Raw genomic sequence first — 121,120 nt, 5'->3', positions numbered from 1 at the left:
AATGAATCTGGGTCTCAGCAGTGTTTGTTGAGATCCTTGATTTGCTGACGCTGGCAGTGGATCCAGAAAGGTGATAGGGAAAGGACGCGAACAGGGCGAGCATCTTAAAAACATTTTGCTGGGCTGTAGCATGGAGATGCTCATAATTTTTAAGGCCCCTGGTTTCACCTTCAGCATCAGGGGAAGCCACGCAGCCCCTGCCAGATACTTGCTGCTTTTGCTTAGGGATTGTTTGATTGGATTCAATCAAACTGTTGGATTTCACTAAGCTGCCCTAAGGCATTGTCTTTCTTTTAATCCTAGTTATTAGTGCTGGCTCCAGGCATGCCAAGGGCACAAGACTGCTGAAGCGACAGTCCCAAGCAAAGCTGCTTGGGCGGCTGCAGGGCTTACCTGGCCACAAGCAGGGACATGCTCCCAAGTCCCAGCCCGGCGACAGCAGCTTTCCAGCCCTCCAGCAGCAGCAAGCTGATCCCCTTTCTCCTCTTCTGGCCGGCCCTACTGCCACCAGCTTCTTCAGCTGATCATCGGCCCCTCAGCCCCGGGCAGTGACTCTTGGGTTTGCCTACACTGCTCAGAGCCTCAGGCAGACCCTGTTGCTTGTCCTGTGACTCTTGAAAACGAGAATAGTAGCTCTCAGCCTCAGCTTCTGTTTAGCCAGATCACACATGCATAGGTGTGATAGCTAAAAGCTCAGCAATTAGATTCCTGAAAGAAAAACCTGATCCTTAGAAGTTACAGGAAATGATCTGTTGGGTTGTCAGAGCTGTTCCCATCCCCCAGGGTGCTGGATCAGTCGTGCTGCTGCCCCAGGGAGGTGGCTTCACTCTGCCACCTGGCTTTTCCTCTCCCAGCTCTAGGTTTCACCCACACAATCACAGAATTAATTAGGTTGGAAAAGATCTTTGAGATCACTGAGTCCAACCTATGACCTAAAACCACCTTGTCAACTAGACCATGGCACTGAGTACCGCATCCAGTCTTTTCTTAAACACCTCCAGGGATGGTGACTCCACCACCTCCCTGGGCAGCCCATTCCAATGCCCTATCACTCTTTCTGTGAGGAATTTTTTCCTAATGTTCAGCCTAAGCTTCCCCTGATGCAGCTTAAAGCTGTGTCCTCTCGTCCTCTTGCTGACTGCCTGGGAGAGGAGACCAACCTCCACCTGGCTGCACCCTCCTGCCCGGGAGGTGTAGAGAGTGATAAGGTCACCCCTGAGTCTCCTCTGCTCCAGGATAAACAACACCAGCTTCCTCAACCACTCCTCACAGGACTTGTGTTCCAGACCCTTCACCAGCCTTGTTGCCCTTCTCTGGACATGCTCCAGCATCTCAACATCTTTCCTAAACTGAGGGGCCCAGAACTGGACACAGCACTCGAGGCAAGGGGTGGAACGAGATGGGCTTTAAGGTTACTGCCAACCCAAACCATTCTGTGATTCTGTGATAGATGTGGGAATAAAGTACTGCTTCTCTCAGCAGAGAGGAGTAATGCTGGGAACTCCTCAGTGTGGAAGAAACCAGCCTGGTCCTGTTCCGAGGAACACTGCACACAAGGACCTGGAGAATCCTTTCTGCCAAGGACATCATGTATGCCCACACCCAGTTCCATTTTGGCTCCTCCAGCGACTCCCCTGGGCTATCAGTGGCACAGAGCTCTGTGGTGCTCATGTAAAGATGGCTTATGGCTGATAACAAGTGACCTGCTTGCCTGCTGCAAACTCCAGTGTGTTTTTCCTTTTTTCTAGTAGATGTTAGGGAGGTGGTGGATTCAGCTTGGGGCCACCGCTCAGGAACTACTTTCATGTATTACTATTAAGTGCAGTGCAATGCACACAGTATAGAAAAACACAGCAGCACACAGCTACATATATCCCATCAGCGCCTGAAAATGCTAAGCTAATTTGAAGAGGGAACATTTTTGTTCCTTCTGTTATAGAAATGAGTAAATACAGTGTGACAGGCCAAGTGGCATCAGTACACATTCTGTTTGTCAGTAGCTTGGAAAAACAAACATTCTGAGAACAACCATTTGTGTCTTCAATCCAAGATAAAATATTGCTGTGAGCACTCATGCAAGCTATCTCCTCCAGCATTGTTTGGGGCTAATCAGCATGGTTCCAGTTAAGCAGACGTGGCCTTGCAAATTGATTTATTAATTTCCTTCTCCTAATGTCTATTTTTTACAAATGTCAGGATATTCATTCTATATCTGGTTATTCTCTACCAGAGATGAGCTCTGTATTTTATAAGGCTAAATTAAACATAGAAACAGAATGGTTAAGGGACCTTAAAGTCCATCCACTTCCACCCCCTACCATGGGCGGGGACACCTTCCACCATCCCAGGCTGCTCCAAGCGCTGTCCAGCCTGGCCTCGGACACTGCCAGGGATCCAGGGGCAGCCACAGCTGCTCTGGGCAATCTGTGCCAGGGCCTCCCCACCCTTCTAGTAAAGAATTTTTTCCTAATATCCGGTCTAACACTGCTCTCCTTCAGCTTACAGGTGTTTCCCCTTGTCCTATCACTCGATGCCCTTGTGAATATCAGCATCAAGTAAATTTCCCTCATTTCAGAGAAACACCACTCACTTGGTGGAATCTGCTCCGAACCTGTCCCAAACCACAGCGCTGGGGTAAGGTTTCTGTGGTGCAGTTGGCACATATGCCAAGCCCTCAGGTCAAATAAATCCTGGGGATTTGATCTGTGTAACTCGGAAGAGGATTGAGCCCATGTGACACCAGTGACTGCTTTAGGCCCTTGCATGAGATGCATATTGGATTTGTTTTTATCTCTTCAAAACAGGAAGCGATCTCTAAGGAACATAGTAAAGCATTAGCGTGCTGTTCCTGAGTGATGACTTCATTACAGACTTACAGAAATGCATTATTATCCTAAGCCTAGTGCATACTTCAGAAATCAGGGAAGAATTGCTACTATGCCAAAAATTTGACACAAAATTGATCTCTCAGGCAAAAAAAATAGCAGCTATTGGAATAATGCTGTAGTGTCAGGTTTTCTCTGTGCTAGGAGAAATGGGGGAAAATTCACTGTTGAGGGAGAACATTAACTATTTGCAAGCCAAGAGCAATGAAAACCTGCTGAGCCCTTGTCTCCAAATGACTCTACGTGGAGTGGAATCCTCCTCAAGTCTGCTGTGCATCTAGGGACAGCAAAAGCTGTGCTGTAAAACACTTATTACCTAAGGCTTAGCAGGAAGCAGAAGTGCTTAAAGATCAAACAAAGCTGTATGGTCAGATCCTCACCTAACTTAACAGACAGTTGTAACTAAATCCATCTATTTGTATCAGCCAAGGAGCTTCCCAGTGTCCATTCTAGCAAATAAAGATTTATTTTATTTTATGGTGGATGCTCAGTGCTTTTCACAGTTCTGCATTTCCCCTGCGCAGTTTTAAATGGATTGTTGCAATTTTATTAAGCCATTTTTATTTTAACCTTTTGCCCTTTTCAATTCACGTAATGGGTTTGTCACAGTCTCTAAGTGGTGCATTCAAGTATAATTGCACAGATGCTCTGCAACATTGTCAGTCTGCTCATTTAGCAAAGGGCAGTGACTGAAGGATATGCATATACATGTCTAGCATCAACTTCAAAACAGCCTGTGCTGATAATGGTTAATATTTCTTCTTCCACCTGGTTTAAGGGACTGAATAAGGGAAATACTGCCCACCAGCGAAGTCCTGACACATCACTGTTGTTCAAGACATCAAAGACAGTCAAAGTGGCACAAGATGCTGAAGAGGAAAAATAGCCAAATATTTTTGCCCCAGACATAAACAGTCTGGGACAGAAATGTGAAAACAGAAGTTGCCTGCCCCAGCATCTGTCCTTGACCCACCTCATGTCCTGTGTGGTCAAAGAAAGGAGATTCAAGGAGGGGAAGAAAATGTGGTCGGAGCTACCCAGCAAGGAACAAAAAACCAGTCCAGACACTGTAGCCACAGAAAGAGACACCTGGGAAGACCCAGGAGAGTTCTGTGCACCCTCAGGGTCCTGAGGAAGGTTAAAGGGGAGCTGTTCAGTGGTGCTCCCAGGCCAGACCTAGAAGGTGCCAGCACTGCAGCTTCAAAAAAAGGGAAAAATCTTTCTAGCCAAGGTGGGGTTTAGCTACAGAATTCTTTGACACAGGATATTGTGGATAGTAAAAAAAAAAATTTTACAGTGAAAAAAATCATCAGCTAAGTTCTAGGACAAAAATCCTCTGAGGGGTTGTTAAAGGCCAGGTACCATCTCCAGCTCGGGATATCTTTGAGTGTCAGGCAGCTGGGAGTCACACATCTATACATGTTCCTTCACATCTGCTTTGGCCACAGCTGGAGACAGGTTCCTCACCCGGCTATGCTGTGTGCTCTGAGCAGGTACAGGTGCTCACCTCCCAAAGCCACCAGCCTCATCTCCACATCACTGTTGGAGAAGGGAGACTGGCATACACACAGTCCCAATGTGCCCAAGCACAATAATTACTTTGTTCCACCTGTAAGGATGTTTATAATGGACATAAAAACATATTCCTCATTTTCACTGCTCTACTGTATTTTATCTCTTTAAGCAGCTCCAGCATCAAACAAGAAACTCACAGCTTTGTAATCTTTCTCTCTGAAGCAGCTGTGAGCATCTGTCAGTGACAAGGAATTCCGTGAGCACAGAAGAAAGATCTGGGATGTACATTCCCTCCCCTGCATCACCTTTAGAAGCAGTTTTACATACAGGTAGTGGTTGTGATTGTGCTTACCTCGTGGGGAGTCATGGGGTTCAGATTTAATTCTTTCCTGTAAGGGTGGTGAGGCCTTGGCACAGGTTCCCAGAGAAGCTGTGGCTGCCCCATCAGTGGAAGTGTCCAAGGCCAGGTTGGACAGGGCTTAGAACACCCTGGTCTAGTGGAAGGTGTCCCTGCCAATGGCAGGAGGTGGAACAAGATGATCTTAAGGTCCCTTCCAATCCAAATGATACTGTGATTCTATGATTTAGCAAAAGCCCTCCTTTGATCACAACAAGACATTGATATGGTGGCACTAGTTCTCCTAAAACCTCATACTCATTCTCATTTTGAAAAGCAGTCAATGAACCCTGTGTAACCCATCATAGACAACACAGAGGCTGGAGAATGAATAAACCAGATGAGCACACTGAAATCTAGCCTTTTTATAGAAGATTAAGGTAGATAATAAATAATCCATCTGAATGAATCAGTCCCATTTGCCTCTGTGAAAACCTGGCCCAGAGTCCCTGGTGCTGATGGTCCACAGCAGGCACAGCAGGTAAGGTCCATCCATTTCACACATTTCACAGTTCTCCTATTTCTCAGAAGATTTGTCCATGCCTACTTTTGTCCCTGATGGACCCTGCACACAATATACCGGGTTCTTTAGATACCCATGAGCAATTTGGGAACAGAGATACTAAAAAGTCACACATCATTTAGCAAAAACACAACTTCTGCCCTGATAATTTTACATTCCTTCTTCATCATTTTAAGTGGAGACATTAATTTCAAACGAAACCTCTTCATTGACTGGTTTGCTTTCCTGTAGTCTTGGTGTTGACAGTGAGTCTTGTCCAAGCTCCAAGGGTCACAGTGGTAGAGCTCAGGTATTGCTTGTACAGCACCAAAGGCTCAAATATAGGTGGAGAAGATGTAGGTGGATCAACTGGATTCAGCTAATTTCTGGAATGCTGTGTCTCTCCAAGTCATAATTCTGTGTTGTTCCTCATCCTGGTTACTGCACTGCTCACCACCTGCAAAATTAGCCACCCACCAACATGCATTCCACCTCAAGGAAGGAAATAAATAATTGGAGACTGGCCCCCTCTGTCTGCTCTGTCACTGCCTTTTTCCCTTGTCCTTGCCAGCTCTTTGTATTTTGCCTTTGCCAGCTCTTCTTTCTACTGGCATACACCACATTTTAGCAGAATAGGAAAATTAATAAAAAAGCACTCAGAATGAAAAATGTGTGCGAATGAGATTAAATACAGCTAATTGATTTGTTAATGAAATCTTCCTGAAATAGATCCAGGGTTGTTCAAATCCTTAATCTGTGATTGTCAATTTAAAGAAAAAAAAGAAAAAAATTACAGACGCCAGTTTAATTCAGGCAAGAGATTATGGGCACCTTGGAGAGAGACAGCAGCTCCTGGAGAAACAAAGGAAAGGCTTCTCCAGCTGGCCAAAGGAAAGGTTAATCCAACTGTTAACAGGAAGGACTGAGCAAGCTCTCACAGATTTGTGAGGTTTAGCCCCCAAACACAGCAGAATTCTGGGATCCTGCAGTACCTGAGGGCCCAGAGCACCACAGCTTGAATTCTGCCCCAGCCATGCCCAGGGCAGGAATGTTGTGGCTATGAGGTAGGTAGGGTCTGCTGCCTTGACCTGACAGGCAGAGTCACAAAGACCTGGTGTGTTTTATTTCATAGTTGCAAGCAGCAAAGGTGAGAGAGAGGGTTTGTTGGTGCACCTCCACAGGCCACATCCCTCATGCACAGAGAGCGTTCTCGGCTTATTGCGTGATTTTTGGCATCTTTTCTGAAATGTGCTGATGTCAGGACACCGCAGCTATGGGTATTGTACTTTTAATCCCCACTTAATAAAAATTCAGTCCCCTGGTTAAACTTAACTGCTGCTGCCACAACTAAATTTTTTTCTCTGGTCTTATCATGGCCAACATATATAATTCCGCTCTATGCAGAGCTAGAAAGGGGCTATTACTGGCTTAAATCTTATTTGTGCACTAATACGAAGGCCTAGGTAGGACCCATGGGATGCTGAAGCCCTGTGCTAACCCCTGCAGAGAAGCGGGCTGAGCTCAGAACAACAGATTTTATGACAAAGGAAAGTCTAAAGCTTACAGCTTTAATGACAAATCGTGTCAGTGATGCCTATTTCTTCAGCTTTGGGAGTTCCCACTTCCTTCCAAATGAGAGAAGATGAGGAAGGAGAATTAAACAAAGGTCCTAACCCTCCAGCCTTTAATCTGGACAAGATTAGATCCTGCTGTAAGTTTAGGACAAGCCTTCAGAGACGTGTAGTGATTTCTCAGACGATTTGATTCTGATTTCACAGCAGCACTGTGTTCTGGGACCCTGTTGCTGGTCAATCAATGCAGACCAAGAGAGACTCTCCTACAACAGCATTCTGTAGCATTCAACAGCCTGGGTCCGTTCTCTGAGGGTGCTTTGCTGTTGCATTACTGCATGTTCTGTTAATGTGTTCACTAAGCACATTTCCCTTGATTTGCTTAGAATCATAGAATGATAGAATGTTAACACAAACAAACAAACAAAAACCCCACCTCCAAACCAGAAATGTTACTAAATGAGTAAATTTTCAAGGCAAGCACTCTACGTCATTATATTTTCAAGGAAGCTTGGGAGAAGAAATAACACACACTGGAAAGAATTCCTTTTCATGGTAAAAGCTACTCTTCAAGAAATCTTTTCTGTGTTGGCTGTTGGGAGATGGTGAGTAGGGAGGAGAGGAAAGATGCAAGTCTCATGAAAATTTCCCAGTAGATAATCAAATACATGGCCTCTAATTTTTTATCATCATGGACTTCAGATATATGGTTTATTACACCAATGTAAAAAGTAAACCAAACCCCAAGCAAGGACAAGTCCTTTTCTGTAGGTCCAAAAAATACCCACTGATGCAGATCACTAATTTTCAACAATCAAAAAAATTCAACAATTCAAAAAAAACTCTGGTTGTATGGAACATTTCTTCCTCTCTACCAATAGAAATTGTAGAAGGCTGAAGAGGAAACAAAAGTTAAACCAAACCATTTAAAAATACAGTACTGTGACAGATTTTATTTCATTTTGATTGATACTACATGCTTACTACCACTAGGAACAGACATGCCTTTTTTTTGGTTTGTTTTGGACTTTTTATATTTTTTTTTAACCTATATTAAATGTTGACCTAAACTTTGCTGTGCCTTGGAAATCTGGCTCAGGAGTTAACTGCAGGAATTTTTATTTAAATAGATAAGCATTTACGTTTGAAAATAAGACAAAAACAAGTGAACAGGAAAATTAAATTACAAATTCAGTTCATACAAATATCTCTTATACTATGCACTAAATCCTGTTAATTAGCTGAGGTCTTTAAAAAATTCTTAAAATACTTACGAAACATTATTTACAAATTATATAAATAAAATCTAGGCCACTTAAATTAACCAATACAACAAAAAAGTCACCTTTTTGTATGGTGTGTACTAAAAATGTTCTTGTTTATTGATCATAACCCAGTTTGCAGTATAAAATGTTTGTTCACTTACATCAAAATGGGTTCCAATAGAAGGAAGGAAGGTACTGGTTCCAAAAGAAAGCAATCAATATAATAAATGCTTAAAATCAATGAGGCTTCTTAATATTCTGTTCTGCACCATTTGCAGTCATTTTTAGAAGTCCCTTCTACAGTATTTGTCATGTGAACAGGTCATCTCAAAATAGCAGAGACATAGTTTTAGCAACGGGAAAATACTCAGTACATTGCTCACACATCACAAAGACCTTACCAGGAAGGCGAGGCAGAGAATGGAATGTCAGCGGACAGCACAAGCCTTTACAACATTTAACTTAAAAGGCAGCATTTATAGAACTAATCACAGACTATACACATCCTGCACTCAACAGCAATAAAAAGGACTGGAAAATATACATTTAGGAAAACAAAAGACTGATGGTTTTCCATTACCTTTGTTGAAATTAATGCTTTTCTCCTTGTCTTTTGTTTTAAAACCAGCATTGACACCACCAACAACTATAACTACTTTTTCCTTTAACATAATATATGGCAGGTAACTACTGTATGTGAAAAATTTACAATAAAAGGTGAGAAACCACTGAATTTCCTATGCAGACACATGAAAATATAAAGCCATACAGATTCCAAAGTGCCATGAATACCAAATTCAAGTGATGGTTTATAGCAAGTAGGAAAGAAACTAAATGAAACTTGCTCTATGGGTTGCCAAGCCCTTCAGCTGTATCCTCAGTCTCCCCTTTGGCAGCTTTGGTGAGAATTTCCATCCATTTCATCTGCAGCTCTTCATCTTCAGCACTGAAATAGAGAGTTTGATGGGACTGGCAAAGCTTAAAAACGTGCTTCACTTCAAACTTCTCACCAGAACCTGGCAAACTGACTTCGTAGCCAGGCAGAGGGATAGGACGTGGGCTTCGTCCATCCTAAAGGAGAGAGAACAAATGTAAAAATTAGGGAACAAATGCTGTCTGAAATGGGAGGCCCGGGGGTACACTGCATGGAGCCGGCAGGCACACACTGCAGGAAGCGCATGGATGCAGTCCCAGTACAGGCGCATTCGGCTCCTTGTTTAGCACTGCAGCATAGAAAGCAGGGAAGGGGCAGTATCGACTGCTCAGCTTAAACCAGCAAAAAGCAATGACTTACTGCTGCTTTATTCTTATTTCACTGATTTCCTGTCACAGTAAATGTGGCCAGGGATTTTCATATAATTTCATGTAACTTATGCAGGTGTCTTTTACAAAATTTCTTCTGCATTAGGTACAGGCAGTGGGATCCAGCTGAGAAGGTTTGGTGTTGTCTCTTTTGAACTTCATGGGATATTTTGTAGGATTGGTTAAAAGGAAGCAATCAAGCAAAGCTGGACACTGAGAGACACCAAGACAACTAAAGGGCAAGGGAAAACTCTTTGAAAGAAGAGAACTTTTGATTTTCTGTCATTTATGATGCCTTTGAGAGTTGTCAAGGAAGCCAATGATCAAATTCTTGACCATCCTTTAAAGGCCAGATTGGCTCACAGATCTAAGGAGTGATACAGCTCTCTAACAGTCATATCTTGAGCATCAAAACAACTCCTCTCCTAAGCTCTCAGGAAAGACATATTTTAGCAAGGCAGGGTGTGCCATGGCCAAGCAACCTCTTCAACTGCTCCCAGCAAAATGTTTCTAAAGATGAGTCCCCAAACTGAAGTCTGAATCACACAGGCATCAAGCATCTGTACAAAGCTGTCACCTTCTGTAGCAGCTGCTTGTGTTGCAGCCCCATATCAAAGCTAACGAAGCATCCCACAGAGAAGTGGCAAAGTCATTCTTTTGTCAGCCCACACCAAATGCAGATGACTTGGTAAATCTGGAAGAGGACCAAAACTCTGAGAACAATGGCAAAAAAAAGCGCCTACTTTTCTAATACTTTGTCTAAAGTAATTCAATCAATTGCTCACATCAATGCAAACACATACGCTAACTAAATGGGCAAGAAATATACAGTCAAAAACGTATCACAGTTTATTAAGTCAATACAGGCTTCTTGATTTGTTCCTCTCTTGCTTGTTATTGTCATGCAAAAATGCCAGAGTCCAACTGCTTGAAGACCAAGCACTCTTCAATGAGATCCAAGGCAGCTTTAGGCCAAACACTAAAGTTACACTCAGTTCCCATTTGAGTGTAACTAGTTGTCCTAAATGCAGCACAGTTTCTATTCTCTGACACCACAGCCACATCCCTATAAACAGGAAGGTCTTGCCCATGCAGAAGAACTGGCACGTAGAGAGCAGCTCCTGCACACGTGGCACTGCTCAAGCAAGCGAACATGGGACTGATGAACACAGACACACAAGAGCACATGCAAGCTCGACCATGCCTGTTTCACTGGTCTTGGTTTGGAAGAGTAGACATTCAGACTTGTCACATGGAAAATTGTAGGTTGCCCATGACAATGACAAATGATGTTGTTTGTAGCCACGAAGAGCACCGTAAGAGCAAATTGATGTTTGAGTTGTATGTGTTGCACCTACCCAACATGTGCAGACACAGGCAAATTAAGCAGTCTGCCTTTGGTCTTGCATCCTCCCTTTTCTTAATATGCTGCCTTTGGCACTTTGTCTGTACCTGCCTGATCCAAAAGGAAGGGATTTACATTATCTCTGAAAAGCTGTACTACTGCCAGGTAAAGGTGAAGCACTTGGCCTTGAGGAATACCCCACCCCCAATCCAGACTTCTCTTTGGGACCAGCAACATCTGTGGATGTCCTTTGCCACTGAGCCCTTCCTTCCTACCTGAAGCCCAGCAAATCCAGGGACAAGCATGCACCCATGAGGAATTCCAGCCCTATACTGAACATGTAAATAGGATTTACAGACCTTACAAGAGAGATGAAATTCATGTTTTAGTTTTAAGAACCTACCAGATTTTGGCTGGTTGGACTGCATTTTTTAAAAATATTTCTGCATGCAACATAGTAAGACTGCATGATATTGGTATTTCATTAAACCAAAATGCCCAGTACTGAAAGAGCTTCACCTTAGGAGTGATTACAATAATTTTCCTCAGATAGTGAGTGAGTGATATATAAAAGTTGAGTGGGTGTGTAATACTGTCAGCAATCATAAGCACTGTGCACTCATCCTGACTCTCAGCAGCGCAACACAAACGGGTTATTTATCTAGGTCATTACAGCAGCATGTATTTATTGCTGTTACAGCCATTGCAACACCCAGGGTTTAAGATTTTGGAACAGACAACTCAGTTCCACCATATAGGCTGTTCTATTTCAGGCACCCCTGCATACAGACGTGTGTCTTGCACTGCCCAGCCCTTTGCAGCTCTTTTAGACAACAGTGACCCACCAGTGGCACCATTGTCATTTTCCCCCTATATTTTCCCCCTCCTACCTCTGAGTGGGCTTAGAAAATCCCTGGTTGTTTCTACCCAAACTCCACTCTTTACCCACCCATGATCTAACCCCAACCTTACACAAGTCATTGAGAGGCTCCTGTGATGGAAAGATTTTCAGGTCCAAAAAAAAGGGCAGGCAGAGTTTTGTGCAGGGCCAGGTAAAGCTTCTACTAAACAGGATCATCAGGCAAGCAAAAATAAAAAAATACTTCTCAAAAACCCTGAGCTCAATTTCAAACTCAGCTACTCCCTTATTTTCTAAAAGTAAATTACATTTACATGATGAATGGCGGATTTTTCTTCTTTATAAAGCAAAATTTTCTCTTGGAGCAAGCTTGATCTGATATATATATATGCATATATATATATATATATAGTAGCTCTAACTATACTTATCCTTCATATTTCTCCAAAAACCATTATTTTCCCAGCTAGCCTGGAAGCCTTGACTTTGTACAGTTCATGTCAGAGCTTTGCAAGTAGCTGTGCATTTTACAAGGCCAAGGGGGGCAGAAGCTCTAGCTGGAGCCCTTGAAAAGGCAAGACAAATTTATCTTAAAACTGCTGCTCCTTATACTTGAAGTGGTCTTTGCTTGTAAGTAAATTCTTACAATTTCACTGAGATAAACACAACAAACAGCTGTACAAATTCTGACTCCATTTGAAGACAAATCAAACTGGTATGATTCCCAAATCTAAACAAGCTGGGAATCCTCATGCATAAAGCCTTATGCAAGATTTGAACTGCGAACACTCAGGGGATTGATTCATTCTCCTGGAACAAGGGTCTAAAGCAAAAGGGCAGTTTTCTTTCTATTTTAGATTTGTGAGTCATCTTTCTACCTGCACTAGCATCCCTTCTTGGGAGTGAGGGCCAGGGGTGCAGAGGAAGAAGCTTTCACTGTATCCAAAGCTCCAGATTCATCTTGGTTTGCTCCTTCTTCCCAAGAGGCAGCTATTCTTTCTGTTCTTCTTAACAATAATCCCCCAACTTTCAAACTTCTACAGTCACGCTTTACTCTATGTTTCAAGACCTTTAATACTATTGGTGGCAATATTATTCCCAAAAGACACATCTCAGGCACTGAAATGCTTCTTTGCAGGCCTAAAGAGGTCTGTGAGATTCACAGAGGTGGTTGTGCAAAACAGAACTATGCCTGGGAAAAGAATATTTCAGCACATGAGTGGCTCCCAACTGATTCCAGGCATTCAGACTCCAGTAATGAAGCTCTGGAAGAGATTTTCCTCAGAAGTCTAGTGTATCCTATGTAAACCAGAACTAACAAGAATATTGGATTAACATCAAGGAATAGGACTTGCTTCTGAATTTTTTCCTGCAGTTGGATGCAAATTGAAGTATACAAATGTGAATGGCAGGCCCTTGAAGAAGGGACTCACTTTTGTCGTTTATAGTCTCATTCCTGATAGCAAATCCTGGTTTTGGAATGTAAAATAAACAACCTTGTCCTGCTGCTTTCTTAACACTTTATTGGGAGATTTATCTCATACCTGAAGTAGTTGAGGACACTAACCGCTGAATTTAACTATCATAAAATTGACAATCAGTGTCAAAGGCACCCTTTTCCCCTAAAAAAATAGGATCTCACTAATAATATCGGCAGAGGCTCAAGATCAAATTTGGCAGGACATGGACAAAGTACACAGCAACTGAAGCAGAGAAGCTCCTCCAGCTTCCATCTGTGGCTTTGCATGACTCTCAGGTGGGGCTTGCAGAATCAAGCATCATTGAGTTTGCACTGGATGCAGGTGATTTATGTCCATGGATTATTATTTGTGCTGTAGCGCAACAAGCGGTTGGGCAGTAGGAGAAATTCTAAATCATACTGTGTAAGGGATGTTGCTTCCTCTCAACTTCTCACCCCTGTCACCTCCTACATGACACACATTGTTTCTGTATGAGGGAGGCCAAAGAATTTAAACCTCTCTCCCTCTATTCCCACTCTCTTTGCCCAAGTGTGAGACAATCTGGTTTGGTTTGTGTGGATACAGGGCTTGCACTGGCCCTTGGCTGAGGCACAGCTTGCACATTAGTTGAAAATTTCCACGGGTGAAGCTGTCCTCTCTGCTTGGTTTTTTAAAGCATTGTTCCTTTCCCCAGACCCTGGCTCCAGAGACAGCCAAATACTGGATTTGTTGCCTTCATTTTAGTGCCTTGTTTGAGGCTGTTTGCTTTTTCAATGTGTAATTTCAGCTGTGCATCTCCCGCTGACTAGGAGGGAAACCAGGCAGCTCGCTGCGTGCAGGATGGATTGGAAGCTTACCCAGTGTGGGGCTGGAACCACAGATGGAGCCAAGGGGGCTGAAGCTCTAAATTCAAGCTTTCAGCCTCTTTGAGCACTATGTTTAAAACATTACACAAGCTTGTTTAAAGCCAGAGGTGCTCCTGCTGACAAGCTGGGAAATGAACACAGGTCTAACGATAGCGTGTAGTATTTGTTGATCAGATACAGGGTGAGCTTTACTCTGAAATGCTTTATAAAATCAAGGGGAAAATTTATTTCCTTGACTGTTCCTAGTCACAAAGAGATGCTAATAAAAAGAAACCCTTCTTATCACTACAACTACAGCATTGTAATTGCTGGCTGAATTCAGATCCATTTCTTCTTCCATCCCACACGGGAGATAAAACAAAGCTGTGTATAAATGTGTCAAATGCCAAATGCAGACTGGATATGGGGAATCTCACTTCAGCATTGTCATTCTTCAATGCTAAGGAAGCACAACTGATATTTCTATTTTGGATATAGATGTTTTTATCCCTTGACTTTCATCACACACAAATGCTAGTTAGCGTCAACGGCACATTTAGAGACAAAACCTCTTATCAATGTAAGTATTTCAAGTAAAGATAAAACCCCATGATGCTATGACAAGGAGCTTTACCATTTTTCAGGCTGAAGAACACCTACATTTTCACAAATTCCTCTATCCCATCAACCCGGAACTAGGTTTAAAAAACAAAAAGCTTGAACCAGCAATTGCAATATCCAGCCTCCTTTGCAGTTCTATATATTTAACAGGAAAGTGCTTTCCCTAATGACAGAGTAATAAAACCTTTGAATACATCTGTCTGAAACCTCCAAAAAAGCCAAAGCATAACCTAATTTTACTTGTCTTCTCTTCTTTTTTTTGCTAAAAATTTGAATGGAGAAGCAATGAGCTTCAATATTTGCTCACAACTGTATCAGCAGTAAGTACAGGTAACAAGGTAACCTGAAATCCCTGAGGCTTTGTGCCTTATCCAGAATAGGAAATTAAGTTCTGTTGTTGAAACCAAGCCAAATCCTTTGACCCATTTCTCAGCTCGACATATTTAAACTTACGCTTTTCTTTTTCTGTGTGTTAACCCTCGTGAATGCCGTCTTACCTGGCTGCTTCCTTGCAGATACAGAACAAGAGGTTCACTCTTGGGGATGGTCACCCACATTTTGTACCAAGTCTTCCCTTTTTCAAGGAACTGGAGGTAGCTGCTGAAGAGGCTGTTTTCAGCTGCAAGGATGCTTTGCTTCTGGATGAAGGGGGGGAAAAAACAAAACAGAGCTGTTTCCATTGATGTTTAAGTGTGCAAAATACTTAGAATTAAATATAAAATACTCAAGTTGTGCAGAGTCAAATAACACTTGAGGGCAAATGTTGGATAGGCCATAATCAAGTAAAAAATTAGTAATTATTATATACAATTAAGAAATAGCATAATTCCATGTAACTGAGGCAGAGGCTGAACCACCATTCCCAGCAGACATGAAGCTAAATTCAACTTCCACCCAGTAAATTGAGAATGGTAACTAAGATGATGCAGCTCATTTCTTGCTTAGCAAAGTAGGCTGGGAGATTACTTCAAATTAATGTAAAGGGTTTATTAACAGATCCTCTTGTGCATGGATGGAACCAAATCAGGGTGCAAAAAAAGATTGGAAGAAATTGTTGTGTTCTGATAGAAAGCAAAGAAAATCAAAATTCCTGTTTGCATTAGGATTTTCACAGAAGTCTCCTGAAGATTTCTGGCAGCTGGTAATAACATTTGTTAAGTGGCAATCTCCTCAGCTGCTACTAAGCCTGTTAAGAAAGTTTAATGTAAACAGAAGGGAAAGAAAAAGCCTGAGTCTGATCTTTTCTTTCCATACATTATTTTCTTTCTTGCATTTTACCTCATCCTTTGAAGATTTAACAAAAAACCTAGAAGACTGAGCAGAGGAGGGAAAAATTACACTTTTCTTTGGGTTTTTAAAGCTTTTTGCTGTAATCTGCTTTCTGAATTAAAGCCATGGGTCACATTTCATTGGTTTGCCTCTCAGCTTTTCAGATTAACAGTGCTCTCTCTTCCCTGTGTAGGTGCAGGTTTTCACCTGAAACTTTTCCTACTGAAACAGTGCTGTAAAATTTGTCATGAGACACCACAGACTGTATAGACACCCATGAAGAGCTCATCATCTGTAGGCATAGCAGGAGCATATATCACAGAATGGTTTGGGTCAGAAGGGACTGTAAAGATCATCTCGTTCAACCCCCTGTCACAGAGGGGAATATCTGATATCATATCTGAAGGTTTTGATGGGGTCAGGTTCCGGTTCCAGAACTTTCTCTGGGCTCTACAGACCCAGGGCAGGGCAATGTGGACCTGCAACTTTACCCCACTCTATTGCTGAGATCTTGGATGCATTTGGGTATAAAGCTGACAAAGCCCCCAAGCAACAGTGTTCACTCTGGGACACCATGCTGGTGTAAGTTTGCCTGCTCAGGTACATTTAGTAGCCTGGAACAAAATACAGCATGCTGGGAAGCAGAGCAGGGCAGGGTCTAAGAATCACAGAACCATAGAAATCTGAGTTGGAAGGGACCCACAAGCACAGGCTTGGTGCTGTGACCACTTCCTTGGGCAGTCTGTCCCAGTGTCCAACCAATCAACTAAGAAAAAAATTAATTTCAATAGTATTTTGACAGGATGTGAAACAGAGAGTGCAAAAGTATCTACTACATGGAACTAAAAGTGAAAAATCAGATCTTATTTTTCGAATAGTCACTGTGCAACTCAAGATTGCACCATAATAAAAAGAAGTCAGAGTTTTTTCCTTCTTTTTTGTAACTTTGAAAGCTGAAGCTTAGCTGCCAAACCTGTGTGTGTCCCTGTGTGATCAGCATCCTATGGTGAATGCTCACCATCTGCAAACAGCATCCAGTCTGCAGGCATATTCAATGCCAGTTATAGGTCAGAGGATTAAATATCATGGTGGGGTAGAAAACCAATTTGATTTGGTTTTAATAAATACACTAAAAAAAAGAGAGAGCCTCACAAAGTTTCTTAGCCAAAGACTGTACCTCTGCAGCTAGTCTTTTCTTCTGTTCTCCAACTGCTTCCACCCCAGGGCTGCACGGGCTTGCTGGAAGCTGCAGGAAGCACTCTTTACACACTCGATTATGGCGGCTGTTATCTGCAAGTGACTTAAATTCAGAGCATTTTGCACAGATCACCTGTAAAAAAGAGATGGTGTTTAATTAGCCATGCTTAAAACACAACCCTTTATCAGAGAAATCGACTTGCAGAATGGTTGTTATTTAAGTAAAATTCTATGAAAGCTAATGTAAACTTAAGATAGAGAGACCAATAAAATATTCTTTATATTTAACTCCATTAATAATTAACTTGTTTGTGATCCCATGCCATATACCAAATTAAAGAAAACTTATGCCTTTGGGGAAATACTGTATGACTAACATCATGAAGTTTGCTTTTCTTGTCTTTTCTTATAAGCTTTTATAAGTCAAAAAGAGCTTAAGTTGATGAAGCAATTAGTGCTTTTTAATGGTTTAGGAAGGACTGATTTTCAGAGTGAAAGTGGCTGACATTCCTCATCAATGAAGGACATCCTGGAGAACTGAGGAATCCAGAAAGCACCAACTATTTTAAGAACATAGTCCAAAATATAATCCATTAAAAATTATTTGTCTGCCTCAGCTTCCAAGAGCATGCAGTGGCACATTTCCAAGCACCAAGGAATCAGTGCTTGGAAAGAATGCTGGATCTGCAGGTCCAGAACCTGTTTTCATGCTAAAAAATTGTCTCTAACACACCTGCTCCAGGGAGAGAAACTGTCCCCAGGGTGTCAGCCTGATGGACATCCATTCTGAATTTCTGTACAATAATAACCACAAACCCGCAGCATACATCTATGTTGTTACGTGGTTCACTGTAAGACTTTAATTACTCTATGAAGTGGGCTGTCTTAATTCAGGAAGTGTTACCCAAACAAAAGCAAGAGGGCATTTTTAACTTCTTTAATTTGAATGCTATTGCCACACCACAAGGCATTGCACAACAAACAATGATTTAACAATAAATTATTAATGATGTAATTCTTGTTATCTCTCTGTCTCTTCTTTAGTAACACTGACTTTGCAATGGGATATTTTAAACCCCCAGAAATGTACTTAATGATTATTAATAAAAAAAACCCCAGAAAGTTGAAAATCCCAACTCTAGGGTAAAAATGCCTCCTCCACAGCAATTTAATTTCAATTGCTGAGACTGAGGTTTCTTTAAATATCTTAACTATACATTTACATCTTTCTGCAGCTGAAATTTATCCCTATTTCAAATGACTAATGTTATTTAAATAACATTACTCTGTCTTAGTTACATTAGGAACACTGAATGAGGTTTCAAGTCATCTTGCAGAAATCCATCTCATCTTGGCCATGGTTATGATTTACAGGAAAAAAAAGGGAATTCAGCTGTTGATAAATGGCACTAGGGGAGGTGGCTAAGGGCCTTCAGTAACCCAGCCTTGCCTCTGTGGGACAGATTTTCTTTGGTGTTTCAAGCAGGAGGAAACCACTTTTGCACAACTTTTCTTTAGGGCAAGAAATGCAGAATCATGGAGTATGCTGAGTTGGAAGGGACCCACAAGAACCATCAAGTCGAACCCCATGCCCCACACAGAACATCCCCAAGAGTTTGTGTGCTTGAGAGTGTTGTCCAAATGCTCCTGGAGCTCTGGCAGGTTTGGTGTTGTGACCACTTCCCTGGGGAGCCTGTTCCAGTGCCTGACCACAATCTGGGGGAAGAACCTCTTTCTAATATCCAACCTAAACCTCCCCTGACACAATTTCAGGCCATTCCCTCAGGTCCTGGAAAGAGATCATAGAAAGAGATCAGAGTCTGCCCCTCCTCTCCCCCTCACGAGAAAGTTGTTGACCCCAGTGAGTCTCCCCTTAGTCTCCTCTTCTCCAGGCTGAAGAGACCAAGTGCCCTCAGCTGCTCCTCACATGGCTTTGCTTTGCCATCTTCGTTGCCCTCCTTTGGATGGTCTCCAATACCTTAATACCATTTGTAATATTGCATGTTCAGCTGTTCATTTTAGAGGAGCTGCTGTCTGGGTGAAATGAGGCTGTCTTAAGGCCATTGCTTCTGTGAACAAACTACAACCCCCTCCCCAGATACACACCCACCCCCAGGGAAAGCACCACCTTCCTTTCTACCCACTGAGGCACTGAATTTGCCTTTAAACCAGCACAAACTGTGACCCTTGCACCAGTTTTCTCTTTTCCCCCAATTCCCAGAGAATAAAGAAAGTGGAAAAAACTGCTCTGTCAATGACTTGCCATGAGCCAGAATGTCTTTTAGTCACTGCACTGAAAAAAAAAAAATTGTCTTCAATGGTCTCTGCAGGAGAAACTCAAGAGCTGAGTGTGCTGGGATACTTACTGCCCCACACTGCTTACAGTGGTGCCGCCTCTTCGTGATGGAGTTAAAGCTCTCACTGCAGCTCTTACAAGCCTGCTTCTCTTTGTCTCGCTTAGATTTGGAAGATTTCCTAGAGGAATCAGTCTGAAATTAAAAGCACAAGTACGTGATTAAAAAATAGTAATAAAATAATGACAAAATTGTTCATAGAGTTCTACTGACAAAGATCCTTTTTGGGGTTCACACCATTTTAGGAAAGAATTTGCATAATTCTGCTGCTTGCCTCAGCTGCATGGCTGGCTCAACCATCAGGGATCTCTGGGGGTGATATTATATGGTCTCAGCCCCTCTCTGCCCCCTCGTCTCCTTACTGCCACAGAGCAATCTCCTCTCCCTGTGTATCAGTGAGGAGACAGAGGAACAGCCAAAGTGGGTGTCTCAAGAAAAGCTTCCCTTCCAGCACTCACATCTTCCTTTTTTAAGGTACATCTTGACTTCGTGAGTGCATTGTAAACTTCCCTCCCTTGGTGGGGAGGAGGTGTGAAGATTTTGGGGAAAATGGCTTGACTGAAAAAGCGAATGGTGTTAAGAGTGGACTTTACACCACCCAACTTCAAATACTTAATTTAGGAGTTTTCTGAGGCTCCCTCCCAGCCCAAGACAAAGCATAAAGCTCCTCAGGAAGGCAGGGATACCCACACCAGGGACCTGCACTATCTAGGTGGCCAGGAAAGGTTAGCCTCTAAATCCAAGCTGGTACCTAAAGTCACTCAGCAAACCCTATTGTACAATTTTCCGATAAACTGAATAGCATTACTGGATCCAGCATAAACTGGTCTTCCCATGACTGGAGGTGTTCAAGGCCAGGTTGGATACGGCTCTGAGCAACCCAGTCCAGTGGAAAGTGTCTCTGCTCACGGTGGGGTTGGAACAAGATGGGTCCCTTTCATCCCAAACGATTCCATGATTCTATGATTAACATGCCAACGTGCAGATCACAAAAATACAACTTCACATGGAGCTTCAAATAGATTTTCTGTTTTGTTTTCTTTTTCAAAATTAATAAATACTATTCCTCCTCCCTAGCCAAGCTGGCTATTTGCAAGGGAGGAGCAACTTCCTGGGCACCAGACTGGGGCACCCCCAGCCAGGCAGCATCCACATGGAGACCCAAAGGATTGGATGCACCACGTTCCTCTGGCACAGCTCTTTCATGAGAGAGGTTTGATAACTCTCTTCATTTTTGCTTGCTTGACATAATCATCTAGCAAACTACTGGGAGAATAAACTTTTCCTCTAAAACAAAAGGCTAGAGGTATTTTACATGTTTTCTGGAAATCAGCTCTTCAAGATCAGGTCCTTTGTAGGACAGACAGATCATGGCTCCTTGACAACCCTCCATCCCAGGAAAATCCTGCCATTCACCCTAAGGTCTCATCTCAGTAGTCATGACTAAGGTACAGAAGCCAGTAATAGAGATTTTCAGGCCAATTAAAGAAAAGCTGTCAAATTTTATGAGCTGACACCACTCCCATCATTCAGCCTCCTCAAATCTGCCTTGGATTCCCTTCTTACAGAGGAAAGCATATTGTATTTCAGTAGAGCTACTAGAACCACCCTCCCTTATAATGCCGTTACACAACAAACCCACAACTAATTACCTCAATTTCATTGAATCTTTTCACTTTTGTTATCTTTTCTATGGCTGCAATAGCAATGTTTCAAACTTTTATTCAAGCACATAGGATGTTTGGCAATTCAGATTGGTGAAGCACAGTCACAGATTTGTTCATTCAGGAAAATCACTATAAGCCCATAAAAACACATATTAATTGCTCATCAAAACAGAATGTCTGCAAATCCAAGACCTCCCACATTGGAGCAGAGAGCAGTATTTCACTTTTCTTGTAAAGAACCAGTCAAAACCACTATGAAACCGAATGAAACAATGGCTAGGATGAGTCATTGGCAAGTCTTTCCTTCTAAGATCTATCAGACCCCTCCAAGTAAGGCAGATAATAACGCCGGTTCCAAAAGCTTTGACTGATCAGCAGCAACGTCTCCAGAGTAACTTTTTTATTTGTATCACACATCAGCTATTTCTCACTCTGATTTTGATGTTAATGCAATTTAATGTTTATCCTTCCACTAGGGAGGGATGGATTGGCCTTGTCAGATCAGAGCATTCCCTCACTGGTCAGCCTTATTTTTTCTTGTCTTAATAGTGCAAATCTGCATATAGTATAACAAGGCTTTTGATTCTTATATTAACCACAATTACACTGGCGTTACTGGAATGACAAGAGCAAAAATGAGGGCACCATTTAGCCCTGTGAGCTCTGGCTGGAAGATAATCACGACAAATGCTAAACAAAACCAGTTCTTGGCTTTCAGTAGCCACCTACATGTAGGCATCTACATAAGAAAAAAGCTGGAGTTCCTCTACTATGAATCAAGTGGGCTGCTTTGTATGGAAACTAGTTAATTTGGTTGTACTTCATTAGGAATACCCATCACCTCCTACATGCATGCTCCACAACACAGATAAGACTCAAGTTGAATATTTCCTCTAGCAGATCTTCTATTTGACTTCCTCCTCAGAGTGGAACAGTCTGGACAGTGTCCACTTCCAGGAATACATGACCAATATACTGGACAAAGAAGGAAAGCATAAAGCATAACAAATTTACTGGGCAAGATTTCTCAGGACAGTTCTGCATGAGCTTGTATTTTACACCATTAACTTACACTGTAGCATATAACAAGCACTTAATACTAACTTTACTAATCCAAAAAGGCCCTGTATAAAGATGTCTTTAAGAGTTTGATGAATGCCAGCAGTATTTCACAGTATTTCTCAATATTGTGAGAATGCAGTGAGAACACAAGAGTTTGAAACATTGCCATTGTAGCTCCAGAAAAGATAATAAAAATGAAAGAGTCTTTATTACTTGGCAAATTCCAGTGAGCTATTATAGAAGAAAGACTTTTTCAATAATACATTATTTAACTGCTGACACTGAAAAAGAATTTTAAAAAGATTGCTTTCCATTCCTGTGAAAACGAGGAGACCTTCCTGCACTGGCAGTAGCCTCATCCTACCCAGTGATGGCTCAGGTGACCTTGCCACATGCTCTTAACAGATCATCTGAACAGAGAGGCTTTTATAGCAAACAAGGACATGCGTTGTAACTTACACTGTTCATTGTAGATAATTCTAATAGTCACTTTGCAACTGTGTCCTTTATTACACAAGCTACTTTATTTACTGCTGATGCTTGTTAAAAGGGGTGCTAACACAGAGCTGCCCTCACTTCAGCATCTTGATACTAATGAGCTTGAATAATTGTCATATTTCTCATCTTTCTCAGTATACTCAACTCTGGTTTGAAGCTGCTCAGTCTGACAGGAAAAAACACTCACATAAAATCTGTTCAGAGCCAGGATCTACTTCCTTCAGACTAGGCTGTTTTGACTGCTAATTTTCTTTTACTCTACTGCATTTAACTCTCTAAATCTTGACAGTTTCCTCCAATTTTAAAATTTTGGTGGAAAAATAGCATCTAACCCACCAAGAGGTACAACTCATGTGACTGCAAGATGAAGGCCTGTGCCTGGCCTTCTTAGGTAAGCAGACATCTGAACTTCGTGAATTATGCAGCCTCCATGTGCTTCTGAAATGCAATGAAAAATCACTAAAAAGCTGGTAGAAAACTAGTGGGCTTAGGAGACTGCTGTTACCATTATTTATTATTTGCTATATAGCCAGAGAATCACACAGTCCCAGAATGGTTTGGGTTGGAAGTGACCTTAAAGCTCATCTCATCCACCGCCCTGCCACAGGCAGGGGCCCCTTCCACTATCCCAGCTTGCTCCAAGCCTCGTCCAGCCTGGCCTTGGACACTTCCAGGGATGGGGCAGCTTCTCTGTGCCAGATACTTCATTCTGTCTGGGCCAGCAGGTAGAAATTCAGCCCCTATGTTGTTCATGTAACTCACAGACACAGACTGATGAGACTCTTACATGAGCAGACATATGAGCTACAAAGCGGTTTCAATTCTTTTCCGTCTCATTATGCTCTTACAGGTGTATTTTCCATTTATAAATTAACTACTTGAAGCAACCCACAATGGGGTAGAACATCAACAGGTGCTTCTGGAAATGCTTACTATAGGTGAAAAATAATTTTGAGTTATATAGTAAATTTTGTACTTTGTAATATTTTTGTTTGTTTCTCTACATGCCAACATTATACATGCAAGGTTTGCATTTCCTCCTACAGACAGAAGCTCTGCACTAGCAGTGCAGAGCAGCAAGACAATTCAGCAAAGAGGTACCATGATGCTGTAGACAAGCAGATGATCCTTCCTGCAGTAGAATTTCACTATCTCATTATGAAAACGTGGGCACTGAAGAAAATCCCAGAAACCGCTAGAGCAGGCTGGGGAAGCACAGGGAGGAGCTCCCAGTTTGCTGGCCACCACTACCACCAAGTGGTTTGCATGTGAATCTGTTGAGCACACGATGTGCTTGTGCTCTCACTGAGCTGTTACTAAAGGGATGACAGCACTAAAAATTCATCTTTTCTGAAGGTGCAACTAACATTTTTATTCATTATTAACATTGATATTATCCATTTTTAGCAAAATTAGAGCCCAGAATCAACATTACACAATTTCAGGTATTTTTAACTTTGTCTTTTTCATCAACTCAATTTTTATTTCTATGTCAGGAATTAAATTTTTCTTTAAATACATGACTTCAGGAAAATTACTTAACATATCAAGATATGCTATGCAAATCCCTGACATGACTATTTATAATCAACTAAAAAGATACAACTTTTTATTTAATTACAAATAAAATTTACATTTCCCAAATATACTTAAGAGCAACCAAAAATTTTATGTGGGTTTGTTGTTGTTTTTTTTTTTTTTAATACTATAAAACATCTTTTTTTTTAAGTAGCTCACTCAATACAGCATCTGTAACTCAAGGCACAATGCACTAATCACAAAACTGACTATAAATAAAGGAAAAAATTTTAAGCAAAAATATGAACTGAGAACAAAAAATAATCACCAAGGAGCACACTAATCACAAACACTTATAACCCGTTTTTTTATAGGTCAGGTTGCTGGCTCCTTTAACAGCTTTGCATTGGCACTCTGTGCACTCTGCCAGAAGTTTGTGCACCCTTCCAAGCTTGGCCAGAGGTCCGGAAGAGCTGCTAAATGGCTCCTTTGTTACTGAAATCGTCTATGCTAATACATAATATCCTATAGCACATCTCTACAGGTAAGGGTATTTTTGGTGGTTGTTTGTTCTTGTTGAGGCTAGTGTTCAGTAAATTCAACCAACCCTAGGCATTTCCTGAAAATCTTTTGTACTAGAAGAGCGAGATGAAAATTGGACTTTATTAAGGACTCAAACCCTTGGGTTTGACTCAGCAGCAGTCATAGTCCTTGTACTGAGCAAAATACCTTTGAAAGTATATTTTGCTTTCATGGCAGCCAATTTTTTACAGGTCAGAGATGTACAAAAGTACTATCATCTCTTCCTCTGCACGAGCAGAAACATGGAAAGCATTCTGTGGAAGAAATGCTGCTCAAAATTTGGTTCTGGAGATGAAATCCTGAGTTACACAATGTGACAGTATTAATCAGATAGGTTACCTGGCCTCATTTTGCCCTTCTCTCTCCAAGCAATCAGTGTAGCTCCCTATCACAATTTAAACACATGTGCACAAAACAAAACAAAAAAACCCCAAAAAAACAGAAAACACCAAAAAACCCCACAAAAAACAAAAAAAAGCCCACACAAACCTCTTCCTCTCAAACCCAGTGCTACAAATTGAAGGAACCAGCTCTGATGCACGTGCAGCATATATCTATTACTGAATGAGTTATATTGCTTTAAGAAGTCTATGCATGCTTTGAGGAGAAACCCCCACACATCCAGTACTGTTAATAAAGTAATGTCAGCTTTTTAACCCAGCAAATTGGTTGGAGAGTCTATTTCCTGGTTTTTGTGACATATCTGAGCAAGATTCAAATTCCCTGATGCTGCAAATGGTAAGTAGCTATGGGTATAACTTAGCCAGGAAGCTAATGACAGCACAGCTGCAGCCACACACAGCAGGATATAAACCCTATAAAACCGATATTGAAGTATGATTTTTTTTTCCTGCTACAAAGCAAATGTAACCCACCTCCCAACACTGCTCTGACTAAAGTATTAGCTTCAAATTACTCACCCCTCCTAATGCACCACCACCATCTGCTCCTGGCATTGATTCCACCGAGCTGGTGCTGGCTATCTGAGAAGAAACAGAATGACACAGAACAGTTTCAACACGGACATTCTTCCTCAAATATATTAAACACTGAAAACAGAACAAAGGAAAACAAGGGGAGGGGGAAAAAGAGAAAAGAAAGAGAGTTTACTTTCTGCCCCTCAACTCTTTGCGTGTGAGTACACTTTAATTCATATAATCAGATCACAGAATCATAGAATGAGCTGAGTCAAAAGGGACCTTAAAGCTCATCTTGTTCCAGCCCCCTGCCATGAGCAGGCACAACTTCCACCAGACCAGGTGCATATGTCGCACATGTGCTCAGCCACCCTCAAATATGGGGTGAGCTCTGATGTGGATGACCTTACAGATGGCACTGAATTGCCAACCTGCCTTTGGGTACAAACTGTGCCTGTCCCCCACATGCTGCAGAAAGGCAGTGCCGTGGTTTGAAGGACACTGCTGTATCGGAGCCTGCCAGCCAAAACAGCAAAGGCTCTGTGAAGGCGCTTGATTCTGAGAGGAACAAAATTTGCTCCATTCAAGCACTACTCAGTTAAGTTTTTCTTCTTTGCAATACCTCTCAATCCCTAAATAAGTGCAAAGTGGCATCTCTGTTTATTCAATCATAGAGAAGTATATGTACTAAACACACACAGATGCTTGTATATCTATATATATTCATATAGAGTTCATATATCTATATGTATGCCATACTTACATATACATTCAATAGTATTCAATACATATAGAGGGCAAATAACAAGCTTTGTACATTGAGTACCAAAATCATAGGCTACAGAGTTTGCTAGTTTACACAGGGTTCTCAAACTATTAGATTCTTCATGATAAATTCTCCTCTTATTCCCATAGATCATACTTCCTTTATCAAGCAGACAACATCTCTTGAGATTATCCAAATGGCCAGTGCATTTTGGCACTCTGGTGTCATTTCATTTTAAAGCAAAAAGGTTTAATACCTCTTTAAGAGGCCAAATTGAAGAGCTATTAATTCTGATGCCTCATTGAATGTATTTATATTCTCATACAAGCAATCAACTCTTTAGAACAAGGAAAGGAGCAAATGCATCCCCTGGGGCCAGGGCTGTGTCACCCTAGAGCGCTTCCTCGGGGAATTTGATTAAATTAAGGGAAGCATCACTACTCAGCTCTAACCAGCTATTTCTGCCTCTGCAAAAACCCAGCAACCCTAAGGTGGTCACATTATCTGTTCCTCAGTCCTTTGCAAAGGGTGTTCTTTTCACTAGAATTCTAAACAACCCAGGGTTTTACTTTGCGTAGTAAAAGGACATCTGTGTGCTGTGACAAGACTTGGAAAAAGAAAAATGTGGAGAAAAAAACAGGGTTTGAAGAAGAGATTGAGAAAACCCCCAGCAAATTTAGGGAAAAGAATAAATTTCTCCAGCTGCCTATTCAGATCCCCATGTCTGTTTTTTTATTTGCAATAATGGGCTAAAAATCAAATACCCTCTACTCTTGCCTGGAAAATATTTTAAAAGGGCTTCTCCCTGTTACGTTACCATTACCACTCACAGTGCCTAAGATCTGGTAAGAATGGTTACTGACATGTTTGTCAGAAGCACCCCAGATCTATGGGGACAGAAACAGCAGAGTGAAATAATAACTATTCAGCATCTAACAATCATGATTTAACTAATAGAAGCATTCTCAATCTCAAATCTTGGGGATGTCACTTCCACAGAGCTCAGCTCTCTGCAGCACTTTTCCTTGCCAGCCTTCCAAGACTGCACAAACTGGGTCCTTTGCCACACCAGAAGCCTCCAAGTCTTCTGAGATGAAGCAGTGGTGAAAGAGGCCCTTTTCCTTGGGAACATTTTTAGATGGCTTTAAAAACACCCTTCACATAGCCCGGAAATGATGCAGGTGAAAATGGAGGAACTAAACCACAAAGGAACCTGAAAGCTTTCTAAAAAGACTTTTTAAAAAGACTACAGCTACCATTACCCTGCCTGGCACTGATGGGCAATGACACTGAATATTCCCCTCCTGACAGGTGAGAGTCCATTAATTGCTGAAGGCCTGTACAGGCATAATCTTAAGAATCAGGTCAAATTTCAGATTTCTGCACCTCCCAGAAACCACAAGTCTTCTGTAGGCAGATTTCAGGCTGACATCAACCTAAAATGCTGGTATGAGCTTATGTGAGTCAGCAAGGAAACACAAGCATGGTCAGAATTGCGTGCACTGATCAGGAGCTGCAACCAGCCTAAGCACTATAATATAGTAAATGTATGGCCAAGGATGGGAGAAAAACAATTTGACTCTTTTCACAGGCTGATTTCTAGTAGCTGCTACAGATCCAGCCAGGAATCCATGAGTGCATATCTATTTCTTGACTCATGAGAAAAAAAGGATCACTTTTTCCTCTAAAGTTGCTGCCCAGTATTCCACACATGATATGTATGGTGGGTGCTACCCAGTGCAGCATATTGCAGTTAAGAATGTTCTCAGTATTTGTCCAGTTTTCCTTACAGGAGCAACTTCAGCTCATTTTAACGGGCAGCAATTTCTGTCACATTTAGCTGTTACAATGGTTTTCAACGCTGATTATCTAGAGAAGCTAATCTCCTAATATGCAGGTTAGTATTCTGGCCTTAAAGAAATTACAGTACAGACTGCCTTAATATCACAGCCAGGGATAAACCAGACTCCTGCTCTGCTTGACTTTTATGAATACTATAAATATGTGGCTACACCATGAACACAGAAGCAAAATCAAATTGAATTTACAAAGCAAGATAATAATAATGAAGTTGACCAGATGTTGTGTCTTAATTACATAGAAAGAAGTGTGCTGATTACTTTGCTTATTAGCCAAAGATTTTTTTCCATCAAAGCATCCTGGCTCTGAATGCAGCCGTGAGTTAACTGAAAAATATAGGCAAGAATTGAGTATTTTCTATTTTTTTTGAAGTATTTTCAGCTGTTGAGTAGCTCAGGATAAGTAAACTATGCCACATTCTGAAAATGGCTCATTGCTGGCTGCTATCAGTAGCAGTATTCTAGACTACAGAGTGTTGCAAAGATCTTCACTGGCAATCTGATTATGCTGGGATGAAAGGCATCTCCAACATCTCTCCTGAGGCCCCTGGGAAATCAGGCGGATAAAAAATCCAGATTATTGAGCCACCGAATCAGTCCTGAATCTCCAAGGAGAGATGTTAAAAATGGTTAGGTACCAACACAAAAAAAAACCCCAAACAAACAGTTTAGGAGGCAGGGGAGGGGGAAGATAAAAAACTCCCAAAGTTCAACCTCTGCAAATGGACCTTCTCTCCCTCTGCTCCAAGATCTACCATGTCTGAAGTCATAAAGTCACAGGCAGCACTGCATGATATTCCGCAATATTTTGCTCTCCCAGGCCCTATTCCTCTTTAGCTTGTAGCAAATGCCTGTGGCTAAGGTTATCACCATAATTTTCAAGTTGAATGGAGAGATACTATCCTGATGTGAATACTTCTAAAACTGAATTCCTAGCAAACCAACACAGAGTGATACCTTACAGCTGAAGAGAAACAATAAACTTTCAAGACTATTTTGCATATTTAGTTGAAGAGTATTTTTTCTGAAATATATTTACTATTTATAAGACAGCATTTTAAAATCCTTTTAAAATGCATAATTTTCATTCTGATTCTTTAAAATATTTTAAATAATAATAAAATATTTCTTTGATTATATCAAAGAAATAATCCCAAAATGCATCTCTGATAAGATGGGGAAAAGTAATGAACAAAATTTCCCAGCCACAAAAACAACATTCCAAACAGCTAAGCACTCATAACATTGAGGAATTACACCTGTTCTGCTAAAAAAAGCCACCAGCCTGGAAAACATGACTGATGGGTCTCTGGAGTTGAATTGCCCTGGGTAATTTATTCCGTATCTGCACAGCTGAGTAACTGCGACTGATACACATTTGAGAGCCAGAGAAATGGAGATGACTGCCCTGTAATGTCATATAAAAATCCAGAACAAGACTCCACTATTTTAAAGTTAGCTGTGCAAGCCTTAACTGCTGGTAAAACTGCTCTGGCAAAGGAGAACAAAGCACTGGTACTTACTGAGGAATCAGGAAGATGCTCCTCCTCTTGTGAAAAAGAGCTATTGAAAGCTCTGAATGTCTCACTGTTCTGTTTGTGCTTTTCTATTGTGGCTTGAATCACCTGAGACAAAAATGTCAGCTAAGATGAGAAGCATAACCAAAAAAAATTCTCTCATAGGAAGATGGGTAGGATTATCGTTTGGTGAAAAACCCTTACACTTGTATAAATTAAAGGGAAACTTAAAAACCTTAAGTGGTGGTGTTAACCTATTATTGTTTAAGTTAAAAACTAAGACTGCCATCAGACAGTGTCTCTACAAGTCAAAATGGAAGAGTATACAAGGTCTGATGCCTCAGTCTCTTCTCCTACTGGGCTTGAGGAATGCAGGAAAAGGGAGCCCAGTTTGAGCTCCCAGATACTTTCTGGGGCCAGCTGGTCATCATTGGGACCATGACTGGACTCCACATTTCTCCATGAGCAGCTCCGCCAGACTGGCCCACCCAGCTTCCCTGCACAGCCATGTTAATTCAGAACCCCAAAATGATAATTTTAGATGCTGCCTGCATGGTTATTGCCCTCCTTATCATTGGTGGGTTGTACTAACATTAATCCATTCCCTCTTCTCCTCTTCTGTCCTGTTAAAACAAAAGAAAAATAGAGAAAGCATCATCATTCTACTTACAATATTTTCAGTTAATTCAATTCACAGTTTCACAGCTTTATATCCATTAGATTTTTAGCTTTGTTATCCACTATTTTATAAACATTATTAATAATTACTGACAATAATTATTACCAAGTGTCAAAATATTTGACTTGTTGACACAGTGGACCCCACAAGCACTACTTTAAATACTGCAAGCATTCAATAAAGGCAATCAACACACTTTGACTTAGGACCAACATTCTCTTGCATATCTAAGTTACCCACCTCTGCTGCTCACCTTGTGATTTAAAGCTGTCACACTCTCACAGCCCATAGATCAATTTCTCCATACATATTCACAAACCTTCAAAGACAGAACAAGTACCATACCTGGCTTGTAGTTCCAATGACCTCTTTTTTCCTGTTATGGAAAATGTATGAGCCACATTTTGCTTGGCAATTTCTTGGACCTGTAAAAAGCACATCAGCTCTTTACTCATTGACCTTGTCTTTCCAACATTTTTAATGACTTACAAATATAGTCATTCTCTGTCTTTCCAACATTTTTAATGACTTACAAATATAGTCATTCTCTGAAATGCTTAGTCGAAAGGATCATTTGGAATAAAGTATAGAAGTAGAAAAAATAAGGGAGTGTTTCCATAATTACCTGTCTTGCTACAAAATGTGTGGGTCTGTATCACCAACCAGACTCCTACAGCAGTAGGGGGAGAAAGTGGCTCCTGTGCCAGCCAGGGGACAAGGCAGGGCTCTCAATCCAAACACGTCACACACAGTCACCTGTTATTATTCTACTCCCCTTTGAATGGTTCTTATAAAAATTTAAAAACCCCAACTGTCGGAGACTGAAATGTTGTAATTTATAGTTTAAACACTTTCATGAAGGACTTTTGCCTATTATAGCAAAACTGTACAAAAGCTGCAGAGAAAACTACCAAAACCCTGAATGGAGCCCTATGCTGCTCATTGATGAAGATAAGATAAAGTGACTCAGGGGAGAATAATCCATTAACTGAGGGATCAGGCTTAGCACCTTCCGGGTGGAGACCACAGCCCTGGGGCTATTAGCTGCCAGGCTCGAAGAGACCCTCACACTAAAGGGTGGGGGCAGGAGAGGTTTTGGGTGTGAAGTGGAAAAGCCTCTGGTCTGAGCAGTGAATGCCCATCGTCTGGGGTGCAGAGGAGCTCAGCTGTGGGCCTCTTCACCTTGGGGAAAGCCACATCCACAAGAAGGGCAGCAGAGTCATGGCCCATCAAAGGCTCCCCCAAAGGGGTCCCCAGACTCTGCACCAGAGCACTGCAACGTGATGCAACACATCCACAGTGTTGCAAGGGACAGTGTCAAACTAGCTCTCCACAGGGCAGGCCTTCCCACCTGCATTAATCCACTGGATTCTATACTTTTTGGCATGGTGGTGACAGCAGGGGACCCTCACCACCAAGAAGACCAGATGGAGGGGAGCAATGAGACATCGTTGGGACCCCCGGAAGGGTGATCTGTTCCTACCTAACCCCTGTCACTCTCTCTCTGTCCCCCCAACCCATGCACACCTCTTCTCTATTTCTTTCTTTCCTTCTTTTCTTTCTTTCTCTATGCCTCTTTTACTATTAAATAAAATGCATCACTTTTTTTGGCACCAAGATCTAAACTCATTTGGTTTTAATCACATTTTGGGGTATATTTTGAACCTATCTGCGTTCGATCCATTTTATTCACAGAAGCTTATTTTCTTTGGTCTTCTGTGTTAAACCGGTTTGTAACACCAACCAACCAAAAAAACCAAAAAGAGATACAATCATAGAATTGTTAAGGTTGGAAAAGACTTAAGGTCATCAAGTCCAACCGTCAAAACAGCACCATCACATTCACCACAAAACCATGTTCTCAAGTGCCACATCCACATGTTTTTTGAACACTGCCAGAGATGGTGACTTCACCACTTCCCTGGGCAGCCTGTGCCAGGGCTGGACAACCATTTCAGTGAAGAAATATTCCCTAATATCCAACTTAAACTTCCCTTGGTGCAACTTGAGGCTGCTTCCTCTCATCCTGTCACCTGTAAGAAGACGCCAGCCCTCACCTGGCTACACCCACATTTCAGGCAGTTGTAGAAAGCAAGAAGGTCTCGCTCCTTATCTCCAGACAGAATCCACCCCAGCTCTCTCATCAGACTTGTGCTCCAGACCCTTCCCCAGCTCTGTTGTGCTTCTCTGGACACACTCCAGCACCTTAAGGTCTTCCTCGTAGTGGAAAAGCTGCATTGATCCAAAGTGATCCAAAGCTGGATTTTAGAATTTTATTATATTTTTACATTAATGTAATGTTATGTGCTTGGATTCAGCAGGGATCAGGAAGCTATCAAGAAGCTATCAAAAAAAAGAGGGAAAAGAAGAGATGCAAACCTGCAGTCCTGCAATGTCCATCTTCTCTCGGACACTGAACTTCTGGCCGATCAGCCTCAGTTTTGGCACACAGTACAGAACCATGCTGTTAAACTGCAATAAGGCAAGAGTTTAACTCAGGGGGTTACATGCTGGACACAGCTTGCATTGTGAAGGTTTAGGGCTCTGGTGTGTTTTACTCCAAGACATAGTTCTCAAGAAGAGATTTAAGGTGAAAGTGAGGCTGATGGATCATTACCGAAAGAAGTGGGCAGACAGAAACCTGTCAGCCAGTCACTTCTCCCTTCTGCCCCTCCCTCTGAATTTGACTGCCTTGGAAGCATGAGAGCTCTTCTCCCAGTGCCAGCAAGAGCTGGCCGTCTCCTCCAGCAAGGTGGTTTGGCTGGAAAGCACCTCCTGTGGCACTCTGCAAAAACCCAGCCTCTCAGGAGGGAGATGCCCCTTTGGGCATGTCAAAGGCAAAGGCACAGCATGGAAGAAAGAAGGAAATCCTTGAGGAAAAAGCTTCAAGAGAAAACTGCTGCTCAGAAGGAGTAGCTGGGCTCAGCTGATGAATGCTTTTTGTCTTTGAGCTTAGGAAGATGGAAAAGTACCACAGAACCATAGATTCAAAGGGTGGTTTGGGTTGAAAGGGACCTTAAAGCCTATCTCATTCCACCCCTGCCATGAGAAGGGCCCGCTTCCACTAGACCAGTTTGCTCTAAGGCCCATCCAACCAGAGCACAACTCTGAAAATAAAAGAGCAACTAAAATACTCACCAGGAATAAATACCTATCCTGTGCTGTGCCATTCTTTGCTGAAAGTTTCTGAATGTGTCCTTCTTTAATGAGCTCGTTGGCTGGGTTAACAATATCCTCTTCACCACCCAGGCGCTCATAGACTTCCAAAAGCTTGTGCATCTTTTCCTGCAGGTAAAACCCCCAGCAATTTAAATTTAAAAAAATTATTCCATGTGGTCTATTGCCCACTCTATCATTTCTGTGGTAAATTCATGTCAGTTGAATGAAAACAGTCTTTCACTTCTGCTATAGCTTTGCATTAATATTACAATCTGTTTCATACTCTTCAGTACTATTCCCCACTCTGGAGTAGTTGTACTGGATTAGTTATACGTGGATTGTACTATTTAATGACATTTTGAGATCAGTTTATTTTATATTTTTAGACTACTATTATTCAACAATAAATATGTATCACAGAATCATAAAGGTTGAAATAGATCTCTAAGATCATCAAGTCCAAATATTAATCTTTGGAACTTTAGAAGAAATGTCCAATAAAATCAATAGCCAAATTGGAGACGTGTACGTTACCAAATAATTTCCAAGTTTTAATTTATTAAATCAGTTTCCACCCCATGTTTCAGACTGAGATTTCTGCCACAATATGATAATTTTTCAGCTTCTGAGAAGTGTCACCTCTTGTGTTCGTTACTGATACAATTGGAGGTAGGTCGCTATCAGGAAGCACGGTCACATTCCACAGCTCTAAGCTAAGTCTAAAACCTCAGCTGTCTGGGGAATGCTGCAGTCCTATGCAGGGCCTCCATGGCCAAAAGTACCTCTGAAATAGGCCAGCCAAAATGCTTGAAATATACTTTTAATGTCATAAAGGCATCCTTGTATCTTGGTCAAAATTCTTTATGAAGGGATTACTATTTCCTTTTCAGCAAACCACTGTTTCTACTTTACATTAAGACATCTAAATATTAAAGTCCCTCTACACAGTATTCAAATGGATAAAGGTGACTCATTGACCCACTTGCAGCTGCCTTATTAAGCAGCGCACAAGCTTTAGCAAGTCAAAATAAGGAAGGTATGTACATCTTGCTCCTGAATTACAGCCTTTGGAAAGGTCAGGAATTGAGGACCAAGATCAGTCTAATTACACCCAAATATAGATAGGACTGAACACATCTCTGAATCAAATGTCTGCCTACCTATAGATTAAGCTGGAATTCCAGGTCTTTACACTCTTCGTTTACCCCCATAAGACTTGAGAATTCTCACAACAAATACACATCACACCAGTTCCTGTCTTAATCAATTCTTCTGACCAACAATTAAAGAAATGAACAGCAGAAAAAAAAAAAAAACACCAAAAAAGAAACAAAAACTCAAACCATTAAAATGAACATACTGCAAACAAAATGGAAGGTGGGGGCTGTGGACTAAAACAAGTAAGTAAATCATCTAATCCCCAAAAGGCAACAGATTTTTTCCACCAAATGGGATGATGAGCAAGAGATTCCACTAATTTTACAAATAAACAAAAAGCAAACAAACAACAGTGACCTTATCAAACTATATATTTTTTAAAGGAGAAACTAGAACACAAAAATAGATCCAAAACCTGAGGAATATTTGCACTTTTAGGAAAAGTCAGCTTTGGAAGCATGATTTATTTCTTCTACTGCACGACGACAGGAGAAAGCAGCCAACAATTAATTCAACCCTCCACTAACTTTTGGAGGTTTTGCTACAGCACTCGCTTTCCTTTTAGTTTGGCTTGGACCTCACGCAGCAAAATTATTATAGCAGCCTTTTCCAATGGATTCTTGTGTACTGACACAAAAAGCAACTGAAACAAAAACCAATGAGCCAGTTGTTTCATATTCCTGATGTCTGCAGAGATACTGTACATAGCCCTCCAGAGAAGAGTTGTTAGAGGCCCAAAACCAGAAAATTTTCCACTAAAATATATCCTTATCACGAGTACATGCTAGACTCAAATAGAAACAGATGGTTTCCTAACTGTTTTCAGACATACTGACAATACACAGACATCAGCTGGTTACTTCCCCATAGCAGCCACAGGAAACGTGGTCTCACAGTGTCCCCACCAGCTGGGAGAGGAAGTAATGGTCTGATAGGGAAGGGAATATAAACTTTGCACCCCCAAATGGCCAGAGGGTGCTAAGACAGATACAGAGCATTTCAGGTCTGTTAGATACAAAATGTCCTGAGACACCTGGGTGCACATCTGCAGCTATAAAGCCCTTTTACTTTAATGGTAATGCACTGGCTCGTCTATATGTAAAACATGTGCTCATGTCCGAAATCTCCACAGTCTGACTGCCCAGCTTTTGAAGCACAGCTTTCCAAAGCTACCGATGCATGCAAAATGCACATTCTGTGCACTTAAGATGAGCTAAAATCAAATGAAAGCAACCTTCATTCTGTTGAAGACCTGCAGGACTAAAAAACTAGTGTGAAAATCTGCAAGGACACCTTGTGAATGGACCTAATTGGAATACTTTCAACATTTTTCAAGGAAAAGCAAATAATGAGTTTTATGAAGACTTCCTTTCCCAACTCATTGGGTCCTTAAGAATGAGGGAAGTGGAATTTAAGACAAACAATATACAGAAACTGCATTTACAGTAAAAAGAGCTCAGACATCCAACACATGTTTAAAGTCTGACTGACAGTCAGGTATTCCTCCCCAGTCTACCGTACTGAGCCTGTTGCAGTAGGAAGCCCTCAGTTTAGCCACGTGTTTCAGTCAGATCACGATTCCATTCTGGAATTGCTACTCACCATCTTCCGGATGGCTGCATTGGAATGGTTCGCTGCTGTCGATATCAGCTCCAGTGACTCTGCAATAAAGGTGTCAACGGTTATGCATTCTCTAGATTATACCTTGTAGTGGCACCTTGGGGGATGGGTTCACCTCTCTGATTATTGTTTTTCCTTCCTTATGATGTTACATAAGCAATTATAGACACAATCACTTCTGCATATTCAGCTGATCTACGTCTCATCTTTCTCTCCTAAAAATTTAGATGAGCCAAAGCACAGTGACAAAAAACCCTCGCGGTCTAGGAATCACCTACTAAAAGTTAAGTCTCACTTAAGTCTTCCCAAGCATATTTTTAAGACTGTTTTCCTAAAACAGGGCTTGCCTGCTTATGGTAATATGGACCCTCTTTTGGTTGAGATCAAAAACTCCTCGTAATCAAGAGAAGTCCATTTCCCCTGTTTCACCATATAAACAGAGTCTAACAGGCTTTCTTGCCAAGAAATACACAGTTAAATACAATACAAATTTAAAACAATTCTTCCTTTCTTCCTCTGGCTATTGCAAGGATGTCCTCCTGTCTTTGTCCTTGGCCACACAATGGATTAAATAAAAATGTCAGATGTTCAACTACAGCAAACGTCAACATATTGTCACCGTTCATTTGCCAAAGCTGCTTTCATTCCTAGAGCTGGCATTCCAACCCTTTTCTTCTCAACTCCAGAAGCATTCAAAATCCTTTTGCTTGGCTGTAATTTGATTAATTCAAATCTCCATTTCTAACATAGTCCTGGTTGTAAATATCTGAACATGTGAAGAAAAAACTGCCCAAGATTTCATTGAGCTTTTAGACAGAAAGGAGTTTACGTGTACTTTCAGCATCTTTCCTGTCTGGAGATTCTTCCGGAAGTTTCTTTAAATAGTCCTTCAGGAGAAGCTCATAACGAGGAATCCTTTGCACTGGTTCAAGCATGTGATGCTGCAAAGTCAGGTTCCCACACACCTCCTGTTTCTGTAATGGAGAGAAAACAAGAACAGGAGGTTTTGGGTTTGTTCCTGCCTTTGGTGTTTAACAGCAAGGAAAAATGACCATTCACATACAGCTAGAGGAATGTACAGGAACTTCTCAAGGTCTCATGGATCGACAGACTCATTAGGTTGGAAAAGACCCTTAAGATGATCAAGTCCAAACATAAACCTAACACTGCCAAGGCCACCACTAAACCAAGTCCACAACTGCCACATCTGCATATCTTTTAAATCCCTTCAGGGATGGTGATTCCATCACTGCCCTGGGCAGCCTGTGCCAGGGCTGGACAACCCTTTCCATGAAGAAATTTTCCCTAATATCCAGTCAAAACCTTCCCCTGGCACAGCTTGAGACCATTCCCTCTTGTCCTGTCCCTGTTCCCTGGCTGCCCCCTCCTGTCAGGGAGTTGTAGATAGCGAGAAGGTTCCCCCTGAGCCTCCTTTTCTCCAGGCTGAGCCCCTTTCCCAACTCCCTCAGCTCCTTCCCAGCTCCGTTCCCTTCTCTGGACATGCTCCAGCCCCTCAAGGTCATTCTTGTTGTGAGGAGCCCAAAACTGACCCCAGGAGCTGAGGTGGGACTTCACCAGTGTCCAGCACCAGTGCCCCACCATGGCTGGAACAGGCCTGGGTGCCCTGGTCCTTCTTGCCCACCTGAGCTCCTGTTCAGCTGCTGCCACCAGCACCCCCAGGGCCTTTCCTGCTGGGTCCTTCCCAGCCCCTCTGGCTCAGCCTGGAGCTGCAGGGGCTGTTGTGACCCAAGGACAGGACCCGGCACTTGGCCTTGCTGAACCTCAGACCACTGGCCTTGGATCCAGCCTCTCCAGATACAACCATGGAGCCTTGCTGCCCAACAGCAGATATCAGAGCTGACAGGTTTTATGTGACTCTTCATTTCATGTCTGGCTTTTTCTGCCAATATGCAACTCTCTTCTTTCAGAAGGCTCAGAAAAGCTCTTCCCATCCATGGCCCTGTGCAGCATTGTTCTCCCAACTACATGAAATCAGAATGCCCCCAGGGATATATTGCTTGCCAGAGCTCACTGTATGAGCAGCAGACACACTGCTCACACACCAGCTTTGAAAGGCGGAGCAGTCTCAAATTCTACTTTTTTTTCACTTGGCCAAAAAGGGGAGGAGGTTTGAGTCTAATTACACTAAATATCACCCAATAAGGCACTGATGTGCTCTGCATGCAATGGCACCGAGTATTGCAGTGTACCTGTTTTCATAGGATCCTGTGAAGCAAAAGAGTATTTCTATTTAAAAGAGGAGAGATGAGAATCTCAGTAAGAACCAGTAACTTGCTTTAAAGCACACAGGAAGTTTCTGCTGGCGATGTAATCTGACTCCACAGCAGCATGTTAACCACAGACACACACAAGGTCTTCTACACAGCATTATTTTTACATCAGCCCACTAATGTTGTCTGTTCTAGTGTAAGCAGCCTCTACAACCATATTAATTTCACTGTGCGTTTCTCAGAGAAAGGAACTTGTTTCAAGTATCTGAAATTTCCTCATAAATATTCCAGCCCACACCACGCTGCTGACTCGCTCCATTCTCACAGCAAGGCTGGAGATAATAGGATGAATGTCTGAGAGAAAAATATTAGCTGTCCTTCCAGAAATTCAAAGGACTAAACTCGGTTTCAAGAATATCTTGTCACAGTGTAAAAGGGAGAGCAATATTTCTGTTTAGTGGAGCTGAAGTGAATTTATTGCCTCTCAGAGTTTTACGGCACCAGAAAACACAGCTGTGAAGGACAGAATCAGAGAATCCAGGGCAGAGAACTTCACGCTACTAGCACTTGGATTTTATTCCCAAATCCACTTACTATAGCCCTCTTCATGTCCCTTTATTTCTGCAATAGGATGAAACTGAACATGGGACAGCATTAGGGAAGCAGAGGAGGAAGTCGTTTCAAGACCCACTTCAGCTGCATTCACATGCAAATATACCTTTTTGAAAAGGCACCAGTGACAAAGCAAACTTCCAAACAGGAAAAGTTTCATGCCATGTGATGTTTAAAGTTTACTGAGTTTGCAGTAGGATTCTTTACTAGATAAATGTTTATTCTGTATTTAATTCGTGTAAGAATCCAAAACACATAAATACATATAATAGATAAAAATATAAATATATATTAAAAAACCATATAATTATTTATTATATGTAGTATATACATCACAGTATACTTCTGTGATGGCATAAGGAGCAAGTTGACAGACCAAGTCATAATAAACTCACCAGCTACTAAGTTTTGGCCCCAGCAAGTAGATGTGAACAGAACAGAAAGTATTTTTATCTTCAAGGTCAGCTAATGTAAACTTGATAAATCACAGTCATCATCTTATTAATAGCATATGATTTTTGTTTTCTGCTTTCCCTAATTTGACATAATTAGTAACAGTGAATGCCTTAAGCTGTATAGTATACATACACTACTCCATTAGCAGCTTAGGTAGACAGTACATCCCCAAAGGATCTCAGCACACTTCAGCTGGTATGTTGATAACTCTCAGGGGCTTTTGATAGTGCAGAGATATGTCAGATGAGTGGACTAAGCATTCTGGGTCCAATCTCTGCCTCCTGCAGCTATGATCGTTGAGCAACGGAGCAAAAGGTGCTGCGCAGGTGTGACTGAATAACCTACAGTGCAATTCTGTCATCAGCAGGCTTCTGAGCTGCACCTCCTACCTGCACTGCCAGTGCCCACACTGCCTGGCAAGAGTTCTGCTCATGGTCTGGAACAGGTGCAGATCAACAGGTAATACACATCATTTGTGTTGGAAGCTTGGTGGTGGGAAGAGACAGGTGAATTTTAGGGAAGGGAATTGCCTGTGCTATAGGGAAAACAGTCCCAAAAGGATTTACCCTGCAGAAAGTCATGGCTTGCCACAGGCTGGGGACAGCAAAACACAGTGCTGCTGTGCATGCCCTTAGTGGGAGCAGGATGGGCGCAGGCAGAAAAAGGGTAAAAAAAGGCCATGTGGAGCAGCAGCATGGCAGGAAAGGACCTTCCCCAGTCCTTGCTTCTCCAAACTTTTGTCTGAGTCTCTGACACAACCCTAAACCTCCACACAGGGCCTCTCCTCTCCCAGCTTGCTAGGGGATTACTTGATTCCTGACAGCTGGCCCAGCCACAATCCTCCCATTTAGGGCAGGCAGCTGCGCTCCCTGCTCAAGCTTAACCCACTCCTTGCCAGCCCTCCCCTCCCAAAGGATGGTATCTCCTTTCCCAGGAGTGCCGAAGGGATGCTCATGAGCGTGCTGGAGCCTGCATCTCTTCAGCTGGCCCAGGGGCCGAGCAGGATAGAGCAGTTTTATGGATACATCAGCGTAACCGGAGCTCTTCCCCTCTCCCTGAGCAGCTTTCCGTGTAATTATGAGAAAACACATGAAAATCCATGTTAAGCATCCTCCTGTGGAGCTATGATCCCACAAGCTGTGTGTCACTTTGGAAGCCTCAGGAAAACCAGACAAACAGGAGATGCTGTCAGTGACATGTCCAAACTCAAACCCACCCACTTCAAAATGAAAATGTATTAATTTAAAAAAAAAATAAAATTAGAAATGAGGGAGACAAATCCAAAAGAGTCAGAATTACTGGGCCAAGGGTGAAGTTTCATTCTGTGACTTCTGATACTCCTCTTAAACCACAGAATCTTGGAATGGTTTGGGTTGGAAGGGACCTTGAAGACCATCCAGTCCAACCCGTGTCCACTATCCCAGGTTGCTGCAAGCCCCATCCAGCCTGGTCTTGAACACTTCCAGGGATGGGGCAGCCACAGCTTTTCTGGGCAGCGTGTGCCAGGGCCTCACCCCCACCCCCCCCCCCCCCACCCAGGGAAGAGTTACTTTCCAATATCCCATCTAACCCTGCCCTCTGTCATTTAAAGCCATATTAAAAAAAAAAAAAAATTAAAAAATAAAAGCTTGACTGGAAAGAAGCTGTGTGTGAAATCTTTGAACCAGCAAAAGAGAAGAAAGGAATGCCACTAAAATAGTGTATTTTTAGTATTAGTGTCTTATTATCTTGACAATGTGTGTCATGAACTGGGAAACACACACTGAATTAAGTGAGGATCTCTCATTCCTGGTTCTGGCCAGCACAGAGTTAATTTTTTGCAGTCAACAGTAGGGGGTGTGCCCAGGACCCCAGTGTTATTGGATAACACCTCAGGTCATTGCCAGGCTGGAAGAGAGGGTCTCACTTCAGAGGAGAAGCTTTCTTATGGCGGAGCAAATGTGACCCACAGAGCAGTTTGGGTGATGCTGGTCCTGACCGGAGAGAGTGGTTTGGGTGATGTGGCTGTAGTGGGATTGAGCACTGCACTTTTTCTTTAGTGCACTTTTATTATTAATATTTTTGTTCTTACTGTTCGTTTTCTTATCTCATTGGCCTTTCCAGTAAATTGTTCTTACCCCAACCCATGATCTTTGCCTTTTGTGCCTCCAGCTCTCCTCTTCAGCCACTGCAGGGGGAGGGGGAGGGAAAAAGGGCAGAGGGGGGAAGCAAGGGAGAGGCAGTGTGGTTTTGAAGACTCTAAATTGGGGAGCATCACTCCTAAACCACAACAATCTCCGAGTCCTATTATGCCAATTAACAATTAACATACCTGTATATTCTGAACAACATCTTTGAAGGGAGAGGACCGCTGCATACATGTGTTCACTATGTCCATTGCCCTGTCAAAGTTCTTTACATATTCTCCATACATTTTCAGAAAAGGAGCAAGTTTCTGCAGGATATCTCCTAGCCGTGGGTTGACACTCCTATGGCAAAGAGACAGGTAAGTACTGAAACCTCTGGAATCAATAGTATCTTCAGACAGAAAACACAGCTGTAAGATTTCCACAGTTGTCTCCCACAAGCACAAGCACTTAAACATATGTGCAATCAAGACAGGCTAAGTTTAGTTTAAGGTAATCTATACAATACCCTAGATGAAACTTCAAAGATGAATCCTCATGTACAAGGGACGATATTTCTGCCCTCACTGTCTTAAGTGAAGAGCAGACTGACTACACATCATTAAAGGAACATCTATATATCTCTTCTGCCCGGCACAAAACCTTGTGGGAAACTTTTACATATTAAAAATAACCTTTTCCACCACAGCCAAACATCTGAAGTGGTTTTAATGCAAAGAGATAGTTCAGTTCAGCTGAATCCCTAGGGGCCAGCAACCCCAGGCTGGAGCAGCAGTAGCCACACATCTCTCTCCTCCAAAGTCAGGGCCAGGCAGAGAGCCAGCCATTCTTCCCCACTCTGCCCGTGCAAGACCCTCTTTAGCCAGTTAAGAAGCTTGCAGGACACTGTGCAGCCAGTGTGTCCCCTCAAATCAGGTTTCCTAGGTTAATTTACAATTAACCTTTCTACCTATCACTGCATTTCTGACTTATCTACAACCTACAGAATCATAGAATCATTAAGATTGGAAAAGACCTCCAAAATCAGCAAGTCCCACCTTCAACTTATTATAGTGGCCAAATTTTAATTGGTATTTGAAAATATTTATTTCAGCTATGGGGTCAAAACAAACAATTTCATTCCTTCCTAGTACTGCAATTTCGTAGTACTGCAATAATAGGAGAGCTGGAATGCAGTAAGGAAAACAGCCCCGGCAATACTTTGAACTGAAAAAATGCTCACAATGTATTCTGGAAATTTTGAGTGCTCAGGCCTACTCTTTAAGTCAGAAATGTTTGAGAGACTTCATATTAACATATTAAATAACTACTGTAACTACTGCATTAAACAGTAAAAAATTCTGAAGTAGACTAGGCCTTATGGTTGCTTTAGTTTCTTGAAAATGTATTTTTTACATAATTATAATGACAGCTACCTACCATTCTTGTGTAATTCTTGTTTTGAGCTCAGGAAGAAGAAATTGTCCATGGAAACAATAGATGGAAGAAATGTTTGAGAAGATGCCTGTTATCACTTCAGATGAAATCCCTGCTTCGGACAATTTAGTGCAAAAAACCTGCAGAAGGCAACAAGACAGTACCAACATTTCTTTACAAAAATCAGTCCTAGACATGCTGATTTTAGATTGCAGTTTTGCAAAGCTGACTGCTTAGAACAGAGCTACAGGATCTGATCCCTGGTAGCCAGTCCTTGGAGTCTTCAGAAGGTTCACGAAACTTAAGCCCACTGTCACCCAGGGTTAGATATATCACTATAGGCCATAAAAAACCTAGGAAAATCTGAGCTGTAATTAAAAAAAGATTGAAATTACTGAGATCAGACATCTCATATTTGGGAGTGCAAGCTGCAAAGAACATTCAGTCCCTCAAAAGCATTTACTGCTATTTACACAAAGCAAAATAAACCATGTGCTTGGGTTTTTCTCAGTAGGAAAAATTACACTGTACCAAACAAAAGGGAAAGACATTCCCTAGATTTCTGTGGTCTAGAAACAGTCTCTGCTCATCTAATACAAACACTGCAAGTCTTCCATAGAGCTCCAAGAGTTGGAGGGAGAAGGGCTCTCCAAGTTACAGCTTCTAACGATATTGCTAGCCAGGCCACAGATTTCTAATTTTTTTTTCCTTCTACTCATTTTTTAAAAGCACTTGGCTAGCAATGTGTCTCATCCTCATTTTTATTTCCTTCCTGCACATTCATGGGTTTTTTTCTTTGGGATAATTATAGAAATGCCTGAATTGTGTAGCGTCAAGTCAAAGTCTATGGGGAAGAAAGTTCAGACTCATCACACCAGTTTTACTTCTTCCCCATGTGTAAACATGATGGACAACAATTACAAAACACAGTGGTAAAAAAATAGTTCATTGTAAGCATGGGGCTGACACGTGTGGCCTGATTTTAGTACAACCAACTTCTTGCACATCAAAGAGCAATCACAGATTTCATCATTTCTTAGTGCCTTCATTGTCCCTGTTGTTTCCTCCCTCATACACCCAGGGAGGAACCAAATGCTGTCAATGTCTGTTTCTTGGGCTGCTGCTCTCCCATTCCCCTTTCTGTCATCCCAATCCTCTGGTTCCTTCTCGGAGAACCTTCTTGCCCAAAGCTCGCCTCTGGAACCCATGGCACACAGCCTGGCGAGCAAACTCCATCTTCCACCTACGCACAGCATTTGCAGTATATTGAGTTATAGCTTAGGCAATGGACAGGCGACATCATTGCTGCTCACTGAAAAGAATGGAGAGTTAATTCAAAATGGAATTACCTGGTCCAAGAGGTGGAGTCTTTTAACATACGCTTCTTCTGTTTGGAGCAGCTCATTGGCGATGTTGAATAGCTGTTGGGGCTCTGTGCACTGAAAAAACAGTTACAAATTACACAATCCATCTGCACCTACACACTTAAGTTCCACCAACTGTTCTCTTTTTCATTTTGTCAGTGGCCAAAATCCCTACCAGAAGAGGAGCCTGGAGTGAAAGAGGTTAACACATTTCAGAATCCGCTCCACATCCCTCAAAAGATCACTTTGCTCCAGAGACATTTTTAATGCTGTTTTCTGAAAGAGCAATTAGTAATGCAATCAGTGGCCGGTCAGAACATCACTTGAACTCAGTATGGTTTTACAAAAAGAACAGAAACATCCTCTAAACCTGGAAATAAGTCTAGTCTATTTGAAAAACACAGCAATAGACTGTAAACCAACTGTTCTCCTTTTTGGACTCAAGTCCTGTAACTAAAACAAAAACTAGAAACCAGGCTGTTTGGCCAGATTTCTAACTTGACCAACACAGCATTACTCTCTATGGCACATTTCTAAGATTTTTGTGCAGCTTTAAACATGGCCCAATTCCCTGGAAAGAATTTTCATCAAGGTAACCCAAATCACTCAGTGAAGCCATTCATCAAGCTCATTTTAAAAAGTAGAATGAGAAATGACTACTTAAAAACCCTATATACAGTTATAAAGCACCCACTTTAAGCACAGTTTAGCCAAAAGCTACATAGACCCTTTGCTCGCTAAGTGCTTAAAAACACCTGAATTACTAGAATACAGGCTTGAGCTTCCCAACACTCTTTTAAAGTGTTAGACTTTAAACATCATGCCTACATCTAATGAAACCAGTCCAGAACAGAGCTTGTGTTCGGGAATACAAACATGGAAAATGGGCAGCAAGGATGATCAAATGTAGGGAAACTATACTGGGCTGGATCCAGAAAAAAAGACAAAGCCAATGAAGGTAAGAGGTGCATTAATGATTCCTGGAATGGAGAACATCAACTGGGCACAATTAATCACTATTTCTATGGGAAAACTGAAGGGCATCAAATAAAATCACCAAGGTGCTGCTTCAGGAGCTGCTTCCTCAAGCAACGCAACACTGCCGGCAATAACCTTCACACAGGTTCGCAAAAGAACCAGAAATATCCATAGAGTCAAAATTCAGCTGAATTAAACACATGAGGCAATTTCCAGTTCAGGAAGCACCTGGGCCTGTCACCAGCAGCAGTGCTCCATCCCAAATGCCTGTCTCTCGTGCTCACATTTGGGGCAAGGACTTCTAGACATAACCCTGTGGGCCACCGTCAGATTGTTGGAAAGTATCAAATAAAGGCTCTCTTTAAGCTTCTTCAACACCTTATTTTGTTTCCAAATAAAGTTGATGAGAAAAATTTAAACCCCCCATCCCCCACACACACTCAGACAAACTGCAGTACAACTGAAAGCCTCAAAGGCTTTTCAAAGAGAGCCATGAACTCAAATCAGATCCACAGTTATCCTACATGGAATGATCTGTCACTTGGCATGAAGTACCCACAACTCCATGATGTAAGTATTATTGAAGGAAAGTGAATAGCTTTTCTTTATTTGAAGAAACATCAGACTTCCTTTGAAGCAATCCCTCTTTTTCCAGGCACAAATCTGGAGACAGGCAAACATGACATGAGTGAAGGTTTGACATGGGCTTAGTCTGCCCTGCCACTCAAATTATTCCAAGTCATTTCAAATATTCTTTTAAGATCTTTCAACATGCTACACAACATCCTGGTCCTTTCAATATGTATTAATATTTAGGGGAAGACAAAAAAAATCGCAGCACAATAAGTTTTGAAATTGTTCCAAGCAAATACATCTTATTACAGTTTACACTGAAGTGCACTGCTAGCCAATCAAACCCAGTAACTACAAGGATCTCTCACTGATAAAGAATTTATCTGCTGGTTTTGCTGGGCACAAAGGAGCGCTCAGATGAAAGGCACTGATGTAACCAGCTAGCATGCCAACCACCAAGAGCATCCTTTGAGTTGTTTGAATTCAGAATTGGAAAAATACTTATTTCCAACCAAATACATTTGTACTCAGAAGTAAATCTTTATATAGTGCACGCACGTTTTAACCTCCTGACCTTCACCATCTGTAATACAGTTTATATTTCAAAAAAACTTGCTGACATCTGCTTAAATACCACACAAGTGTTGAATAGACTCAGCTTGAGCTCAGTTTTACAGGGTGACTCTATCTTCAGTTGCTCTCTCTGCTAGGCAGAGAGGTAGATAGGCACATTTCTCAGACAAATTTGCAACATATTTGCCTTTTATTGGGCATAATGTTTTAAATTAAATGGTAGATTAATTAAATGTGAGGCAGTCCCATTCTTCTAACTTCATTTTTTGCCATGGCAGGACAGCTTTAGCAAAGCCTGAGCCATCATTCATTTCACTAGGAACGGGATGTTTCATGGTCCATGTTTCTGAAGGAAAAGTAAAATAAATTTGCAAACTGAGATTATGCTCTGCTTTGCGCAGTGCTCTTGCTGGCTGACTGCTCGTCACAGCCACAGTATCTCCTGTGCAGTCATACACTAGAACCTTATATCTACTGCAGAGGCTGGACGGAACAGTTGAGCTGGTGGGGTGACGAGAAAGATGAGAAAACCGAAGAGGGAGGTGTTGACTTCACAACACAGAAAGTTCACTGCAGTGCTCAAAGCAGGACGATGCTCTTTCATTTCTTTGTGGAAGATTCAAAAATCCATTTTCAGCTGCAACTGTCCATAAAACATTTTAAATAAAAGGAAACAACAGCCTGAAAACAAACAGAACCAGCTTCCCATGAAGGTCAGATTCACGCTTGGAATACATTTGCAGCTCAAATACGCCAGTCACAGGCACAGATTGGCACACACTGGTCGGCTTTGTGCAATTAAGTGGCCACAATCCAGCTGGACGCCCAGGGGTGTGGCTGGGCCAAGGATTCATGGAGGCAAAGACTGACCTGTCTATCACAAAAAAAGCAAATTTGAAACTAAAATTTTAAGTACATACAAAGCTTAACACGAGAAAACTTGGGCAATGTCCTGCCGCAACCATTTTTCATACAACGGGTGTGTGCAACTATATTCAGCCAGCATGTCTCTCACACAGAGCTTTCAGCAAATCTTGCAAGAGAACTGCTGGGATAGAGCTTAAATCACACACGGTTTTGCTTCAAAACCCCACCAGTCAGCCCTACAAAGAACACAAAAAGTCCCAAAAGATTATAGACCACTTCCTACTCAACAATGCTGAAAACAATATGGAAAAGTTATGATATGCTTGGTTGTCTTTGTTGCACTGAGATCTCATTTTCCTTAAGATATTTAAACCAAATATCATGATGATGACGATGGCATATCTGAATTTTCTCAACCAGCATTATGACTAAAACATTGACCTATGGACCTTTTTTCCAGAATATACTTGGAGATAATCTCGCCCAAAGGTCTAAGTAGCAGGACTGCAGGCCAAATTTTACAACACACACTGGACAATGAAATTAGAAGTGAAACTCCAGCCACGTACAGGCAGAATGGAAGCATGTGTCAGTGAATGCATGAGACCCATATAATACTCCATTGTTAACATTTACACAGCAGAAAGCAGGACAGATGGAAAAAATCTTTTTTTTGGTGATTACAAATGAGCATATATTACTCTTGGTGAAAAAATACCTAAATAAAAAGCTATGAACCACTGATAGCCCTCCCAGAAGCATTACTCAGTCTCTCAGGCTTCTCAGCAGAAGTCTTGGGACTTTGGAGCATGACAGTCCCTCAGTCTCACTTTCCTGTCACTTCTTTTCTTTGTAACCATCAAGGTTAATGGGCATCACTTCCTGACATTTTCTAAGACTTTACCAAAACTAATAAGCTCCCCTTGTTCATTTTCATTTTGGTAAAAGATAACTGGAAATCCCAGTAAGTCACTCCCGAGATTTTACAACATAATTTGTGCTAATAGTGCGCCCTGTTAGACTGCTGCAGACTCCTAAAGGACGTCACATCACTGCAGAGCTAAACCTAGACTAAATAAAAAATACCAAGCACGTCAGGCAAGGTTACCTTCCCCAGCCATGGGTTGTGTGAAAGCTTGGGTGGAAGATGGAGAGATATCTGAAGTAGAAAAGAATAGTTGTTCATGAGCTTCACTTACCCTGATATCCTAGGAGTTACTGAGCCATCATTAAATCACTCTGCAGCTGTACTAATGCATCCTCCTCCAACTGTAACAACTTGCATATTTAATGAGACCACTGATTACCTTCATGGTGCAGCTGCAAAGCCTGGTACTAGGGGTAGGAGGGGGAATGCAGGAAAAAGACTCTCCCAACTTAAGGCTGTCTGAAGGAGATGAGGTCTCTCCCCAGCTCCCAAGCCAGCAGCTGGTGCCAACTGAACTCTCCTCTCTTCCTTCAAGCAGGAAAATTATCAATTTTGCCAAGGGTGATGTGAAATTCCAGCCTAAGAATAACCATGGAACAAGTCAACTTTGAATCACATTAGCTCTGCTTGCTGGAAGCTATGGCCCTTCACACTAACCCTGAGTCTGTAGTGCCCCAAATCTGCAATGGAATCAAAGGGGGGAGCAGGAAATGACCTCAAGTTGTGCCAGGGGATGTTTAGATTGAATATCAGGAAAAAGTCTCTTGGGCATTGGAAGAGGCTGCCCAGGGAAGTGGTGGAGTCACCACCCCTGTAAGTGTTCAAAAAACAGGAAAATGTGGTGCTTAGGGACACAGTGTAGTGATGGATCTGTCAGTGTTAGGGTAGTGGCTGGACTCAATGATCTTGGAGATCTTTTCCAACCTTAGTGATTCTGTGATTTTATGCTGACACTTGACACAGAAATTGGCTTCACCCAGTATGTCCCAGAAGAGGGCACAATCTTTACACTGAAGAAGAGGCAGCTGCTCTCTCAGCCTTCCTCCTCTATGTGGCTGCAAAAGCAAGGTGACTTAGTGTACCTTGGTCATCCTCAAAACTGCCTTTTGGAAGGGGAAATCAACTCAAATTGCAAGGGGAAAACCTGCAGTGTATCATATAAATGCACCTCAGGAAGAAGGGTAATACAAAAAACCAAAACAAACGAGTTTCTTCTGGAGATACCTCTCTCACAAATTCAACAGGTGAGCTCCAGAGAATTACAACCTCATAACTTTGTGTTTTGTCATCCTTATTTCCTACTATGTGGACACTTAACCTAAGGAACAAGACTTAAAACCAGCCACCAAATCATCAATATCTTACAAAATATTGGTATTTGCCAACAAAGCACTTCTCAATCATGCTCAGCTTGGGGTTGTCACATATTCCTAGTCCAAACTGTAAATTTAATTACCAGATTAAAGATTTTTTAATGTAATGTATTATTTTCCAGGAGTTGGACTTTGATGATCTTTATGGGTTCCTTCCAACTCAGGATATTCTACGATTCTATGGCTTCTTGCTGGTCTGTTACAACTAACAACATATCCTTTAAATAATACTTCAGTTGCACACATGCACACACATACACATTATGAATATGAAACAAAGACTGTTACCGTGTGTGTATGTATGTATAAACACACTCTTGTCGAGCTCTGAGGTGCAGAACTTTGTGCACACCACTTACCTGCATGCCATTTTCATCATTCTTTTACAGTCACCAGCTGATTGACCTAGAAACTAAGAAATGCATTCTAATGTCCACATTTCCCGAGGGACAAGCTCTTGGCAGCCACAAATCATTATATACTTGGTGATTTCAACAGAACCACCCCATTTGTACAAACTGAGGTATGGACGCTGCACTTCACTAGCTATAGTGCTAGTGCACTTCACTAGCTATTAGCTGCAGCTGCTCATCATATTCTTCAAAACACAAAAATCCCATGTATTAACTTTACTGTCATCATAGCTTGGGGGGAAAATAACCTAACAAACCCAAACACCCCCAAATACAAACAAAAAGACCCACCAAAGAAAAATTGCAAAAAGTGGAATATTTTGCAGATATTTTGCAATATTCCATTTTGTTTTTCTGGAAAAATCTAATCCATTTTAACAGCACTATTTCTAAAAATAACTGTCTTGATAAACTGATAACAAAGGAATCTGTCAGTAATCTTGCATAGCTGCTGCAAATACACAATGGCCTGGACTACATTAGTCTAGAATCAAAGAAATAGCTCTTTTCTAGCTACAGATTCCTGAAGAGTAATTTGACATTGAAACAACTTCTTTGCACTCAAGAAGTGGTCACACCAACAAAAGCACAGGTTTTTGTAAAAAACACTCTAAATTTTGTGTGAGACAAGACTCTGATCGTGCCTGTTCTACTCAGATGCAAGGCCCTGACCCTGCAGGATGCGCTATTCAATTAGCTCTCTGAATAACACAAAGCCCCATGGAAAACAACGTGCTCTAACAAGCTGAACCTAGACAAACCCAAACAACAGATACGAGGTGGGAGTCTTGACCTACAAAAGTATATGAATTTTAGCAGCTTACGTCTGGCTGTGATGGATTCTCTTATATGAGACCTTTTAAAGCAAGATGGGAACATTTCTAAAAAAAACTATCTAGGTCAGGAGCAAGTTAGGGCCTTCATAAAGCAGGAAATGATACTGACTATCATGATCCTTTGATGAAAAACCAATCAAACAAATAATCCAAACAACATATGAAAGGGACGCAAGAGACCTCTTGCAAGTGTCAGGAACTGGTTTCCGAGCACTTGATAGCAATGAACCAACTCCCTTACCTTGTTTACATCCAAATACTCTAACTTTGGCACTTCTGCTATCTCTTGCTCCTCACTGCTTCCTTCATCAATGTCACTGTCCTCATCCTGCGTGGAGTCTCTCTTCTGCTCCGCAGAGGAAGGTTTGGTGCCCTTTCTGTCAGGTTCTGCCTCTCCTGGGTTCCCAGCCATGCTGGGCTTCTTCTGCTCTGCCCCTTCTTCACTGGGGAATGTTTCCCCGGCCACGCTACAAGAAGGACTGTCAATGCCACTGTCTCTGTTGGGAATTTTACCATTCCCATTCAGTTCTGCAGTTGAGTCTTTGTTGCCAAGCTCCTCTTCGGGCTCTTTGCTCACAGCCACAGCAGTACAGTCTTCATGGCTTTTGTTATCACCTATGCTCAGCTCTTTAATTTTCATTATGTCTGTGTTAGTTAGATCCATAGTGCATGGTATGTTGGGCTCAGCTTCATCCAGTTCAGTTTTGTCATTTGTGGAAGAGCCACTGGAAGCCGCTGTGTCACAGTCACATGAGCTCGTCTGCTTGGATGAGTCCAGGACAGGCTCCATCTTAAGAGCTAAATTTAGCTGGTTTCTTTGAAGAACATGAACAGGTTGCCTGTGGGTGAAGAGAAAGCACCACAGTCATATTAACACTCAGGTTTCACGAGTGCCCTGAAAGAGACGGTCTGACTGTCATTTGATTCAAGTTGTATTTCTTGCACCCCACTGACAAACCCAGGAGGCAAGAGCGTGCACACATTGCAATAATAATGACCACCCAACAACATCCAATAAAAAAACATCACCCATACATTCTACTGAAATGGTACCACCAGAATCCTGGGCCTTTAGTGCTTCCCATGTCACCTTGAAGAACAGTCTGGTTTGAGGGTTTGGAGAAGAAGGAATAGCCTTTAAAAAGAAGGAGCTGGTTCTGGGCTCATTTAAACAGGAACTCTCATTCTTCAACAGAACCAAGCCTTTGGGACAAGGTATTTTCTGTCAGAGAGGGTGTACTGAAGCATGGGAAGGCACTACTTTTCCTCTTTGAAAGACACCAGGTTCACCCAGGTGACAACACACTCCAAGGCACAGTATGGTGCCTGTCTTCATCTCCCTCTTTGTGGACAAAACAACAAACAACCCATCACTTAGCTCCATCCGGCAGATTTATTCTTCAGGGAAAGTTTTCATGTGTTCATAAAATGAGCTGGTTTTACAGCAAAATACATATATTTTATCCAGTTTAGGGTCTTTCATATACAAAGTTTCAGAACAGCTGCTGTTCTACACAACACTGTTTCACAGTACACTATGCCCCTCCCTGCCTCCAAGAAGCAAGATCTGATGTTTATTATATCTTAGACAGAAAACTCAATTATTTCATATAACAATCAAATTCCTATGATGCAATTCCCACATCAAGCCAGCTTACAGAAAGCAGACTGTGGGCTACTTGCCTCTTCTAGAATCTTACCAAATTTAGCAGGTCTTAAGCTCCTTAAGCACAACTGTATACAACAAACTAAAATTCACAGCTTTTAGAAAAAGATACTTTGTCCTCAGTGAAGCTTTGCACTTCCAGTAGAAAACATCCCAAGAGGATTTTCTATGTGATCATTACAGTTAATGTTTTCTACTATTATAGCCTAAGTTAAAAATGCAGGAAAGGGAGATGAGACCAAATCTCACAAAGCCATATTTACCTAATACTTTCAAATTTCTCAATGAGCGTGTTGACTCCTGCTGATATTGGTATTTCTTCCTCTCCAGGTGCTAAGCTCCTTGATGACTTGGGATCAGCTGGCAAAGGCCGAGACGGTGCAGGAGGAATTCTTTCCTGCCCAGGTTTGAGATGGACAGGCTTAGGAGGTACTAATGAAAGAGAAGGGAAAAAACAGGAGGATAAATCTCCATCTTCTTTATCCTAAACTGGAAACAAAATCCAGACCAAGAGATATGCATTCTTTCCCCATTTTTTATAAACAGCACAGGTGCAGTCCTGAAGAATTGCTTACACCAAAGGAAGCTGCTAAAGAAAAATGACACGTTTCTATTTTGTGTTTCTACAGCTGGCTTAGCTGCGCTAACAAACCGGGCGGCTTGCAGCACTGCACCGCTTCCTTGTTACTAAACAGGATGCACAGCTTACACTTCAGTTTGCAAGTTTGCTTGCCATCTCAATCACACTAATGAGTTTCCCCTTCCATGACTTCTCAAAATGCTGGTGCCCCATTGAATCTCTTATATTGGGGAAAAAAAAAGGCAGAGGGATGAACCACATCCCAAAACAAACCATCAAAACCCAACCCAGCATGCATTTCAGTGCCTTATATTTGCTTGGTCAAAAACGCCACAGGCAGAACATAACAGCTTTTCTTCCTCTCCTTCTCCCTCCCCCCTCTCTTCTGTGGTGTAGCAGTCTTCACGAATTTCCTTCCTCTTTTGGTCCTATGCTGCATTGCATATGATATAAATAAAACAAGTATTGTAAGAACACTCACATTCCGCTTCAGGACTCACAAGGAGGCCAAGGTACAAAGTTTAACACAGTATTTAGAAAAAATGGCATTAAAATGTAATGTCTTTTAAAAAAATGTATTCAGATCTTCCATTGATTGCAGAGTAAATGGTTTATCATACACAGGCAGTAACTCATGCAACTCCCATAGGCAGAAATGACACTGGAAGGCAGGAAAACCGATTGTGGGATTGTTCCCAAAGCACACACTGCTTGGAGTAGCACTGCCAATCTAGACTATCCAATGAGTTGACATGCTAAATGAGGAAATTCTAACTACATGTTGTATTAAAAAACATTTTCAAGAACAGTTTCTTTCAACCATTTCTGACTTTGATAATCCATTTGGCACATGTGATCAGCATTGTAATGGGGCTTGAGTTAGCAACTGTTCTGAATGTAATTCCAGGGTTACTTGCTTTAGGAGGATAAACAGAGGCGTATGCACCCAAAAAGTCAACTCCAATTGTCCCTTCCTTGCAGAAGGCTCTGCATCTCTTCTAAGATCCACATCAGCCCAGATGTCTGCCCTGCTCCAGCAGATGGGCAGCTGCCATAGTAGTCCATAGACAGACATTTCCTGAGGTCAATGATGAAGAGCTGTTAAAGCATTTTGGAGTTCTGAGTATAGGTCAGATTTTAAACTCCCTGCATTACTGAGTTTATTTCAACATGAAAGAATAAAACCAATTTTTCTAAGGATCTGAGCTTTAAGAAGACACTTCCTATGAGAGGACAGATTTACCTAGTCTCCAAAACCATCTGAAATTCCCATCTTAAAATAAAGGTGTTAAAGTCCAATTTTGAAAAGACTTCTAACAAGCCCTATCTTATGCAGGAATAACAGGGAAGCAGGAAAAGAAAATCTTCTTGCATATAAATGGGCTGGTGGAGATCTATGTTTTGTTCACCAGGTTTTCATGGGCACACCATGTGACCAGTGAGTGTCTGGCCATATTTCTCCTTGTAAAAATAAAAAACAACCTAAAAACAAGTATCCACAAAGCCATCTGGCTCATCTAGCCAAAGACAAGCTCTGTGCTCCTTACAGAAGGTGCATAGTGCAGCAGGCAGACATGTCAGAACCTACCCCACATACCCCATCAGACCGTCAAAGTTGGCCCTGGTCCATAACACCCAAAGGTTTTAAAATAATATCAAAGCATTTATACTGGGTGTCACTGCTGTCCATGTAAACATTTGATGTCTTTCCGTTAGTGGATTCATCTGAATCACCTCAGACAACACACTCTGCACTGGACCAAAAGGAAGCAGGAAAATATTTTTATTAATTCTGAATTTTTACTTACTGAAGTAATGTTGAGAAATAGAGACATCAGCATGGAGGCAAACAACATTCAAGGAACAACCACTAATTAAACCTGAGCTACCAAGACCTCTAGGTGAAAGCTCCATAAAGATACAGACCTTGTGAGATGTTTCAAGCATGAAGTAGTATATTAATTTAATGTTTAAGGTTTACTTCCAGAAGCAGAAAATACAATGCTTTCTTTGTTGTTGTTTAAGGTTGAATTGCTTTTGTATAGATATTATAATTGGGAGGGGGTGGTGGTGCAACATCTCAGTGTGTACAACACTAAAATACCTTCTTTTTCAGATGACAATGACCATCTATCACATGGACCCATATCTTCTAAACATTTCAATTTATGATCTTAGTATCTTCTTGATACTAAGCTTCTTGATCTTCTTAGCTTCTTTTGTTCCAAACACCTCTCAAACTCCATGCTTTTTGCATCCCCAAATCCCTTGAGGCAAGCACCCATTACATACATAAGTGTAATCAATTCTACAAAGCACAGGGTGGTGAGAGTAGGGTACTTGGCAAACTGGCATTACAGAGACCACATGTGATTTCACTGATGAAGAAACATGAAAACAATTTATACTCTTTCAAGAAATTTGCTGCAGTCTTTTCTGTAGAATTCAGAAGCCTGGGGAGACCAGAAGAACATCTGGAGACCATCTGGAACATGCTTCTTTCTGACTCCTCTTCCATCATACTTTGGGATTGCCACCTATTTGACTATTAGCTGGCAGTTCTCTGGAAGTACCACAGCCCACACGTGATTGGTTTAGCTTCTATTTCATATTTTCAAAATACATTTGTTCCATTTAGGCATTTCCTGTTGCCATACATAGTTCTTACAATATATGGAAAGCAGATCAGGTTTAAACAATAAGATATTACTACCTAAATTACTTTTTAAAAAAATTATCAACAATGTAAACAATATTGTTAAATCCAACTTACACTTCACAGCTGCATGAGGTATAACGACAGGACAAGCAATATAAAGTGACAAGTTAAGTAATTGGTTATTGCTGAATCAATTTCTTCTTGAAGGCTTCTCTAAGTGGCTATCTAACATTGGAAAATGAAGATAATAAAACCTCACCAGCTATACATTACAATGTAAAAGTAACTATTTTGCTGTGACTCAAATTGAAACAGTAATTTTAAAATATTACACTTTCTGTGCAATAGAAGCTTGTACAATTTCTAGGAGGACAAAGCCACTTGCCTTGGGGTTTCTGCAGAGGATGCATTTTGGCCAGTGCAGTTTTGGTTTTGGGTTTCCTTCCAGCCTGATGGAGACATTGCGCTGAGCTGATGTGCTGCAGCTCCCCACATGCTTCCAACACTGGATTGGAGTCAATGTTACATTTGATTTGGAAAGGAGAGCACGGGCAACCTGAGGGAAGGAGGGAAAGAAGTCAGTATTTATCTTGTTCTATTGATCCTGAAGAAAATTTGTGCTACTTCTGGAGGTATGTCACCCATTCAAGTTCCTGAGGAAGGGAAGGGGGGTATGAGAGGGGTGAGCCATTCACAGTTATTACTCAAAACCAGCCACTCACAAGTGATTACAACCAATATATCCAGCCTTAATAATCCTGTTAAACTGCCTGACTGGTAAGATAGGCAGAATTTCAGCCATTCTGTCTTCAATTAATTATTTATTTCTTTACTACAGACACCCAAAATAAAAGAGCAAATATAAAAGTTAAAAACCACTTCAAAAGGATTTCTCCAAACAGAGCCACAAGTGCTATAGCATATAACATCGTGTTACTTGGTAAAATACAACTAAATTAGGGTGATTTAGAAATGTGTTCCACGTGGTGGGGATGGTACAAGTGCCATTTCTTTGGATTTAACCACTCAAGTTGTATTTTATCCCTATTTATTACTCCTCCTTATATAAAATATTAACATGCCTGCAAAATGCTCCGGTCTAGAAGACACCATTAAGATACCATCTAGTGTCAACACAGAAGTGATTAATAATGATTGTTGGTCTTTAGTTTAACATTGTCGATTCACTTCTCTGGGGACTCAGAAAACAAACTATCACGGATCCTGCAGTATTTGATTTGGAGTTTTTTGGACTTGTGGCAAGCCTACATGAAACCCTCACATCAGCTTTATTAGTGTGTCATGAGAAGGTTAAAAAAAAGAGTTTAAAAAGGAATGTGGTTTAAAATTGCTGTATATGAGCATAAGAATATATAGGCTTCTGGAAGTACTCAGAAATGAAAAACACAACAAATTTAGAAATTTGAACATAAATGCACTAAAAAAGGGCAAAGAGAACATGACAAACATTCTTTCCCTATTACTGTCTTAAAATGGACTAGCTGAATTTACCAGAATCTCACTAGAGTGGAGGGTAGCCTGCATCACATAGAAAGGATTCGCCTAAAGGTGAAAAACCAGTCTTTGCCTTTCTGCAATGTCTTCAAAAACATGGCTTTAGCTTCAAAAGTGAAACCTACTTTCAGCCAGATTCCTATTAAGATCAAAAACCTGAAATGAAAAGCACTCTCATTCACATCAACTAAATTATTCTGGATTTATATTAATGGTATTAAATCAGGATGTGACCTTTTGAATAAAGCCCCTGGAGTCTGAGCCATGCAGACTGCAGATTTTGTTGTCAAAGTAGATTCAGATGGCACAAATCTACTTACTGATCTCTGCCACCCAAATATACAATCCCTGAATTCCCCATATATGGCTGCCAGTTGTTGCTGGTTGAAGCTTCATTAGCATTTCTACCACAAAAATCTTCTTTTCAGCAGATTTGAGACCAGCTATTAAAACATCCTTCCAGCTAAAAACAGGAAATTATAAGTACTAGGTTCTATTCAAATATAATTTCACTTACCAGAAAAATGCTGTGAAAACAGAAAAGATTGTTAGAGCAGATTAATAGATTATTGCAAATACATCATGACTGATAGAATTTGCACTGATGGCTTGGCTTTGGGTGCCAAAACCTCCCTGTGAGGGAGCAGTGCTGCCACAGGCCAGATTTTAAGGGGAAGGACTGGGACTTCTTCCTTATGAACAGTAGCTCAACACAGCCAGAAATTAAAACAGCACACAAGGGAAAAACCTGAATTTGAGAAAATTAAAAGGGCAGCATGCAGAAAACAGAGCTCAATATTTCAGCAGGTATTCACCATCGTGTGACTGGAATGCAATCTAGCAATGTTGTATTTTCTCAAAAATTGTTTCAGTGATCCAATTCCTCAGTGGACAAATCTCTGCACCTACCACAGCTCTAGAAAATACTAGAAGACCCCTCTAACCCATGCTATGTTGTTTGATGACACAAGCATGGCAGCAGTGTCAGCTCTGGCAAAGCACTGAAGTCCTGGTAGATGGCAGACATGTCCACAGTCCCCCACAGCAGCTGAAGGAGGAGAGCCACAGCTTCTCCTGCCCTCAAGCACCACATTCCTGGGGGATCCCCAGTTGATCATCTTAAGACGAGCCCAGCTACCCTATGCTGACTTTGGGTAAGGTACCAGTTACCCTAAGCATTCCCCATTCTTCTTCAACCACTGCCACAAAAAAGGACTAGCCTGTTGGTATAATTTTGTGAAGTTTCAAAAGGAATTAAAACCCAATTCCTTTTTCTTTCCTCCTGGGATTCATCGCTGTGAATGCAGGCCCAACCACCTTACTTTTTTTACTGAAAACAATGAGCTAGTGGCTCCTTCATTAGTTTCAAATGTGTGGCCCCACCAGACACCTCTTTTGTCTAGGTTAAAACCTCTAACAAGCTGCTTACAGTACTGCAAATAGAGTGTTTTGACCTTTATTTTATAAATTCAGACATAAATTTTTTTCTTCTACTGTGTAATCCTGTCAAACAATCATGGCACAGGATCCTCCACTGGTAATTACTCAACCAACACATCCATCTTGCCCAAAACTTGGCTCTGAATGTTTTAGGACTTGTGCTCAGAGGCATTTGCAGAGTAAATACTTCATGAGGTCTTATGCTACTTCCCATTAACCAAGAGGATCCAAAGTATCCAAAGGGCACAAGGCAGAAAAAAAAATTGATAAGCACCAGGAAAGAAGAGGAACTTGGAAAGACACAAGTGCCTTACACATCAAATGTAGTGCTGGCCCTAAATCAAGAATAATACGCAGGGGCAAAGCACAGAAGTGGCTTTCATTCTTTTTATTTAATTTAAACCAAGCTGGTTCTCTCTCTTCATCTTTGATGTGGCCCTTAAGGACTGCTTTTGCGCAGAAGTCAAAAATTCCTTACATATTTTTTTAAGTGCTATAAAATGACTCGTGAAAACAAGATTTACTGGATTATTTCACACGAAACTATCTGAAAGTAAAACCCAGTTTGCCAAGTGCATTACAGGTGCTACTGGGAATGGGAGATGAGAGGGACAACATAAGATTCAGGTAATCACTCCCAAGACATCTGGTTCTGCCACATGTTTCCAGAAGTGGGAGCCTGTGATGGGCCCCTATTGCCTGCTCTCTGGCACCCACCAAACCTGCAGGACTCAACAAAGAACTGCCTCCTCCTTGAGTTTTGGTCCATTGTTGGATAAGGAAAATTCTTCCTAGACCAGTGTCCTGGCTGTGGCCAGGACAGGGCTGATTGTTGCAGTAGCCAGGAGGGGCATGGCCGGGACCTGGAGGTTATTCCATACCGAGGGGAAGAGGCCTCTTTCAGTTCGGGTACCCTGGGGGGTGGTTGGGGTTTTGCCGGTTTCCACAGGGTGAGTGCTCGTGCATGAATCATTCAGCTCTCTTGTACCCTCTGTTATTAATATTGTTGCTGTTACCCTTTGTTTCTTACTTCATTGCTGTTTCTAGTAAGCTGCTCTTATCTCGACTCCTGATCTTTACCTTTTTTCCTCCAATTCTCCTCTCCAGCCACCAAAGGGGAGGGAGAGGGGGACGGTAGAGTGAGCAAGTGACACATGATTTGGAGTGTTTCAGTGGAACACTAAAATGGGGAATACCAGTCCTATACCACAACAGCCTTATTTGCCCAAAGTGAGGCACAAAGAGTTAACAACAGAGCTGCCCAGAGTGGGTTGGAAACGAGTCTGATGTTAGCATTTGTTGTATTACGTATGGACCCACTGGTCACAGTATTGTGGAATGTGCCAGTACCCCCCAGCTGCTCACAGCAGGCACTCCAAAAACCTGAGCATGCACTTCCAAACTCATAAAATCCTGCCCTGAGATTCAGGTTTACTCTGTGCACTCCTTGTGCTTCTAATATATTTAAACTCAAGTATTTCATGTCTGGCTTGTAATTCTACTCACATGAACAATGATGCTTATAATTCCTCTGTTCAATCCAAGCAAAGAAGACCCAGATTATTCTTCTTTTCAGAGGTAATTTTTTGTATTATTTTAATAAAATAATAGGTATTTTAGGCTTTGGCTAAGGCAAAACTTAAACAAAACTTCTGAAATGCCTCAGTTGAGCTACAATTTGTATTTTCACTGAATTGGAAAAGTAACATCAGTTTTTCTGACAGAATTCAAAGCCACCAGGAACATCATGGCACAGAGAACTTTCTTGAGTGTCTCCTCTTATCCTCACTAACTGCACCCAGAAGAAAGTCTGTATTTTTGAAATATTTCCCTTAGACGCAGTCAGAAACTTGAAGGCTACAAATACTTTTTTCTAGTAGACCAAGATAAAATACAAGGATTTTGGGTGCTCCACTAAGTTTAGTAGTAAAGAGAGCAGTTGAGCCCAAGTGGTTAAACTCCAGATCTCAGGGTTTTCTACCACAACACAAGCCAGGTAAGGATCTTGTATTTGACACTCAGTCCCTATGTAGCTATGTTCAAAAATAACCCCAGTTTAAAATAAAAAAATACCTTTTAGGTCTGTGATAGCAGCAAGAACCTGAAATGTTATGACAGTCTCTGGGTTTGGCACATCCTACATTAGCCAACCCACAGGACTTCTCCTCTAGCCCTCTGTTAAGAGGAAGAGATTTTGCAGTATTCCCCTGAAACAAAGCAAGCCTACAGCTCCTTCGGCTGTTTCACACCTTGCCCCACCCTAGATTAGCTCCCAGCCCTCTCCTTCTGCTCAGCAAGGAGCACAAAGCCTTTCCCACTCTGCTACCAGGTATACCCTATTTCTTCCTCTTGTGCTGCTTTATTAACTCCAGTATTTTCCTCAAACCCACTTAAAGCTCACCTCTTCCTCCTGTCCATGGCCCAGCTGAGACCTCGGCAGGGTTGTAAGGCAGTGTGTGGTGGGGCTGTACAGCCCTGCTATAAAACCCAGCTCAGTGACACTGACAACTATTAGCTTACAATTTTCTGGCATTCCAAAACATTAAATTCAGCAAAAAAGAGTGACAGCAAAGTCATCGCCATAAGCTTTCAGAAACAGATGCAATCAAGCAAACATTATGTTTCAAAGCAAGCAAGAATCTGGCATGGACTGCGATTCCCCACCAAAAGAAAGGCATATCACTTACTTGTGCTTGAGCAGAAGTTCACATATTTTTTCTTACTTGCTTAAGATCTAAGACAACCAAAAAGAAGGAAGAGCAGCTCCTGCTGCAGCTTTCACTTCATGGGTTAAACGCCATGTTCACAGGAACTGACCTCCCCCAGCTCACTTCCGACCACCACTGCGGTTGGTGAGTCAAAGCATATAAACGTGGCAAATGCCCGTGGAGGAGCTGTGCTAAGCACAAGTCACAGGAGATTACTGCTGGGTTTGAGTTTCAAACTATCTGAAAGGCAATACAAAGGATGTGGATGGTTTAGAAGCCTGACTCTTTCTGAAATAGAAAAGAGAAAGCTAGATCATGGAATCATAGAGTCTCGGAATGGTTTGGAGTAGAAGAAACCTTAGACAAACACCATCTTCTTCCAACCCCCTTCCACTAGACCAGGTTGCTCAGAGTCCCATTCAACCTGTTCTTGGAAACTTCCAGAGATGGAACAGCCAGAGCTTCTCCAGGCAGCCTGTGCCAGGACTTCACCAACCTCACAGAGAAGAATTTCTTCCTTATATCCAACCTAAGCCTGAGCGCTTTTAGTTCAAAGCCATTCCCCCTTGTTCTATCACTACATACCTTTGTAAAAAGTCCCTCTCCAGCTCTCTTGTAGGCCTCCTTCATATTTTTATAGAGCTTTTTGCTTAGATACAGTTCGATATTAATGCAAGAACAGTCAGTAACAGCAGTAACGTCATGGAAACCAGCAAAAACACAGTTCTCAGCACGCAAACTCTCAGTCTGCTTCACAGTCTGAGAAGGGAAATGAGAAACCATAAAAGTGACAATAAATGCAATTCTACCAGCAAGGGATGGAGTTTGTTAAAAGCTTTATATCAAATGTCTTGAAAATGTTCAAAGCTTCTTCTTCCCCTATCCTGCTCTCCCATCAGAATCTCCATGGGAAACGATAAAGGACAAAGCAAAATCTAAAATTTTCGTATAAACGCTGCATTTCAGGGCAGCCGCCATCTCTGAGGATCCACAGAGGAGCTGCTGCTTTGGGTTCTTACAAAAAACCACAATGTTGGCAAACCATGCCAAATCGCTCGGTCTGAGCAGGGCTGCCAGAAATTTGGTATATTCAGTCCACCTCATACCACCACAGAAATACAGACACGAAAAAAAGAGTTTTTCACAGAAAGAACCACATAGCTGAAATTAAAAAAAAATTGTGCATATAAAGCATAAGAAGGACCAATAGTTTCCCTAGACCTGTAACAGTAGGATTTGGGATTTTGGGATTTGGTGTACTTTTATCCTGTTCTGACTAATTTTAAATGCCTTAGATGAGGATGCTTTCACTAACAGATGTTTCTGTAGCATCTTGAGTGTCACTACTGAACATCATTAACATTGTATCTTCCATAAACCTGCATCAAGATACCCTACCTTTATTCTCATTAGATTCTCCTAAGGTACACACCTGCAAGGTAATCCTAATAAAGGCTGTGCTTTACCAGCACTGGCAAACACCTTACGTCTCTCATCATCTGAATCACAACAGACATATTCTGGAGAAAGGAGTTTTCAGCTCTGACTTCTGTTCTTCTCGAGCAGGTTTTCACATACAATTAGTAAACACCTCTTTTACACACTCATTTCAGTGCAGTTTCTGTATCTGTCATTGCAATCTTTTTTTTATTGCCCTATGCGGAACAGCACCTAATTCAGGTACCTGTGCAATGCTATTCCAACAGTCCTCTGCCTCTGGGACATTTCACATTTGATCCTGCAGCCAGGGATTTCTCCACAACTGCTTTAAAGAAATCATTACAGAATTTTAATTACTCATTTAATCTGGTATACTTCCATTTAAAGAATTAGCTTTTCAACAGACCTACATCAGCCCTTCCCTCACAACAATAAAACACACTCCTTGTCCCACTCAATGCTCCCCAGACAGGGTACTACAGCACAGTCCTCATTTTCTATCCTGCATGTAAATGGAAAAACCTCACACTCCAGACCCACATTTGTCCAGCCAGAAGCACTGCGGGCACAGTTAGTTCTACATGAAGCAGGAATGCATTGTCAGAACAGGCTCTCTGACCCCCTACCGTTGCAGGGGCAGCTTGGGCACTAGGGCCTTTCCCTTAGACACAGGTTAGCTGGCAAACTGCTATTAAAACTGGCTATAAAAGTGATTCTTAAATGTTTGCTCTATATTTATATAATTACAGTGGTCAGGAGAAGATTTCTGAGTGACAAAAATGAGGAGCTTCAACACCTAATTCTGTATTACAGCACTACTTAACACAGATGTGTAAACCAAATCCCTGCCAAGATCTTCATACTTACCCAAAGACAAGATAAAGGAAAGGCAAAAATGCAGGCATGTCTCAGAAATCCTACCAGTCGAAAGTCATTACATACAACCTTACACTGGGGCAAGGAAAAAAAAAAAACCCAGACAAAAAAATCAAGCAGGCATTCACTTCTAGTTTCAGGCTTTTTATGTTGCTCTGAGTACAGCTGGCCACCACATCCCCCACAGACAGCACAAAGCAAGGATCCTTCCAAGGCCAGTCGAATATGCTGCTTCCACCAAAGTGGCAATGATAACATCTGTTGAGATGTAATACAGGATCAACTCAACATGCCACTAACAGAGAAAATTTAAACTCCCTTCCAGGACAAAAAACCAGAATCTGTCATTAACTGTATGAAAGGTCATCTTTCCCTAGCAAAGAAGAAAAGTGGTATTTCTTATTTTATTTTTATTTTGTAGCAGGCTGCCAAGCAAATTCTTGCCAAAAATGAATCAAGGGGAAAAACACATCAGCCGAATGGGAAGAAGGACCAGCTTCCAACCCTGGTGATTCCAAGGAGGCCTGAAGAGTGGAAGAAACAACCAGAAAAGCCATACTGAGAACAGAATAAATTCACTCAAAAGGAAAACGAGAAAAAACAAAGTAAAGCACCACAGAATATATTCTCCCCCAGGACTAACATCAGGCACAATAAAGCCCCAAAATAAAAATTTTTTTTTCCTGTATGAAACAGGATGTGGTACTGCAGTTAGCAAGCACTTACCTTCAGCTCCTGAGGTTGTTGGTACAAAGTTAAAAAAAAAAGCTCTTGTGTTTCTACTGTGTTTTAACTGAGTCCTCTGTTAGCATCCACATGGACACTGAGGACACGCTGTTGGCTGCACAGCCCCTGCTCCCTTCAGCCACAGGAGTCAGCCCCATATGGTAGGGTTGTACTGAAACCTCTTTGTAGGAAGGCACCCAGCTCAACCAGGCTGACAGCCCACGGACAAGTCCAGGCTTACCACCTCCTGCAGAGAAGGAGGGACTGGGGGGGAAGCAGCTCCTTGCTGTGCATCACTGTTATCAAAGCACTGGACAGATGCAAATCCCAAGAGTGGAAAACTCCACATATAATTATTTCCTTGCCAATAACTTCTAAGTGTTTATAATTTGAACTCTGCTGAAGTATAGATGAGGACTGATGGATTTTGGGGGGCTTGGGGGATTTTTTTAAGTAGTCATATACGTTCTCTCATGTGTTTTAACACAAATATTGTAATTTCTAGATCTGTTTCTGTAGTGCTGCTATGATAACGAACTACACAGATAACGAACTACAATGTCCTGAACCAATAACAAGGTTGTGTGCTCCTCCACAGTATCACAGAATCATAGAATGGTTAAGATTGGAAAAGATCTCTAAGATCACCAGGTTGAACCATCAATCCCCTCACCACCTGCATGTTCACCACGAACCAATGTCCCCCAGGTGTCACCTCCACACATTTTTGAACACTCCACCACTGTCCTGGGCAGCCTGTGCCAGGCTTGACCCCCTTTTCAGTGAGGAAATTTTCCCTAATATCCAACCTAAACCTCCCCTGGCACAATTTGAGGCTGTTTCATCTTATCTTGTCACTTGCTACCTGGGAGAAGAGACTGACACCCACCTAAGTGGTAACTCTCAAGTTCTTTCATGCTGTTCTGTGACAAACTTGTACCACAGTTATTCTTTCTTATTTTGTTCATATTTGTATCCCTCTGGAGAGTACCAGTCTGGCCTTAGATTTCATCTCTCAGTTTACTTGGACACAGGTGCCCACCAGTAACTTTTGCATTAGCATTTCTATCATACCTCAGAATTCGGGCATATCTTACAGATCTGGTCCCAAACTTTGGCATTATGACTTCAAGCCTCTGGTGACATTCCCGCAAGGCACACAGGAAACACATTTCCAATTTGAAAAAACATGTTTAATCTCTCCATTTAGTGCTGGAGACTGTTCTTTGGTAAGCAAATTCCTGCATTTAGCTATAGTCTTCTCAATATTTACACTTGGCCTGCTTTTCATATTGACATACAGAGAATAAACATTAGGGGATAGTGAAAATCAAATCCCCATAAACGGAAGGCAGTCACAAACTTTTATGATTTAACAAAGTGTAACAAACAGGCTCTGAAAATCTCGTTCTTCTGGAGGAAGTATTTAGCTGACTCTTCTCCCCAAATGGCACAGTTTAATTAGGCTAAACTAATCAGCACAGTAACTTTCTGTGACACCAAGATCAAAGGTAAAAGAGAAAAACCCCTGAGACTCTTCCACCCAGTAAGAAAAGCAGGTTAGATGACATGAAAAGACTGAGGCATAAAGAGTGACAAAGTAAAGGAGAAGAAGCCTGGGGCAGATGTCAGCCAGCCTGACATTGCAGGTGACAAAAGCCCTGCCAGAACACTGCTCACAGCACACATCAGGAGATTCAACCATCACACGAGGCTGTCAAATGCTGTTCCTAGAGAACTAGAGAAAACAAGGTAAGAAGGGATGAGCAGCCAGACTCATCTCTTTGGTGAATACAAGTCTTGTCCTACTTTTGTGTGCTGAAATGCACAGCAACTAGTTTAACTTCAGCAGTAGATTTCAAGACTTAATTCCTGCATTGGCCAAGGTGCAGATACCAAGGTCCAGACATCAAAGTCCATCTTAAGTTGTTGCAGGTACCTAATTTAGAAGGGGAAAGGAGAATTAGGTTTTCATTCATGTACTTCATTACAATTAACATGAAACCCAGAACCCATGAATTAGTAAGACTGTGTTTTGCTTTGCTTTTCTCTTTTGCAAAAGGATTCATTGAAAATAGAAGATAATGGGCCTTTCTCCCTAATTTTTTCTTGAGTTCAGGATTGAGTACTGGGCAGATAACATGCCCAGAGTAAAAATTAAGGTAAGCACTTGAAACAGACTAGAACACTTTCTAAGGAAGTTTTAATTATAGCCAAGTATTTCTCATCATAATTTTACCCTCATCCTTCTCATTCTAGCTAGGTCAGCAGAAGCAATGGCATTTCTCTGACGCACAGGACAAGTCCCACACACCACCACTGTGGGGTCCTTCAGCACAGCAGCAGCATTTCAACACCTTTTCCTCCTCCTGCCTCTCCCCCATTCAAACTCACTTTGCATCTCATGTTTCTGGTTGTTAACTCAATTTAGCTCTGATCGCCAGATTTAGTCTGGCTGCTTCCTGCATGACACAGGGATGCTTATCCATGGACTACTCCTGGTCTCCCAGAAGGGAATACTCCATACAAAACTAATCCCTATACAGTGTCCTCAGAGAGCAGCCAAAGGCAGCTGAGCATGAGGTGCAGTGTGTAGCTGCAACTATAAATGCATTTTCACCATGGATTTCCCAAGCTGAAGCTGTCATTTTGCCTGACAGCCTCAGAGCGTTCACTGACGTCAGATGTCTATATCACCTCTAAGATGCACACACTGGATCCCAATGAAGGGATGCAGGCAGAATCTTTGTTTAGCATTCCTGAGACTTTCCTCTTAGATGAGCACAGACATGCTTTTTTTTTTTCCCTTGACAAGTAAAAGGTTTTTCATTATGATGAAAGAGTCCTAATTTATAATTACACTGATTGTGCAAGTCAAAGATCTATTTCAGGCTAATAATACACCTGTGACTTCACATCTGTACTACTTTAACACCGGAATTGCAACACCAGAGCAATCCATTACCGTAAAAACCTAAAGAGATTTATTCTACAAACAAATTACTGCAGCCAAAGCCATCTCAATTTGTTTCTTTCAGATTACCTGCAGATGGGTGATTTACTGTTCCAAGATCAAAGAGAAAGATGGCAGATCTCCAATTTCGAGAACTGGTGAGTTGTGGGGAGAGGGGGGAACAGAGAAAAGCATTACACTGCCCACCTTCCAGTGATTTAAAAGGCATTAAGTTGAGAAACAGCCTGATCTAGTCCTATGAGAAAATTCCAGCCTTCAGTCAAAACCATGTAAAAAAATGCTTCATGTGCTTCATTTCTTCTTTTACTAATAGCTTATTAAATTGTTATTCCTAATGACAAAAGTGGCATGCAAGGATCTCTCTCTGCTCAGTTGATGTCCCTGTGCATCTTCTTAATGCCACATATTGCAATGTGTAAGATCTCATCTGACCAGCAAGGTGAGTAAAAATTATCCTCCCCTTAAGATTTAATGACAATATAATTCATCTCCAGCAGTGTCCCAAACAACTGGCTTTCTCTTTATAAACCTGAATTGTTTTATTAGTTTTAGTAAACCGATAATTAGCCTTTTCTGATTTAAAAATCTCTTTAGGTACTAAATATAAGTAGGTAAAACTGAGCTCAGATTCTTTGCTACAGAAGTGAGCATTCCAGGGCAGGACTAGCTTTTCTGTGTGACCACAATGTACTGTCACTCCATACTGCAGAAATTAAGAAAATTCGACTTCATTATTGAAAAGCACAGGGAGTATTTTTATGCTATTTTGACAGCAGAGCTGCATATTTCAAAATCCAGAACAATTTTACAATAATCACTAAAGGAAAACATTTCAGCTCTCAGTGTCGCTCAGTAGCACCCTACTTGAAGCTTAAAACTTTCACAGAAAGTGACCAAGCCACAGAGTCTCTGAGGCTGGAAGGGGCTTGGGGTTACCACCCAGTCCAACCCCTCTGCTCAAAGCAAGGCCACACAAAGCAGGCTGCTCAGGAGCTGGTTTGACTAGTTCCAAGCATGGACATGCATATTACAATATGACATCTATAATAATATTTTTGTCCCTTTTAAAACAAATATAACAAAAGAACAATGTAAATTATCAATAAATATTGTTCTCAAAAAATAAACCTTTTATTGAGAAAAGGACACAGAAAAAATACCATTTCTGACTGATGAGCTGAACATGGGCAGCAGCTGGAGAGAAGAAAAACAGGTCAATGTGGTGCCTCTGCTGTAGACTGGATGATCGAGTACCACGTGGGCTCACAAAAGCACAGTCACAGTTTGGAAGAGCCTTTAAGAGCCTGGACAGCACTGAGAGGCTAAAAGCAAAAGCATCACTAGTCCCATGCCTCTTCCTCATATCTGTACTTCCAACAAAGCAATCCCACACAGTGACTGCAAATCCAGCACAAGGAAAGCCTTGAAGGGGTCTAGCCAATGTGAGTGTCTACTTTATGGAGACTTGTAAGCAGCCCATGATGTTGACCAAAGGTCCACACTACACCTGCACTGGTTTCTCAGCTGACTAGAGAACACAATCTTTACCCTTCTTTGCAGCCTCAGGCTCTGCACCCTACTCCTCCAGAGACCAACATACCCAAGTTATCCCAGAGCAGCTCCTGAAGTGAAACTCCACGTCTCTTCCAACTCTGGGGGGACACACAAACATATTCTGTACTCTGCAGATGGAGGAGCAAAGAGCATTCTTTCCCTTGCACAACCATCTCCTTAGCTTAGATCAATGCTTCCTCACTCTGTGATCCACAGTCTCTAAGATCCAAAGTGAGAGCAAGGAAAAGAACATGGGAAAGGTTAAAGGTGTCCATGGGAACAAATGCACAGATAAATAAAGTTGAAGAGACTGAAAACCACTGAACCAGCTCCAGTATTTTGGAACCCAGTCGCGGGATAGCATAAAGCATCCTTTATTTCAACCTGAGAAGCTCCAAAGAAAGTAACACTAGATCAAAGGCCTGTAATAAAAGAGTACAGAGAAAAACTGGAGTAAAAGGAATTAGTATTAGTTTTCCCAACTAGACTTCAGTTAATTCATTGTATCTATAGCAGCTATTTCATCTCTCCCGTTATCTACAATTGCACTTTCATCCAATCTATAACCACTACAGTGTGAAAACCAAGGACATTTTGTAAGAACCCAGGTTATCATTTGGGACATCAGTTATAAATTACAAACAATAAAATCCTTGTGAATGACTGCTAAACGTTCATTCTAAAGAAAACACAACACACTTCATCTCAAAATTGCATTACAACTCTGCCAGCAATTATTTTAAAGAAATTTTTTAAGAAATTGGAAGCTCAAGCTGAACAGAAACAGGTAGCAATTTCAGAATCAGACCATTAACCAAAAATATGCATTCAAATTAATATTGTGAAAATAGTATACATTCTCTCTTGCTTAGGTGAGAGCTTTCAATTCTGAAGTAAACTTAGACAGAGTGTGGTCTATCATTACATAAAATATAACTGGCAACTAGCATTTTCCAATACATATGTATAGCTAATACAGGTAATTATAAACTATGGTACTTGCACAGGACGTCTGAATATTTTTGTTTAAAATTATATTGCATAAAACAGCACATACTGCATGGAAGTCACTGTTTAACTAATTACTGGTTTCCATATAATTTCTGCATCATTATTCCATATTACTCTTTTATTAATGGAAAAATCTCAATGCATACAATGTATGCTTGATGGCAAAGCTTCATTATTGAGAAAGGATGACTGGAGGGATTTAAAAATAAATGCTATTACAGAAATTTAGATTCTATTAAGAAAAATGCAAAGAATTCTCACTGTAGAAGAAAAAGAATAAAAGAAAAGATCATTACGAGATTATTTCAGATAATAAATGACACTTGTAATGAATTTACAATTTTGAGCTCTTAAAATAATTGACACTGAAAGTGTAATTTAGTAATATCATCACAATCCTATCAGTTGCTTAGAATGGGTTGTAGATAAATAATTTTTGTTCGGTTTGAGTTTTTCAGATCTATTATGGCATATTGGCTTCAGAGAGCTTTAACTGCTGCCGACATCATGTCACAAGGAGAGGAACAAGACTTCTTTCAAAGCAGTATCTTTACATGTAAAGTGAGGACCCAAGTTAGGACCAATCAAATAAAAATCAAAACAGTAATACTAATACATCTCCAAATTGCCTAGGACACTTCCTGCTTCTTTGACAGCACGTTGGTGTCAGCAAACACTGTTGAGTCCTCCATAGCACTTCCAAAAAAGAAAAGAAACAAAAACCCCCAAGCACGTGCATACACAAATTGCAGTAAAGTCTGATTATTCCCTGGCCACCCTGCTCCACTCTGGGAATGGTTGTTACACACCAGCTCATTGACTGTCATTGATCATGGCACCGACTGGCTGCACAGTCCTTAGCCACACTCATTGTGGCACTGAGGTCAGCTTCTGCATATGATGGGCAAAACCCTCAAAACACTGTGCTGATAGTCACCACACAAAGTTACTGCTCGAAAGGCACCTTAAGTCACGTTATCCTGGCTCATAAAAAAATTGAGGCTAATTCGGAGATGCTTAGAGCTCAGGTATCTTCCCCCCGTATCCAAATCTGGCATTCATAAATATATGCAAAGTCTGCACCAGCCACATTTCCCACCTGCCCTGCTTGGGAGGGACAGCTCTTCTCAGAGAAATCAAACAGAATGGCTGCAGCTCTGGCAATTTCTAAGTTAGGCCAAGTGCACAGCCTGTTGTGCACATCCTGTCGTACACAGCCCAGCACACACAGCCCTGTTGTTCCCCCACACTCACTCCAACGGGGCCACCACACCGCTGTGCCGTGGGGCCACCCCTCCTCTTGTTCAGAAGGGAATGAAAGACTGCCCATGTTAGAGAGGGTGTGCAGGGAAGGCTGCAGCACAGTGAGTAAGAGGCTTTGTTGGGGAGTTGTGGAGGAACAGCACTTGATTTCTGGTCTCCACTGCCACAGCTGTGAACACGTGTGTGGAATTAGACATGTGCTTGTGTTGGGGTGATCCAGCTTAGGAATCTTCTAGAAGAGTACTTACTTTGGGGAGGAGACCTCTTACCTGGAGATCTCTCCCTGGTGCTGTCTTCTGCCTCCTCCTGGCAAAGTTTCTAGGGTTGGAGAGACGGTGTTTTTCATATTTGTAGCAGCAAGCTACATAATCGATAGCAAATTTAGTGGAATAATGAGTAGTGCTAGATGTTCTGTGGAGGTGACATTTCAGTGTCAGCAGAGGAAGGTAATGATACACTTCTCTGTTATTACCATACTTCTTGATGAAAAAACCCCACTGTAATTTGGGTAAATGAAAGTAAAAATAATTGCATTTGTCACTTGTTCCTATGTAAACTTGGAGGGAAAGAAAATGTCTGTGACATTTTCTGAGAATGTATGGATTTACTTGCCCTTGTGGCAGAGCTGTGTGTTTCGGTATTGAGGCAATTGAAAAGTAAGTACAGCATGACAGTGACTTTCACTTTGTATTATTACCCTACATCTCAACATGAGAATGTGAAGAACCACGCAGTTTCCTCTTGACACCCATTAATCTAACATTTTATTTGATGCCAAATGAATAATATAATGACTTTTTTTAATTTGGAAAAATGCTGAGTTCTGTCTCATGCTGGAGCTAAATTTTCAAGTGATGCTTAACAGAAATTTTCTACAGATGGGTAGGATTATCTTCTTTGAAGAACTGCATATCTGCGTGATGTAGCCTACTTTCCTTTTTCTTAAAGTTACCCGATGTTGTAATTTTGAATATAGAAAATGTGCCGAAAATCTAGTCCTTCAGAAATTCATCTCAAGTATCCGAGAAAAGGTTTGGTTTTTGTTTTTTGGGTTTTTTGGGTTTTTTGGTTTTTTTTTTTTTAAAGCCAGAGGCTCAAATAATGAGATAAATCCGTTATGAGAAAAACAAGTAAGAGCAAGAGCCTGGTGGAGTTAGTTATACAGATTTTTGTGGTTACATACCTTGCTTTCAAGATTCTTACAGTTAGGATACATATCATAATGCTAGAGGCAAAAACTTGAAAGTCCTGAATTTAGGAGTAGTTAAAAAACAGGACAAACCTAAACCCACCCTTTCTTTCTGTGCCAAAAACCCCCAACCACAAACAACAAAAGAAACCTATTCCTATTTCTAGGATTGGAGTCAAGCTCGGTGCTGTAAGGAAATCCAAACCAAAAGAAATACTTCTAACACAGGAAAATCCAGTGGGGATAGGGCAGATAGACACTGGAGATAACATTACAGCATTCTTGGTACTTTGGGGTCCTGGTAATGGAAATGATGTTTTTTACTCCACCTGCTCTCAGCAGTAGTGCTCTAAAAGCTCAATGACAGTCACCTGAAATCAAGGCATCTGTATTTTTTTTTTCTTATTAATTTTGTTCATTTCTAAGTGGAGAAAGAAAAGTCTTAGTTTTGGTCCTACAAAATAGGATTAAATTAATTTGCAGTATTTTATTAGGAACAACCTGGTTTTGCTGTGTGTCAGAGACTGGCACTAGCTTGCAGTGTAATCCTGCTTCTTGTTCCTTCCCAGCACATGGGGAGTGTGTGTGTATAGACAGCCATGAAGAACTGCATCCAAAGTTTAAAAATTCTTTCCAACTTACAGGATCCCACTTACTACCCCTTCAAAAACATGAAGACTTCATAATAGTGGATAAATTCACAATTCAATGTTAAAATTGAATCCTGTTTTTTATAGAGCTATTGTTTTTGCCTTGTTACCCTACCCTTCCCCCCCAAAAAAAGTTTTTGCATATGCAGGTTCCAAGAGGAAACCAAACCCGGGCCTTTTCACTTAAGCATGGGATCAGTTGAAGTTTAATTTCCCCTATAAATGTGATATGGCAATAAAAAACCCTTGCAACAAAAATTGCAGAGGTCTGGAGAAAACACTTCACTGAAAAAGCTCAAGGTCTTGACTTCTTTGGTTATAAGAGGCAAACTGGTTTGACTTGGGTTATATTTAATGAATGAGTGGTAAAAATTCCATGGTGTGAGAAGGTGGAAAGATCGAACTGGAGTTATTTTCTTTGTAAAAGTGACTTTGCTTTTAAGAGGAATAAACAGTATCAGTTTTTGAATACTTCTTTCTATACTTCTGATTCCCAGTGAAAAAGTATTTTGTTGCAGAACAAGAGGTTTTGACATACTTTTTCCATGCCATTAGGTAATAATAATTGAGATGAGGTGTTTCTGTTTGCTGGTCAATTGAGCTGGAGGAAACCATGTCATTCCCAGGGTTCTGCAGAGTGCAGGACCTGTCACAACAGCAGCCCTGCCTGCAGCACCACTGCAGAAGATGCCTCCAAGATCAATTCCACTTTCTGCTGCTTGTTGTCTTGCTGGCTCCCACCCTGAGCACAGCTTTCACACCACTGCCCTGTGCATGGGATCAGCTGAATCAACTCTGAGTTGCATCAAAACCTTCTAAGCAAGAATAAAGTAGTGTCTGTGGTTGAGGGAGCAGGGCAGGATGACTCTTTCAGTGGGAGGATGTTAAGTGTAGTATAAAGCCACACCATTAGTCCTACCAACTTTTCCTGGCACCTGTCTTAAACACTGTCCTTTAGCTCAGGATTTACCATTTCTTTCTGCTTTTGGGTGCTTGGTCTGGTTTGTTAAAATGTCCTTTTTCAGAAATACTTCTATGAGAAGCAGAGTGAGTGACAATAGATACAAAACACAGAACAGTAGTGGAGCTCCTGTGCTAGTCCTACTAGGTGTTGACTTTCACTTCCAAAGGAGCTGCCCAGTGCTCTTGTGTTTCTTCTGAGCAGCCTGGATGGAAAAATATGATGGGCTTCAGGACTGGGCCCTCAAAGAGTTAAATACACAGAAGTACTTATCAGTGAATATTTAGATCACGGAGGACTGAGATTGGACAAAGACAGAACATTACTGACAGCCAGGGGGTTTATGTTGGTAATGGACTGGAGAATATCTTCTATCTAGTAGTAGCACTAGATTTTGACTTTGTAATTGTATTTTTCTGTTGTGTTTATGTTCTTAGTTGCATTGCTGTTGCTTTGCAAGAGGTGAGGTGTTCAATAAGTCTCTAAATGGGCTTTCTAGAACCATTACTTGTGTCTTTCATCATGGCCTGCAGCACTAGTCGGAGCTGACTTCCTAATAATCACAAATATCTTGAAGATTAAATACAGGTAATTTGTTGTCTTTTCTGAGGAAATGGTTACAAAATTCAACGTCTTACTGACTTATTGCTGGGCTCTGGCCCATAGACCACTTCTCAATGACATGGATAGTTCCAGTTTGAAAAGTGTGTTATACAGGCTTTGTCCTGTCCTCGAAGGCTTTGGTTCGTAAGGGCAGGGCTTTCTAGTCTTTTTTCTGTCTGTAAAATGTCATTGAATGTCATGGTATGATCTACATAAAAATGGTAATGATGAGCTCACAGTGTGTGTATATCCCTGGGGAGAGAAGCAACTCCTGCCTGCTGTCCCTGATGCCCAGATGGTGGTGACTCTTAAAAGACGTGTTTGCATCCTCTTTGAGCACCAAAACGGCATAATTTGTCAGCCTTTGCCACTTTTGGGTATTAAACAATCAAATTTAACAAATTTCACAGTTTGTTTGTTTAAATATTTTTTTTTTTCAAATGCCAAACCCCAGTAATTTTAATTTAACATTATCATGTATATTTCCAACAGGTTGCTAAGTGGATTGGAATTTTATGCTGTTAAATGTTATTACAATTTAAGTTCTATAGTCCAAGAAGTTAATATATTATTATGGCTTTTATATAGTTTTTATATTTTTAATAGAATTAAATAACTAGAACTTTCAATTTGTTTCTAGTTTTATCCTGGTGGTTGTTTCACAAGGCCAGATTGGATGGGGCTCTGAGGAACCTAGTCTAGCAGAAAGTGTCCTTGCCCATGGTAGGTGTTAGAATGAGATGGTCTTCAAGGTCCCCTCCAACCTAAACCATTCTGTCATTCTCTAACTGTGCATCCTGCAGGGAACAAAACATGATTCTTCCTATTAGTGCAAATGAGGTTTTCAATTAAAAAACACCTTGAAGCAATTATTTTTCTTGACAGGTCTGATTTTTCCTTTGCCTCAGTGCATCACAGAACCTGACCAGAGCATTCCCATTCTGAGAACACAGCTTTAGCCAATGGAAACTGGAGCTCAGGGCTGGTCCCTCTGAGTGGGTCTCTATGGAGTGTCTGCATGAAGGCTGAGGGGTGAGGCAGGAGCACAGTGCCAGGGCTTCAGGAAAGCTCAGAATTCTCTGTATGGTCCAACTTCTCACAGTCTGGGTTCAGCACTCCAAAATTTGTGAGTGGTGAAATTTGAATGCCTCAGATCAAGAAAGGAACTGAACACAAACCTTACTCCCCCCAGGCAGCATGGCTTCACTATGTCCCAGCGAGTGCAAAGGAACAGCCAGCAACACATCTTGCAAAACCCTCTTCCTCCCTGAGAGGTACAAGCAGCACCCCTTAGCAAAGAAGGGTGGAAGAACTGTTAGTTTCTTGACCTGTTTGTTTCTTGACGACGATCAGCCTGTTTTCCTGTCTCTGAGCTTGCCCCTAACTCCAGACACTCCTGAACAAAAGATTCTCTTACACCTTAGCTTGGACATAACTTTCAGGAATCTCCAGGCTCTGGGTCCCACATGAGAACACCACAAGAACACAGGAAGCCTAAGGACCATGGAAGAGCTCCGCAGAAGTTTTCAAATCTGCAACATCAGAATTGTGGGAAAGCCGGATCCTTAACTCCCACTGGAGGTGCTCATGTCTTCATTTAGATCCCACCTTAATTGTACAGCAAACTGTATACATTGGACTGAGCTAAATCAAGAAAAAACCTGCATACATCATTTACTTTAAGAGCTGAATATCATTAAAAGTCCCATAGCAACAGGAGCTGTAAGATACTCCCTCAAACACCTCAGGGAATGCCTAAATAACAAATATTTTAAAACAACAAAACAGAAAAAGCATGGAGGGAAAGTCTGATCCAGCTCCCCATGTTGTCATGGTGACTTCTCAGTCATTTATGTACTTCAGACACATTTAGAAAATAGCTACATTTTTCAGCCTTCCCAACCAAATAATGCAAGAAAGGGAAAAAAATCCTGCCAGCTTGTCCCAAGCCAAACATATGGCAACTGGATCCTTTGATCAGGCAGCACCCCTGAAATATTTTAACCAATACTATTCCTGCACTGTGAATCAGGTACTCAGACAACATGGAAACCAACATCAGCAGAAAATTCAAATTAATAATCCATCCAATCTATTCATCATACAAGATTCTGACCACACTTGGACCAGACAGGTTTCTACTTTCAGATTATTTAAAAAATAATTACTTAAAACATTTCATTCATCCCCCATTTGCAGACACTGTTTGCAAGGAATTGGTTTTCTGTTACCAAGTACTATGCATTCCACATGCTGCTGTTATCATACAGAGCAACCAAACAGCCTTAGCCAGCTCAAAAAGAATAAAATCCTCTCAACATCTACACACAAATGCTGCATAAATACGGATTTTAAAAAGCATAAAATCAATACCGCTCCTTATGGAGCTATATGGAAAGAGCAAATGTTTTACCACCAGCACTAAATTGCTCACACTCAGCAAGCACTGCCCAACACTGCCAAACCCCCCCACTTCTACACCAGGAAAAGGCTAATGCATAACACAGTCGAAGAGCAGGCATCTAGTAAGACACCATTTTGACACAGTACCTGAAAAAGCATTACAGACTCCACAAGAAAGCGCTATTTGAACAGATCACAGCATGCACTCTTACCAGCAGCTCGCCAGCCCAGCCTGGCCAGCCATATGCCCCTCGCCCACCCACCTCCCAGCATTCAGGAAATCACCGCATTCGCTTCACAGACAGACCATTCTGATGACCCCCACCCTCCCCGTTAATCAATTAATGAAGCAAGACTGTTTTTTCCTTACTAAGCAACGTACGGACACTAGGTCACTTGAAGGTTGCCTGTTCCTTCCTGCTGCAGGGCCTCCCAAATAAAAATTGCCCAGCCAAATTCAGGCTTTTTTTTTTTATATTCATTCAAAGCTGTAGGAATACACTCAGCCCTTGACAATGCCGGCTTGCATGATGAAAGAGCAAAAGTAGTTTTGAGGCTGCAGAATGCCTTCTCCAGGTTACCATGGAAATAAATGTGGGAAGGGGAGGGGGCTTCTCTGATGGCAATTGCTGCTACTCGGTGGAGATGTTCTAAAGCCTGACTGCGTGGGAGTATAGTCCAGGAGAAGAAAATGTGTTTTACTATTACTACTATAATTTTACCTGCACTTCCTTTCATTTGCACCAAATTTCACATAGTTGAAAAGCATGAAACTTCCCTGAGATGCTGAGGGGACGCTGGCTGAAACAAGTACGATGTAAGATCCCTTCAATGATGAGCTGAAGAAACTTTATTTACATATTGGAATTTACACAGATGGGAATTAATGCTCAATTGCAATTAAAACTTGGTTGACAAAGATGAACCTGTTGCAGAGCTGAGGCTGTAACAAGGAAGACTATTTTCAGGAAGGCTTGATAAGGAACATCACCTTATCATTAAAACGCAGGGTAGCATTTCTCTTCCAAACAATTCTCACACACAGTGTGAAACAGATCACCTCAATGATCTTGTTGTCCCTTGCAGAACCGAGAAAAGGCCATCAATAAAAGCAGGGTGGGCACTGTGACCCACTGCTCCACACCGCTCCTCCATGAGGACCTGACTCATACCACCGCCACCCTCCCCTTCCTTGGGTCTTGTCAGGGTCCCCATGGAAAGTAAGCCAAAATAATCCATGGGAGGTGGAAGCTTGGCACCAAAATCCCAGTGAGAACAGCCAATACAACTTCATCAAACTGATTATATTTTATACAAATTTAATTAGTATTTTTAGGTTGGATATTAAGAAAATTCTTTCATTGAAACAGAATGGTTAAACATTAGAACAGGCTGACCAGAGCAGTGGTGCAGTCACTGTCCCTGGAAGTGTTCAAAAAAAGAGCAGACATGGCATTTGGTGACATGGTTTAGTGACCATCATAGGATTCAGTCAAAGGTTGGACTTGATGATCTTGGAGGTCTTTTCCAACCTCAGAAAGAGGTAAACGCTGCTCACTACAGTGACATTAACACAGTGCTCCAACCAAAGTGCAATACTCACTCTCCAGTATTTGCCACAAAGCAAAGTAACTTTCACAGTCATCAATTTACCACTGACTATTACCAATGTATTTAAATTTTGCACATCAAAAAATTCTCCAAGCGCTGTCTCTGAACACACAGAAAAAGTTTTTTAATAATAGTTAATTAATAGAGAGCTCTACCTTGGCACATTAGCCAGACCTCCTCCCTCCTCAGCCTCTCTGTAGAGGGCACCAAGAAGCCTGCGCCAACACAAAGACCGCTTTGATTTGCAAGCACAGCACCTAAAGGTGATGCACTCCAAAATCCACCATATATTTACTTATCATTTCCAATGGGCTTGTTTAGAAAGTTAAGCCAAAAAGAGAGGAGGTAATCAAGTTGTGGGCAATATAAAAGGACAGAGTACAGCTGGGGTGGAAATGCCGTGAGAAAAATTACAAGTCAGCTGGGCACAAAGCTGGAAAAACCTGTCAGGCTTTGGAGTTTTTGCAGAAATCCCCAGTTCTGGCTGCTCCACAGCTGCTCCAGCCAGCCCCCACAGCAGCTGCCTTCTCCCTTGAGCTCCCTCATCTCTCCAGTCCCACATCAGAGAAAAGGAGACACCACTGAAGTCCCAGTGCCCCGAGAGAAGTGGCTGATATCTTCTACACAAGTGGAGCCAGGGGAGAACTGGTGGAAGAAGTAACCTAGGCCAGGTCTGTTTGTGACTCCTCTCTCACTCGCAGAAATTTCTGCCCTAATCTAAATTGAGAGAAAAAAACAGTATGAAAACATGGTTTTTGCAACAACATGTCACAGCAGTAAGATGAATTAATACATTACATTTACATATATAGAATCCCAAGAACACATACTGCTGGCCCAGGAGTGGAGAAACCCGTCCTGGACCTGAGGGAAGGTCCATCTCCCTGTGAAGCGCAGAGTGAACAGTCCAACCAGTATATTTCCACTTGTTTTCCTCCTCAGCCAAATACAAGTTCAACATTTCTTTACAGGGCCACAAATCAAGAACCCCAATACAAATAAAACACAAATCTCATTTTATGATATCACAATAAAAATCAGTTTTGCTGATCATGCGTGACCACATGTGTACCACACAGTACAATTCTCCATGCTTTCCCAAGCCCCTACAGGTGGCCTCGCCATCAAGTCTTCATAACCACCAAGAGTAAAGTTTTACTCACAGCAAAATCTCAATTCATACGCAACATCAAGGAAGAACAGAATTAAATCTGCCAATGCAAACACAGCAAAGCGCTATAAAACACTAGCTGCTACACACAAGCAATGGGGAAGGGCTGAAAGGGCTTAAAAATCCAAACAGCCAGAAACCAGAGCAGCCCAAAGCCATGGGGCAGCTCTGCAGGGCTCACCTGGCATGGGCTTAGATGTTTCTGGCCGCATCCCCTCACACCATGCTGGCTTTCCACTGTGCCCCTCTCCCAGCTCCAGCAGGCACCAACTAGTGCAGGATGGGGAGAGTCTGGAGCAACTCAGATGTCCACTGTTTGGCCGGCAGCTGCCATCCTGATGCTTCTGCCCACTTGTCTCCTTCTCTCTAGGGACCAGTTTATGTGGCTAATAAATTTGGGAAAAACAGAAAGGAAAAGGAAAAAAAAATTGTATAGCTCTTTACCCCTTTTATTGACCACTCTGGAATGAGCCTGAGGAGCAAGAAGGGACAGAAAGCAAAATGAATAAACCTCACTTACTTAGGAAACCAGATTAAAAGCCACACCATCGACTACCAGGGAAGCTCAACAAGACCAGGGAGCAGCTCAGATTGATTATTCTTTTCTTTAAAAGGCAGCTGCCAGGGAGAGACAAAGGTAAACACTGAGGCTGAGCAGAAGGCCACGAAATTGCAGGGAGTGCATATTTTGATTATTAAAAGTCAAGAATATATTCATTTCTATATGTATACAAAAATTGCAGATATCCAGGTATGTCTGGAAAGGGCAGCCAGGAGATTTCTTTGAAACCTCCCTGAACAAACAAAAAAGCTTCACAGTTTTAGGCTTTCTAACAGCTAAATAGCAACAGACTGACCAGCCATCATTCCTGTGATTAAGTGGCTAAAACCACTGTGCTCCATGAGAGGAACATACACATCATACCTCGTCTCCTAGTAACAAGGCAAGGTATCAGATGTGCAAAGCTGAGGGGGAAAAAAACATACTTTAGTCTTCTACTGTAAAATAATAAATAGAACAAAACTGACAAATGACTGGCTATTTATTATTACATGATCCTCCTGTAACCTTGTTGAAGTTTTTTATCAGACCTGTGCGTGTCCAAAGAAATGAAGAGTTAATCTCACAGTTGGTGGTATCTTTTAGATGACTGATAACCTCTTACTGGAAGAGCAGATATAAAATTTAAAAAAAAAAAAAAAAACCACCAAAAAGAGGCTATTGTTAAGAGCAAACGATCATTTCAAATCATGTACCCAGCAAAACAGGGAACAAGTTGATACCTATTATTTGTTTACCCTATATTTTATTCTCTGACAACTACATTCACCTGCCAATGAAACAAAGGAAAAGTCAGCTTGCCTAACTGCAACACTGATATCTGTTGCAGACACTTGTGTTGCTGTGTATTCATACTATCAGTAGTTGCATGCACCAAAAATAAATTTAAAAAACCTAAGAAGATGCAACAAATCAGTCAAGCCACAGTGGAGCAAGCAAAATAGCATCATTTTTTTAAGGGGAGTAATATCTTTTAAATAACCAACAAAAAGATGTACAATTATTAATCCTTCTGAGAGCAGTACAAGTGCATCATGTTATCTGGTCCCTGGATAATGCCACTAGAAGGTGAAATGGTACACCAGCCCATGGAAATGGAAATTTACAGAGGTACCTGTTAGATCCAGGGACACTCTGTGATTTGCAATATGTATTTTTACAATTTTCTCCTCTGCAGAGCTGATTGGTTAGGAAGACAGAAAACTCAGGGTACTTTCGTGAGCCACACAGGTTTGCCCTAGTTTGACCTAGTCCAAGTCAGCTGAAAGGAAACTGAAGGGACTTTTTTTTAAAAGATGACTTTGCACAATTCTCCTTAAGTTTTCAACATTTTAAACCCCATCTCTGCTAACACCCAGCATTTCCTTCTCATATAACAGCAGAAAAATTCCTCGTATGCACTAACAAGGCATATAGGTGCTACCCTACAGACCATGGCTGCTTTAAAATATGAGTTTAAAAAAGCTATATGAAACAGTGTTCATTAATTATTATTTCCCCCTGCATGTGCAATCACTATAGGAGCACTGCAACTTTAAAGCTTGATCATTCCAATCCACTAGGAGTTACCTGAGAGGCATTAAGACAGCAAGGGGGTTTTATCACTGTTCTGTTGCAAGAGAAACTTTTGAAAACCAAGTAACTTTTGAGAAAATGGAAGGAGCTCTGCTGTTAGTCACCTCTGCTGCCAAAATATATTCCTTTAAGAACTCAGCATCTTTTCTCTTTTAGACTTAAACAAACTAAACAGAAATTTTTGCCCTGGTCATACAAATTTCTGAAACTTATTTTAATTCCCCCTTAAGACCTGCAGTAAAAATAAAGAGAGAGGTTTAAATCACTTGCATGATATAAACGGTGGCAAAAGAAAGTTAAACACCCAAATAACTTCAGCTATTTAAATTGGGTAATTTTTCTCCTAAAACAAACAAAAAAGAAATTCCTCAATAAAGCTAGATGAATGGGTCTTTAGAGACCTTTGATCCAGCCATTTCATACCACATATTCAGTAAGTGTATTAAATTTCATTGTACTAATAATAGGTTATAATTACTATTGTCATACGGACAGGTAGTGCTGACCATTCCTTTAAGCACAAATGTTTCTGAGTTTCAATCTTGGGCTGCGGGTCCCCAGAGTGTTCTGCTCTGGAATCACACCAGAAGAAAATCCAGAACCGAGCCAGCATGAAATGGGGAACAGGGGGAGCTGGAAGTCCAATTCAATGAAATCTATCAGATACAAATATGAAAAGTATGACGTGCCTTTTCCTACTTTCATTTTATTTTCATGGTCAGAAAATGCTTTGAAAGTAAGTAGAACTTATTTTTATGATGTCACTGATGGGAGCTATATACTTCTTCCAAAACATTTAGAAAGGAGGAACAAAACTCAAAAGCTGAAACCATAAACTATGACATGCACATTTATTCACAGCTGACTTTGCAATTTCCAATTTGGTTTTTATTGGGACAAAACCTCATGGTCTCATTTCCTTCAGTTTCCAGTGAACTTCATTATTAAAACACAGGGTTTTAAATAGACCGTGACTTCACCCAAGAAACAAAGGTAGTCTTTGTGCAAGGGGAACCACAGTTGTGTGCTCTGAATGGTGCATAACACCCACAGCTTTAGAAAGAGCATGAGCCAGGCCAATTCTTTTTAATTTTTTATATGTAATTCTTAATTTTTAATATATGTATATATGCATCTGTACATTATACATATATATATACACACACATATATGCTTTGACAACCACTCCCTTTAATAACTTCAAACTTAAAGATATGTACTTTGCTGGTGTTACCATAATTGTTCATGATTAATTTTATGTATCATCTCGTTAAGAAAAATATTAATACAAATCTACTCACAAATAACATCACTGAACAATTTTCTTCCCAAAATCCCTATCACTGCTGCCATAGCAGACAGTGCACAGGAGCAGCACACTCTGCTCAGGTTCATGACATCCTGAAGTCATCAGTGAGGAGAATGAACCTCTGCAATTAGCTGAATGCGTGTGTATGTATAATGTAGGCAACTTGCCTTCCGCATTTCCAGGGATTTCACAGTTTTTTGGAAGCTTGGGGATGTGGAACACCAGGGCTTGCTCTTGGTGAGAGCACTTTGATAACAGCTTGTTGGACCAGTGGCTAGTTTTAATTTTATTATTCCTACAAAGGCACCTAAAAATCCCAAAGGAAAGCAGAGCCCATCGAGATAGACACTGTACGAGTACTTACTAAAAACAGGCTTTGTTCACAGCTCAAACAAAGAAATGAAAGAAAGTAAAAAACAAAAGGAAAGTGCTGCCAAGGTTTCACAGCGGGAACAGAACTGTAGCAGGGGCTCCTGGCCAGAGTCCTAACCGGTTCCTGCAACAGGGCTAACTCCTTTCAGCCCCAGTTAGTGAGCTGGTAGTATTGTTTCAAACAAAAAGAAGTAAATAGGAGCCTTTGTTTTCCCACTCCACAAAGTAAATAACTGAAGTACATGTATTCTTGGTGCACACAACTCCTCCACATGGGAGACGTAGGCGAATTCTTGTGGGAATCCCCTACTAAAACACTGGCAGAACATCACTGGCACTACAGAAAGCGAATCTGTACATTAGTCACAGCCCAATGCAAACAGAATGTGCAATTCTTCAGGGAAAAAAAAAAGTGAAGAATCACACAGAGACTGACATTGTGCAGAGAAGTTAGTATCATGATAGCATTTCATGCAAGAAATAGTAAAAAGAACAGAGTCTTATCCCATATGGATTCAGTTGCACTGAGCAGTAAGTGTATTTGAAAGAAGTCAGATTTAAACCAATCCTGCCAAGCAAAGCATCAAGTTTTTCAAAGAATATACTTCCTCTTCATGCCACGCTGAAACAGGGTCATCCCACTGCTGCCATACAAGGTTTAATAGATCAAAGATTTTGTCCTCCACAAGTAGAAAAGCCTTGGATTGATTTTCACAAGTCCATTAAAAATTGTTTTTAAATATACTTGTTAGCACATGGAAAGAGGCAGGTGGGCTCATATAGGGATTTATATCAAAGTAACACTATCCAGAACAGAAATCATATTTCTGTAAGGATCTAGAATGTAAATATGGGGCGTCCAAAACAAGGACTAATTCCCATCCAAATTCCATAATACAGCAGCCTTAGCCAAAGAAAGTGGAAGGTTTCATTGAATTAACACCTATTTTTCATGACTAAAGGTGACATAACCCTGCAATAGAATCATAGAATCATTAAGGCTGGAAAAGATCCGGAAGATCAGTAAGTCCAGTCACGAATGCAACACCACCATGCTCACCATTAAACCATGTCCTCAAGTGCCACATCAATATTTTCTGAATGCTTCCAGGGATGGTGACTCCACCACTGCCCTGTGCAATCTGTCCAATGCTTCACTTTCAGTGAAGAAACTTTTCCCTAATATCCAATCTAAATCTTCCCTGATGGGGAAGAGGTCATTTCCTGTGGTCCTGTCCCTTGTTCCCTGGGAGCAGATCATGAATCCCCTCTGGCTGCACCCTCCTGTCAGGGAGCTGTGAAGAGATACAAAGTCTCCCCTGAGCCTCCTTTTCTTCAGGCTGAGCTCCCCAGCTCCCCCAGCCGCTCCTCGTCCTCCAGAACCTTCCCCAGCTCTGTTCTCTTTCCTGGACACACTCGAGACCCTCAAGGTCTTTCTTGTCATAAGGGACCCAAAACTGAACCCAGGATTCAAAGCACAACCTCATCAGTGCCCAGCACAGGGGAAAAATAGGAGACTTCCCCTCTGTACTTCTTTTGGGCTCAGTGCAGCATCTCCTGCTGGAGCAGGCAGAATGCTACACTGCTTTCCTCTACTTAAACATTCAATTGGACCACCAGAGGTCTTCTTTCTCTTGCTTAGTTTCCAAATTAATTCAGAAACACCAAAAATGGTGTTAAGACAAATTACTTTGCAGAAATTTGCACAGTAACAAAGAGCCTGTGATTATGTCAGCAATTTTCATATGGGCTATTGTTTTACTTCTGATTTATGAAAAAAGCTTTAACATTCAAAGCTTTATTCTGCAGCTTTTGCAATTAGCTGTACATATGTATGCTTTCATGAAAAACAAAGCAAAAGTTTTTTTGTTTAATTTTCCCTTTCAATTTATCTTTTGCTGTAAAGAAAAAGGTTACAATTCACTCAATTGCTCATTTCTCTTCCAGGCCTAAGAGGTACAAATGCCTTAGTTTCCTTGTCAGGAACCAGCAGCAGCACACTTGCCTGACATGGCAAATCCATGTATCTCACTCCATGCCAAGAGAAAACTTAAAGCTTTATAGATACAATTTAAAAAAAAAAAAAAAAAAATCGACAAAATCCTACTAACTTCAGTATTGCATCAATCAAAAATCAGTGCCTGTACAAAGATCTGCAAAATTCAAATCAACTCAAGCCTGTAGTTTTTAGAGTCCTCATCTTGGATTTTGGAATGTGTTCAACCATAATTAATCAGGCTTAATAATAATCTTATTATACAAAAGGCGTTTTTAAAAACCCCCAAAAAATCCCGAAGCACTTCACGAAGTAACATTTCCATTCACGTGAAACAATATATCAATTACAGACATTCAAACACCTCCCAGATGAGATTTTGGAGGTTTTTGCTGAACAGACCCAGAAAAAACTACAAATCAAGAGACTCAGTTCTTTGAATTTTTCCAGCTGCTATTTTGGGCCCTGAGCATGGCAATTTGGAGAGAACTGCTCTGTGACCAGAGTCTGTCCTGAGCTGCTCTGGACCCAGAACAAGCTCAGTACCTGCAGAAGAAGGATTTACTTTTGTCCTTTGATTTTTCAAACAACCATGAGACTACAACCTGGCTTGAGGAACAAGGTTGTAATGCACTTGTTTTGCACTAACTTGCCAATTTTATGGCACCCAGGACTTCTGGTTTGAATGTTGTTCTTTAAAGCACAGCCTCTCACACGTGTTTAAATGTTTGGCACAGGACAGCCCAAAGAGCTCTTTGTTGTAGCTTGCTGCCAAGAGATTTGGATTTGGGCTGGTTATCGTTTGTTCCCTCTGTACTAATGACATCTTTTAGACAAACATTTGGCAATGCACTCTTGGCTCAAAACCCCCCACATTTTCTCAAGGAAATGTCCTTTCATATTAATAAATGAATATGAAAAATGAGGAGCTCTGTATGAAAAAGGTGGTAAACTACTGTACTGGTTATGAAACAAAGCAAAACTTGGACCTGTTGGACTACAGGAAAAAATGTAGGGCACAAGCGAAGACAGAAAAGGCAGAACACCACTTTCAAGAAATTCCCACGTTTCCCACAGAGAGGGAATGTGTGCAAATGGAGTCAAACAAACCACCCATGCCCTCAGTTAATGCCAACAGCACTAAAACAGAGCCGCACTGAACCACTCCGTGATTGGTGCCCCACTCCACTCTTCCCCGACCTGTAAAACACGATTTTCCACACAAGTAATTTCAAGTTCATATTAAGGTAAATATTTTGTTGCCCTTGGAACATTGCAGTCTTCTGCTTGCCTTCAAGAGCTGTTCAGATCTTTAATCCAAAAGAAAATAATTTTTATGCATCTTTTGCCCCCTTCAGTAGTACACCTTGAGAAGACTCTGGATCTTTTTGCTTGCAGTGAAACAAGTTGATTTTAAGAAGGACAATTTTCTGGACACTTGTAGTAAACCTTGCACAGCGGACAGAGCCCCAGGATTGCTGGGACTGGTACTGCAAACACATAATGATGCAGCTCCTCCACAGTCCCACAGGCACCCAGAAACTGCATCTGAGGCAGCAGTAATCTGCTGTCACTTATTAAGTTGAGCTTCAACAGATGTTTAAACAAAACTGAGGTTTATCATCAATAAATCTGTCATGCTCGCTTAGCTTTGCCTCTAATTAGGGATGCACAAACCCCCCTTGTTCAATTTCAAATCTCTTTTCAACACAGTTTAAAGGCTCAGTTTGTCTCAGTTACTTCTTTATGGTTTTGGTCTAATTCTTTTATGGGGTTCTGAGACAAAACTGAAGTGGAACAAAAGAGTTGACCATGAACATTATAAGAAAAGTTGTGAAGAAAGAGTGGAAGTGAAAAAGAAAAGATTCGGGGAACAGATGGTAAGGGAAGAGGGAGGGCAGCAAAGAATATGACAAATGCATACCATGGCCTGTAAACTATTTCATCCCAGCTTGGCTTTTGGGCCATCACATGCAGAATTTCTCTCTTTTAATATATGAGAGGTGGGGCAAGTAAAAAGGGAAGAGAGGTGAAGATGTGGGGTTTTTATCTCATGCACAAGATACACAACAAAGGGAAACCCAGATTTAAACTCCAAATGGTACAAATTATTGATTTCAATTTTGTCAACCCTCCAAACACAAACTTTGATGTCCCTCCAGGCATTTAACAGCTTTCCATGCTCCATTTGGGACTGTCCACCTCTCATCTAAAGGGAGGTATCCTGACAGTCTTACCTTGTAGCATCTCACCCAGACAGACTGCATAGGTTTACAAGCACCCCTTCTTCACTGTATTTCCAAATTGATCCCAGATTGAGCCTTCGTCTGAATTAGAAAACCTCTGAATATCTGCATGGGCTAAAGACAACATATATCATCTGAAAAATGTGGAAGTGTATACTAGCAAAAGGTAGCAAAAGTAGGCTTAAATTGTGCAACCAAAAATGAAATATTGCTCATTTGCAATGAACGCTACAAATGTGGGCCTCAGCTGAGGGAACTGGCAGGCTGACAGACAATGCTGCTACCCATGGATACCTTCCTTCAGCTCCAGTAGCCCTTAATCCCGCTCTGAGAAGTGGCTCTGCAGAAGGCACAGTGTTCTGGTGCTCTGGGCTGCTTTCGGGGGCTGCCTGCATGTCCATGTGCCCAGGCTTTCCCCCTCTTTTTTTTTCCACCCACAATCAATTCGAAAGGATCGTAGAATCACAGACTGGTTTGAGTTGGAAGGGGCCTTAAAGCCCATCTCATTCCACCCCCTGCCACGGGCAGGGATATCTTCCACTATCCCAGGTTGCTCCACACCCTGCCCAACCTGACCTTGGACACTTCCAGGGATGGAGCAGCCCCAGCTTCTCTGGGCACCCTGTGCCAAGGCCTCATTACCTAGTCAAGAATTTCTTCCTAATATCTAATGTAAACCTACTCACTTCCAGTAAAAGAGTAAAGAAGTTTATCACTAGGCCAGATCAATATTCATGGACAATTCTCCGAGCCTTCTCTGTATTCTTTTCAACTTACAGAAGTGTGGGAAGAGAGGGAAAAAAACCAAAAGGCAGAGAAGTCTTCAGGGTGGGCCATGTCCCAGAAATTTGTAGCTCCCTAAAATCAGCATTTTTGGACAAGCAACCCAATCCTTCCAACTGTGCAGTCTGATCTAAATTCCTGAACAAGGCTCTACTAATGAAAAGGACCCATCCACAATTTTCCCAATGCTAGGATAGATTTAGAACACAGGTGGACTGGCCAACAAATAAACTGCAATGTCACTGACTGATCACGGGTTTTATCAGGGTAACTCTGTTGTTATATCAAGAACGTACATAGATCCATGAGATACACACACCTCTAAGCAGAATAGCTAAGTAGATGATTCCCAGACAAGAAATATTCTTCCACGTCTGTTCTGCAGATTTTTTGGCCATTTCTTGTTGCCCACAGATAGAGTGGTAGGTTATCTTACATTACAATAGATACAGTAAACTAGATTTGTCAGCGGTTTTTGTTTTGTTTTTTAATTATTTTTTACTAAAAAATAAACCAAACAAAAATACTAGCGTTGAATTTGAGATCTCAAAATTTCCCCATAACACTCCGATTTCTTCAGACTCTAATGCTCATCAGAAAAGGTCATTTCAAAGAGCAAAACACAGCCCTGAATGATCAAGATAGTAAGGACATCCCACAGTTTGCAATCTCCCAGCTCCAGCTGCAAAGTCACAGCCAGGGCACACCTTGCGTTCCCCCAGCTGGTGGGTTTGCAGAGACTGCCATGGGTGCTGCCGCTACACCCTTGCTTGCACCTTGGATGGTGATTATGCCTAAGTGCAAAGCCTTTTAGGGAATTACGTCAGATGAAATGATTTGGCATCTCCCAACCATCCAAAAAACCCCAAACGAGTAAGGCACAGCCACAGATTCAGGTTTTCCACTGGGAGAAGAAGCAGAGTTCATGTGCTAGCTATTTCAACTGCATTATTTCAAAGATAGTATCAATAAAATGTTAGATTAATCTTACAGCTTTTTACTAAAAACATTGGTGAGCCGCATTACCTCCAAAATGGTGGTGTAATTAATCTTACTGCTTAGGCAGAGTACTTTAGGAATAGGTTCAGCAGAGGTAAAGAAAGAGACATGAACAGAACAAAAAACTAACAAATGCGACAGATTAAGTTATTTGGCAGGAGGCGGATTATTTCATATAAAATTACGCCTTTTACTCACAAACCAGCCACTGACCCTTGTCACACATCTATAATCCTCCTAAATACCACACAGTTTGAACTGAAACAGCAAAACATGACCCATCTCTAATTTACACTCTCTGGGTAGGAGCTGCTTCTTAAGATGAACAGCAGTGACAAACTGACACAGGTGTACAAAAGTATTGCTGAGGTAGATCAGGTACAGTCATGGAGCTGTGGAGGTCATCAAAACAACCTCACCCAGAGCCTTTTAGAACGTCTTATTTTGTTGACTTAAGAAACACTGCTACAGCAAAAATTTCTGGCTCGTTTTTCTCCTCTGTTTCCTATACTCACCATAACACACACAGAAGACCTGTGCTAACATTGGGTTTTAACCCACTGCCTTATCACACCATGGCCCTACAGGGAGTTCAGCTCCACACTGCGACAAAACAGAGCCACCCTCACTTGGTTTTCTATCATGGACAGGGAGGTGCTCAAGAACATTTTGTTTTCACGAAGCTAAGTCCAAACCATTTATGTATTTGTAATCACTGTCAATATTGTGGTAAAACCTGCGAAGGCACCAGGGCTCCACCACATGAATGGATATCAAAATCACTCACCTTTTGATGAGTTTAAGAGTGTAAGAACACACTCTTCTGAGCATCTTTGCTCCCACCACTAACCGCTCATTAAACAAGAGTACAGAATCATGGAAGGGCCCTCAAGGTTCATCTCATCCCATACTCTGGCATGGGCAGGGACACCTTCCACTATCCCAGGTTGCTCCAAGCCCCATCCAACTGGCCTTGAACACTCCCAGGGACAGGGAGTATCATTTGCAGTAACAGTTCACCAGAAGGTGAGGGTGACTGTGATTTTATTTGTTGCATGATTTTGTTCAAAGCCTTTATAAAAAAGACCCTTCTCATTTACTTTTTTCTTATGAGACATGTGAAAAGCCCAAGCAGAATATATAAATATTCCCAATACACACCCCTCAAATTTTACAAGTACCCTATGAAAACATTTTGGAAATAAGATGTTCTGAATCTTTTTCTAAACCAACATAGGAATACGGAATTTTTCATGCTGGATCACTCAGGTTTTCATCCTTAAGCATCAAGTGTCATCTGGTGGATTGACACAGAACTGCACCAAAGAACCTCTCACAAAAAATTTTACTAGGGAGGAAAAAATAAATGAACTAAAAAGAGAGAATATTTACCTAAGGCCTCAGAGATTAAAAAATAGAAGTCCAAACCTCTGCCAGGTGCAGGTATTTAGAAGAGGATCAGCCATAAGATTCTTACAACACATCCAGGGATTTGATGGACTTACCTCACTGAAATTCGGGAAACGCAATTTTTTTATGACTTACTGTCCAAAAGCTACTAAAAAGCTGTATGCCTCCAACAAAGACATTGAAAAATCTCAGTCAAATATTTATTTAGCTTTTTAATCTAATCTGAGATCTATAAGTGACTATCTGAATCTGGAACTGGAGCTTTAAAGGAAAACAGTCGCCTTGGGTGAAATGTCAAGCTGTTTTCCCTCATGAAGAAAAACCCAAAAAATTTAGAAAATTAATCAAGGCCAACAAGGATGCTGCAAAACTTTAAATAAAAAAGCAAACATTTAACTAGAAATCAAACTTCCTATTTCTTTCAGTGCCTTTGAAACACACATTCTGTGCTCCTCTCTAAAGCAACATTAACCCGCTCTGATATCATGATTTTAAAAAACAGACATCTCCTTTCTTATCACTAAAGAGAAGTAAGAGACTGAGCCAAGAAGAGAAAGAGAGATTGCAAGAAACTCCTTCTAATGAAGCTCCTGGAGACAAATAATAATAAAATCTAAAAAACCAAACCAACCAACCAACCAACAAAAAAAAAAGGAGCCTTTGCCAGGATCACCACAAAAAGATTATTTTCTATCAGTTTTAATGCTTCAATTTGAAAAGTAATCCCCCCTCCAATTAATATGTTAAAGACATTGATTTTGAAATATATTTAGCAATCTTGATAAGCAAACAATGGGGCACATACCTCCAGGAAACACTCCAGTTTATAGGAAGAAGACAAGTGTTGACCATCCTACAAAGCAGAAAAATCAGCAGCATCTTCCTGGCCTTTCAAAAAATTTCATTGCTTTTTGTGGAAGGTCATGGCTGCTGATGGCACTAAAGCAAGTTTTAATTGTGTGAAATTATGGCAAAAGCCAATTGCCAGAGAGGGCAGCCCAGCCTCCACAGCATGGCTCTGTTTATCAAGGTCCTAGAATGATTTGGGCTCGATGAGATTTTAAAGATAGTCTCATTTCAACAAGATGATGCTGCCATGGACAGGGACATCTTCCATTATCCCAGGTTGCTCCAAGCCCTGTCCAACCTGGTGTTGGGCACTTCCAGGGATGGGGCAGCCCCACCTTCTCTGGGCAACCTGTGCCAGGGCCTCACCACTCACACAACCAAGAATTTCTTCCCAAAATCTAATCTAACCCTGCCCTCTGGCAGTGGGAAGCCATTCCCCCTTGTCCAAGGTCACTCCAGGCCCTTGTCCGAAGTCCCACTCTAAATCTCTTAGGGACTCTTTAGGCACTGGAAGGGGCTCTAATGTCTCCTGAGAGCCTTCTCTTCTCCAGGTTGAACACCCCCAGCTCTCACAGCCTGGCTCCAGCCCCAGCTAGTACAATCATAGGACTGCACGCTTTAAACTCCTCTTGTTTATTTCCTTTGCTGTATTCATGTGCATAGAGGAATTTAAGCTGGGCCCCAATGAAGCCAATTTACTGGCTGGAGTGGTTGGAATTCCTTTGCAGTGCTCTGCAGGTGCTCTCCTGCTGACCTGTGATCCCTCTCCAGGTTCTGGGCATCTCTTGCTATCACTGCCATCAAACCAGAAGGAGTGGGATGGATTGAGATTCTCCTACTTTAGTTTTTTGGGTCTAGTGGCTGAGTTACATGTTAGACTGGGTTGTTCTGTGTTATGAAGTCAGACTCCATCAACTTCATCATGATCCAAAATAAATTTGATGAGCAAAGGACACCTTACCTTACAGACACAGAATTAATCTGCTCTCTGACACTTCTTCGCTGTGTGGGATCAAAGAAAAGAATGACCAAGGCTCAGCTGGAGCCTTGAGGCATGACCCCACCAAACTGGCTGTCAAACTCCACTGTGCAGGTTTTCCAGGGGCTGACAAGGGATGTGTCACCATCCCCATTTTAGTGTTAGCCAGAGAGTTCCTTTGAAGCTATCTCCCAACTCACTTCATGCTACTGTGTTTTGGTTTGTAGCTCATCACAGTCTCGGAGCATATGACCTGTTCTCTTTTAAGAGGAGAGGCATCCAGTGAGTGCGTCAAGCACACAACAGCTGCTGACAGGCATGTGGTCCTTCATGGCCTACCATGAGCTGACCTAATGTATAAGCCCTTCAGACTCACACCCAGGGCAGTTGGTGGTCCCCAGCACCACCTTCCTTCCACAGATCCAGTTCTACAGGCTGCAGTAGCTACTGATGTAGACATGGAAAATACAAGCTATTTTTCCTTTCTTTGGTATTTTTAACCTGAAAGTAAACATTTTACATAAGCAAAATCTACCACTAAATATGAAAAACTAAGAATACATCCTAAGCGGAACATTTACCTCATTGCTGTTTTCAGTAAATTAATCTTATCTCAACTCATGATCTTTATCTGTTTTGCCTCCAATTCTCCTATCCAGCTGCCATGGGGGAGAGAGCGAGTGGAGCATGGTTTGGAGAGTCTTGATGGGAACGCCAAACTGGGGAGCACCATTCCCAAACCATGACACCACGAAACTAATCATGACCATACAAAGAGCAGAAAACTTGTCACTGTTTATAATAATCCTGACTACATATATAAAACTATGGTGTGCCCAACATCAACTATAACTGCTTCCCACTCCTGAATCAGAAACAGAAATACTCGAAGGATTATTTATACTCTTCCCTTAAAAGCCAAATCCAGTCTTCCCCCAAACCTGACACAAGAGAGAAGGCAACCACAAAGTCCAGTCTATCCAGGAGAAAGTGAGAGCAGACTTCACAGCGGGAATTTCTAACAGGCAGCACCCACTGAGAAAGGGTTTGTAAGAGACTGCTTATCTCTGCATCCCAAGTCACAGTTGCCACTAATAAATGCCAATGCTACAAATGAGAGCAGATCTATCTGGCTGCAAGGGAGACCATGCAGTGTCTATGCACTCCGGATCAAGCTGAAACCTTAGAGGTTATCCAAAACACCACCAGTTCTTCATGCAAAGAGTGTCTTGCTAGTAACACGCTAGCCTAGATCCAGCCCAAGATTTTGGGCAGCCTTAAAGCTGAACCAAGTCCAGCAGGGTTTTCCAGACAGTTCAAACAACCTAATCCTCTTTTTTACAGACTCCAAATAAAGTCCTCAACTGACCAAGACGAAGTATGGAAAAGACAAAAAGCTTCAGGAGATCAGAGGAAACAAAGCCAATCTTCTTCTTGACTTTCTCAATTGCTGTCAGAGGTCCAACTGAGACGACAAAGACCAAAAAGCATTACCTCAAAGCTCAATTCATAGGTGGCTGATTCAGTCAAAGTGTAAGCACTGTATACTAACATCTAAAAGTTCAGCTGTTTCAATTATACAGTGTAAGTCAGTACTTGAAACAGGTCAAGTTTCTGATTCTCCTGATTAGAAACCATCAAGCAACCAAGTGCAAAACGTGGTCTACCTAACTGCAGATAAAGCCAGAACACTATAGAGTAGCACCTTACCTCTCAGCAACTTCCTAGTTCCATGCCCAGTTGTTTTGGGTGAAATCTAAAAATATTCTAGGTAACTAAAGAGGTTAATACAGTTATACATATATTAAAAAAATCAATACACTGCAATACACCATGCATTTACCACTGGTGCTCCAAGGTAAAGATATGGTCTTGCTATTAGTCCTAGCAGAATAAAAAGCTCCAAACTCCGCATATATAATAAGAGGAGCCCTCCTCCACAAACTGCAGGGCAGCAACAGTGCCAAAATTAAGTTGTGTTACAGCTCGAGGCACCAGAATGTCTTACTGCAGTGCCAAGTAAAGCCACTTCAGTGAGGAGTCCTCATGCCCCATTAGGGATTGCAAACCCTGTGTTTAGGAGCATGGAAAGAAGCTGAGAGATTTACGAGAATTAGCAGGGCTGTATCTTGATTTTCCTACAACATCCACTTTTTCCAGTGAGGCAGATCTGTGGTCTTCTGAGGACTAAATCAAATGCCACTTTATTCAATACAAAAAGATGTAACTCCACCATGACACCAGCTTCCAGCTAAAGAAATCTTTTCCTGACTTACATCTTACAGATTCCTTAAACACACATCATTCTAGTTTTGCCTTTAGTGTTGGTGCCAGGACTTCTGGCTGCCAGCACAGTAGCAACTCAAGTTTGCAACGGGGGAGGGGGGGCAGGGGAGCATTCTTGACAATATTAGCAGTTAGGAGTTTCCTGTAACACCAGCAGAGCACTGGTGAACAGCTCAGAAATGCAGAAAGCGATTTTCTTCTCTCAGACTTGATCAGCCATTATAAGATGCCAAGACAGCCTCTGTTACCACTGGGACTGCCTGTAGGACCCCCAGAACTGCTGCAGAACCAACAGTTTAGACTATTCCCCAATGAATAAGACCATTGCAAAGCTCCTTTCTTTGGCAGAACCCAAATTACCCCACTTTTCAGCATCCCATTTTTCCCCTGCCCTCATGTAACCACCTGAGCTGCTGATCAGAAAACATATTTACCTCAAGAATGACAGATAGCTTTGACTGCTGCAATTTTCCCTAATCTCCAACTGAAAGAAATCTAGTCCTTCCAGATGGACCCATGTACTTCACAAGCTGAAGCACAAAAGGAACTTCTTCAATCAATTTCCACTGTAACAAATGCATCCCCATCTGACAAAGAGGAAAATGAAGGGGGGAAAAAAAAAGTTTTGTTCCTACTTTTATTTTCCCATTGGAACAGAGGAGTGTAACAGGAGGTAAACCTTTTTTTTTTTCTGCCATTTCCTGCTCTTAGAGACAAAAGTCTTTCATGCCACATAAACATTAAAACTCCTATCAAGCCCATAATTAGAGAGTGGAAAAGATAATAGAAAAACTATTTAAAATAGCCTGGGCTTTTTCCCTAATGATATTGACATGTTGAAGACAATCCTTAACTGTAAAGCACTCCAGATCTTAAAGTCAAATTACCTTACAATCTGCATTCTCAAATACATTAAAGATAATCTAAGGAGATTACCCAGAACTTGAATATGGAGAACACTCATGACATGATGTGTAGGGAACTCTACATTTGGTTCAGATCTCTGACCATACTTGGGACCTAAATCTGGGGAAAATAAATACCCATTTTCTTACAAAGCTGGATCTAACTGCAAAGGAATATACTGAACACCTATGAACCCAGGAGAATATTTTTTTCCCCCTAACAAAACACTGGTCAGTATTTTCCTCTGCTGTACTGGGTCTGCTTAGTATTGCCAGCTGACTACAGAACTAAAAACTCGAGTATCAGTGCTTATTTCTGAAGTGTCATCCCAACAGAATCATGTGTCCTGGTTCCAGCCAGGAAGGGGTTAATTTTTGCTGCAGAATCCAGAGGTTATTCCATACCACTTCACATCATTTTCCAGGATGGGGAAAGGGTCCCTTCCAGGTGGCATAGCGTGGTGTGGTCAGGTATTGTCGATCGTCCTGCATGGTGATTAGCACTCACCTGTGAATCATTGGCCTCTTTCCTGTTCATTCAGTATTATTATTGTTGCCTTTATTGTTAATTTTCTTGCCTCATTGCTGTTTTCAGTAAATTGATCTTATCTCAACTCATGATCTTTATCTGTTTTGCCTCCAATTCTCCTATCCAGCTGCCATGGGGGAGAGAGCGAGTGGAGCATGGTTCAGAGAGTCTTGAGGGGAACGCTAAACTGGGGAGCACCATTCCAAAACCATGACACCATGAAACTAATCATGACTGTACAAAGAGCAGAAAACATAATAATAATCCTGACTACATATATAAATAATAATAATAATCATAATCCTGACTACATATATAAAACAATGGTGTGCCCACATTTACAAACACTGCAAGCCCACTTTTAATAGTGGGTTAGCCTACCTGAACTCAGAAGATAATGCTCCTTTTCCATGCAAGGATCCAATAATGTATAATGTGAACTAAAGCTGAGCTCGTATTGCAAAGGATCTGCTGTTTGCCTCCACTGGGATGAAGCTATTCCAGCATGTATATAACACCTGATGTTATTTTTGAAGGTCTTCTTAAAAACCAAACACACCCAAAAAAATCCCAAACAAACAAAATAACCGAACCAAACAAACAAAATAACCGAACCAAACAAACAAAATAACCGAACCAAACCAAACAAACAAACAACAACAACAAAAAAAACAAACAAATCAAACAAAACCAACCACAACATCCCTCCCCTCAAAAAAAACCCCACAGAACCCTCCAACATAAAGAAGAAAACCACCCCCAAAACAGTACTTGTAACAAAGATTTTGGTATCTTCCCAGCCAGAAGACTCTTAGCCATGCTGGCCAGACCTCAGATGAGTTTACATGGACAGCCCCAAAAAAGCAGGTGCTAAATATCTGCAAGTTGCTTTACCGGAAGAGAGCTTAAAGAGTGCTCTTAATTTGGAGACTAGCACAGGGAAACTAATCAAATCTAAATGCAAATAGTTCTTTTTACATGGTCAGTATGACAGAAGTTGAAGGAAGGAAGAAACTGAAGGTGTTTGCATTAACTTTCTGGAATAGTTAGTGTGCTGGGAATGTATTCAGAAGCAAGTCTGCCTGATGGAGTGTGGGTCTGTCAGCTTAGACCTAACATTTAGAAGACAATTGTCAACACTGAAAAACGGACTGGAAGGAAGGAAGTCATACTCCTGATTTCTCTCAAAAATCAATTAGTTTAAAAAAAAAAAAATTCAAACCTACAAGACAAAACCCAAGCCAAAAACCACATTAGATTTAATATCAGTAATCAACAAAACTTGAAAATGCATTTAGTTCCGTTTTAGTCCTTGTATTCAGACTACACCGAGAACAGATGTAATGGGTGGGACTGACAGAGAGCAGCAACGCTGACCTATCTAGGTCAACTCCAAGAAAGAGACCAGAGATGTCAATATCTTTACTGAATATGCTACGTATTTCAGCCTGACAACAGAAGCAAACACTGTCACTATCTAGCCTCTACAAACATTTCTAAGCTATCTGTAAACTGCTGTAGAAATCCACAGCTGAGCTACACTTCAAATCCTGCATAAATCAGCCTTTATCATGACTGCCATTAAATAAACATAAAAATAACAATGTAGAAAAAATGCAGACTTCCAGTTTTTGTGGGTTTTTTGTTTAAATAAAGTAGCTAAAATCCTGCAATTGTGACATTCAGCTCTTAAAAATGCATTTAATGTATTTCAAAAGGAAGAGAAAAAAAATTGGACACTATAATTTAATCAATACCAGCAAGCTGAAATGAAGACTGTACACCACATCTTGAATAGGCCAGCTGGGTGCAGGGAGTGGGGACAAATTCAGCATCAGCTGAAGAGTCAGCTTAAGATAACGCAACACATTTTCATCACTGAAAACCAAACCCACTCCAAGTCAGAGCCAAAACAAGGAAGTGTAACAATCTACATCCAGTTTCTGCATATTCATAGAATTATAGAATCACAGATGGTTTTCATTGGAAGGGACCTTAAAGACCACCACATTCCAACGCCCCCCGCCATGGACAGGGACACTTTCCACTAGACCAGGCTGCTAACATAGAAAAGACAAACCTATTCAATAAATGTGGTCCTTCTGAAGAAAAGTCTTGTTAATTGCATTTCTTTTATTCTGGACATTATTTACACATTCATTCAATAGACACACTTCCATAAGTCTATTACCCAGCTGTAACACCACCTACAAAAACACATAATTAAGAAGCATCATTTTAAGCAGAACTCTGATTAGAAATCCAACAGTAACTTGAATGTTACCACCATATTTCCAGTTCGAGCTCCCTTTTGGATAAGCTTTTTTCCAACAGACTGCCTTTCTCTGGGAATCTCTGGGCATGCAATCTGGCTGATCAGCTCTAGTCCAGTACTGGTTACCCACTGACATTAGAAGACATCCAAGACGCAATACCAAGGCAAAGCACTGCCTGCTCTGTTCAGACAAGGCTTTATCTTGCTCCAGCCTGTGTTAATCCCTGGAAGTGTGACCTCCCTCCAATATATCTATCTGGCAGCAGAATCATCAGGGGGAAAACCGTAAAATTTCTTTGGGCCATGTCTTTTAACACCAAAGTTGCTGAAAAGCATGCTCTGCTTCTAAGCGAAATAAATGACAGTCATCATCACTACACCAGACTGAAAAATAAGGATTTGGATTTGAAGGTCTGCCACAACCCTTCTCAGCAAGGGCACCACACTGCAATCCCCAGCATCATCTTAAAAAATCCTTAAACTACCATCTGATTTTCAAGTCTTAAAAAAATTAACAAACAAAACCAAAAGGGAAGTTACAGAATCACGTTTGGACTACTCCTCCTTTTATAACTGTGCTCTATTTGAAAACTCTTACCATTTTAAAAAGAAAAACCAATTTTATTTCATAAAAAAGTCTTTTAAGGGCTTTACTGCAAATGATGATTCTGCAGTACTTTTAGAAACTAAGGCACATGTCATTTAAACATCTTCAATGCATTTCAAAAAATAGATCAATATATTGATTTACTAGTCAAATGGATATTAAGTGAAGTCTCATCTTATTTTCCCCACTACCTGGTGAAATAAAAAATCAGCTTTTAGTGCCAAGAGCCTCCTCAGTAGGTGCCTGAAGGACTCCCTGTGGGATGCATGGCTCTAAGGAATGACAACGATGATGGATTTTGTTATCATATTGCCACACCCAGAATTCTTCAAGCTACACCAAGAGATTACATGCTCAAAAGCCTCATTTAATACATAAGATTGCTTCTTCCATCACAAGACAGAGGACTATAAATTCAGTGGGGGATGGGGATTAAATTAAGTAAAATAAAAAATCAGGGAAACAGTAGCACAATTACAGAGTTATCCTAACTCCACAAACACAATCTATCTAAACCTCAATGTTTTGGATGTAAAACTAGAAGATTTAGAATGCTGAGAGCAATGCACAAAAATGTGCATTTTTGCAATCTGGTCTCCAGAAGGATCTGAAGACCAAGTCTAAGTTCAGCTCAAACTGCAGTAACTCAGGGTTTATTAATTTTTATTAGTCAGCCAAGCAGATGTCACAGCAGAAACATCTTGGGAAAAGATGTCACCAGGAATATCCTGGAGCTTCCACAAAACAGGAATGTGTCAGAGGGAAGAGACCAAGAACAGTGAGAAATGTAAGAGAAAAAAAAAAAGGTAGGTTGATGCTGAGCCATATCAGTGGTACTTGAGGGTTCCTCAGGCACTGTGAAGCAGGACAAACAGGTGACCAGGACTCAACAGGGGTTTGGATGTTCATCCAATAAAGCTGATGGAATAGATCAGGAAACAGGAGACAGGATAATCTAATGTGTTTGGCAGATTTGGAATATACTCTTAGCAGCCAATACCTTTGTGGTTGGGAGACCCAAGCAATGTAGGTGCAAAAGCAGATGTAAGGGAATCAAACAGCCAAGTTTAAAACCTGTGCTCTCAAGCTTTAAGACTTTTAAGAGCATTTCACCAAGCTCTCCCAGATTACAGGTGCCACCTATGATTCCTGTGATTCTGACCCTCCATCAAAGAGAGAGGAAACCACCATCCTGTTGAGGCTCTGCTGTCATCAAAAATCATTCAGCAAGATCCTGCTCAATTCTCCATGGTGAAACCTAATCCAGCAAGGAGGGAGGAGAGAAAAGGGAGCACTAAAACAGTGCGCACTGTGCAGCTGGAGGCAACTCACCTGCGAGTTCCTTGCAGCTTTGGATGAATCAGCTCAAACCCAAAATACAACACTTCGCAGAGAGGAGTGGGGTGGACCATCCACCCTCGGGTATATTGTCACAATACAACATTTTAACTCTTCAAACATGCAAGTAAAACTGTGGCACAACTCTGTATACAGTTTCTGTATATACTAGAAATTCTGCTATCAGCCATAAGAAAATTTCAATTTCCGTAGAGGCCATGAATTCTGTGAGCTGATGAACCCTCCAGCTTTAAGACGCGATCCAAATTTTAAAGAATTGGGTGTAGGGGGAAGAAAAGAAATAGTAAAACCACTTCTTGCTGCCAGCTATTCCACAACCATTTGCTACAAAGGTTTTCAGTCTGTGGCCAGAACCCCGAAGCAGATGGACAAGTAACACAGCAGCTCTCCTATCCTCAAAATTTGCTTCGGCAGTTTCTTTGTCCTAAGAAGAGGATTAGCAGTTTTTAAAATAACTTTTGGGACTTGCATGGTCTGGGAAATACCAAAAAAACACTCTCCTTTCAAGGGAATAAGAAAAGCATCTGTTCTGCATTCCAAGTGAAGCAATTTTTTTGACTGCACCACAATCAAGATCAAGCAGCCATAACTCCAACCAAAGACCCAGTTCCAGCAACTCCACACTTTATGGATGAGTCAGGATTATTTAAAATTATTATTTTTATTTTACTATTTTGAGGAAATCTTACTCTCCCCTAGCTGTGAACACTTGCACTTCCACCAGTAAATTAGGAATGGCAAAGCAAGGCATGTATTTGTATAAGATGAAAAAATTTTAAGAAATGCATTTCTGAACTGCGCAATAATTAGAGGGGGACTTCTCCCCCCAACTTTGATATTTGGCTCTGCATTTCTACAGCCAAGAAACAGGCTGTAAGAATTTCAATAGCAATTAGTAAAACAGATCTGGGAGACCTCAGCAGGCAGCACTGTTTGTTCCTCCACGGGAAACTTCACTCTGCATGAATGACTCCCACAGCCAGTGAGAGCGATTCACAGAGGTGGAACACCTGGCTCTAACAGGAAATTGGAATGGCTGAGATTTTCCTCCAGGCAAAATTCATCTGCCCCCAGTCAGGGGCTTTGTAGATACTCAACAAAGAAAAAAATGGGAAAAAAATTTAAATAGAAAAACCATATATGTTACTTCAGTACAAACCCCTAAGAGTTCCAAGACGCAGCTGTACACTACTACAGCCTGGGGGCTGGACCTTAATCACTGTCAGGTTTTGTAGGCTGAGCCACAGCTCCAGTACAACCATGTCAACCAACAGCACAATTTTGCCTGTGGGGGCACAATCCCTTTCCCCACCAAATTTAAGAGGGAATACAATCTTCAGGTTGCACTGGGTTATGTGTTCAGTTATCCTACGTGGGTGCGCACCCCCCTGCTCTCCTGGAAGCTCACCAGCAACAGCATGGAGCTGCAGTGGTTGACCCAAGGGCCAGACAGCTACCAAATCCCTGGGGCTCCAAACACATCTCCAAAGGTGTGGCCGAGGTGGGTTTGTGTGAGGAAGCTCCATCCTCCGCTGAGAGCCTCCATGAGGAACCTTGCATATTTCTCCCCCAAGGGTGTGAGAACTAAGTACACTGTCATCCCCTGTCTTTCCCAGAAACACTGCAGCCAGCACAGGGCATGATGCTGGATTGTAACAGCAAAATCTAGGAATAAGACCAAACCCACGGGAAGCTGAGCTCTCATGGTATTTTAATCCACTAGTCTGCAGAGAGATCACTCCTTCCTTTACTGTATTTATTCAACTCTCTCTTAGTGTTACCCCAGAGAACTTTTCCCTTGCTTCTTCAGTGCTCACAGGTTAAACTCCCATAGCATTTTGTACAGGTTTCCTCTTTTACAAATTTCAGATTACTTACTAATTTTTACTTTAAAACCCTCTCTCTTTAAAATCTCTTCCTACGCCCCTATCAGGTTTTTTTGCACTGTACTCACTTTTTCCTTCTTTTCTATCTCAGTCTTCTATTCTACTACTTCATTCCCTTCAGTTTTTACACAAACATTTGTATTTAGCATTTTAAAGCTGTGGGTAAAATTCAAATCACAAGCCCCCATCAGACACATAGGGCCAGTAGCAGAAAACACAATATCTCTGTAAATCTCATTCTGGAAGTGACAACCAAATTACACTTAGCAGGTGATTCATATCAAACATGGTAAACCCATGTTTGGAGGCTTCTTTGGTCTTCCTTTCACGATTCCTTGCCCCAGTGTTTGGTACATTAACTTTCAACCCTGTTCCAAACTCAAGGCCCAAAATGATTGCTGAAGTAGCAAGAATCCCATGAATGTAAATATTTGCTCAGGGTTAAGTTACCAAGAGAGAATTTCTGCTCAGATCCTGCAAGCCCAAAAAGAAAGAACAAAAAGAGGCCAAGAGTTTAAGAAAACTAGACCCCAATGTTAAATTCCTTCATTATAGTCAGACACCTGCCTGTTTTTCAGAAGTATAAAATAAAGAGGAGAAACCTCTGACATCCAAGTGATATTTAGATGTCGCCCTGTCTTCCAAAAAATACTGGGACTACCGGGTTCTTCAGACTTTTAGAAATTAGATTCTTTAATATCAAGGCTGGTATCCTCCAAAAATTCATCCATCCAGATTGCCATGATGCCATGTACAGATGTGTTTGTTGCTTGCATACACTGTATCCAAATGCTCCATCCCAAGGATAGAGGTTGGCCTTCCAATAACAGGCCGACATATAACCTGTGTCGACTTTGGACCCTGTGTTAGTGTTTTAGCCATTCACATTAATTAACCAGCTCAATGAGTACCTGACATTAACCGTAAAGGTAGCTGCACTTAAAGCAGTGGTTCTACATACTTCAGCAGAGGTTATTCAAAGTGCTTGAGGAGACAAAAAGGGCAAATACAATGTGTAATTTATTCATTCAATAGTCCAGCATAACAACGCTCTCTCCTTGAATATTCATTAAACAAAAGAATTTCTAAGAAGCAGAATCAAATTAGATAAATAAAGAAGAAATAAAGAACTAGAACAATCTTTCAAAAGGGGACATTTCAGGATTTTAAAATGCAGTTCCAGTAAGGTAATTTCTTGTGGCCATGCTGAAATGCATGAGAACCTACACCACTTCACAGCTCCTCACCTCTCACAGCAATGGCCAGAGGTCTGCTCTGTCCCTGTTAATTCTGTGAAGGTTCTGTCATCCCAAAACATGCATTTTGCCTATGGCTGGCAACAGATTTGAAGAGCATTAATTCTACATGATTATATTCACTGCTCGATGATTGTTTCTGACCCAACCTCAGGAGTGTCCTCTGAACAGCTGTCGATACTTCCAACACATTTAAATGTACTCTAGAGGCCTGCAAAATTTAAAAATTTAGAAATGGTTATTCTTGCCTTTAGTACCTCTGAGCTCTCTAGAAAGCCACCAGCAATTAAGACAAAAAAGTTGGTAACACTTGACATATTTCTTGAAGACACAAAATATCTCTCTCAGGCTATTGGTGCCCAACACGAGTACAGAGAGGGACCAACAACGGTCATTCTGACCAGCCTCTTGGGGATGCCATGTGACAGTAAAGCCAGATTTACTAGCCCCACCACTAACGCACATTACATCATTCAGGCAGTACCAAGTGTCTTAACAAAGGAGAAAAATCCCATATTAACACTCCTGCAACTTTTTTATGCTGATGGTTAACCATGACAGAGACGTTGGTTTTTAGAGTTCATAACCACAGAATTAATTACACTAAGAGGGAGAGAAGAAAGACTGAGGGACAAAAACATCGTGCCCATATCCGAAAGGTTATTCAAACAGCCTGGCTTCCAGGTAGGAATTTCATCCCTCTGTTAATAGAGGGACCATAGATGAGGAATTGATGAACTCACTTTGCTGAGCCCCTCAAGGATCCTGCAGGGAGTCCTGCAAGAGATGACTGAGATTATGCTACGTCAACAACCTCCTCTTCTCAGCCTTCCACCTCAATTCTTCACCTAGCCCTCTCACAGCAGTTAAATCACTGGTTTTCTGTCTCACACAAGGGTCTTAATCGTGGACAAAAAACAAGAAAAGTCCAACCCAGAACATAAGAAAGCAGGTAAAACCAATAAACTCTTTCACAGAAAGACAAATTCACAACAAAAGTCAGTAAAACAGAAGAAAACGCAGGGAGAACAGCATTTTGTGAGGTAGTGGTCAGGGACCACAGAGGCAATGTGCTTTCAATAATGCCACTTAACGCATCAACCCTGAGAAGCCAGGTCACAACTGCAGACCTGGGTATTTCTCATAGAAGGATATGGTGACTACTGCCAGAAAAAGCAATGGCCACACCACGCAGGGAGCGGAGATGAGCATGAAGCTATCACTCCAATTAGCATCACAGGCAGAGACACCACACACCAGCACATCTTCTCTGCACAGGCTGGCACAGCCCTCGCCCAGTACCCATGTAAAGAAAACACTCAGCATTGTAGTCTCAGGAACTCCTAACAACAGGCAGCACAGATAAAATGAACAGCCACAAACTGTGAAAAAAAACACCAAAGGCCCATAAAGTTTTAAGATACTGCAAAGTGTAAAATGCAAATCTAGTTATACTAACCCTTGCTTTTAGGACGTGGCTGGGAATGGGAGGGGGAAAATAGAGGGAGGGGAAAAAAAAATTTCCCCTGGAAGCACTTTCCAGTGTACCTCACTATTGTTCCACCAACAAAGGCGTCTCAAATTTCACCACCCATAACCTCCAAACCAGCCAGAGTTCCGTGCTGTGACTTGAATGCCTCCCAAATGCTGCAGCGAATGCAACACTGAGCTGCAGACATCTACTTTCAATTTCATGTGGATTTGCACCCTGGAGGTCTGGGGTCCTGTGCTTGGGGGTGCTAGGCTCAGTTCTCCATGGAGAGTCCAAAGAGGTTGGCAGAGAACACAAATGAGAGCCCTGAGAGCTGGTGCTGGGCATGCAGCATGGCTCAAGAGCTGTCAAATCATGGAAAGGAGTTCAACAATACTTCCTCCTATTTTCCCTCTCTCATTCATGCCCAAGTCCATCTTAGCTCAGCCTAACTCGTATGCTCTGTCTCCACATCTGAGAAATATATGAAGTCACATTATTTTTTACCTAAAAGAAACTTTCCACTAGTTCATAGAATTTGGAACAAGAGACGTATTTTCAAAGAGTATCAATATTCATCATTATGTAAGAATCACAAGTCACAGTCAGTCTCTCAAGTGAAACATCAAATTTCACATTAAAATTTGATAATGCCAACACAAATGGATACCACAGTAGTTATTACTGCTTTTAATCTGCCACTTTTCACTCTACTCAAACAAGTTAACATCTACATAATCAATGGCTCAAATGTCTAACACGGTATCTGTATCCAGGGATCTAGAAATATTTAAACTTAGGATCTAGAAATATATAAAACTTAGGTTTTACCAGTCACCTCTTTTAGTTTCAAATTGAACTTTTGGTGAATGAAAAATTTAAATTTAAAAATTAAAATGTAAATCTTAACAAATGGCTTGAAGAAGAAAATTAATCTTACTCAAAAGCATTTCACAAGTTCATAGCTTTAGTAGAAACCGGTGCACAGTCAGAGGAATCAAAGCATTAATCACATCATTGCTGCATGTACACTCCCTGCCCTTTCAATTCTCACACAGACCACTGGGTCACACTCACTGACCACAGACAGACCATTATTGATCCCAAATAATCGTATCAAGATCCCTAAAAAATCAGTCCAGACAATCTGGAAGAAACCCCATGCATCCATAATTGTTGAGCTTGGTCAGCAGGTACAGACAAGCTTCAGTCAGGAACATTCAGTGTTCTTTGAGCTTACAGACACATGGGAAGACAAAGCTGTTCCCAAAACCTCCTGCAGAAGTTAGCTGTTCATTTTTCGTTGAAAACCAGTAGAAAGCGGATGGACTTTAGGTCGCATTTCAGAGGGCAGCACTGCCCATGTCACTCCATCTCACATAGCTCATTTGAGAACAAAGCTTTCTCAAAACCAAACACATTGAACCTGATCAGGGACCTCAGAGTATAAAATCATTGGAATACTTTGGAAAACCCAGCCACAAAAACTGCCTTGAAAACACTGCAGTGCAAACAATGCACTGATGAAATATCATCACCTGGGATTCTGACTTCCCAAGTCTGTCCATCCTGGTGTCTCAAGGTTTCAACATCCCATTTCCACCACTACTGACCTAAGACAGTCTTCCTCATTCTGGATCACACTAGAGAAGCTCATCCCATACAAAAAGCCATGAGGACCATCCCCACTATGATTCTACTATTTTCATTGTTTTGAATATAATATTCCCCTCTTGCACCTCTGAGATACTCCAAGACAAATACACTCTGCAGTCCTGACCTCATTCTACATTATCACCTCAGCCAATGTTGGGAGTTGGGGAGACACCAAGAATTGTGTTGGTCAGTATTTCTGTGGCATTAGTACACCATACCGGATTTCCTTAAGGAAAGCACGACCTAATATCAACCCCGTCTTTCTTCCCTGCCTGCGTGGAAGATGCTTTTCAGGCCTTAGATCTGCACACTTGGCAAGAGGCAAAGGTCCTCTGGAAAGAGAAAGTCCCGTCTTCCCTTTCAGCAAGAGTTCCAGGCATACATTTAAATGCAAGAAGCTGCACCAAATGAGACTGAACAACAGCAATTCCAGCTCCATTCAAGAATGATTCCAGCCAGGACTATGCAAGCAGGGCACATCAGATCAGCGCCACAAGAGCAAGCAAGCTCTACAGATTTCCCTTAGATCACCACACTCTGAGTCCCCTGACTCTGAAAACAGGAATGAAGCTCACTGAAGAGCATCAACCACACTCAAGAAAATCACAAACATACACATACAGCGGGTTACATATTCCACCAATCTACAAGCAACTAACACGACAACCCTGGCTTCTTCACTAACAGAGCAGGAGGCTGCTAACATAGGCATTTCAGCTACTGCAAGCTCCAACCCATGTGGGAGGACCAGCCTCTAAAAATTAATGTACTGAAGATTGGTACCCAAGAAGTTCAGTTGGTGCCAGAAGTCAGGTTGCCTGAATATCTCTGGATCCAGGGCAGATGGGGATCTTCAGCAGCTCTGCAATTCACCATAATCTCTCCTAGGTTGATCCAGCCTTTACCTACCCACGAAGCAGGGCAGAAAACTTCCAGTTTTTAAAAATAAGAATTTATTTCTTCAAAAGAAGGAGTTCCTTCAAATGCAATCTCATTTTTATCATTTTTCTCTAGCTTTATTAAGGTAAGAACACGTACAATATAAAGAACTGGGTCACAAGTGAGCTAAATCAGGAACAACCCAGCTTGCTTATTTCAGGGGGTATTATAAACACAGCTCTGCTAGTTGGAGTATGAACTCTAAAACATCTTCCTAGCATTGTGAAAAACAGCTCTCTATGAAGAATAAACTTCTTCTAAAGAATGCAAGAATACTTCTACCAATGTATTCATCGCCACACATAACCCCTTTCCATCCTGCATACCTCTCAACAAAACCAATTCTGGTCATTAACAATTGCCAATAGTCTCTTCCACTCCTTGGTGCCGCTGCGTATCAGGCACTGCAAGATTCTTTTATGTTGCAGAGCTATTTTCCTTTGTGTTAAAATTCCCTAAAGCTTGCAATGGAACTAAGGTAGAGCATATCCCTGTAACATACTTAAACCACTCTTAATACTTGGAATGGAAAATGTGACATAGGTACTGAGGTTTAAATAACAGCTACAATGCATGTGGCCAGTTTTCTAAACATAAGGGGTTTTTGGGCTTCTATTTTTCCCCTTCCTTTTTTTTTTTTTTTTTCCAGGAGAATGCTGGTCTTACAGAGACAGCCAGCTAAACGTAACAGACCATTATGGGTCTGAGATTTCCAGTGTGCAACTAGAAATAGTTTATGTTTAGCGTACTAACAGTTCCAAAAGGTATTTAAAAAGGAGAGAGAGGGAGAAAGACCTCAGCATTTCATAAGTACCTAAACATGTATTGGCAGGAAATAAATTTAATCTATACAGTTAAATAGCAGTTTTACTGAAATGAGTGTTTAACAGAACTGATTTTGTGTGGTTTTAGGAGAACTAAAAATATATTTACACAACTCGGTGGTGCATTTACTCAAACATGGATTCCCTGGCCATTGTGAGCCGCACAGGGACGCCGGGTCCAGGGTGTGTGTGCGAGGGCAGCTCGGGGTGAGCCCGCAGCCGGCGCTCGGGCGTCCGCGGGGAGCGCAGCCAGCGCCGCTGCGGGTCGGGCCTGGGGAGGGCGGGCCGGCCCCGCGGGCGATGGGTTTGCAACAAAACCGCGCCAGCGGCTCGCGGGGGCAGGGAACGAAATGAAAAAAAATCAATTAAAGAAAGAAAGTTAGTTGAGCGCGCCCCCGGGTCCATGCGAGCTGCTGCGCTCCACTGGCCCCCGGCTCCCCGCGGCGAGGCGGCCCGACCCCCGGGCTCCCCGCCGAGGGCGCGGGCGGAGCGGGGCCCTTGCGCCAGCAGAGCCAGCGGGACCGCGCGGGGCAGCCCCCGCCGGCCGGCGAGGGGAGGGGAGGGCAGAGAAGGGGAGGGAGGCGGCGGCGGGGGGCTCAGCACACCTGGAGCGCGGCCGGCCCGGGAACCACCCTCCTCCCGCTCCGCCGCAGAGACCCCGCGGCCCGCCGGGACCCCTACGCCGCCCCGCTCCCGGCCCGGCTCCCCGCGGCCGCCGCAGCCTCCACCGAGAACTTGCGGGCCAGAGCGGGGCTTCCTTGGAATCGCGACCGGGGCGAGGGGGGGGCTGGGCGCAGCCTTACCCTCCGGCTCCATCTGCTCCCGCCGCCGCGCTCCGGCGCTCCCCGAGCCGCTGCGCGCTGAGCTGGGCCGGGCGGTTACAAAGGCGGCCGCCGGGCGAGGGGGGTGGGTTTCCTCTCCCTCCCACTGCAGCTGCATCGCGCCATGAGGCGCCGCCAGCGGGACGCGGCGCCCCTGAAGGCGGCGGAGGAGGAGGCGGGAGGCGCCCCCGCCCCGGCCCGGCCCAAGCGTCAACGGGACACGCCGGAGGGGCCGCCCCGGCTGCCGGGGGACCAGGTGCTGCTCCCGGCCCGGGGGCGGTGGTGGGGAAAGGGCGCACCCGCCGGGGCTGGCCCCTCCCTAGGGCCGGGAGCAGGGGCCAAGGGGAGGGGGACAACACCCTTTTCTGCCCTCTTCCCGCCCGGCCCTGGGCAAGCAGCGCCTGCCGCTTGCGTGGCCCCTGGGTAGCGCTGCGAGGAGCTCCCGCTGAGCCAGACCCGTCCCGGGCTAACCGAGGACCACATCCCACTCCCCACGAGTGAACCGGTGGGCTCCGGGATACGGCTGCAGGGAGCAAGGGGCGCTCAAGCCCCTCACCACTCGCATGCCACAGGGAAGGTGTTTATGGGTCCCTGCAGTAAGAAAGAGGACGAACCCAGGGCGAAGCTCAAAATCACGTCACAAGCAATACAAAGGGAAACCCTAAGGGCTACAGGCTCTACACCGGCTGTTGCCCTTGGAGCCAAAAGCTTCTCGGTGCAGCTGCTGGGGGCGGCTGCGGGACACATGCTGAGGCCCAGGAGAGACCTCGAGCTGTGCATGACTTCTCTGACTGACCTGCTCTTCCATGTACGTGTCAGAGAGCAATTCGGATTCGAATTTTGACTGAGGGGACCAAACCCTGCCAGCCTCTTCCCACCTCCCAGAACCATTCCAAGAAACTAGAGCTTTTTAAACAGTCAGACCCGAAGGCCCACCTGATTTACTACTGTGTGCCTGGACAGGGAGTAGGACGCTGTAGCTAGGAGGGATTGCAGCCGAGTTGGAGGGTGATGCTCTCTTTTGTAGCCCTGGTGAAGTGCTCCTTTCACAGAAGGAAACCCTGCCTCTTCAGGTGAGGCATATATTTAAAGGAGAGCTTTCTGAGATTTAAAACCTCAGCTTCTCATCACAAGGAGTAAATAACACCGAGAAAAACAAATGTATTAAGCCTAAAAGTACCTATCAAGCAATCTATCTCTAAAAGCACAAAGTCATGTAAAACGGTCTTCACAAAGGCATTTAACTTCAGAAAAAAACTACAAAACAATAAAATGAAAAGTTATCTGTGTTGGGCTTTAGTCTATTTTTTATTACCCAGTAGTTCATCATTGCTCTTTACCTTCCCCCTGAAATATCCAATGTTGATGCAGGCATTAGTATGGAAATATACTGTTGAGTGCTTCAATAGTGTGGTGGAATGGAAAAGCAGTTTTGCAGTGACATCCCCAAAATTAATTTCCATGGACTAATCATTCAAGAATAAAAGAAGTAGCTGTTGCGGATCAGCTCTATGAATAGGGTCTAGATAAACCAAAGTAAGAAAGCAGGTTTATCAGTAATGGACCAACCTGGATTTCTTGTCACTTTGAGAATCCTACCTGTTACTTTCAAAATCCTACCTTAAAGCATTAATATAAATACACAAATTTAATACACAACTAATGATTTCAGACATTTATTGCTGTAAAAATGGATATGGCTCTCTTAGATTAGTCCTGTCCTTTAGGACAATGAGGTGGGTCTTCTCTACAGCATTTTCGCCAGAACAGATCCAAGCTCACCAAACATTGCTGCATGGTTATCAGGTATAATGGAGATTCAGCAGCAGAAACAAACAAATTGTTGAAAATTTCCCAGGTTCTTTGTTCTCATGAAAGCAAGGTCCATGCTATAAAGTGGGAAGCTGAGACAAGCTTTATTTTTAGCATTTAAACTTGTTAGATATAGCACCAGAACACCAAATAACCAGCAATCCTTTAAAATTACCAATTTATTTCCTGCCCAGTTCTTTCCCCACCCTAGCCAGCATTTTGGTTTGGTTTGGTTTGGTTTTTAGGTTGTTTCTTCTTCTAGAGAATTGGACCATTTTTCATTTTAGGCACTCAGTATCTACAGTCCGGGTATCTGCAGCATATAATTTGTATCTCTGACCAGAATCAGTTAAGTTATTCTGGAGTGAGGTAACAATTTAAGCAAGATGTAGCCATTGCTTTTGACCAGCAAAATTGTAACAGAGGGCCAGCGTCAATTTCTTTACATCTGGGAAATAAGCCGTGCCTCCAACCATAGTACATCGTGTGGAGTCAGAGAGAAGTTTCAGCAGATAAGCAACAAAGAAAAGAAGGGCTCTGCTTTGCAGCTCTGCTAGGGATTGGAAGGAATAAAAGCTAAGAAGAAGGTGGTCTGACACTACCAGCAAAAGAGCAAAACAGCGCAGATTTGGGTTTAGAAGACAAAAGACATTGCTGGGACACCTCCCCTGAATACCGGAACTTTCTTCCTACCTGAATTGAGAGGCATCCAATCCTTTAAAACCGTGAGGAGTAAAATGATCCTGGGATCATTTATGGCACAGTTTGTGACTCTTGAGTAACAAGCACGGGATTGCCACCCTTCATTGAGTTGCAGGCAGTAGATACATATCCATCTCTTTTAAGCCCTTTTCTTCTAACCTGTCTCAGGTACCTGAGCTGTTTCCCTTTGTGTCTTGTGAAGGAAGTCATAATAGAAGCAAGTCTGCCTTGTCGACATTTCTGTCATTTCTGTCACTCACAGCGTTAGTCTCAAAGAAGTTGAAGATTCTCTTAAATAGACTAGAAACCGGTTAGAAATCTTCTGCAATGAACTGGACCTTGCTGAGCACCTGAAGGTCTTAGTTTCATTAAATCTTAGCTGCGAATTCTACTTTGTACCCAGTACAATGAACTTCTTTAAGCTTTGAAGCACTGGGCAATGTCTGTTGAATATGGTCTTCATCTTGGGCTTGTTTTAATTGTTTTCAGTCCCTTGGTTTCCAATGCACATATGTGCAAGGTTAAGAGAAAAGGGCCAATAAATGCAGAGTGAGTGGTCAGCAAAGTTCATACAAATAGTCTTTCTCTCCAAAAACAAAAAAGTTGCCTGTCATGTTGCGTTAAAATTTTGATACAAGACGAGCTCTCTCAATACAAAGTAATTCTCCTTCATGGTAGGCTTTGCAGTTCGATGAGGATTACCATTGCATGTCCACAAAAGATAAATTTAATGAGGGTAAGAATAACCTCTTCTAGATTTAATGAGACATTGGAGACCAAAAAGCCAAGGCTTTGCAAATACATGGCGTCTGTCTGATATGCTTTTCCTGTAGGAGATGCACGGTGTGTTTTGTTCCAGATCATGTAATCCTTGGGGTGACGCTCATGCTTTTGCCATCATATGACACTCTATGGCAAACACAGAGTTCCTTTGTGCACAGAGTCCTTATTTATATATCTTGGAATTTTGATTGGAGTTTTTTTCTTTCCTGAAAAGACTACTTTTCATGTGAAAATGAAGATTTGAAGATTACTGGGACGTCTTTTGAGTATTTGTGCAATCTCATTTTCATGAATTTGAAGCTGGACCTTTGCACTTGCAGATAAAGCAGAACTGCTTAATTTATCATTTACAATGAGATTAAACCAGCAAATGCAATAAAAACAATTAAATTTTATGGCAGCCCTGAAACTTATTCTGTTGCTTTTAAATTTGGGGGGGAAAAAAAAAAAACAAGTCAGAAAGAAATGATTGATCAAAGGTAGCTTTCAAGGGAAAATATTTTTAAGCCAAAACCATACTGAGGTGGGCTTTGGGTTGTCTTTTTTTTAATGATACCTTAGGCAAAAGCAGGTCTATTCCATATTCACCAATCCGACTTACCAGAACAGCTAAGAATCCAGAGGAAAAAAAACCCACGAAACAAAAGAAAGAAGTAAGAACTGCAGATAAAAGTAAAGCAGCCCTCCATTTGGGACACAAGTCCTGTGGCAGATTTTAAACTCTGGCATGAAATTTTTATAGCAGAGCAGAATAGTATTTTAGCTGCATGTCATGAAGTAGTTGAACTTAAATATTTACTGGGGCTTGAATGTTAATTTTTATAAACACTGAGGCATTTCCAATCCCGGACTTTCTAATTTTACTGGTATTCTTCATATAATGACTTATCAGGTTTTTTTCATTTAAATTGATTCAGATCTTTTCAAGGTAATATACCTCAGCATTGTTATCTGGGCTCTCTGAAAGCAGAAGTAGGTAATGAATGATCAGTGAACCACCTGTTTTCAGAGCCTGATCTTCACGACTGAAAATGTCCTCTATGCCCAAGGAGGGCACAAGAGCCATTCTTCATCTTTTAAATACTGGGCTGGGGAAAACAGTAATCCTGTTGCCATTGCTTGACAAAAAACAGTGAGCTACAAGAGTGGTGGTTCCATTCACTTCTGTCTCTGGGGTAAAACAAGGGCAGATCATTAGGGGACTCATAATATTCTGACCAGAAAAGCTACACTTGATGTGTGACCATCCATACTCAGCAGAGAGGATGATAAGGATGACAAGGTGTTGCTGACCACTAGCTAACAGCCAATGCACGTGACAGCCAGTAGACTCCTCACCTGTCAGTGAGTGTCTCTCTGTTTACTGGCTGTGACCAGAATACCAGGGCTGAACTCATGACAGAGCATAGTAGTGTTATGGAAACCTCTGTGCATACATTAGGTTCTGTTTACTGTGGGTTTGCATTCATATTTTTAGATTACTTAAAGCTGTAGGTTTGTCATATGTGCACATTCATTTGCAGCAGTGGGGGTGAACTCAGTGACCCAGAAGGTCCTTTCAGCTCCCACGTTCATCATTTATTCTTGTATCACATTATAAAGTAAATGAGGAGTTACAGCTTGTCACCATTGAACTAAACACTTTCAAACAACACTAACTTTCATATTACCTTCAAAAACAAGATGTGCTTTATGAATTGAACCATGGAACATGGCACAGATGCATCAAGGGTGATGAGTTTCACAGTCAATGTCTTTCAGGAACACAAACCCCATTATTCAAAAGGAAAAGCACAGAGGTACCTAAGTGCTTTTAACAATGAGCAGGATTAGAAGGTAAACCCTTTCAGAAATTAAATAATCTAAAGGTCATTGCAGATTTTACCCAAGACTTTCAGTAACCTGAAATCAGTCAAACTGAGATTCTGTCAGATTGGTGCTTTGATTAGAAAGATACTAAAACTGGAATCTCTGTCAAACAGGAGAGGGAAATACTGTTTTTTTCTGGGCACCACTAGATTAGAAATTTACGCCAGAAACACTGACTTCTAATACATGCCACAGTGGTCTGGCAGACACAAGGTAAAGCTTTTAAACAAAAGAGGGAATTACAGAACTTGATTTTTGTCACCCTAGTCACTGTTAATCTGGATTCAGAAACAAACACTGACTCATTTTGAATTCTGAGAATAGAATTCTCATCTCCTTTTTTATGTCACTCTACATACATTTCATCAATTATGCAATTACTCTGTTATTTAAGGGTGACCCAGCAAATCAGTTGAAGCCAAAACATTTAGTAAAACTTTACTCTGAAGAAATGATTGCTTTCAGTAGTTTTAACTTTGTTCCTCCCTGTACAATAGGATGACGTCTGCTGCAGGACCCTTGGCAGTGCCTGCCTGGTTTCTTACCTTTCACAAAGCCTGCCTGCAAGCTGGCAATGCCAGTGAGTGGTGAGCTGAGAATGTGCACAAGTACTCACTTATACGTAGCCACATCTCCCAGCATGGCCACTGGCTGCTGGACTCAGTCAGGATGAAACCTTGCCCATGCTGATTGAAACAGTGCTCTCCGACTTGGGGTTATAGATGGGCAAAGGGAAAGGTGCAGACCGAACTCTTCACTGCCTTCTCTGTCAAACCTGTAACCCAGCACACAGCTGAAGACAGCTTTTGCTGCCCAACCCATTCCTGCTGAGCATTGATATTAACAAGCAGGGCAAGTTCTGTGCACAACAGATCCTGCACAAGCCCACAACAGTTATGTGACACACAGAAAAATGGCAAATGCTCAGGAAGTGAACTGGGTTACCAGAGCAATCAAAAAAGAGAAAAATAAAAATTTCTTCACAATTGTGATTACACATATTGTCTGTCATGTGACTCAGGGTAATCACTTGCAGCACTGGTATCCATTCATAAAACTTCATATTCCTGAGCTGCCAAGCCAGTGACTCACTGAAAGAGCAAGAAATACCTCCAAGGTGAGCTGTACAAAACCATGGGTAACCATGGCAAACCTGAACGAAAGGAAGAAGGGGGGGAGTGGAGGGGAGAATTCCTGAGACAAAAGTCAAATATTTTAGTGTGGAAGAAGTGTGACCAGTTTTGACCTGCTCTCAGCTCCCATTTTTCTTGAAGCAGCAGAGGGTCCTGTGAGCAGACGAGCCCGGCTGTCTGGTGCCGCTTGGCCCTGCCTGGCTCTCTCTCGCCCTGTTTGGCTCTCTGTGCCTCTCTCTAGCCCTGTCTGGCACTGCCATCTCGTGTTCTCTGCCAGAACTGCTCCCTGATCACACACAGCTGCCGGCAATTTTATTTTGCATGTTCAGGTATAAGGGTCACATCACCTTTATGTTTCTTACTATTTTTCGACTCCCACCACGGATTCTACTCCCTTCATGTAGACCACAGTCAGTGTTATTTCTCCGAGCTGACTTCCAAAGGGAGTTGCTCTGGACATTCAACAACTGCGTAATTCCAGAGCACAAGGCAACTGAACTGGAAATTTGGTGCTTTCAGCACAAGTATCACGCAGAACAAAAAGCAGTTCTGACCTTTATTGGTGGCCAGACTTGTAAAGAATATGATTAATAGGCACCTTTGTACTGGCCAGATTCTCCAGCCATGCTGCATAAACAGATCTGCTAGTACAATTTTAACTCTTATGTCCAAAGTCATGCTGTTATTTGCTGGGTGCTAAGTATAAAACCCACAGCCAGTAATGTCAGAGACAAACATTCCTGTCATGCCTTTGATGGACAGGTGTCATGCTGGGCACAGACTTGGACTCCTGCCTCCTCTACAGTCTCCTGAAGTGCACATGCACAAATCTTCTTCACACCACTTCAACCAGTCTTACACTACCTGGTATAAACAGCTCCACAGAAGAATATTTGTATTTTGTGTGAGAAGCTCTGAGACTCTGTAACTACACAAATCTTGCAGCCTATTTTTGTGAACATACTGCTACTACCCCCAGCTTCCAACAGCACCTTCCACATTTTAGCTGAGCACAGAGTGCAGCCTGGATGGTGCTTACTTGCAGAGGTGCAGACTCTGAAAGAGTACTGTCATACAGGGAACTATGTGGTTACCATCATGCTATCTCAGCTGTTCTAAAACACTCGATACCCAGCTGCCATGTTACCCACCCACATCTTGAGGCTCCCCTTCTGGACCTGTGAGCTTTATTGACTCTCTGAGTCATTGCCTTTCTGTTTCCCTCCGTCCGTGACTTTCTGCACAATTTCAAGAGGGTACTGAAGGTCAAAGATCCCCCCAGACCTCCCAGCAGTGCGTCAATCACTAGTATAAGGTATCCCTGTGCCTGGGCTATTTTAGCTTTGGAAGCTGGTAGTGACACCGACTACTTGGCTGGTAGCATTCTGTAGGCACCGAACTTAGTTCTCTTAATGTAACACCACAGAAGCTAACTTAGTTAAAAATGTGTTTAAAAGCACCCTAACCTGAGGCTAGTCAGAGGTATCCACCTACACTTGATATGGATATTAAAATAAGTACAGCTGTGTTTGGATTGACTCAGATATTAATTAGAAGAAATATCACAGAATAGTTCTGGTTTGAAAAACTTCAAAGATCATAATGTCCAATCATTATCCAAGAACTGCCAAGGCTACGCCATGTCCCCAAGTGCCACACCTACATGTCTTTTAAATCCCTCAGGATTTCAGATCCCTCGGGGGGACCTTCTCATTCCAGGCTGAGCTCACCCAGCTCCCCCAGCTTCTCCTCATCAGACTTGTCCTCCAAATCGTTCCCCAGGTCCATTCTCTTCTCTGGACACACTCCAGCTCCTCAAGGTCTTCCTTGTCATGAGAAGCCCAAAACTGACCCCAGGATTCCAGGTGGGGCCTCACAGTGCCCAGCACAGGTGGATGATCACTTCTTCCCTGGTCCTGCTCCCACACCATGGCTGGTACAAGCCAGGTATCCCTGGCTTTCTTGCCCACTGGGACACACCTGGGCTCATGCTCACACTTCAAGAGGAAATCATTCTTAGCCAACCGAAGCTTAAAACAGAGGGTTACTGGAATCCGGAACACTTGCATGAGACATTTTGAAACCACACAAAAAAGCCAGGGAACATAATTTTCTCTCACATGTTCTCCTCATTTTTTCACATTGCCCCTTCCTTCTGTGGTCTCATGTTCTTTGTGCCTCTTCCTAGCCCCTGGAGCTAATAAATGTGGTAGCTGATCCCTTTAAGATGGAGAAATGCACACTATGCACTACGATATCTGTACTACCAGACTACACTAAATTGGCAGCTGGTTTTTTGGAATTGAATTTTTCCTAGGCTTTATGCCAAACAATCCACACCCACAGCAGATTCAGCTGCTTCAAGTTGCTCAAGTCCAGCCTCATCCACAGCTGCCATTTTTTTTCCTTCTTGCCCCTTTCATACTCTTGTATACCTTCATCTGTTTTTTTTTCTTTTTTTTTTTTTAGATCCACCTCATACAGATACACAGATCACACTCTTCCCCTCTACTTTCTTGTTTCCCCTTCTGCTACTTCCTCTTCTTCTCACTCCACAGAAACACATCCATTTTTCTATTAATAAGTATTTGGGGTTGGAGTAGTGGCTTTTTAGCTTTTTCCTACTGCTCCATGAAAAGATCCCTTCTGAAACGGGATACTGGTGAAAACTCTCCTTCAGGGGAATGGGAGAAACAGCAATGACAATTTTGCTCCCTACAAACAACACAGGAAGAGGATTTATGTGGTGCCCCCTTGCTAGATGTTCCGTCAGGGTTCTTAACAAAGCAAGCTCTGCATATATGATACAGCAGCAAAAAGTCTCATTTTACACCTCTGGGAAGAGTAGTCCAGAAGAGAATGAAGAGTCTAACCCAAGTCAGAGAAGGGATGAGGGAAGTTCATCATTCAGTGGCTTTAAGAAGAGTAAGCAATACAAGGGAGGAGAGAAAAGTCTGGATTCTTACCTTGCTTCCTACTGCCCAATCAGCTTCTGCAGCTAGATTGGAAAGGCAGAGCACAAACATTACCTTTAGCTCTCATCCCCTCCTTGGGCTGCAATTCCAGTTCTGCTGTGGACTTTTGGTAATGTGGAGGGGTTGAGAACACCCTGAGAGCCTAACTGCATATTATGCTGAGATGATGAAAAAGACTTCAGCCTCAGTATCACAGCTCATAGAAGTGTTCTCAATTCCATGCCCTCATTGTTCTAATTAATTGTTCTAATGAATGTTTTCTTGAAGCTTTTATAGATGAACATTCAAAATAACATGCAATAATAATAATATACTCAGAATAATCACATTAACTAGCTGCTTTGCTTGGTTATGAGCTCATGAAGGTGACCTTTATATTTTTAATTGTTTTTTCAAAGTTCTTGAATGCAAAAATACCTTTTCCTGGTCCTGTAGGTCCATCTACTACATCAGCCTCTAAAAAAACCACAAGAATGTGAATATAGTTTTGAAGTTCTAATTAATGTAAATAGTTGTCTAGCTGAATTTTACCATGTTATCTAGTGGGATCTCCAAAAAGTACCTCTGTCATAATTTTCATTGCCTTCATCCCACAAAACCAGGTACATGGGAACTTCCAGGTCTTCTATCTTTAGGCATCTCAGTACATCCAGAAATCTGCCCTGTTCCTCCTTTGGGAGGTGAGCAACTTGTTTTCAAGCCTCACTTGCAAGAAACAAAGGATCACTGCCGGATTACTGACTCCATAGCAAGCATGAGTGTGACATTTGCTGGCAGATTCCTCTCCCAGAGACTTAACTCCAGCCACATCTGCAGCTGGAATGCTGAACCCACCCTCCATCTCTGCACAGGCAACATTTTCCCCAGGGCTTAGGGAGGGGATTTTTCTACACAGAAAAGAGTCAAAGAAATGAATGTTTTACTTAATAGCCATTCACTAGACAAGCTTTTAATCTAAATATTCTCCTTTGACTGTTTTCTCTTTTTCTTTCTTACTAAAGCATTCTTGAATCACCCTGTTTTACTTTTCAAAGGCCTGCTCTTGTGTGCATGCCGATGGATTTACATGTTTCTTCTGTAGATCATCCAGCAGGTAAAGCTCCTGTTATAGAAAATGCAGACCTCTACAAGCAGGGCAAGTGTCCCAGCACACATGCTCTGCTAGTTCACTGCATACCCCTGAGCAAGTGTTTTCAATGCCCAAGGAAAAACTGTCATCTTGCTCTCCAGCAATAAATTATGTTGATGAGCTGGTGTCATGCAGCAGACTGCTACCTGATAGAGAAACAATCAGCAGAATGGTTCTGAGAAATCCTACCTGGGGAAACAAGAGTTGTCAAACTAGAGTATAAAACCATATTTAATGTTTCTAGGGGCCAATATGAAGTCATTGATCCAGGAATATCTTCATATTGATGGAGCAAACCTCAGCCTTGCCCTCAGAGTTTGGGTATTCTCATTCAGGGGCTTTTTGTGAGTTTGTTTGCTAATTCTACCGGACAAACATCAACTCAATGCATTTTCACAGAATCCCTGACTGGTTGGAAGGGACTTTAAAGACCGTCTTGTTCCACCCTGCTGGCATCCCTGCCACGAGCAGAACATCTCCCACTAGATCAGGGTGCTCAGGGCCAGGAAACACTTCCAGGGAAGTTCTGTTCAGGGCCAGGCTGGATGGAGCCCTAAGAGTACGTGAGTATTTTGGAGAGTATACGAGAAATTAAGATGTAATTTCAGGACAACTTGTCACCACTGACACCATAGCCTTAGTCCTACCCTTACTTTCCCTGTACCAGTACAAGTGTTTGCATGGTTGT

General features: G+C 41.8%; 1 protein-coding gene across 7 annotated transcripts; it reads right to left on the bottom strand.

Moving 5' to 3' along the window:
• Positions 1-7,803: 7,803 nt before the first annotated feature.
• On the bottom strand, positions 7,804-110,345 carry FGD3 (FYVE, RhoGEF and PH domain containing 3). Of its 7 annotated transcripts, none has more exons than XM_039558966.1 (21): positions 110,012-110,345; positions 56,426-56,596; positions 53,065-53,233; positions 51,377-51,974; positions 44,580-44,669; positions 43,234-43,370; positions 42,000-42,156; positions 37,225-37,363; positions 36,372-36,430; positions 33,591-33,737; positions 32,832-32,924; positions 32,510-32,710; positions 30,798-30,877; positions 30,366-30,396; positions 29,780-29,881; positions 25,635-25,697; positions 19,400-19,522; positions 17,014-17,166; positions 15,065-15,205; positions 10,796-10,889; positions 7,804-9,206 (listed from the first exon to the last, which is right to left on the bottom strand). In XM_039558966.1, exons 1-21 carry the CDS (start codon positions 110,145-110,147, stop codon positions 9,142-9,144), a joined length of 2,949 nt encoding a protein of 982 aa, XP_039414900.1. In that variant the 5' UTR covers positions 110,148-110,345; the 3' UTR covers positions 7,804-9,141. The 7 variants fall into 7 exon arrangements, 6 of the variants coding, with proteins under 6 accessions (XP_039414900.1, XP_039414899.1, XP_019147574.1 ...); XR_005602960.1 differs by having other exon boundaries at positions 8,995-9,206; positions 10,796-10,893; XM_039558965.1 differs by lacking the exon at positions 10,796-10,889.
• Between the last annotated feature and the right edge of the window lie 10,775 nt (positions 110,346-121,120).

The sequence above is a fragment of the Corvus cornix genome, chromosome 12 (genome assembly GCF_000738735.6).
Source record: "Corvus cornix cornix isolate S_Up_H32 chromosome 12, ASM73873v5, whole genome shotgun sequence".
In the NCBI taxonomy this organism is placed as follows: Eukaryota; Metazoa; Chordata; class Aves; order Passeriformes; family Corvidae; genus Corvus; species Corvus cornix.
Note: the sequence above shows the minus strand (reverse complement) of the source record. Positions and strands in the feature narration are given on the sequence as shown.

What these genes read in the sequence shown, in the direction of transcription:
- FGD3 (XM_039558965.1), bottom strand. Translation starts at nt 110,147, where the DNA reads ATGCAGCTGCAGTGGGAGGGAGAGGAAACCCACCCCCCTCGCCCGGCG. An exon ending in ACTGTAAGCAGTGTGGGGCA is followed by an intron (nt 17,167 to 19,399) that starts GTAAGTATCCCA and finishes TCTTTTTTACAG; the next exon opens with GTGATCTGTGCAAAATGCTC. An exon ending in ATCTGCAAGGAAGCAGCCAG is followed by an intron (nt 9,207 to 15,064) that starts GTAAGACGGCAT and finishes TCTCTCCTTTAG; the next exon opens with GATGGACGAAGCCCACGTCC.